Source organism: Seriola aureovittata, chromosome 3, assembly GCF_021018895.1.
Source record: "Seriola aureovittata isolate HTS-2021-v1 ecotype China chromosome 3, ASM2101889v1, whole genome shotgun sequence".
Taxonomy (NCBI): Eukaryota; Metazoa; Chordata; class Actinopteri; order Carangiformes; family Carangidae; genus Seriola; species Seriola aureovittata.
In genome coordinates, this window is record NC_079366.1 from 20,399,496 (window position 1) to 20,522,948 (window position 123,453).

General features: G+C 39.4%; 5 protein-coding genes and 1 long non-coding RNA gene across 11 annotated transcripts; 3 read left to right on the forward strand and 3 right to left on the reverse strand.

Moving 5' to 3' along the window:
• Window positions 1-34,293: 34,293 nt before the first annotated feature.
• Window positions 34,294-48,712, reverse strand: papss1 (3'-phosphoadenosine 5'-phosphosulfate synthase 1). Its single transcript, XM_056372424.1, has 12 exons — window positions 48,459-48,712; window positions 47,412-47,526; window positions 47,067-47,302; window positions 46,495-46,633; window positions 45,657-45,775; window positions 45,193-45,306; window positions 44,880-44,991; window positions 42,348-42,553; window positions 39,656-39,791; window positions 39,119-39,387; window positions 37,277-37,506; window positions 34,294-34,720 (listed from the first exon to the last, which is right to left on the reverse strand). Exons 1-12 carry the CDS (start codon window positions 48,516-48,518, stop codon window positions 34,582-34,584), a joined length of 1,875 nt encoding a protein of 624 aa, XP_056228399.1. The 5' UTR covers window positions 48,519-48,712; the 3' UTR covers window positions 34,294-34,581.
• A 214-nt stretch (window positions 48,713-48,926) lies between these two features.
• On the forward strand, window positions 48,927-59,738 carry sgms2a (sphingomyelin synthase 2a). Its single transcript, XM_056371162.1, has 6 exons — window positions 48,927-49,464; window positions 54,269-54,772; window positions 55,564-55,681; window positions 56,596-56,749; window positions 57,566-57,732; window positions 58,970-59,738. The coding sequence occupies exons 2-6, from the start codon at window positions 54,324-54,326 to the stop codon at window positions 59,153-59,155; spliced, it is 1,074 nt and encodes a 357-aa protein (XP_056227137.1). The 5' UTR covers window positions 48,927-49,464; window positions 54,269-54,323; the 3' UTR covers window positions 59,156-59,738.
• Window positions 59,739-59,886: 148 nt separating this feature from the next.
• LOC130165958 (cytochrome P450 2U1) lies at window positions 59,887-66,121 on the forward strand. The gene is made up of 5 exons (XM_056371154.1): window positions 59,887-61,690; window positions 63,326-63,976; window positions 64,753-64,914; window positions 65,073-65,240; window positions 65,351-66,121. The coding sequence occupies exons 1-5, from the start codon at window positions 61,261-61,263 to the stop codon at window positions 65,530-65,532; spliced, it is 1,593 nt and encodes a 530-aa protein (XP_056227129.1). The 5' UTR covers window positions 59,887-61,260; the 3' UTR covers window positions 65,533-66,121.
• On the reverse strand, window positions 63,630-69,200 carry LOC130165962 (uncharacterized). The gene is made up of 5 exons (XR_008827079.1): window positions 69,006-69,200; window positions 68,245-68,465; window positions 67,792-67,823; window positions 66,734-66,820; window positions 63,630-63,738 (listed from the first exon to the last, which is right to left on the reverse strand). It is a non-coding gene; the product is annotated as an uncharacterized LOC130165962 (long non-coding RNA).
• A 77-nt stretch (window positions 69,201-69,277) lies between these two features.
• hadh (hydroxyacyl-CoA dehydrogenase) lies at window positions 69,278-73,720 on the forward strand. The gene is made up of 8 exons (XM_056371163.1): window positions 69,278-69,466; window positions 71,195-71,323; window positions 71,410-71,567; window positions 71,939-72,065; window positions 72,578-72,667; window positions 72,761-72,833; window positions 73,084-73,200; window positions 73,375-73,720. The coding sequence occupies exons 1-8, from the start codon at window positions 69,350-69,352 to the stop codon at window positions 73,491-73,493; spliced, it is 930 nt and encodes a 309-aa protein (XP_056227138.1). The 5' UTR covers window positions 69,278-69,349; the 3' UTR covers window positions 73,494-73,720.
• A 1,685-nt stretch (window positions 73,721-75,405) lies between these two features.
• lef1 (lymphoid enhancer-binding factor 1) lies at window positions 75,406-119,945 on the reverse strand. 6 transcript variants are annotated; one of them, XM_056371161.1, is made up of 11 exons: window positions 118,896-119,945; window positions 116,804-116,870; window positions 115,380-115,507; window positions 95,830-95,962; window positions 91,774-91,864; window positions 89,698-89,817; window positions 88,684-88,846; window positions 87,766-87,873; window positions 85,878-85,917; window positions 85,194-85,235; window positions 75,406-76,991 (listed from the first exon to the last, which is right to left on the reverse strand). In XM_056371161.1, the coding sequence occupies exons 1-10, from the start codon at window positions 119,100-119,102 to the stop codon at window positions 85,201-85,203; spliced, it is 1,092 nt and encodes a 363-aa protein (XP_056227136.1). In that variant the 5' UTR covers window positions 119,103-119,945; the 3' UTR covers window positions 75,406-76,991; window positions 85,194-85,200. The 6 variants fall into 6 exon arrangements, with proteins under 6 accessions (XP_056227136.1, XP_056227134.1, XP_056227133.1 ...); XM_056371159.1 differs by having other exon boundaries at window positions 85,878-85,920; XM_056371158.1 differs by having other exon boundaries at window positions 85,878-85,926.
• Window positions 119,946-123,453: the final 3,508 nt, after the last annotated feature.

The window sequence follows — 123,453 nt, forward strand, 5'->3', positions numbered from 1 at the left end:
GCTTTTGAATGTGGAAACGGTTTAGATCTACCCCAAAGCCTGAAAGATCTGGCTGGATTATACAGTTGGCAAGTTAAAATGTACTGGGGAGCTGAACCATTAAAGCTTTAAAGACTATTAGCTGAATTAATACATACGTACATACGATACATTAAACATAATGTATGGATGGTTTCCTAACGGGTGTAACCTCAGTGACAAAAAAACATTCAGAGTGCTTAATTACAGCAATGGTAGTTAGGGGAAAGTAATTATTTTGTCATTAGTGCAGTATAAATTCTGATTAGGTAATCTCTGCCATATGTGTGTGTTCATTAGTCAATGAATGAATGTCATTTGTGAGACTCAACCCAACATACACGAGCCCAGGATGTTCACTCCTGTGAGTGTTGTAGTTTTGAGCCAACTCAATTACTTTCTCTGAAATCAACTAATTCACTGTTCCAGCCATGAGCCCTGCTCACTGCACATACTGTACACGTCCTGCAGCTCTGATCTGGATCGTTAGTAACATCACTTTAATCACAAGCCCCACACTGCTTTCATAACTTCTTTCAATTGCACATTCCAGGAAGATGAACTTGGGGCTGCAGTGAGTCTGTTTAAAAGAGGACATGATGCTTGGCGGATAATTGTTCCTATCCTCTCATTTCCCAGGAAGATGGATTAGGCTATTTCCGAAGAGTGCAGTTCTTCAGTCGGGAGTATGAATGCACCCTGTTTCTGCCTTTAACTGACTCCGATTATTTAATCGATAACAGTGACCCTTCTCTGGCAGAATGCTGACCACATGAAAGCGTGCAGGGTTCTGGTAATCAAGGGTCCAGAAGGCCATTCCTGCCTCTAAATCAAACGATGTCCTCTTTGCCTGGGGGGCGGTGGGAAGCGGTGACACACAGAGGCGCACTGTCACTGCTGCTGCTGCTATTATTTCAAGTCCTCTTTAAAGATGTGGCTGCCTGTCCTCCTGAAGTTTCACCATAGAGAACTGATATGAGACAAAAGGCAGACTTGAAATTCCATGATCATATCTCATGGGTAAATGCAAAGTAGACGTACCAAAATACATTAGAATACAGGTATTGCGCAGAACAATAGCGTGAATACACAAGGCTTTTGTTCATTCTTTCACACCAAGGCCACAGCAATATTACATGGGAGGTAGGATTAAATATAGCTGTCTTTGCTGAGGCTGACATATTTGAAAAGAAAATTTCAGCCACGGCTTCGGACTAGCATGAACCATGAATAACAGGGACCAGGTACATATTCAGCAGAGCAGTATGCACTGGGGCCAGAGTCTGGCAGCTTGTGGCCAATTCTCCAAATGAGATTTATGATGTGCCTGACCAATATAGGCTATAAATACTATGTTCTCATGATAAACTGTGATTTTCAAAATATTCCATTGAATCAATATGGTAAACCAGAAAATTAGATAATACCATCTGTGGGATTTTAATAGCATACTTAGAGCCCAGTAGAGCATAGACAGCACAGATAAATGTAAGCTTAATTATTGCTGCTGAGATCCCCATGAGGAGTGTTGATTAGTTTTGACAGTAATAGTGTTTTAATTGAAGCCAGCCCCGGCCACATGCATGTGAGCCCGGTGGTATACATGCTATGTCTGGCTCACGCATGCACACGGCAGTTTACCTTAAAGTGCTGCTTTAAAATGTCTGCAGTAATTAGAGTTGCATTCAGTTTTTGGTCTGTAATTCTGCAGACTTGTCTGTATATGCCCAGTAACAGTGTTTTCAGGGTTTGAAGGGACTAAAGCCAAAAGCTGTTACAGCAAGTTAAGTAATCATCTCACCCAAGAGCAAGAACTATGTGCTGTAGAGATGGAAAAGTTGTCTACAGACATATTGTAACCAGGGCTATAAAGAACCTGAGCAATTTTATGTAGATATAGAGGTAGAATTTTCACATTCTTGTACTTCATGTCACTTTACTATCATGCCATCACTGAAAACCAATAATATAGATTTTTCTCTGCAACATACGTGCATTGAATAAAAGACACTTATTACTTTTACACTTACCTATTTCTGATACAAACTAGAAAACTGTGTCTTACATCGGTTTCCAGTTGCTAAAATACCTCGATTTACTAACCTCTAAATCCAATAAATCTTTTATTGAATCCTTCATCTTATTCATTTATAACATATTCATTAAGTTATCCACATGGCGAAACTTAAATATGCAAAAATATGTTATTTATATCATTAGAAAATTAAATTAAATTACTCTACTATTTTCACCAGCTAGTTGCTAATTGTGTCTGTCTGCCATTTGAAGCCAAGCGGAGCTGCAATTCTGATAATGGCTGATAATTCTCAGGAGGTTCATCGCTGTGGATTTCAAATTGTCACATTGTTTTGTTTTGTTATTCATAAGTTGGTATGTTAAAATTGTTGAAAGTTAAATCTAAGTATTTAGATTCAGTAAGGGATTTGTGGGGATAGAATTTTTATAAACAGATTTGATACTGTAATCAGATTTGAATTCTCAAAATGCTTTTAAATCCTGACCCAGGTTACAGTTCACGTCTTTTGAGAAAATCGGACAATGCTATGTAATCAGTGTCTGTGGGTGTGTGTGTGTGTGTGTGTGTATTATTTGGGGCTCTTCAAACTCTGGGTTCCCTCTGGCTTTAATCTGACTTCAGATCTGCCCATCCTAAAAGGTACTTCTTTGTTGTTCCTGCAAGCAGCTGTGGTGACATCATTTTTCTGTGATCACTCGCTATCAGTGTTACTGCGTAGTACTGGATTGAATGACTGCCACACAATGCTCCATTGTCCCCAAACCTGTGATGTTGGTGCACAGGAAAGTCAAGTATATTTCAAACGTAGGCTTCTAGCAGTGTAATTCCCTCTAATCTTTTTATCCCTGCACATTTGTGACCACTCAGTCTGTCTAGCACTATATCCTTACGCACATCCTGGGCACTCCCTGCCTACTTTGTTTTAAACAGCAAACTGTAGATTTGCTGATACATACCATTCTATTGAAGATGCCATTGGATCTTATTTAGTATTCATCACCTACCAAGCTGAATCTTACTCTGAATTCAGTCACTGTTCGGTGAATGTAATAGCTTTATATGGCAGATGTATCAGACGGGGTCCAGCATGTTTGCAAGATTTAGCTCCTCAGCTATAAATCAGAGTTTTTACTCTTTTGGATGTATTTCCTTACTCTTCCGCACAGCCATTAGTTTATGTTAAATTTCACACAAAACCAAAAAAAACTTTATACATCCAGGGGAGTTTGACTGAGATCAATGCTGTTTTTCTCCAGAACTATCTCTTAACTCAAACTTACACACTGACTTGTATTTACACCTGGAGATTTTTATCTGTCCACCAGAATTCCAGACTCAACACAACCTGGGACCTGAGTTGGTCACAACCAAGATTACATGGTTCCATTACATTACCCCGGTTCTTAGCGCTGCGTCAGTATGATTTATACCCAAATGGATCTAAGCAGATGTGCTACTGGCAGTGATCGCGTAGTGAGTCAAAGAATACCAGCAAGCACACAAACTTCACACGGTGACTGGCCAAGTGTGCTGAGGTGAGAGAGTAAGCAGAGTTTGACTTTCTCTCTAAAACTATTTTCAGTGTATAGAACTGATTGTCTAAAAGTGAGAGATGTTCATGTAATATTGAAGCTAGCATAATTAAGAGTTTCCGTCTTAATTTGTATTTGCGACTGGGCAACTTTTTCTGAAAGCTCTTCACATTAATTCATTTATGGGTAATGATTTGGTGTGTGTGTGTGTGAGTGTGTGTGTGTGTCCGTGTGTGTGTGTGTGTGTGTGTGTGTGTGTGTGTGTGTGTGTGTGTGTGTGTGTGTGTGTGTGTGTGTGGTGCAGGGATCTCACCTGGTGTGAGCCAATGGTTGCTTTGGGTGTCACATCAGCAGCTGATTGAATGCAGGTGTGTGAGTGTTTCCTCCTCCTGTCCATGTAACCACATGCAGCAAACACTGCTGCCTCTCAGTTACTCTTGGTCTCTCTGTGTGCAGGTATGGTGGCTGTGGTTGAATGTCCAAGCCCGTTTAAAGCAGCTCACTTATGGTTTTCGGGTGACTCAATGCCAACTACTCACTGTTTTCTGTTTGTGTGTGTTCTCTTGGTCTCTCTGTGTACAGCCCCCCACTCCCACGCACTGTTGTCTGAAGGCAGTGTTGGCTTCCCATCTCTAAGGCTGAAGAGCATATTTGATGTGTGTGACAAGCCTCTCCATTGAAAAGCTATCATTGACTGAGGAAGCAGACAACCGGCAGTGTACTCGACCCTGGACTGCCCTTCTGTGAGTAGGACATGGACCTTGAGATTTTGATTGTTCCCCTTTCACTGATATAAATGTCCAGAACCTCTTCCCTTAGTTAACAAGCCATCATTAACACAGGAATCTTTTCCATCCACCCCATATGATGTGAATGTGGCCAATCAGACTGAGTCTGAATGTTCTCTGATCCCTTTTTAGGGATATCAAGGTATCATAGTATCTTTTTTTTTTTTTTTTAATTAATTTATAAACATGGGGTCCTAGGAGGTTTGCCACTATTCATTTCCAATCAGAATGACACCAATGGTTGTCTGCCTGGAAGCTGCCCAGTACAAACATAGTTCCTTCTGTTGTGGAACAACTGATTGTAGCATTGGTCTGGCATTTTCTTATACGTTTTTATATTGTGCAGAAATTAATAAAAACCATTATGTCCTTTGCATTACATAGGTTAAAATATACAGTACAAAACCACAAGTCCTTTACAAAGTGTCTCCTGTGAGGATATGTGTCACAGTCCGTTTCTGGAGTGTTGACAATGTAAAGAGGCACAAATTAATTCCAGAGGACCCTCAGGGTGTCAGAAGAAAAGACACTATGGACACTTCAAACCAATATTCCCAATACCACAGTTTACCACAATACCACAAACATCTGTGACTTCTTTTAATTTCAAACCTTTCCGGTTCACTCATAGGTCACTCAGATGTGTTGGTCAGCACTGGAATATTTCTGGTTTGGACAAGTGTGAAGATATTGTTAAGTCGAAGCCCAAACTCTCTGACCTCCCTGTCGTAAAGAGATCACTCATCTATGAACATCCAGGATTCTTGGTCGGAGATGGATAAACTGTGCCAGCCCTCAGTCAACACCAATTGAAAGAAAAAAAACGTTTAACACACATTTACTCTGGCCGTAGCATCCTGGTTCCTCAATGACATGCGCATGTGTTGGGTGCATAAATCCTAAATCACTGATGGCCTGATGTGCTATGGATCTTGTTTTCCCCGCACCTCAGGGCAACCAGGAGATGTAATGGTTTGGCAGACCTATTGCCAAACAGTGTTAAAGGATGATTCCCGTTTGAACTGCTTATATAACTTCACTGTGTGCCTGGATCTCAGAAATTAACTTGATGAGTAAAAAGTTATTGCCGAAAATACAAAACTACAAAGAATTTTGACTGAATCAGAATTATCTCCAGAGATGACAAAGGTTAGGAATGTGACATCTTGAGTGTAGGGGTCATGGTGCAATCCGGCATTCTTCCCTTCCACATGTCAAAAATGAATTTTGAAAGAAGCAACGTGAAGTCTGCTCAGCCTTACCGTTTCCTCTTTGAGTGTGACAAAATAGTGCAGGTGAGACAATAGGAGACAAATCTGTGGTCTCCGTGTTCCTGAGCTTGGTGAGTGGAGCCACATATGTGCAGCGGCGTAGCTACGAATTATGGGTCATCTGAAGGACCATTCTCTCTCTGGACACACACTTCTCTTAATAAAATAATCCTACAGGAATTTTTCTCCAGCAGTGGGCCCCCTGAAACTGTCACAACCTTTCACCCTTCCAGCATCAGCAATATCGCTGAGGCATGAGGACTTTACCCCCTGGATAATCTCTGGACACCTTCTTAACTGCAGCAGCGTGTCAACCATCCATACATCACAGAGCAACTAAGAAAGAAAATGTCTGAGTGGTTTTTATTACTGTCATGCAGCCCGGGTCCTTGTGTGTTTTTATTGGTTTGATGTGACGGGTCCAGATGTCTCTAGGTGTTAACCTTGACCCGGTAAAACTTTTGTCTTTGTCCTGCAAAAAAAAGACATTTAAAGGTAGAGCAAAAACAAGGCACTTTCCTGTGGTATGTTTTCAATTTCAATCAAATTTCTCTACAGCAAAGTTGAACTGAAGCAATTTGTATGCGCTAACAGTGATAAGTGAAACCTGGCAACTTTTGAAAGACTTTCAAGGAAAGCTTCCTTTCATGTGTCCTAGTACTCCGAAACATTTCCTGGTCAACAAGAAAATAAAGGACAGCAGTCTTGTTTTTAAGCCCCCCATTCCATTAACTGAGGTCTTATCTGGGCAGTGCATGATCTCATCACTCAGACATGATGCTTTATGGCCATGTGGCGAGGTGTGCCCTCTCCTCTTACAATATATAATCAATGGCCCAACAGAAGGAGCTGCTGTTTTCATGGTGGACAGCTCAATAAATCTTTTGATTGTGCAGCATCAAGCTTCAGATCAGCCATATTTGATCAAACAGCATTCACAGACATTCACATATGCACAGCTGCGCAGTTGCTGGTATGAATAAAAAATTACAGGCTCCCATGAATGATTGAAGACACTTTTATATGATTGTGACATTTCACTCATCCTTTAATTTGGTATTATTTTCTTCCTTTTTTTTCTGTAGTTGGGAAATGACTTGCAGGACCAACCACTGCTGTTTCTACAAAACATTCAAGTCCTATTCTTTGCACCAGACTCAGCTGTGGAAAGCAGTGATCACAGGGACACCACCAGTTTCATTGTCCGTCTTGCAGGAGAGAGCCTACTGTTGCCTTTCTGCCTCTTCCACTGGATTATGTTTTCAATTCTATTAACATAATGAGGAGCCATTGTTAATAAATGTAGTAGCCAGTCTGTTGCTGTTGAACAATGTCATAAATGTTTATTTGTTTTCCACCAAAATAGCCAGTCTTGCAAATACAATTAACGCACCAACTCAAAAAAGATTGTCATTACATTTATCATGACAACGTAAATATGAAAACAAATTAGCACTACATAAAGGTAATGTCATATAACTGGAAGACTGTCCACTGCACTTAATTTTCTTGATTTTCCTTATTAGACAAAAAAGTAACAGTTTCTTGTTTGCTGCTACTTCTGCAGCTAGGATACATGCCACATCCACAGCGAGCACCTGCCTCACACAAAGAAAATGTGCCGAAAGGAGGCTCATGCTGTTTGCCCAAATGATGTACTTTGTTTTGATATACTCCTTTTCGTGTTTTGTTTTGTTTTAATCTGTATAAGCAAGGTAGTGACTGAATAGTTAGCACAGCATGCATGGCTACAATTATGAGAATAAGATCTGGGTTGAAAAACACATGAATATTCCTTTAAGTTTCTTATTGACTCTGTGTGTAAACTGTGTGCAATGGGGTTTCTGTTTTCACTTGTGAAAGTCAAAGCCGAAGCACTTGTTGCTTCAAGCAACGCCACTGGTTTCAAACAACGTGTCACTGACAAAAAGGCCTAGCGAAACAATTAAACCTGAGATAAAAGATGAAAAGGGCTGTTGACTCCAGCTTTACAAATAAGATCCACGTGCAGGCGGCAGAGCTATGACAACTATGACTATACAAACTCTTTGATTCAGTGTGTTTATCTCTGTGTCTCTGTACGTGTGTGAATGCAGTATGTGCTGTAATAGATGCCAGGTGTTTAGTAACTCTCACGTAGAAAAGCAATAAAGCGTAAAAGCTGATAGCTGACCTCAACAGAAATGTGAAAATACGCTGGCCCGGCGATGCTGCTGTGATGCAGTTGAGGTTGGTTAGAATGATATAAGACAGCTTCTGTGACTGCATGAGATGACACCACAACATGATGAGTGATGTGAAGTGGTGCTGTGTGGGGCAAGCATATTTACATAGCAGATGTTAGACTTCGTGGAGGTCTGCTACTTGAAAAGACCTATGATTTGCCCTGACTGTCTCAAAAACATTAGAAAGACTCTAAAATGCACAATGAGTCAAACCAAATTAAACGGCAGTGGTTGGGTTGGCAGTGAGAGCAACACAGTCAAAGAAAGCTTATTCAAATTCTCATTTTTAGAGAGCATGTCATGAACGCACTTTAGTCTTCTGCAATATTTGGTAAAAATTTCAGTTGGACCTAATTGTGGTGCAGAACCACATTTGTCATGGTGGTTTTGACAACACTTGAATGTCTTGGGAATTTCTGGGAGGGATGTGGACCCACCACCTCCCTGCGGAATTGTTTCAGGACAGATGTGATGCATATTGGCATGTTTTGTTCGTCAGTCTCTGTGCAGATGCCCTGGACATTGGTTGCCTTGAGAAAGTGTCTGTGGTCAGTGGAGAGAACCACAGCACAAAGAGAAGAGCCATTCCTCAGGCGACAGTGAGGAACAAAATGTCCCCTTTCTTGCATGTAAATCACAACATTTCCCAGAATTTTCTTCTTTTTTTTATAACATAATAGCTCAAGGCAATGTGAAATAAGAAACCTTCACCTATTACATTAAACTCTTCAGCTTGGAGTGTGAGCATAAAATGGAGAGCTCAGGTTGAAATATAAGGTTGAATAAGAAATTAGGAACTACTTAAAAACAAAACACACACAAACACACACACACACATATATATATATATATAATATATATATATATATATATATATATATATATATACATACAGTGTTGTGCTGAGGATGATGTTACAGAGAGGTCAATTCTTGAGCTTGTGACAGCACAAGCTTTTCTTGAAAAACAGTAGCTGAACTATCTAAAACGTGTAGGTTTTCGTTTAGCGTAACTAATGAGAATCTCACACTGCCATCTGCCTGGGCATTTTAAATTTTTTCTTATAAGGACCAACCATTTAACTGAGAGAATAACTGGCAGATTAATCAACAGTGAAAGGAGTTATAAGCTGCAGCTCCAACTGAAATTAAACAAACATAAACAGATATCCCTTTTAAATAAAGCTTATACCATCTATATATTTATTGTGGTTCAATACTGCTTATCCAGCTTCTCTCCATACATCTACAGTACAAGTAAGGCACTATTGGGGAATTGTTTATTTAATTAGCTAGACTTTTCATTCTCAAATTGACAGAGCTGTTAATTAAACATGAATCTTGAATTATTCACAAAAATTGTTTGTTTAGGTTTGATGTAATGAGGCAAAATTTTGCTTGTTTAATCCTGATGGCATCATAAATCTGTAAATGATTTTGTTTAGATTGTTCCTCATGTGAGTAAATGTGAAGCCATAATTAAATCCATAATCATAACTAAATCACCTCCACAGCAGTATGATTCAGTCGTTTGCTTGAAATGCGAAAAAAATCAAATATTAAGAAACAGCTTACCACTCACCAGTAAATCGTCTTTGGATCAACATAAAAGAGCTGAGTTTTGGTAAGCGGCGCACCATTTCTTTTGTGTGTGATATTGCATGTTGCTGTTGTCATGCTATAACCTCATAACTCATCATGTTTTCACATTATTTTGGGGGTTTATACATCTGGGTAGAACAATTCTTCTGAGCCCTTATACTTAAAAAGTCCTCAGAAAAACCCACAGGGTGAACTCAAAGCTGTATTTTCATCAAGTTAAAAAGAAAGCTTTGACTCAGAATTTATGAAGAACTGACATTTTGGACAATCAGTGTCTTAACTTGTCAGTAACAACATTGAAATCACTGTTATTTCATCAGTATGTTTGGTTACTCTGCTCAATGAATGTCTTTGTCTTTGAGCCCATAATTTATCACTAATTTTCACAATTTTACCGTGTCGTATGGGTCACTGTGTAGGTTTTGAGAAACTTGTAACCAGTTTTCAATGATCACTGAGTCTTTAATTCTGCTTTAATAATAAAATACAAATAAAAGAACTTAAAACATGTATTCTTAGCTATTCTCAAAGTATTACTTCCTGACCACAATTAGTCTTTGGACACCATGGTTAGATTTGATGTTTTATGGAACTGAAAGCCCACGATAGAACTTCCTGCACTGATAATACTAGATATTATTTGACAAAAAAGAAAAAATCTTGACTCAAGGTCCAACATGTAGCTTTTCCCAGAGTTTTCCACATTTTAGTAAATAAAATATGACTTCCTATACTATGACGTTTTTTATGACTGACGTTTTTATTAAATTTTTATACCTTACTATACTATGTGGTGTTTTATGACTTACTATAATATGATGTTTTTTATGCCTTAATATACAATGATGTCTTTGATGTTTTTTTATAGCTTCCTATACTTTTTTGAAGTTTTTATACCTTACTATATCAAAGTTTTTTTGCCTTTTTTTGCCCTAGTATACTATGATGTTTTGTGACATTTTTATGCCTTACTATACTACGATGTTTTTTGACATTTTTGGCCCTTACTATACTATAAGGTTTTTAGAAATTTTTATGCATTACTATACAATGAAGTTTGTTATGCATTATTATACTTTGATTTTTTTTTTACTTTTTTATGCTTTACTGTGATATAATATTTTTCTTCCTGACTATACTATGATGTTTTTTGACATTTTTATGCCTTACTATACTATGACATTTTTATGCCTTACGATACTATGACGTTTTATGATGTTTTTACGCCTTAATATACTATGATGTTTTTATACCATAATGTATGATGATGTTTTTATACCATACCGTATACTATGATGTTTTTTGACATTTTTATGCCTTATGATAGCATGGCATTCTATGACATTTTATGCCTTACTATACTATGACTTTTTGTACCTTAGTACACTATGAAGTTTTTATGCCTGAGTATACTTTGAATTTGTAATAGGGCAGCACACACTGCTATAATGGTTAGAGCTATTGGTTAAAGCTCTGAAGGTTATGGGTTCTAATCCCTGTAAGGTGCGTTACTGTCATATGCCTTTTATTTTAATTTTCACACCACACTATACTATGACATTTTTCTGCCATAGTATACTTTGACGTTTTTTGGCTTTTTTATGCCTTACTATACTATCTCATTTGATGCCTGAATATATTATGACATTTTTATAACCGTTTATAACTTAATATGTTGTGATGTATTTTTGACGTTTTATGCCATAGTATACTATGACGTCTTTTGGGATTTTTATGACTAATTATATTGTTTTGCCCCATGCCTTGGTGTACTATGACGTTTTTATGACCTTTTTTGCCTTAATATACTATTATGTATTTTGGAAGTTCAATGCCATACTATATACTATGATGTTTTTTGTCATTTTTATGCAATACTATACTATCTCGTTTGATGCCTGACCATATTATGATGTTTTTATTACCTTTTATGCCTTAAAATATTATGATAGATTAGTGAAGTTTTATGCCATACTATGACATTTTTATGACTTTTTATGCCTTAATATAGTATTACGTTTTTTGGCATTTTTAGGCCTAATTATGTTATTTTGTCTCATGCCTAACCATACTGTGACATTTTTATGACCTTTTATGCATTAATAAACTATGATGTATTTTTGACGTTTTATGCCATGCTATACTATGATGCCTAATTATATTATTTGTCTTTTGCCTTGCCATTCTATGATGTATTTATGACTTTTTATGGCTTAATATACTATAATATTTTTTTGACGTTTTATGCCATACTATACTTTGAAGTCTTTTTATTTTGAAGAATTATGTTATTTTGTCTCATTCCTGACCATACTATGATGTTTCTATGATATTTTATGCCTTAATATATTATGATGGTTTTTTGGCAATTTATGCCTTTTGCACTGTGGCAGCATGTGGTACAATGGTTAGAACAGCTACCTCACAGTCAGAGGATTGTGGGTTCCATTCCTACTAAGGCTTTTTTTTCTTTTAATTTTCACACCACACTATACTATGATGTGTTTTGGCATTTTGGCGTTTTATTTTTGACATTTTATGCCATGCTATACAATGAAGTTTTTTGGCATTTTTCTGCAATGATATACTTTGATGTTATTTTGCATTTTTATGCCTAATTATATTATTTTGTCTCATGCCTTGCCATACTATGATGTTTATATGACCTTTTATGCCTTAATATACAATGATGTATTTTTGACGTTTTATGCCATGATATACTATGATGTTTTTTTGGTATTTTTATGACTAATTTTATTATCTTGTCTCATGTCTTGTCATAATACGGCGTTTATATGAGCTTTTATGCCTTAATATACTATGATGTTTTTTTGGCAATTTTTACATGTTTTGATTTGGTAGTTTGTGGTACAATGGTTAGAGCAGCTACCTCACACTCAAAAGATTGTGAGTTCAATTCCCAGTAAGGGTCTTCACTGTCAGGTTCCTCTTTTTTTCACACCACAATATACTATGATATGTTTTGGCATTTTTATTCCATGCTATGCTTTTTGGCTTTGTTATGCCTTTTTGTATTATTTCGTCTCATCGCTTGCCATTCTATGATGTTTATATGACCTTTCATGCCTTAATATACTATGATGTTTTTTTTTACCTTTTATACCATGCTATACTATGACATTTTTTGGCATTTTTCTTCAATGTTATACTTTGATGTTATTTTGCATTTTTATGCCTAATTATGTTGTTTTGTCTCATGCCTTGCCATACTATGATGTTTATATGACCTTTTATGCCTTAATATACAATGATGTCTTTTTGACGTTTTATGCCATGCTATACTATGACGTTTTTTGGCATTTTTCTACTATAATATTTTTAGATGTTTATTGACATTTTTATGCCTTTTTGTATTATTTCGTCTCATGCTTTGCCATACTATGATGTTTATATGACCTTTTATGCCTTAATATACATTGATTTTTTTTCGACGTTTTATGCCATGCTATACTATGACGTTTTTTGCATTCTTCTGCAATGTTTTACTTAAATGTTTTTTGGCATTGTTATGCCTTTTTGTATTATTTCGTCTCATGCCTTGCCATACTATGATGTTTATATGACCTTTCATGCCTTAATATACTATGATGTATTTTTGACGTTTTATGCCATGCTATACTATGTCGTTTTTTGGCATTTTTCTGCCATACTATAATTTGACTTTTTGGGCATTTTTATGCCTTACTATATTATTTCCTCTCATGCCTTGCCATAGTGTGACATTTTTATGACCTTTTATTCCTTAATATATAATTACTTTTTTTGGCATTTTTATGCCATGCTATACTATGACGTTTTTTGCATTCTTCTGCAATGTTTTACTTAAATGTTTTTTGGCATTGTTATGCCTTTTTGTATTATTTCGTCTCATGCCTTGCCATACTATGATGTTTATATGACCTTTCATGCCTTAATATACTATGATGTTTTTTTGATGTTTTATGCCATACTATACTATGACGTTTTTTTGGCATTTTTATGCAGTACTATATTATTTCATCTCATGCCTTGCCATAATATGACATTTTTATGGCCTTTTATGCATTAATATATTATTATGTTTTTTGGCATTTTTCTGCCATGTTATACTTTGATGTTATTTTGCATTTTTATGCCGAATTATATTATTTTGTCTAATGCCTTGCCATACTATGATGTTTATATGACCTTTTATGACTTAATATAAAAATATCATAGTATATTAAGGCATGAAAGGTCAAATAAATTTCAAAAACGTCATAGTATGGCATAAAATGTCAAAAATACATTATAGTATATTGAGGCATAAAAGGTCATAAAATTATCATACTATGGCAAGGCATGAGAGGAAATAATGTAGTAAGGCATAAAAATGCCAAAAAAGTCATAGTATAGCATGGCATAAAACGTCAAAAACCCATCATAGTATATTAAGGCATGAGAGGTAATATAAACATCATAGTATGGCAAAGCATGAGACGAAATAATACAGAAAGGCATAGAAATGTCAATAAACATCTAAGAATATTATAGTATGAAAATACCAAAAAACGTCATAGTATAGTATGGCATAAAATGTCAAAAATACATTATAGTATATTAAGGCATAAAAGGTCATATAAACATCATAGTATGGCAAGGCATGAGAGAAATTAATATAATTAGGCATAAAAATGCAAAATAACATCAAAGTATAACATTGCAGAAAAATGCCAAAAAACTTCATTGTATAGCATGGCATAAAACGTCAAAAAAAAATCATTGAATATTAAGGCATAAAAGGTCATATAAACATCATAGTATGGCAAAGCATGAGACGAAATAATACAGAAAGGCATAGAAATGTCAATAAACATCTAAGAATATTATAGTATAAAAATACCAAAAAACGTCATAGTATAGTATGGCATAAAACGTCAAAAAAACATCATAGTATATTAAGGCATGAAAGGTCATAAAAATGTCATACTATGGCAAGGCATGAGATGAAATAATATAGTAAGGCATAAAAATGCCAATAAACATCTAAGAATATTATAGCATAAAAATGCCACAAAACATCATAGTATAGCATGGCATAAAAATACCAAAAATCATAATAATTTATTAAGGCATAAAAGGTCATAAAAATGTCATACTGTGGCAAGACATGAGATTAAGTAATATAGTAAGGCATAAAAATGCCAAAAAACGTCAAAATATAGTATGGCAGAAAAATTCCAAAAAACGTAATTGTATAGTATGGCATACAATGTCAAAAATACATTAAAGTATATTAAGGCGTAAAAGTCATATAAACATCATAGTATGGCAAGGCATGAGACAAAATAATATAATTAGGCATAAAAATGCAAAATAACATCAAAGTATAACATTGCAGAAAAATGACAAAAAACTTCATTGTATAGCATGGCATAAAACGTCGAAAAAAAATCATTGTATATTAAGGCATAAAAGGTCATATAAACATCATAGTATGGCAAAGCATGAGACGAAATAATACAAAAAGGCATGAAAATGCCAATAAACATCTAAGAATATTATAGCATAAAAAATGCCACAAAACATCATAGTATAGCATGGCATAAAAATACCAAAAAACATAATAATTTATTAAGGCATAAAAGGTCATAAAAATGTCATACTATGGCAAGACATGAGATGAAATAATATAATAAGGCAGAAAAATTCCAAAAAACGTCAAAATATAGTATGGCAGAAAAATTCCAAAAAACGTCATAGTATAGTATGGCATAAAACGTCAAAAAAACATCATAGTATATTAAGGCATGAAAGGTCATAAAAATGTCATACTATGGCAAGGCATGAGATGAAATAATATAGTAAGGCATTAAAATGCCAATAAACATCTAAGAATATTATAGCATAAAAATACCAAAAAACATAATAATTTATTAAGGCATAAAAGGTCATAAAAATGTCATACTATGGCAAGACATGACATGAAATAATATAGTAAGGCATAAAAATGCCAAAAAACGTCAAAATATAGTATGGCAGAAAAATTCCAAAAAACATAATTGTATAGTATGGCATACAATGTCAAAAATACATTAAGGTATATTAAGGCGTAAAAGTCATATAAACATCATAGTATGGCAAGGCATGAGACAAAATAATATAATTAGGCATAAAAATGCAAAATAACATCAAAGTATAACATTGCAGAAAAATGCCAAAAAACTTCATTGTATAGCATGGCATAAAACGTCGAAAAAAAATCATTGTATATTAAGGCATAAAAGGTCATATAAACATCATAGTATGGTAAAGCATGAGACGAAATAATACAAAAAGGCATGAAAATGCCAATAAACATCTAAGAATATTATAGCATAAAAAATGCCACAAAACATCATAGTATAGCATGGCATAAAAATACCAAAAATCATAATAATTTATTAAGGCATAAAAGGTCATAAAAATGTCATACTGTGGCAAGACATGAGATGAAGTAATATAGTAAGGCATAAAAATGCCAAAAAACGTCAAAATATAGTATGGCAGAAAAATTCCAAAAAAACGTAATTGTATAGTATGGCATACAATGTCAAAAATACATTAAAGTATATTAAGGCATAAAAGTCATATAAACATCATAGTATGGCAAGGCATGAGACAAAATAATATAATTAGGCATAAAAATGCAAAATAACATCAAAGTATAACATTGCAGAAAAATGCCAAAAAACTTCATAGTATAGCATGGCATAAAACGTTGAAAAAAAATCATTGTATATTAAGGCATAAAAGGTCATATAAACATCATAGTATGGCAAAGCATGAGAGGAAATAATACAAAAAGGCATAAAAATGTCAATAAACATCTAAAAATATTATAGTATAAAAATACCAAAAAACGTCATAGTATAGTATGGCATAAAACGTCAAAAAAACATCATAGTATATTAAGGCATGATAGGTCATAAAAATGTCATACTATGGCAAGGCATGAGATGAAATAATATAGTAAGGCATAAAAATGCCAATAAACATCTAAGAATATTATAGCATAAAAATGCCACAAAACATCATAGTATAGCATGGCATAAAAATACCAAAAAACATAATAATTTATTAAGGCATAAAAGGTCATAAAAATGTCATACTATGGCAAGACATGAGATGAAATAATATAGTAAGGCATAAAAATGCCAAAAAACGTCAAAATATAGTATGGCAGAAAAATTCCAAAAAAACGTAATTGTATAGTATGGCATACAATGTCAAAAATACATTAAAGTATATTAAGGCATAAAAGTCATATAAACATCATAGTATGGCAAGGCATGAGACAAAATAATATAATTAGGCATAAAAATGCAAAATAACATCAAAGTATAACATTGCAGAAAAATGCCAAAAAACTTCATAGTATAGCATGGCATAAAACGTTGAAAAAAAATCATTGTATATTAAGGCATAAAAGGTCATATAAACATCATAGTATGGCAAAGCATGAGAGGAAATAATACAAAAAGGCATAAAAATGTCAATAAACATCTAAAAATATTATAGTATAAAAATACCAAAAAACGTCATAGTATAGTATGGCATAAAACGTCAAAAAAACATCATAATATATTAAGGCATGATAGGTCATAAAAATGTCATACTATGGCAAGGCATGAGATGAAATAATATAGTAAGGCATAAAAATGCCAATAAACATCTAAGAATATTATAGCATAAAAATGCCACAAAACATCATAGTATAGCATGGCATAAAAATACCAAAAAACATAATAATTTATTAAGGCATAAAAGGTCATAAAAATGTCATACTATGGCAAAACATGAGATGAAATAATATAGTAAGGCATAAAAATGCCAAAAAACGTCAAAATATAGTATGGCAGAAAAATTCCAAAAAACGTAATTGTATAGTATGGCATACAATGTCAAAAATACATTAAAGTATATTAAGGCGTAAAAGTCATATAAACATCATAGTATGGCAAGGCATGAGACAAAATAATATAATTAGGCATAAAAATGCAAAATAACATCAAAGTATAACATTGCAGAAAAATGCCAAAAAACGTCATAGTATAGCATGGCATAAAACGTCGAAAAAAAATCAATGTATATTAAGGCATAAAAGGTCATATAAACATCATAGTATGGCAAAGCATGAGACGAAATAATACAAAAAGGCATAAAAATGTCAATAAACATCTAAAAATATTATAGTAGAAAAATGCCAAAAAACGTCATAGTATAGCATGGCATAAAACGTCAAAAAGACATCATTGTATATTAAGGCATAAAAGTCATATAAACATCATAGTATGGCAAGGCATGAGACAAAATAATATAATTAGGCATAAAAATGCAAAATAACATCAAAGTATAACATTGCAGAAAAATGCCAAAAAACTTCATAGTATAGCATGGCATAAAACGTTGAAAAAAAATCATTGTATATTAAGGCATAAAAGGTCATATAAACATCATAGTATGGCAAAGCATGAGACAAAATAATACAAAAAGGCATAAAAATGTCAATAAACATCTAAAAATATTATAGTAGAAAAATGCCAAAAAACGTCATAGTATAGTATGGCATAAAACGTCAAAAAAACATCATAGTATATTAAGGCATGAAAGGTCATATAAACATCATAGTATGGCAAAGCATGAGATGAAATAATACAAAAAGGCATAAAAATGCCAAAAAACGTCAAAATATAGTATGGCAGAAAAATTCCAAAAAACGTAATTGTATAGTATGGCATACAATGTCAAAAATACATTAAAGTATATTAAGGCGTAAAAGTCATATAAACATCATAGTATGGCAAGGCATGAGACAAAATAATATAATTAGGCATAAAAATGCAAAATAACATCAAAGTATAACATTGCAGAAAAATGCCAAAAAACGTCATAGTATAGCATGGCATAAAACGTCGAAAAAAAATCAATGTATATTAAGGCATAAAAGGTCATATAAACATCATAGTATGTCAAAGCATGAGACGAAATAATACAAAAAGGCATAAAAATGTCAATAAACATCTAAAAATATTATAGTAGAAAAATGCCAAAAAACGTCATAGTATAGCATGGCATAAAACGTCAAAAAGACATCATTGTATATTAAGGCATAAAAGTCATATAAACATCATAGTATGGCAAGGCATGAGACAAAATAATATAATTAGGCATAAAAATGCAAAATAACATCAAAGTATAACATTGCAGAAAAATGCCAAAAAACTTCATAGTATAGCATGGCATAAAACGTTGAAAAAAAATCATTGTATATTAAGGCATAAAAGGTCATATAAACATCATAGTATGGCAAAGCATGAGACAAAATAATACAAAAAGGCATAAAAATGTCAATAAACATCTAAAAATATTATAGTAGAAAAATGCCAAAAAACGTCATAGTATAGTATGGCATAAAACGTCAAAAAAACATCATAGTATATTAAGGCATGAAAGGTCATATAAACATCATAGTATGGCAAAGCATGAGATGAAATAATACAAAAAGGCATAAAAATGCCAATAAACATCTAAGAATATTATAGTATAAAAATACCAAAAAACGTCATAGTATAGTATGGCATAAAACGTCAAAAAAACATCATAGTATATTAAGGCATGAAAGGTCATAAAAATGTCATACTATGGCACGGCATGAGATGAAATAATATAGTAAGGCATAAAAATGCCAATAAACATCTAAGAATATTATAGCATAAAAATGCCACAAAACATCATAGTATAGCATGGCATAAAATGTCAAAAATACATTATAGTATATTAAGGCATAAACATCAAAGTATAACATTGCATAAAATGTCAAAAATACATTATAGTATATTAAGGCATAAAAGGTCATAAAAATGTCATACTATGGCAACGCATGAGAGGAAATAATATAATAAGGCATAAAATTGCCAAAAAATTCAAAGAATAGTCTGGCAGAAAAATGCCAATAAATGTCATAGTATAGCATGGCATAAAACGTCAAAAAAACATCATTGTATATTAAGGCATCAAAGGTCATATAAACATCATAGTATGGCAAGGCATGAGACAAAATAATACAAAAAGGCATAAAAATGCAAAAAAACGTCAAAATATGATATGGCAGAAAAATGCCAAAAAATATCATGGCATAAAAGGTCAAAAAAAAATCTTTGTATATTAAGGCATAAAAGGTCATATAAACATCATAGAATGGCAAGCGATGACCTGAAATAATACAATAAGGCATAACAATGCCAAAAAGTATACCATGGAATAAAAATGCCAAAACATATCATAGTATAGTGTGGTGTGAAAAAAAAAAAGGAAAATGACAGTGAAGCCCCTTACTGGGAATTGAACTCACAATCTTTTGAGTGTGAGGTAGCTGCTCTAACCATCGTACCACAAGCTACCAAATCAAATCAGGTAAAAATTGCCAAAAAAACATCATAGTATATTAAGGCATAAAAGGTCATATAAATGCCATAGTATGACAAGACATGAGACAAGAAAATAATAAAATCAATCATTAAAATACCAAAAAACATCATAGTATATCATGGCATAAAACGTCAAAAAAACGTCATTGTATATTAAGGCATCAAAGGTCATATAAACATCATAGTATGACAAGACATGAGACAAGAAAATAATAAAATCAATCATTAAAATACCAAAAAACATCATAGTATATCATGGCATAAAACGTCAAAAAAACGTCATTGTATATTAAGGCATCAAAGGTCATATAAACATCATAGTATGGCAAGGCATGAGACGAAATAATATAATAAGGCATAAAAATGCAAAATAACATAAAAGTATAACATTGCAGGAAAATGTCAAAAAACTTCATAGTACAGCATGGCATAAAACGTCAAAAAAACGTAATTGTATATTAAGGCATAAAAGGTCATATAAGCATCATAAAATGGCAAGTGATATGACGAAATAATACAAAAAGTCATAAAAATGATAAAACCCTGAAGTATAGCATGGAATAAAAATGCCAAAACACATCATAGTATAGTGTGGTGTGAAAAAAAAAAAAAAAAGGAACATGACAGGGAAGCCCCTTACTGAGATTGGAACTCACAATCTTTTGAGTGCAAGGTAGCTGCTCTAACATCATATCACAAGCTGCCCCATCACAACTGGCATAAAATGTCAAAAAATGTCATAGTATAGCATGGTATAAAACCTCAAAAATACATCATTGTTTATTAAGGCATAAAAGGTCATAAAAACGTCATTGTATGGTCAGGCATCAAACGAGATTGTATAGTATGGCATAAAACGTCATAAAAACATCATAGCATATTAAGGCATGAAAGGTCATATAAATGTCATAGTATGGCAAGGCAAGAGACAAAATAATATAATTAGGCATAAAAATGCAAAATAACATCAAAGTATAACATTGCAGAAAAATGCCAAAAAACTTCATAGTATAGCATGGCATAAAACGTCAAAAAAACATCATTGTATATTAAGGCATCAAAGGTCATATAAACATCATAGTATGGCAAAGCATGAGACAAAACAATACAAAAAGGCATAAAAATGCCAATAAAGATCTAAGAATATTATAGTATAAAAATACCAAAAAACGTTATAGTATAGCATGGCATAAAACGTCAAAAAAACATCATAGTATATTAAGGCATCAAAGGTCATAAAAATGTCATACTATGGCAAGGCATGAGATGGAATAATATAGTAAAGTATAAAAATGCCAAAAAAGTCATAGTATAGCATGGCATAAAACGTCAAAAATACATCATTGTATATTAAGGCATAAAAGGTCATATAAACATCATAAAATGGCAAGTGATATGACGAAATAATACAAAAAGGCATAACAATGCCAAAAAACACTCAAGTATAGCATGGAATAAAAATGCCAAAACACATCATAGTATAGTGTGGTGTGAAAAAAAAAAAAAAGGAACATGACAGGGAAGCCCCTTACTGAGATTGGAACTAACAATCTTTCGAGTGCGAGATAGCTGCTCTAACCATCGTATCACAAGCTGCCCCATCTGGTATAAAAATTCAAAAATACATCATAGTATATTAAGGCATAAAATGTCATATAGACGTCATTGTATGTATACTTACTACTTTTTGGCATTTTTATGCTATAATATTAATAGATCTTTATTAGCATTTTTTTTTTGCCTTTTTGTATTATTTCGTCTCAAGCCGTGCAATACTTTGATGTTTATATGACCTTTTATGCCTTAATATACAATGATTTTTTGTTACGTTTTATGCCATACTATATTTTGATGTTTTTTGGCATTTTTATGCCTTACTATATTATTTCATCTCATGCCTTGCCATAGAATTACATTTTTGTGAACTTTTATGCCTTTATATACTATGATGTATTTTTGACATTTTATGCCATACTATACTATGACATTTTTATGCCATACTATACTATTAAGATTTTTGAAATTTTTATGCCCTACTTGAATATGACATGTCTATGCCATACTATTATGACATTTTCTTTACATTTTTATGCCTTACTATACTATGACGTTTTTTTACATTTTCATGCAATACTATACTATGATTATACTATACTATATTATTATGACATATACATATACACATCCTCTGGATACATGAAGAAGTTTTTAATATATATGAAATACTCATAGTAAGATGCAGCTTCTTTAAGACAACATACTCATTAAAATTCTATATGTTTTTATAGGATTTTCTTAATAATTTCTCATCAAATTTACACATATATGTCTCTCTTTTATTTTTACCTATATTATATGAACATATACTGACAGGTTTTGGGATGAATATACTGAATATTTATGTAACATATGTCTATAATATAAACATACATTCATGTCAACACATGTACACATATTACATTTGTGTATGGGCATTGCTGAATGTAAATTCAGACCTTATATGTTAATAAACTGTTCGGTTGATGGCATTAAAAAGCCAATCTCTTTTTTTGGAGGGGTGGCAAGGTTGAGACCAAACCCTTGCTCAAAATGATCCACTTGAAAATTGAATACCACTCACCAGATTTGTAGCCGCAGCCAGCCACAGGTTAGCTTTGCCTAAAGAATGGAAACAGCTAGCCTGGCTCTGTCCAAATGTTATAAAATCTGCTAACCATCACTAAAGCTCACTAAATAACATGTTATTTCTCATTTGTTTGGTTAATTGTTTATTTGGTACAAAAATAAAAGTGTAAAGATGCCAGTTTGTGGTTGCAACCTCAGTTATGTCAATTAATTCATGAGTAAACTTTCACATTATCATTTGTGTTATATTTTCATGAACACTTATATGAACATTTTTCATTTTAATTAACATAAACTACATGGTACTTGGATGCTCTGTATATAGCTTTTACCATACTGTAAGTTCATTGTGTTCCACTCAGTGAGTCATGCAGAGATTTTGAAGAGTAGGTCATGAACATTCTCTATTACAGTTAAACCCCCTTATTACCCAGATACAATATCATGAGGCTTCACCTGAATTTCTGAAGTTGAATCATAGGCAAGACTGAACACTGCTTCGGTCAGAATTGTGCCAGAAACTAAGCCAATTGGAAGTGTAGTGAAAACACTGATGGCAAGCGTTTTGAATGGGTTGTTAGAGTAGTAAACAAACTGGGCTCCTGGGAAAGAGTCACAGATTCCCGGCAATTTTTTTATCTGTTTACACTCTGTATGGTATTACTGCTTATGAGTATTTACAGTACATGCACACCAGCAGACAGGGTGTTCATCTACTGGAGGTCCTTATCCCCAGGCTAATGCAGGATAATAGTATAATGTTGAGGTTCAGTCTGTGACACAACAGAAAACTGAAAGAGCAAACTGAGCTTCTTGAAAAAAAGCTCCAACCGCACTGAGTTAAAGAAACGCTTTACTTTACAGCGAATAGTAAACAAGATTACATTTCTAGGCATTATCTTCACCTTGATTTGAATTTGAGGGCAATTTATTACACCAGAGTTCACTTGATTTTCAGAAACCACAGTGAATATGGAAAAATACAGCCATTTAGATTAAGCTGCCATTACAAGATTACAGTGAATACATTGTCAGTGACTATATTTCATATTTAGCCCAGTTTTAAAGCTGCACTTATCAACATTTTTTCAATTTCAACAATGTGTCATCTTAATGGGCGGTTCAACATCTTTCAGCTTATTGTTTTGCTTTTCCGGTCTGCAACATTACTGTTTGGTTGGCTGCATTTGGCAGCTGTTTTCAGTAAAAAAAGGTCTCTGAGAAACACAACCTGCTCAGCACTACAAAGCAGACAGACAAAGTCACCAATTAGCTGGTGAACATACGGGAGCATTTAGCAGCAAATGAGCCAGGTATTTCCCTTAGGAATTGGTGGAGACCAAGTCAGAGCTAAAAAAAAAAAGAGAATAAATATTGTATTTTTAGGTGTCCCTAAAGTTAACTCCTACCATATCTGCTGGACATGTGAGTTAACCATATCAATTACATAAGGTGGCAATACTTAAAATCACTAAATCAGTGTTGGATTTCCTTCCTTGTGTGAGGAGATTTATTTTATTCTATTTCATTTATTTGTAAGGGATCATGTACAATAATGAATATAAATGTTACTATTTGGGGTATTTACCAGAGTGAGTTTGAAGCTAAATCTCATTTCATTATTCTCATATTGCTTTCTGTGAAAAAAAAAGTATTTTTTGAACTAAAATAGAGAGACAAAACAACAGATTTGTTGGTGTTTCAAAGATCGTTGCATTTGTTCTGCTGGCATAGTTGCAATACCTTTCACAGTAACAAAATTCTAAGTTGCTAACAAAACTTTGTTTTCGTGCAACAGTGAAATGCGAGCAGGATTTTCCTCTTTAGTACTCATGTGGTAACAGGCAAAGGCAAAACTGATCTGAGTGAACAACATTAAATCCCAGCCCTGGAAATGTCAAGAGTCTTTGTGCTGAACAACAGTGTTCACTTCCAGAAGACAGTGAACAAACCATCTTGAGGTGGATCATTGCACGTTGGCATGTGAACATACCACATCATAAAGTAATGACCTCCCTCAGGATACACATTTGATACTGTTGGTGGGTGCATATTTCCCTCGCTGTGTACTGAGGATGTCTTCCAATAAGAGATGTTGTGGAAATCAACATATGCCAAGTGTTGCACAATTCACTGCTAGGCTGGGGCTGATTCTGAAATCACATTCAGTCTTGTTTTCAGTCAAAATGAGCTCTTTTAGAGGTCCTGGCAAAGAGTTATTCTGTCAACAGTCGTTTTATTTTGAAGCAGTGCTTTTGGGCAGGGATTAGACTTCCCAGAAACTTTATTAGCTACTCCAATAGTCCCAAAAATGCTCTTTAGTGCAGAATGCGCATGAACACTTTGTCTCAAACTAATGCTTATGGAATTTGGTTTTAAATTCCAGTATGGTATTCCCTAGATTACCATTTCTGGCTTTTGGATCAACTATCAGTAGCAATGGTCAAATCCCAGTCATATTTTTGATATTAGATCATTGGGTGTCTCAGATTGCAGTAACTGAATGTGAAACATGCAGGGAATTATTTTGAGTTCTCAGCATGAAACAGCCATCATGCTGCTATGGGTCATGTTCCTCCAATTTTTGTTTGTCATCACCTGTTTTGTGAAGTTGAAAAAACACACTTAACTCCATTTAGTAGCTGATCTAGAGCTTTCAACTGTATCACACAATTCTCATAATTTCCTTCCACGATTGTGATTCAATACAGGACGCAGCATTTTATTTTCAAATACGGGACGATCCTGTATTATACAGGATGGGTGGCAACCCTAGTGGCTGAGGCTCTTGGCAAGACTGGTAAGTAAATAGCTGTTAATGCTATTGTTGACGATGTAGCAATAGCAAAACTGACACATAGATCCTTTAATGCTTGGTTAGGTTTAGGGAAAGTGAATGGAATGGGTAAAAACAAGCACTTAGTTAAGGTTAGGAAAACCTGTTTGTGATTACTTTGTTAAGGTGACAATTGTGGTTATGCTGTAAAAAATTTTTTTTTTAAAAACTCTGGAAACAGGAAAAAATCAGAGTACACTTAAGTTAAAGTTTGATGTCTTGTTGACTCATCTCATCCTCTTCCCTACATGGACTACACTCGTCACCTGACTTTCTCATAATTATAACAGCGGTGAGAGGGCTTTGTCACTTGGACATAAACATATGTAATGACTGATGCTCAATTGACGCTGTTGCTCTCCCTTGATAGGGATCCATTATGTTTTCCAAGGGAAAACTGTAAAGCTCTTTGCCTTGAAAAACATGTCCTAACACCCATGGGAGGGTTAGATTTCACACCATTAAAGGTTTTATGGTTATAAATAGAGAATTTGTGGAATTTCTGTCACCATATTTTTGGATAACCACACTGAGGTTCCACTGGGGCCTGATGTTTAATTCTCAGAGACAGAGGTTGATGATCTTCCGGGAAGTTACAGTGTAATATGACAGGAATTCTAATTATAAAATTTTGTCACGGTATGCACACAGCACTTGGAATTCAAACATGTTTGCTTCCTGTTGAGGGAAGGCTACGAAAGACACCATTTTTGTGTGAAGAAGATGAAAGGCCCTGTGGCAAGAGGGGGCTTAAATGCGTGGCCCCTGGACTATTCAGGGACCAAAATGAGTCACACAGCCTGTTGTTAGTCCTGATTGCTGCTGTTTTCCAGAGTCCATAATGAAAAATTCCATGTTGTCACGTCTCAGGTTCTATTCATTTATATGTTTGTACTTAGAGACATAAGGATAAAAGCAAAGGGAGGGGTAAGGAGGAGGTAGAAAGAGATCTGGTTCAATTACAGAACACCCTGTTATGTTAGCACATCCGGACTTAAGTGATCCGCGGCTAAGTGGCTGCACACTAGTAGCTGAGCTGCAAAGTGCATTGTGGATGAAAAACATAAAGGCTCCATTTAATCAGGCCATTTATCCCCTCACTGGTGCGCCCGTGTACTGTCGGCCTCTGTGTCGTGCTTGTGTACGCACTGGCTTCTCCTGTTCCACGCATTGTTTCCAGGGGGAAGGATAAGGCCTAGAGTAATTACTGCAATTTATGATCAAAGCTAGAACAATGTCCAAGACAAACAGAATCACGGCATCGGATAGCAGTACATCTGATGATATGGGGGAACTTGAGATTGCCTAAGTGAGCCGTGCCAGGGAGAGGCTGAAACCACATCACCACACTTGTTTGCGAGCAAAAGCGGCTGCAAGTCAATCACAGGTACTCATTATGTCCTCATGTAAGAGTCGACCCTGTGAACTCAGAATGAACTGCAGCACATGATTTATGATTCACAGAATATGATAGGGGTCAACAGCATATGGATTCTGGTTTGTGCAAACCAGCTGCCATATAGTGTATGAGTATAGGAAATGTGGTACTGATCTGTTTTCTCAGAACAGGTCTGTCTCTACAAAACACACATAATTTTAATAGATAGATAGATAGATAGATAGATAGATAGATAGATAGATAGATAGATAGATAGATAGATAGATAGATAGATAGATAGATAGATAGATAGATAGATAGATAGATAGATAGATAGATAGATTATATATATCCAGTTATTGCAGCAGTTGATATTAAAGTCTAAACTTTAAAGCACAATTTAAAGTTAAAACTTTAATAGACTTGACATGGGACTAGTATTAATATACAGACTGAGATATAATTAAGGGTGTAAGTCTAAACAATCAATAGCTGATAAATGTGTTTTCCATACAGTTTGATGGTAAATTCATAAAAGCGGTTTCATGCAAAAGATGGGGAAAAAAATCACATAATATCAAAGAATATATTTCCAAAATGGAGAAGGCAGTGTGTTTTGACTTTGCGGTAGGTTTCTCCCCTCAGGGATGCTCCATTTTGTGGCAATCTGGTATAAAATGCAATGTGGTACACAACAACATCATAAACAATACGCACAGAGCATGTAAAACTAGGAATAAACACATTCTAAGTTTTATGCAGCTGAGGATAAAAACAGCAGTTGGAGGTTGGGGTGGAAGACACATCTGCCAACATCAGCAGTAGCAACTGCAACATGCAAACATCAGCATATAGTGAGAGAGTGATGTGGTGGGTGTGTGAGGCCAGCTGTCAGCTGACTCAGCACAGTGTGATGCTTTATCCTTATTTCCCTCCAGAAGTAATTTATTTAGCACTGATTCATACGTTGTAGGTTAATAAAATGTAGTCAAAATAAATGGCTCATTATGTGGTATACAATTGGACATACATCTGGATATTAAGGGCACTACAGCTTTAATTTACCTAGTGGTCTGACCTTTTCATGTCACTCTGCCTTGACCCACATTTTGTCCATTTATCCAGAGCTGCTTTAAACATTTTGACGCTTCTCAAGAAAAAAAAGTCTCAGTTTTTTGGATTCAACTGACATAAACTGTATTTGTTTTTGTTCAGGAGCCTTTTGGAACAGGCTGTTGGATTTCTGTGCAGTGCAGTTAAAGTAGTTATTAACTGATTAACTCTGCACTGATTTCCATGTCCAGATGGTGCCATGCACTAGCCAACTCAGCTATAGTGAAATATATTTGAGTAAAATGCATTGTGATTCATCTGGTCAGCAGTTTCTTCCCTTTTGATCCACTCTCGTCTCACTTTATTTTCGGAACAAATAACTGCACTGCAAAAATTTATTTGTCCTGTCCCTAAATAGAGCACTTATTCTAAGTCATTCATCATCACCCACATCAATCAGATAAGATAATTAGATTGATGTTGTAATTGAAACTTTCTTTATCCTGTGGACACTATTTACCCATATGCTATGTCAAAAGCATGTTTGGTAGAAGACACATGTGAACACCCAAATCATCTTCACCAATTTGACAACACACTAAACAACTGCTGAGAGCTCACATCTTTTGAGGTAAAACATCCTAACATTAAGTAATTCACTTCAAGATATTACAGGCTTGTTGTATTTTCTCACATGGCAGATCTCCTTTCTCCCCGCACTGGTTTTACAAAGCCATAATATCTGTTGGCTCTGCTACCTTAAACCCCTGGCAGTGGTCAGGGTTATTACTTTCTCATGACTTTGCCATCTTAGATCGAGAAATGCTCTGCTGCAGTCAAACAATCCTAGATCCCAGGATGCAATCTGCTAGGTGGGGTGTTTTATGCCAGCAATGCTGTCCTTCTTCCATTTAATTGCACCTGAACACACATATTGTAGAAATTTGGGAGCAAAAAAAAAAGAAGATTTTTGGCATATGGCAGAAACAACTATCCAGGCTCAATAAACCATTGAATTCCAAATAGGAATTAGCGTGAATAATTACATTTAAAATATATCCAAAAACCACCCAAAACAAAAAGTTATTCCAATATTCAATTCGATCAAGTCTGATCCAATGTTTGGTCAAATTTAAACACTCTGTCCCAAAGACAGAAGCCAGAGTAACTGAGATGACAGTTTGAGAGACAAAACCTTGAACTGCTTGAAATGTCATATTACAGAAATCTAGAAATAATGTGTGTCACTTCACAGAGATACTTATGCAAAGAAAATTGATTGCTGGGTCATCACAAAGTCTTCAAAGTCAGTCTGCTATATATCAACCATGAAGCAATGTGTGACTGTGTGCTAATGTGTATCCAAGCGTCTGCAATCCTTCACAGTAAGTGGCTGCTCTGTCACAAGAAATGTACACTCTGGACACTGTAATAACATATACTTTAAGAAAGAGTTATTCAATTAGTCATCTATAATTTTATGTGCTTCAAATGCTGCTTTCACACACTGTAAAAGTTGACAGTAATTAACCTGGCAGTTTTTCACTGTGGGGCAAATTTCTTTTTGGTCTCATATCAATAAACTAAGGAGGAGGTTATTTAGATGCAAAGAAGGTCATCTTTTTTTTTTTATACAGCAAAAGCTTTTTTGTTCCTGTGGTATGGGATTGTTAAAACGCTCACTAAGCACACCTGACGCTATTTATGGAAAAGCCTGATTTCAGGAGTGAAAACCCATTTCACATAATTGTCAATTTTGAGTGGACCTTTCTTTTTATAAACATTTCTGTATTTTTCCTCAAATCCAACAATACCTTCAACTGATGTTGCATTAGACACAGTTGAGCCTGATGTTTTATGAATAATTTACAGATCCATGGTCACTTTTTAGTACTATCCCCTCCATCTCATCTTTATAGACCTCATACATACACGTTTATTTTACCACCTTAAAACTAGAAGTTTTGAAAACCTGTATACAGCACTTATTTAGTTATTTAATTCCTTGTCACAATATGAAATTTGCCCTCTCATTTCACATAAATTACTTGCGAAGTTCCTCATGGTTCAATTTTAGACCCACTCCTGATTCTTTTTTACACAAATACATGATTTCTACCCTCATAATGTGCAACATTTTTATGATTTTTAGTGCTTTACTTACCACCTCCTTGAGAAACTTTTTTTTTTTAAAGTAAAGCAAAATTATGTCATGACCTCTCAAGCCCCTTTTAATCTGCTGTCTGTCCTCTCTGTTGGTGACAAGTAAAAATGTACTGTTTCCTCATTCTAAGCTGTTGTATCCTGTTGCAAACCTCCAAGGTTGTGAAACACGTGCTTTCCTTGGATGTACTCAACATATCATTATTTGATGTATAACCTCCCTCCCTCAGAATCATATCTTTACGTTGAGCCTCTGGCTCCTGGGGTAATGTTCCTGAGGCTGTCTAGCCTCATTCTGACATGGTGCATTGACAAGAGAATCGTAAGGTATCCCATGTCTTCTGTATCCTGTACTAATGGTTTATGTGAGGAAGAAGTACAACACATATGATGGCAGCATGACTAATGATTTGTGGATATTCTCTTGTTACAATAATGTACTATGCATCAAAGGACTTATTAAGTGTCTGACATACATTTACACATCTGTATCTATGTAAACTGTAGCCTTCCTGACCATTACAAGATTAGTTGATGATATTAGATCATAAAGATTACATTAAAACCATCATATGTCATTTTAATAACTTTTAGTAATAGCAAACACTAAGCTATGCTGCACAAAAAATATATCCATACTATTGGTATGTAAATCGTAGAACGATCAAGAATTTCATGTTTCCAAATAACAAATGCAGACCATACAGTGTATATTTCGAGTAAATATTGTGCGTGGATTGGGTTTGATGAAGGTTAAAGAATCCTAAAGTGAAGAGTTCTGATGTTTGTTTTAGTGTAGGATTCGTTTGATAAGGTTGGAAAATAAATATGATAAATCCTAATCTTCCTAAGATGACATACTCAGACAGTGGCTTCATTTATTCCATGAACACACGTTATAGGAGGAGTGTATTCTAGGACCAAAACTACCCCTAAAAATCATAACAATACAGTATGTTAACCATATGCCACAACCTCCTACAAAATGCAAACTCAATTTTTTGCTGGCTCTTATGAAACAATTTGCAAGACAGCTCATTCCACTGCCATCATAAGGGCCCAGATGATCACACAAAACCATGACTGCTGATGAGCACTGACCCTGCCACGCACACACCTCAGAGCCATCACTTAGGAACACAGCTTTCCTTGAATTTTAACCATGTCCTGTATCACTGTATTGCCTTTTGCAAAGTAAAGCCTGTTTTTATCATGAATGGCTTTGAAAAGAACTCAAACCAGATGGAAGGAAATTGGAGATAAATGCAGCTGGAGTCCATGTTGGGGCAGAACCTTTTGGTGGTATGGGATGAGACAGTAATGATGTCACTCCGTGTATTACACTGCATGCAAGTATAAGAGTATATAGTATGTGCATAGAGGAGAAAGGCTGCACTGGTGGCATTTACATACAATAGCTCTTGCAATGGAGACATATCTGTCTCTGACTATACTACAGCTATTACTTTCGGTTTTTTCATGCTTCACTTGTTGATAGATGTTTATGATCTTGAGGGCTGCAACTAACCATTATTTTTATTCTCAATTAATCTGTCAAATATATTGATTAATCAATTTATCATTTAGTCTATAAAATGTTAGAAAATAGTCAAAGCACTCCACTTAAGTTTCTCAAAGTCTAAAGTGATGTCACTGTGACAATCAATCAATTATCTTTAATCGTTTTCTAGCACATTTTCTGCAAAGAATTACATAATTTTATCATAATTACAAGGACATTTTTTTTTTTTAAATTAACAGAGCTATTACACATAATAAGCAGCTGATTTACTTGAGCTTGAATTTTTTTATTATGAACAATAGGAAATTATATAGTAATAGGAGTTCAGCAGTACCATTGGAATTTAATCAAAAGAATCACAAATATCAATTATTAGAAACTTTATTCTCTATATTTGGTGAGTTGTATTTTTGTGTAATTTAAAGAGAAATTCTACATTTTTGTATCTTCAGCTGACCTGATGACTAAAAGACACTGTAACATTATTAAGTCATTTGAAGTGAAGCTGTAATTTCCAGCAGTTACGTATCAGATCCTGTCTAGAAAGTTATTACAAAACTACAGCATTTTATATATCACTAAGTGGTTTCCAAAAAGTAATGGCAAAAGCTGGTGATGGTGACACCAGCGATAATCTGCAATAATAGAACATATTGTTCATTTATAGACCATGTGTTACATTTATTTCTACAAATAAACATCCACATAACTAAATAACATTCAATTTCTTTGACACGCTCTGGCTGTACATTGTAAAACCTCAAACACACAACACTTAAACATCCTTTCGTTGCATGTGATGAATGTTGTTTATGACTGTCTAAATTCCGTACAACAGCCGCTCCTGTTGAAATGAGGTGGTGCAAGTGAGTGGAGGCATAAGTCATGTAAACAGTAGTGAGAACACGACATGTTCTTCTGGCAAATTCACCCTTTTTCTCTGGCAGCGTGCCACACTGTAACAACACCCTCAGAGACGGATGAAAAGTTTCAAAGCGAGATCTGATTATGGGGAAAACAAGCTGAAAAAGGATCCAGAACTCAAATACACTGTGCATACTACAGTAAGATAACATCAGGAAGTTAAGGCTCCACATAGTAACAGACACCTGCATTACCCAGAGTGCACTGATCTCCTCCAGACAGTTTAAGAACGACAGAAATCATAAGGCGACCTCTCCAAAATAATTTGATCATTTTCTGTGTGAAAAAAAGAAAAGCTCTTCTTTTGAAGTTGTACCGACGTCCCAGCTTGATTACCACTTGAGATCGAACAAGATCTGGCAAAAGATAGAAAAAAAAAAAATTGCTGCTGGCAGATCTCTTCATTCTATCTTGGAGCTGGATTAGATGAAGTATCCAGGGTATTTCTGACAGAGCCACTCTTCACAGCCTGTTTTTAACCCTGTATGTTCCACTTTCACTGCATCTGGGAGCCAGCTGCAGCTCTGTGTATGCAGTGTGCAAGTGTGTCTGAGTCTGATTGGGGTCACCAGAAAGTCTGTCTCATTCAATATACAGCTGATGGACCAACTGGGAGGTCACAGAAGTTCCAACAGCCAGAGACTACACGAACCTGGGGAAATCTAATTTTGAAGAGTGCACTGTTCATGTATATGACAAAGTGCACTTGAAGCAAGTTAGTCACAAAGACATGAGGAGATTTAGAGCTATTGAGTTGTCAGAATGCGAACTGTGTTACAGAGAGATCACAGGCAGCTAGAAGTTGATGACATCTCATCAATGTAAGTTTAGTTTCTAAAATACATGAAATTCAGGGTTGTCATTTCAAGTGATTGTTTGAGAGTTTGTTATGTATTTAAAAACCCTTTGGTGCAATGCAAAAGAAAAAAGAAAAACAAAAAAACAAAACAAAAAAAAACACACATATCGTGCTGTGTGCGTAACAAACCCAAAGATTAGAGAAAGCAAAACTAAACAAATTGTTCTTTTTGCTAAAAATGGTTTATTGGATAAGGAAGATTACAAACCTGATCCCTTGATGGTAACCATCAACCATCCGATTTTACAGGCGGACTCTTAAAAATGAATTACCACATGGAAAATATTAGCAACCCATGAGAGAGAGAGAAAAAAAAAAAACACAAATGATGAAAACGTAACAAAATATCAAGACCGTTGAGAGAAAAGCTCCGAGCACCAAACTACATGCACAACACAGTTAAAAAGAGAAAACATTGCGATGATGGAACAGAATAAATAGACTAAATGTGAAAAAAAAACAAAAAAAACAACAATGTTAAAAGTTTTTCCTTGAAGTTTAGGAAGGTTAGGGTTGCATATCCTAATAGAAACATCTTTAAAGCTGATGTGTTTTGCAGACCATTTCTCGAACTGCTGGACCATTTCAGTGTAACAAGAAGTGAGACAAGAAGCAGGTGTGTGTGTGTGAGTCTGCGTGTCCTAATTCAAACAAGACATCATGTGAATTCACTTTTCTGAAGACCAAGGCACTCAACTTTTACATCAAATACTTGTGTACACCAAATTTTGAGCCATTGCCACTGCCACTTGCAAACATACAGTACAAAGCAACTTGTTTGGAGTTGAGTAGTGAGTTATATGAACTCTAGCAGGTGCAGTAACTTTTTCAATTTGGACATCACGAATACCAAACATTCATTCCTGACTATTTAAGTACTGGTCAACAGTACTTCCCACACAGTCTATTATAAGTCTTGATCTTTAAATCTTTTACACAATATTTTTGAAATCAGTCATCAGAATATACAGTCATAAAGTTAGTGAGAAACACAAACTACTATCTACTATGAAAGGATTTTTTTTTTAGCTTGTTCTCTTGAAATACCAATGTGACCTCTCCTACTATATTTCACAGTCAGATTAAGTTTAGTTAAATAAAGCACATAGTTAAAACACAAATGTGATAAGACTAAAAACAACAGAGACAAGTTTTATGACTGACAGTTGAGCGTGAAAAGTGACAGACATAAGCCGGAGCATGGTTTTTGATAGTAACTGAGTGGTCCCCACATTCATCATTTTAAACGTCAGTAGAAACCACTGTGTTCCCATGTTTTTTTTCATCTCAGACTCAACCTTTAGGCCTTCTCCAGTGATTTATAGTATTCTTTCAGCACGGCCCATGCCTTTGGCGCCATGAAGCCGTCAGGAGGATTCTCTCCCTCGCGAGCCATCTTACGCATGCGTGTACCTGAGATGAAATCATAGTCTTGATGGCTGCAATTACACAAACAGAAAGAATAAGAGTTTTTAGTAACAGACATATTTCAATCAATACAAAGATGCTTATCAGCAGAATAGCAAATATGAGCCAACAATAACTGCCTGCTGCGTTGAAATCCAGAGCAGTGAGTCGTACCAACAGGCCAGTTACCATTTCTGCAAACCAAAACTAATCTCACATCCCTCGCAGTGAAAACAGATATGATCACTGTGTATGAGAATATTTATCTTTCTAAATTCTACATTTCATATGCTGACCATTCCTGGCAGCTGCTTTCCTCCAAAAGCACTCTGTGGCTAAAGAGATGTTGTGACAATCCAGAAAGCGCCGGCACCCCTGTGTTTAAGGTACTTTATGGGTGTTTTCATCTGCCACAGAATCTTTTCACTAACACTATTATCATTTTTTAAATCCTACATGAAGATTCTTTAGGTCAAATCTTTCAATTATATGTGAGTACACATGTAATTTCTATTTTAAAAAATGTACTGATTAAGCCTTCAGGAGGACAAGGTATGATTCCCATTTGTTCTTCCCATTTCTTTCTTGTCCGGAAATTTCTTTTTTTTTTTTCTTTTTCATCTTTCAGACATTCTGATGTCTACTCCCACTCCTCTCTTTATGAGAGATGGCTTCTCACAGCACACCGAGTTCACTTAGTTCAAAAAAGATATGAACAATTTTGTTTGAAGTGAGCAGCCAAGGACAGTCTTCCTCTCTGACCAGGGCTGTGCAGAGCACTGGCACAAGTTCATCACATCTCCACTTGCCTTGTCTACAAATTACTGTCATGAAAAATCAAGATTCAAGCTTTTAGACATCTTGTTAGCAGACATAGCAGATCATCTTCACTGAGCTCACGTTCAGAGAGGCTCGAAGTCCTGCTGTTTACGGAGTAAAATTTTTAATTGTTATCACATGACACAGAGCACATCTTGTGGCTTTGAAACATTAAGAATCTGTGAAGACGCCGACGTTGCATCTCTTATGGCGTGAGGTAAAGGAGCTTCAGGCAAATTCTTCCAAGAGCATTTTTATAGTGTCAAATTAGATACAGCTTGCTGTGACCTCAGCCATTACGCTTTAGACAAAGACTGAGAGGTATTGGTGATTAGGCTTAGCATCTATACTCCTCCTGAAATTTGGCAAATCACTGTCAGCGTGCATGAGGGAATGGAATGCCATAAATCTAACTGAGAGACGACTGCAGACTTTGGAAATCCAGTTATTCTCTTGCATTTGCTCTCTAGCTTATAACAGACCATAGGGTCAGTGATATTCCATATAAAACTAGAATTACCGCCTCGCGGTTGTATGCCTCTGCCAACCAGTCAAGCTGCAGTTTACATCCACGTCTCTCCACTCATATGTAGTGAAGATTTAATAATAGAAGGTATTAAGTCTATTTGTAGAACAATAGTAAAGTTGACCTTTGACTTTTTGGATATAAAATGTCATCACTTCATCATTCTATCCTACTAGACATCTGAGTGATCCAAGTGAAGGTTTGTACCAAATCTGAACAATCCATACATATACTTATACCTATAATTGTGACAATTACTTTTTTGTTTTTAACATATAATTATACTTTTTTACATTTTGTTTTATTCATTATATTTCTGGACTTGACAGTTAAATTAAGTCTAAATAAATAAACTTTTTATCCCAATGTGGAAAAAAGTGACATTCGGTATAAACAATGTGGTAACAGGGATTTTCTGTCACAAAGTGATCAAAGTGTTTCAAACACAGAGCAGGAAAGTTTTTTTTTTTTCTTACCTAGCCATGCCATGTCAAAATTTCAAAGCCCAATTGTTGGTAATATTTTCAAACATACTTTTTTTTTTTTTTTTTTTTTTTTAGAAGAACTGTTATCTCTTTCCACAGAAGTACTTAATGTTCCTGATCAACAATTCGGTTCGGATTTAACGTCATAAATTTGCATCATGGAAAACAAAGCAAATTTTCCGATTAGTCTGGCCATATTTAGTTTTAACATTCCTGGCCAAACACAGCTACAGTTGCATAACCTGATGGTGGAGGCTGCATCAAAACCAGAGGAGAGGCAGTGAGATTGCATGATTTTTGTTAGTCATAATGTGCAATGTCCGTATACAAACTTTAATTAATAGCAGGTCTCTGTAATTTTTTACCAACATCAAAGATCATACTAATTCACAAAACCTTTTAACTGTGTAAGAAAGAAAAGCAATTTGTTATTCTTGGCATGACATTTACTGTAGACAGAAGAGAAAGAGGAAAGAAAATGGATGAAAGGGTTTTTAAAAAAAAAGGCCTAATTAGTAATTAATCTAATTTAGAGAATGTAATTTCTGTTTAGGCTGCTGGTTCTAATTGGACATGTGAGGTATTACTCTGGACTAAATCTACAAATTAGCCATTTAATTTAGTGTGAGTGAGCACTGCTGCTTTAGACTCAAACTATGTATGTTTTCCAAAACCCTCACAAACTTTAAGACTGTGGGAAACAAGCTGGGATAAGGGTTTTAACAAAATTAAATTAAAACACGAACGCAAGTACTCACTTTTTGGGGTCGTAAAAATCCATTGCCCTTTTGACCTTGTTGTAAGCAGCAACCTTAAAGGGTACAATCTCCAGGGTGATGAGGCCTGGAGCCATGGTGAGGACCTTGGCCCCATGAGTGGGTTCGTACAGGTCCTTTCCTGTGTCAGGATGGGGCATGCCTGCAGGGTCACGGCCAACGATGTAAAAGTTGGCACCAGCCACCATTCGAGCTCTGCAGTGCCACTGAACCTGTGGACGAGGAGAAAAAGAGAAACTGTAGAGACTGAGGAAACGTTGAGGAGACTAGAAAAGGAAAAGGGAAAAGTAAGTTCGTATTGATTTTTTCTTTGCATTTTCTTTGAAAGGCCACAAGGGAAAACAACATTTTATACACACACACACACACACACACACACACACACACACACACACACACACACACACACACACACACACACACACACACACACACACACACACACACACACACACACACACACACACACACACACACACACACACACACACACACACACACACACACAGACACTCAGTTAGAAAACAGCTCTGGTCTTTTACACAAGCTGTTTGAAAATAGTTCTTGGAGATGAAAATTTGTTCTGCCGTACTGTTTTGTTTATGCTCAGCCTCCATCCTATTGTATTTGCTTTAGTTGGGCAGTATGTCAGGCGTGTTGAGGGCCTTTAATAGAGTGTGAGCCGCTTATGCAAAGTGCTGGAAAATCATGTTATTATTAGTCAAACATGAAGTCTCCAAGCAAGATGTATTGTGTTTAATGAACAACTTGCTCTTTGTGCTGTAGCTGATTTAATAGAAAAACACTCCATTTTTGGAATAAAGGGGTTATTTTTAATATAACAGTGACTGGAACCTGCTTTCTCTGGCTACCTGACTGTGGATGCTACAATATTTCTCTACAGTTTAAAATATTATCAAAATTGCGCAGGATAAACGATTAGCTGAAATTTTGAAATATACAGCCAGTTAAAACAAAAACTGACAGCTGCCTTTACCAGTTACTCGTTTTAGCAGACCTATGCTACCTCCTCAACTTCAGCCAGCCAGTCTCCAGCAATTGTTCCCCTTAGGAATTTGCATTCACCATACGCACAGAGGTTCCCTTTCTGTTTCTCATTATCAATAATTGCTAAAACTCCACATCACTTCTTGATAATTACTAATACTACTGCCATTAGAATAATGTTCTTGCCTGTGTAGTTTGTATATTTTAGGATGTAGGGTTTTTAGATTAGGCTTACAAAACATGCAATTTCAGCTCAGGATGGAAGCTCAACAACAATCTGGCAAATATGGACATTGGCTAGAAGCAGGAAGCTTGTTTTACTGTTTGAGTGACAGGGACACCAAGGGTATATGTTGTTAAACAAGGTCAATGACACTAAGGCTGGAGTCTGGTTCTCTAAAGCTCCCATTCAGAATTACAAACTGAATAAATTCACTGCCTGACATGCACCAGCTTCCAATCTGCTCTCAATAATTTTCTCCATAGCTTTCCCATTATCATAAGTGAATGATTAAAAGATTCCCAGCTACACAGCTACGCTCAGTCACACGGAGAGGTTTGTGTATGGCATGGAAACACGAAACAGAGCGCCTGTAAATCCCTCTTCCTGCCATTTATCACACTCAAAAATGTGCAGACACTAAGTACGTGACAGTCCTATTCCCCATGTCTGTTGTCATTACTTGGTGCTGCAGTCACATTTTTTGTTCCCTGTCAATTTTGAGGAAAACATGATGCCCTTTTATTTTATTTTATTTTTTCAAAGAAACCTCAAAAATGTAACTAAAAATTAACAATATACTTGTTATTCATTACCTCAGTTGGCCCAGCATACATCATGGGTGAAGGAAAGATCGCAACAATGGTAGAGTCTGGATTCAGGACGCCCTCCTCCAGCACGGCAGCATGCTGCTTCATTCGCCAAGGCAGCGGCACATCATCGTCCTTAGTCCACCCTCCCAGTGGGTGGAGCAGCAGCACGGGCCGGCGGTAGCCTCGCTCGATGAGGCGCTTGTGGGTGTCCTGCATCAGAAGAGCGTGGCCGTTGTGGACTGGGTTGCGGAGCTGGAAGGCAAATACAGCATCTAGATAGAGAGAAAGGAGAAGAAGGGTTTGTTATAATGCGATGAAACACATCTGTACAAGACAAACAAAGGGTCCCAATATACTTATCAAGCAGCTAAGTGCCCAACCACTGGAAACCCATTCAGCCTGTGTTGTTATTGGTGAAGGGTTGAATCAACCCAGAGATGCCCTCAACTCTGACCTCCTTACTCTCACTTTTTTCCTCTTTGGTAAAGCCTAAACTAAAAATAAAAGTACTATTAATATCAACACAACTTGACCTCTTACCTGCATTCATTTCTTTAAACTTCTGTTTGAGCTCAGTGGGTGTCAGTCGGTACTGGTCGAGTCCATCGTTCCAGCAGATCCTGTCCAGAACCTGCAGGTCTCCGCCGACCAGCCAGTCTCCACTTTCCATCACCATCTGAAATAGGAGTCACACTGATCATGACAGTGAACACAACTCAAACGTAATCCAGACTTAAGACACTGTGACCCATAAAAACTTCACTGTGCTGGAACCAGGCCAGCGTGAATTCTAATAAAACTCCCAAGTTATTACCCAGTTGCAACGGGGACACAGCAGCATAAATCAAAGTCCCCACGTGTCGTTAAACAGTCAACAAAACTCTGGCATGCCCCCTCTTCTGCATTTGGCCACATCTACTACCTTAATTTAAATAACAGAGCGGAGACAAAGTCAGATTGTATTCCACAGTAAAAACCTGGTGATGAGCTCATGACCACATTGGAGAGAATTTTTTCCCTTCATGAGATTAATCCAACAATGTCACCAAAGTGCTCAGGATCCAGGCAAAGGCTGCTATTGTTTCAGGCAATATCTTTCCTCCTGCCTCCTGTGGCATTTATGAGACCATAGCTACAGTTACTGAAAACAGTGGCCTGTGGGATGTTAATGTGATACAAAGTGACAATTCTGTACAGGCTCTGCAATAAAAGAAGAACAGCCCTAGCACTGAGACGGTGAGAACTCAAAACAAAGGCAACAAATTAAACCTGAAGTGTGTAGGCATTGCGAAAAGCCGATTTGGAAGTTGATAAAAAAAGAAAAATCCATTCATGTCACTTATTTCACTGACACGTAATTTATCATGTTAAAAATGCAAAAAAAAAACCTCTTTGATATCCATACTTTACAAACATACTGGTTTCAGTTTGATCTGGCGACATATACATAAAAGTCAGAAGCTTGTCAGCAGTAGCTACGTGATGTGATCAATAACAACTTGGCTCCGTTTTAAGAAGTTTTCGGGATTGTGTTGTGATTTGTTTTCCGCACAATTAATCCAACCTGCTCACTGCTGGCCAGAGATAGGAGAGTCATGACAGATGCTTAACAGTCTTATTCTTAGGAGGGATCAACAGCATCGACAAGTTGCAATTTAGTTTCCTAGCATAAGTGAATGGAAAATATAATGTCTGCATGGATAAATCAAAGGAGGAGGCCTACACGTACACATGTGCTCTGTTTAACCATTAAAAGTGCCCTGTAGCTTAACATGGCCATAGCCAAATAAACAGGCACTACACCATAGTTTCCGATGTAGGGGGCTCCTGTCTGACTGACGGACAGGTAAACAGGAAAAGGGGGATTAACTACAAGTAATATGGAGCAGGTCGTCTCTGGCTGGAACGAGATGGGATGGAAAAAAAAAAAGAAAAAAGTTGTAGCTACCAACCCAGAGGTGTGTTGACAGACTGGCTCCGGCGCAGAGAGTTAAACATACACTTATGTATACATACACACACTCCTGTAATGAGTGACACCTTAATCACAGCAAGCTGAACACACATATTCGGCTGTGACAGGTTAGAGTGGATAAGGAATGGCAGTGGTGGAAATACAGAGTACTCAGCATGTGTTTAAAGCCAGCACTGAGCCATCAGGTGTTGACACTGGAGAGTCATGGTACCAATTTATGGAACTGGCAGCTTCTAATGTATCTTAAAACACATTACCGAGCCAGATCTGATCATAAACAAGGTGAGACAAAAAAGATATCTGCTGAAATTAAAAATGACTGCCAACGGTGGTGAAATATTGAGACAGCTGTTCAAGTTAATCTCCGTCCAGCGTTTGTAGCAGTAAAGGGCTTTAAAATGAGCCAGTGAGGTTTACAGTAAGTCTGACCCCAGGGAGTGAATTCATCAGATGGCACAGAGGTTACCATTAAGTTTCGTCTTGAATCGCTGCCAATATACAAGTGGCTGCCAGACCACACTAATCCTGAAAACAATGAGAGTTAAAATTAGCCAGACAAGCAACTTTTAAAAGGTAACCTTGCACTGTCAGTTTGAGCAGATGGAGTTATAAAAAGTATATCTGACAACTATCTATGTCAGCAACACCAGACACTTCTGTTCTTTTCCAGCTACAAGCCAGTGCCACTTTCCGTAGGGCGCGCAGGATCATTTCAGGACGTTACCTCGCCACTGAGTGTACCTGAGCCCCAAAGCAGTCGATAGGACACAGATGGAAACAATTCCCGGGTATATTTGGAGAAGGGTTGGGTGAACGGAAAGGTAGAAGCTGGGAGGGATTCCACAGCCTGTTCAGCTGAGCAGTACAATCTCAAACGCATTTGGTGGAGGCTGAGAGAGAAACTCAGCCTCCAAATATAACACCTGCAAAATGAGGGTGGACCAAAAAGATCAAGTGATTACACTGGGCGTCCTGACAGACTGTGAGAAAAGCTCCACTCCTCAACCTCGTCAGTGTTTCCATAAGCACTGTGAAACGGCCAGCTCGGATCTGTGTTCTATCAATGCAGAATCCAGGGAGGCAGTTTGCTTTCACATGCAGAGTGTTTATCACTGAGACAGACTGTCTGAAGCTCTGCAGATGCTCTTGTGAGCTTTTGGACTCTCTATATGCCTCCCGACATATTAACCTCTAACCTAAATTCCATTTTCAGACAACAAAAACGATGACTCTGAACATGTCACATCAGAGCTTTACCTTGATGTAAGGGTGGTCCTTGCAAGTGGTGCCCCACTGACGAGCGCAGCGCTCTTCTTTGCGGTGTTCATAAAACTCAGGGTTACGGAGGATGGCAACTCGCCTGCCCTCGTAGACCAGAGCCATGGCCGTCACGCCATCTAAACGCTCTTTATCTGCAGTAGACACTGGCAGCACCACAGGCACTGACAGGTTGATAACACCACCTAGGACAAGGGACAAATTAAACAATTTTTATGAGCAGAAAAGACACATTTATGCAGAAAAGTGTTGTAGTTCCCAGACATTTTGTTCAACCAAAAGTTGTTGACATTTTTGCAGTAACAGACCAAGAAATATAGCAGTGCACCAACATATACCATGAAGACGGCCTCAAGCTAGCAAACACTGATGTAAAGGAATGCACATTTTGAAATAGGGCTTTGCAAGGATTTTATGAAAACAGAAATGCCTTCAATGCGCTTATTAATCCTCAAGGATATACACACGTTTTAACGAAAAAAATGCAAAAATAACTTTGATATTCATTTCAGGGTTTTCTTGTGAACAAACAGATAACCATCCAAGAAACAAAAAAATACACAAAAAACAAAAACAAACAACGTATAGGACCCCAGTGCAAAGCTCTGAGATTCTGGGAACATTCTACAAAAGGCAGGTTAAAACGCTCCAAGGTTAACAACAAAACAGCTCAACCATTCTCTAGTAAAGTTTCCATGTTGTACCCCTTCAGGCTAAATGTGGAATATACAGCTAAACCACAGGCTACAGTGAGTCTTCAAGGCTGCAATTTAAAAAGCTAGAGGAGAAATATTCCCTCTTAAGCTAAGCCAGAGCTTGACCCTTTCTCATTTTAGGATTTATCTGTGTAGTGGCAGCACTCTGTTGCCAGGTTCATTTTCATCCAGGTTGATGAAAACGTTGTGAACGGCACGCTTTTCACATCACATCAGATCAGATGCTGTGGAGACAGGAGGGGATGCTGACTGCCCCCACTTCTCCCCTGTACCCTCTGCTGGTCCCCTCTGTCACAGTGTAGAGCTTACAGCTGGTTTCAATAAAACACACATACACAGAACTGCCAAATGTCCAAGCAAGGGAGACACAAGCTTGAATTTGTTTATTTTTACAGACTATTTGATTAGTCAAACATGCAGTTTTCTGCTTCCCAACAAGTTTCAGTGCTACAGCAATCGATCCTCTCACTGTGATATCATTCTTTCACTTTCAAATCCCTGGAAGGGAAGGAAAATGGACAAATGGTGGCGTATGGTGTCAATCAATACAGAGGCCTCTTCCTCCGCGTCCCTCTCATCCAGGACAAACAGGAAAGTGGAATCAAGACTTTTCACAACAGTATATATGTCTGCCTCTGCCCAGCCAGTTGACTTTCTCTGACTACCCTTCTTTCTGGGGGAAAGAACTTAAATCATCTGTGATTTCATTCTAAGTTGTAATAATTTGATGGTTTTATTCTTTGGTGAGGACAGAGTTTGTAATATATTCCTGTCAAAACCTAAAAATGAAATATCAGCTATGTTAACTTTCAATTTATTTTATATATTCTTCATTTTACTGTGTGTGTATGTATCAAAATATTTGGCACCACAACAAAGAAGTGAGGTTTGAGTGTTCATATGGGCAATAAAAGTAAATTGACTTTTTCTTGGAATTTCAAACAATACATGAGAAATTGCTGTAATTACTCCAAGAGACTCTACGCCCAAAATGATATTTGTTTTCCAAAAAGTGCAAAAGAAAAACAGAGGTATTCCTGAGCCCCTCACTGCAAATAGAATCATTACTTCATCAACACCATACACAACAGCATCACTCTTGAAAATCTAAAGTTAAATCAACTTCACTCCTCATTATATCAAATGTGTCATTCCGCCACTTCAGCTAAATTGTGCATCACTGCTGTATAACGGAGCACCACTTCGGCACGTCAGCGTATAAGAAAAGCTTATTTAAGCCTCTCAGTGCATCCAACAGTGAAAAAATACGTACTGCAGCTTGGAGGGAAACATGCAGAGAGTAATTGTTAATCTAATTTAACGCTGCATTTAATCAAGAGTGCTGAATTTTTATTTGAATTAAGTCAAAAAATGTTACAGCTACAGCTGACAGACATTTGAGGGTTTAACAGGCAGAATTAACACAATGCTGAAAATGGCAAATTATAGACACTTATGCGTTAACCCTTTGGCTAAGAGGTAAGCTAAGGACAGGCTCACAAAGAACCTATCTTGGTGCTCAATGTGTTTATAGAACAGGGAATCACTTCATTTCTGCTATATTTGGAGGACAATATGGCGATCATGGTGCCAATAAGTGATTTAAAAGGACAATATTTGCATTCAACTACTGCTGTGAATATGTTCTGATGTCCCAACAGAAAGCCATCCGTGTCTTCTGGGTAAATCATTTTGTGGGCACTCATCACCACCTAGTGCTTTTTCTCAATTATAGCAAAACTGAATTTTAAAATGAATTGTTTTCTTTGCCTTCATAACATGAATGACATCTTACCGTCCAGCAGACAGTCAAAATGAAGACACTGTAAGAACTCTCTCTCCCTCATGAAACCGTTCAGAGGAGTGGCCCAGCCTTCAGCCAGCACCTGCACCCACTGCATGTCCACCTGTGGATCATATACACAGTCACATACGGTAGGTTACACATGATGAATTAACTTTGAATAAAAACATTATATACAAAAATGTATTAGTGGATACAGAGATTACTCATAATTGCTCTATATACACAAATCATTAACAGTCAACAGTTGTTTAGCTTCACTACAAGATGTATAAATAAAAAAAGAAATTTTAATCACAAGCACCTTGCCAATCTGTACAGCAGGTAGAGTCTCTGCATCAGCCTTAGCCAGGTCCAGTTTGTTCTCCTGAACGTACAGCTCTTTCACTTCATAAGATGCATCAACAGGAACTATATCCTGCAGAATCAAAAGAGAAATGTGTGCCATAAATTATTCTATAAAAAATCATTAGCAAACACCCTGCACATTAAGACTTTGGTAGGGAATTCTTATTTACTAAAGCAATATTGATTTTACATAATAGTCTAGACAGTGACATCAACATCCACACAACTGTGAGGCTTGACTGCCCCGTGGTGGCCGGCGGAGGGATGACGGCACCAATTTTTGTAACAAGTCTGAACTTCAAGCCTTTAGCTGTCTCTATTAATTGTTATAAAAACGGCCAGTAAAAAAGATCACCACTTGATTCTAAACGTGATACATATTTTTTCCACACATCTAAACAGGATATCTAGTCCCCTCACCCTCTCCTGAAGCAGGTCAATAAGCTGCTGTATGCACTCATTCACATTGCAGGAGTCAGTCTTCAGCACCAGCTCCGGAGCCTCTGGCTTCTCATACTCTGAGTCAATTCCGGTGAAACCTGATGAAGAAGATACAGGGAACAGAGTACACAATGAATCTATTTTTATTTTATTTCCATTATTGTATAAATTTTAAATTTAAACTGTATGGAGTAGGTATCCTATCACAACGCTCAAACAACAGCACTTGTAAATGAAATATTTTTGTTTCTCTTGAAATACTCCTCAATCAATAATGACAAAATCATGATTGATACCTACTTTATCCATACTCTAGAATCAAGAATTGCTGCATGAGTGGGTTTAGAGTAGAAATAACCATTGATTAGTTACAATAAATTAGAGTTTGTCATTTTTCTTGGGGAATCCAAGTAGAGCTTCAGAGAACAATTCAGTGCTGAATATCATCTCATTAACTTTGTCTCAGTTCCCTAAGACCAAAGGGAAGCTTTAACAGGAGGCCATCTGCTCTACAGAAATTACACCAAACAAAAAATAACATGCTGTACCAGTATGTGATAAGAAGCACTTCCTCTAACAGTGATGCATCACTTTTATTGCCCCTATCATTTCTTTGAAACTTGACTTGATAAGCATGAGTAAAAACAGTCTTCACTTAAACGTTTTTCTTTCAGCCTAATATGATTTTGACCCATTTTCTTTATGTCACTGTATATCAGCCCAAGTATGGACCTAAGTATGAACCCCAACCAATCAAGAGTCTATGCCTTGGTTCTACTAGCGAACTTCACATGGACAGTGTTAGACCATACTCCACCTCTTATTTCCCCCGCTCTGGCTCTCTTGTACAGTCCCTTCACATCCCTCTGCTCACATACGTCCAGTGGAGCGTCCACAAACACCTCAAAGAAAGGCAGCCCTGCAGCCTCGTGGATCTTCCGCGCATTGAGGCGATCCTGTCAAACAAAAACCAAACATATAGAATGGTAGACACATGATTTTAGCTAAAGAGAAGTTAGTGGAAGTGAAGCACATTAAGTTATTAAGGATCATCCGGTTTAGTTAAATGAAAAGTTTTGTCCTCTGATTCATCATCATTCATCACAGTGTACAGCAGCAAGCAGCAAGCTGAGCTCAGAACTGGCTTCCACTGACAGACAGTAAAGGGAAAACAAAACACAAAAACACTGCTAACCATGCACTAGCCTGTTAATGCTAATTTCCCTTCAGCCTAGAACAAAACTGTTCATAAAGGTTCAGATTTTATTTAAATATAGTTCAATAAAGATTGTACAGATATGAGGCCCAGTAAAGCCCAGTCACATTTATCCCTGTTGTCATCTGTTTCTTTCATTCGAGCACTGATGCTTTCTTTGGACAGTCACTCACCCTGCTATAGGGAGAAATAAAACTGGCGATGCAGACCAGCCCAGCATCAGCAAAAAGCCGGGCCACCTCAGCAATGCGTCTAATGTTCTCTTCCCGATCCTCTGGGCTGAAACCCAGGTTCTTGTTCAGCCCTTGACGGATGTTGTCCCCATCAAGGGTGTAGCAGGGGATACCATGACACACCAGGTACTCCTCTAGGGCCATGCTCACTGTAGTTTTGCCTGCACCCGACAAACCTTAACATGGAGGAAAACAACAGGATTATGAAACATCTATTAAATTACGTAAAGGTGTTTAGTGATGACACTCTGAAACCGTTTCTTACGTAACATTTTGTGAACTTACCAGTCAACCAAACAGTGCATCCTCTGAACCCGCCTCTTGTGCCCACAACCTGCCCACGCTTGTTTCGGCTGACATGATGAGCCTGATAGGTGACATTAGTTGCACGTTGCATTCCCTGAAATGACACAGATTTACTGTCAATTCAACCCAGAGGTTAACACGAACAGATGAAACCATTTTAGAGAGCAGCCTTGAAGCATTTAAACCATTAAGATATGGTTTCTCAAAAAAATTGTAGGCTGTTTTATATTACGAAGAGAGATTATATGTCCAGTTGAAAAAAAGTTGCTGAAAATGTACAATTTAGCACAGCTCAGGGTAAATATTCAACTACCTTGTTTTATCCAGCCAATGGTCCAAAACATCAAGAACCTTTTATTTTTTCCTTTTCTTTGTCACATATGACAATTCACATATGACAAACAAAGACTAGGAGTCTTAACGTTTCAGAATGATTGTGTTTTCCTTTTTAAAAAGTAATTCATCAATTATATTGATTAATTGTTTAATAATTAGTTGTGTCAGCTCTCCATGTTTGTGTGTTTGTCTGGTATTACTGTTTGCGTTGTTTGTTGGATTCTTAAACACCACATTGTATGAATGTTACATTTCTATCCTTGCTGCTTGCAAATACTGTTGGCAGAATTAGTTTGACTGTATTTTAGTCATCCATTAAATAAGAATTGGTGCATGTAGTAGGTTACCTTGCCAAAGGTAAGAGAAAATGTTTTTACAAAGTGTATTTGCTGACACTGATGCTAGAACCTTCAAGGACAGTGTTATCACAGCTGAAAGGGCATTAACCAAACATTTGATGCCCTAGCATTAAGTGCATTAGCAATTAACTGATTTAGCCACTTTCTTGGTATCGGCGCTGCTAGCAATGTGGAGCTAGCTTTACTGTAGACCAATGTAATGTTAGGTATGCTAATTGGCTAGCTGTCTGGCCAGTTGGTCCGTTAGCTCGTTCGCAGCTTGTTAGTGAAGGCGGATGGACGTGATGAATCGGTGTGTTGGTTTAACACAAGTTGGCAAAAGAAAACTCACCCAGCTCTCGGCGGCGTTGCTCAGCTTCTGTTTCTTGTGCGAGTTGCCGTAAGTCTCCATGAGTGACAGCAGTCAGCGGCTGATTCAACCGGTTACCTCTTTTAAAACACACAAAACGAGAGGCCGTTCGGCTCTTTGTTTACTTATACAGGTATCTCTTTGATTTTTTTTGGCACAGCTATCTCCAGTCAATGGAGGAGCCCGGAGCCGTGGAGCCTGGCACAACAACCGGGAAGAGCTTTCCCTACAGCCACGTCACCGGGGACGCGGTGACGCATTTCCTCAGTCTGACGTCGGTTCGGGAAAAAACTGATCTGATGTCAGTTGTTGTTTGGTAATCCCCCCTCAGCACAGTAACTTCTCGGTGATTAAAACTGATCTGCAGCCAGCACTTGTAAAGCAAACAGTTCGTAGTTGCAAGGGAAACATCACTTCGAATTAACATTATAATGAGATTTATTACTTGGAATATTGATGTTTAGAAAACGAAACCTGTGTCATTACTGACATGACATTTTTTTTTTTTTACATTAGTTAAAATAATGGGAATGACTCATGGCTAAATGCGCAAATACATTGAAACCGGATTTTAATGGTGTTGTATCTTTTTCTCACATATTATAAAATGGTTACGAATAACATATTTTGCGTCTCCATGATAAATGTACAATTACCCACAAATAAACCGCGCTACTCCACCTAACTGGGTAAAGACGCAAATCTTGCAGAACACTTATTTAAAACGAACAGAGTTACAGAGTGAAGCTTGTGCTGATTACAGGACACACTCTGGATTAAAGGGGATGCGAGGCGGGAGGCTGGATATAGAGGATGGATGGATGGATGAATGGGGCTACGGGGAGGAGCGCTCCCTCAAAAGCCAGCGGCAGTGTCGTGCAATGTAGCAGACCAGCCTGAGCAGAGCAGCGATCAAACAGGGCGCAGCATCAGGGATTCAAGCAACTGCAACTACAGGAAGAGGCACCAGGAGGCCCGAGCAAGGCAGGTAGGATGCTATCTAAACTGAGCAACATGTGAATCTAAATACAAATCCTCATCTCCTCATCGGTATTATTGTTGGGTTACATGCGTTTAATACAGCCGATTGATTGTGGTATTAATATGTGATCTTTAAAATGATGGTACAGCCGCACTGGATTTTGTACTCCTGATGACATTCAACTTTTTTTTTATCAGTCTTGTTTACAGACACAGAAATACATTGTAGATACGAATTCTAGTCTGCATACATGTCTTTGAATTTTCATTTTTAATATACGGTTTATGTATTCGCAGAGAATCATGAAAAAAAAAGTTTTATTCGGCTGATCATTGGGCATGAGCTGGAACAGTGGGCTACGTGTTTATGGTGTGATGGTGTCAGTTATACACAGCATTTGTATTTATCATAAGCTTCAGGTACAGATATAAAGAGGCGAGTTGTCACATATACAAATGAAAAGCAATATTCTTGAATTATATAAACTCAGTACACAGTCTGTGGATGGTTATGATACAGCTGTGCCTTCATAATTCAGCTGTCAGCTCCCAAATGCAACAGCTTTGACTGAAAATGAGAGGGTTTAATTACAGGACATGCAATGACCTGTTGCCCCACCCAGTAGCTTTATATGAAGCATGGTGTTCAACACTGTGTGTGTGGGGGGCCACTGTGTTACACCCCAAAAGTAAACTTCAAAACCGGCTTCGCAGCACACATCCCATGTGATAGACACCCTGTAATATATGGGACCATGGGAGACAACACCCAGTGATGAACCTGACATTACTGCCAGTATCCACCCCTCGTGGTTTCTGGCACCCAGAAAAGTAAGGTTTGGCTCCATGTACACTGTGACCATTTTGGCTTGTATGTTATAAAAGTGGCTGTTCTTTCAGAGAGAAAAAAAATACAACAAAATTTATTTGTCTGTCAGCAAAGAATAAGTATGTTTGTGTGTTTTGAAAAACAGCTTTGGAAAGTGACAGTAACTGCTATACAGTAGTCATGGAATCCAGTAGAGGAAGAGAACATCATTGTGGTAAAGCCAGAGGTGTCACACATATGCGCTCTTGCATTCATATCATTGTCATGACATGTTTACTGGTTAATGAATATACAAGATTATAACTAATGACAAACTGCACTAATGTTACTGCTGCTATGAGGTCAGTATCTTCTATTACCCCAAGGTAATAGAACAGGTTTCTGCTTCTACGTTCTACTACCATGACCACTACTACTTGTTCTTCTGCTACTAATCAGTGTCAGAAAGTAAATTTACTGAAGAACTGTACTTAAGCACAGTTTGACATACTTAACTTGTACGTTACTTATTTCCATTTCATTCCACTTTATACTACCACTCCACGACATTTCATGGGTAAACATTGTACGTTTTACTCCAGCACATTTAGCTGACAGTGACAGATTTGTGAATTAGGAGTTTAGGCGGATAACAATAATCTTATATAATGTGATGCATTGTTTTGAATGAGCTCTACCTGAACCAGCCATAACAGCGAAACACTACTTAGATGTTAATACATGTTAGTTCAACAATCCAATAATAGAGCACTCAGGGGACATTTTTACTTTAGTTGCTTCGCGTACATTTTGCTTTACTTAAGTAACATATTATAGTATTTTTACTTTCTTTCTTTTCTTCATAGTTTTTCCTGAAGTAAAGGATGCACATCCCTCTTGTTATTTCTCGAAGCAAAAGTAAATAATCTTTTGACCACAAAGGTATTAAGGAGGTCTTTTTATTTTTTATTATAGAGCCTCAAACACAGCATGCACTGTGCCAAAGTTCTATACAAACTTGTGTCAAATACTTGTGTCACATCCTCTTCAGTGAGTCTTCTAAACTATACATTCAACATTTTGAGTGTCTGTTACTGAAATTAAACTAAACTAAAACCTAAACGTGATGTGCTGCTAAACATGCAGTTTCAAAGCTTATGCCAGGTACATTTTATAGCATTTAGTCAGCTCCTCTCTGTACTGTGACCTGTTTCTAGAGGGCTGGGCCACTTCTGGTGTGATTTATTTTAAGCCCTCCCTTTGATGAAGACAATCCACATGATGTGAAGAAGAAAATGAGTGGACAGCAATAGTAGCATGTTATTATGAAGGCCCCAAAGTGGAGTCAGAGCCCATGCTTCCCCTGGAGTAAAATACAGCCTTCAAGGCAACTGGGTGGCTTCTCTTGAAATAGCTTGGGTGAGTGGAGGCAGCCAAGTTATCCATTACGGCCTGTGACCATGTGGAATAGGTTTTTCTGCCAGTTTTCCATCACCACCCATCCCTTTCGAGCACTGGGTGCTCCAGCTGGTGGGAAAACACTGTGGACTGTACACTGGGGAGGAGGGGACCGGTGGAAAACTAGTCTAATGGAGACACTCTGCTGACCTCCCATGTACAGTACACATGAAGCAGTTTCACAGTGAACACTCGAAAATAAATATCTCCCATCTTCTTTGTAATGGATGTCACACTGACACAGGACAGATAAATGAAAACACAGAATTACTGTTGTGCCACTTTTACAAATTTGGACAGTTAAGTCAATATTTACAACTAAGAGCTCCAGGAAAAGCTGAGGAAGACTGTGTGATACAGTTGAAAGCTCTGTAAAAAGCTTGTACATGGACCTTGAGTTGTGACTGTGTATAAAACTTGACCAAGTAGGTTTTTAACCATGACCAAGATCTTTCCCTGACCTTAATCCAGTTTTTAGTTGTCTAGAATGAACCATAAGGTCAGTAGAACTTTCTCCGTTCAGGTGAATTGAATTGAATAGAACAGATGAGACAAATGTTCATATAAAGGCTCATATAATTAATTAGTAACAGTTTTGGAGGTCAGTGAAAACAATGTCATCCTACTGATAGTGGTGCTAGAGTAAATAAAATGCTCATTTGTTTTGATTTGGACAGCAATGATAAACAATTTGTTCTGTTGTTTAGGACTTGTTTGACATATTGAGGTGAATTATTACCAATATATGAACTGTATTTGAATGGACTGAGGGGCTGTGGATCAGAAAATGTCCCAATATCCCAGTTAAATTATGGTGCTGTCATAGTCTATGGAGCAGCAGCAGGATGTGTCTCCAGATGTCATTGTCACCCCAGTCTGTCTCCCTGCTGTTCAGCTGAAGCATAGACTTGCTCAAATTCACAAGCTTAAACGAAGCTGTTCAATATTGGAAAAGTACAGTATAACTTACCACAGGGATGCAATACAATCTCACTAATTACATGAGGGGCGTGGCATTGTAATAAGTTTATATTGTTTTCTCTGCTCTTGTTGATCTTATTTGCCATCTTGGTCAGTATTAATATACCTTATGTACCCTTACTGTCTGTCAGAATGTGTGTTTTGTAGTCATCCATCTGATGAGTAACAGAGGCTGAATCTGCTGTGGGTGAGTCAGAGGGCATTCTGCTGTAAGCCTCTCTCCAGTGTAATAATATTTTCCCAAAAATGTGATCATGAGGAAACTGATGCTTTCAGGAGCTCTCCTGAATCCAAGCATACTCTATTTCTAACCCTTCTTTCGTCCAGGTGCCAAGTTTTTCTCTAAGTAAACATACAATTCTGTATGTATCCCAGATGACATTTATTGTGATGCATGTCAAGGCTGAAAGCAATATCCGCAAATCCATTAAAGGAGCTGTTAAAGGGACTAGAAGCCTTTTAGATGTGAGAGAATAAAAAAAGGGCATTGCTGTAGTACTCTCTCAAGTCATTAACTGAAAAGAGCTCAACAACAAACAATGCATTAGCTCATCTCCAACTTTCTTGTCTAATCAGTTATCTCTGACTTTCATCCATACATTATTTTTATTCTATTCTATTTTACTTTAGCCTTGTTTATTTTGTTTAATTTGTTTTGTTTTGTGTTTTTGTTTTCTTTTGTTTTCTTTTGTTTTCTTTTGTTTTCTTTTGTTTTGTTTTTTTAATTGTTCTTTTGTTTGGTTTTTTGTTGTTTTGCTTTGTTTTGTTTTTGTTTTGTTTTTAATCGTATCACATCTTCGGGACATGGAGTTTTCCCAGTTGTCATGGGGTTTTTTCAGCCACCATGGATTAAGAGTTCTTTAAGTGCTAAAAAAAAAACTCCATGTGCAGAGAAAAATTGTGTGATACACTCGAAAGTTCCATAACAGAAACTAGATGGACCTTGGTGGTGGTGAGATTGTTCTGTAAACTACTATTTCCAAGGTCAAGAATGAACTTCAAATCTCAGCTAGCTTAGTTTTCTTGAGTTACGTTTGCATAAAAACAGGCTGAAAGCTCGATGTTGAGCATGTAAAGTGCTCTGTTGCAACAGATAATGTTTGATCATAAAACTTAAGAAAACTGAACCAACCATAGCAGCTGCTTGTTGAGGACAAAATCAGAAAACCAAAGCAGTGTGGCACAAAGACTTTGGAAGGCCCAAAATAAGAGTCTGACTGAACGTCCAAGCAGAAAATGTCTGAGTGGTTCTGGTGAATGTCCAGGGAAAAGGAAAATATAACTCACAGTGTTAACTCAGACAACCACATCTCAAAAATAGATCTTCCATCTAAAATGGACATTTCAGCCAGTGAAATCAAGAACTTTGTATCAATAAAAGCTCCAACTCTTGCTCTGCTAATCCCTAGGATAAGGAAGAGCGGAAACAAAAGTAAACCAGTGTTACTCTTAATGCAATCAAGCAGCTCCTGTTTACTTTTATGTTTTTTCTATCTTGTGGTGCTTGTGCTTTCCAAACTAAAGAGTTTGTCAGTTTTCAACTTTTTGTTTTCTCTCATGGCAGCTAAAAAGCCTCAACCCAGTGAAGCAGTGCCTGTGGATGGACAGTGAAGGCACCCATGGCTTCACAGGAGCTTGTGGATGCAAGAGACTCTGCCACTGATAATAGGAACCCAGGAATGGAGAGTGGTGCTGTGCCGAGCAGCGGTAAAACTTGTCCTGTCCACACCCCAAGTGGGGAGGATACAAAGAGGGGCTTTCGGAAAGGCATAGGGAGGCATAATGACTATGTGAAGATCTCTGTGCCAGAGTCCAAGGTCAATCGTCTGCCCATGGAGTGGTGGAAGACATTTATCGCCTTCTTTTACGCTGGCTTCAACTTGGTCCTGACCACAGTCGTCATCACTATAGTCCACGAGAGGGTCCCACCCAAAGAAAGCAGCCCACCTCTTCCTGATAAGTTTTTTGACTATATTGACAGGGTTAAGTGGGCATTTACAGTGACAGAGATCAATGGCATGGTGCTGCTGGTCATTTGGATAATCCAGTTGTTCTTCTTCAGATACAAGTAAGAACCTTTATCTACTGTCTATTGTATAAACAGTTTTCTGTCAGAATATGTGTAGTGATTTTCTTTATTTTTTTGTGGTTGGTTACTTTTTTGTGGAATTTGTTGACAATTCATGAAAACATCTCAAAATTGAATGAGCAGAGAAAATTGAACTCCACTGCAGAAAAAGACTACAGTTTTTTTTGTCCTTTTCGTATTGCACAATTAAATATTTAACTGTTTTCCAGTTATGTCAATGCTTGGCATATTTCTTCCTGTTACTCAGGAAATGCATAATATTATCTATCTGTCTATTGAAGCTGCCATCAGTGATTAAATCATATTTTTGTCTTTTCTACAGTGGAGTTTTCCATGGATGACTGTTCAACATGAGTACTTTAGAAAGAAGTCTTTGCTCTTTAGAGCTGACACCAAAACCCGTAGATAGCTGAACTAAATTCATCTTTTGACAGTGATTCTTAGAAATTTGCCTTTGGGAATAAAAATACAACAAACAAAAACCTGACAATTAAATGGACTTAGCAATGCAAACAAAACCACCAATAACATTTTTAATACTGTTACAGAATATTAAAGAGGATTTCTCCTTGTCATTAAGTAGTCTGGTTAATAAAAATTGATCGGCTCAGATGGAGCCCTCTGGTGTAACCTGTTGACTAAGCACACTGTGCAAGATAGTCTCCAGAATTTGGTAGATTTAAGTAGATATTTGCCACTTTATATGGTGTAACCAGGGGATAACATTTCTGCATTCGCTTGATTATGGCTAATACTTTGTCCATTTGCAGGTCAATAGCAAGCAGGCGGTTCTTCTTCCTCATTGGCACCCTGTACCTGTACCGCTGTGTCACTATGTACATCACCACCCTGCCTGTACCTGGCATGCATATGACTTGTGCTCCTAAGGTGAGTAGCATGTAGACACCAGCTGTCGCTGTTCAGCCAGGTAACTCTGGTGCACCCTCTGGCACTCATTTTGCGGAGCCACGCAAGAGGTAGCTATAAAAAAATAAATAAATACATTTTTTTTAAAAAGAGGCATTTTGACTTTTCACTGCCTCAAGATAGATACCAATGATATTGAGGTGCATCATTGTTTGATCAGAAACATGTGCTCCTGGCAGTTGTTTGCTGGGCTGTGTAGTGCAAAAGGATCAAAGGTTGGACGGTTTAGTAGCTGTTTTTTTTTCTCTCAAGAATTTGATATGTTTCTGACAGTGTATGAAAGCCTTTAGCTCCTTGTAAGAAATGACTTGAATGAATTGTCAGTAATTTGAGCAGCAGGTACAACAGATATGCCCATGTCTAGTTGATGATACTCTGTAACTATCTTTCTTTGTCTTTCTTCAATTCCTCTTAATTTTGACTACATGTTTATATTCATGTTGCCTATAAAGTTGAAAGGATAAACAGAAACTAGAAAAGTAATTCAACATTTTTGGAAAATAAGATCTATCCCACTAGGATGTCTGTATTTTAAATATGACGCTACAGGGAGCAGCTAGTTAGCTTAGCCTAATACAAGGAGTGGAAACAGGGGAAAACAGCTAGCCCGGTCCCAGGTCACAAAATCTGCCTACCAACAGCTCTGAACATTATCTGGTTCGAGCTTCTCAAATGTAAAGATTTGCTGCTTTTCTTTGATTTACCTCACTGTAAATGGAATATCTTTGACAACTAAACTGGTTTCTTTATTTTTAAAGCACACATGCTTCGCACAAGGCAACAACTTCAAAATGAGCAGTAACTCAATAATGTTACTTCTGATCCCGTGTTTATCTATTTCTCCCTCTTCACATCCACTTTCTGTTCTCCACCAGCTCCACGGAGACTCCCAGGCAAAAATCCAGCGAATTCTGCGGCTGATTTCCGGCGGAGGTCTTTCCATTACAAATTCCCATCTCCTGTGTGGAGACTTCCTGTACAGTGGACACACTGTGATGCTCACCCTCACCTACCTGTTCATCAAGGAGTGTGGGTACTCAAAGCAGCGCTTGTTTGTTTGCTTGCATGGAAACAGTTACTGCAATGTCCCATGAATAACTTATGTGAATGATATTGTCTGTCCATACTCATCCTATATGGCCCACAGTATTTTAACATACAGCTACACATGGATCTTCTAGGAACTAATACAAATAACAAATGCGTCGCCACTATTACTGTTTTTTTTTTTTGTCATGCTGTATGACGGATATACACTCAGTTGCCTGTTTATTAGGTACACCAAACCAAAGCTGTCTTATACAACATTCCTGCAATAAACTGTAACTTCACGAAGGTTGTAATTTTAACTTTTAATTTAAACAGTTTTAGAGAGGTGTTGAGTCAACTTTATGATCACTTTGAAGGCTGTAGTTTCTGATGCTGTGAAATTGTTGTGTTATACTTAGAGGTGTCTTCATTATATTGTCCACCCCACTTATATCAATAAGGTTAGACAAACACTTCTCAGTATAATGCAATGCAATTAAACAGCACAACAAACTACAGCCTCCTAAATAGTCGACTCAAGACCTCCCTAAAATTATAAGCTTTATGGAGTTAGGATTTCTTTGCAGGGCTATTGTATTAGCCTGCATCAGTTTTAGCCAGGTGTACCTAATAAATTGGCAGCTGAGTGTGTGCTGGGTTTTTTTTTTTCTGGTATAGCTGGATAAAAAAAAATGTTACAGTGAAATGTTACAGTCTGGCTTTTTTGTCAGTGGATACATGGAAGTTCAGACCACAAACAGATGCTGCCATAAATATTGCCAACACTCTTGTCATTTCTTCTCCTTCTGACTCCAGACTCGCCGCGGTCGTTTTGGTGGTACCATCTGATGTGCTGGCTGCTGAGTGCCGTGGGTGTGGTGTGCATCTTGGTGGCACATGAGCACTACAGTGTGGATGTGGTCGTGGCCTATTTTATCACTTCCCGCCTGTTCTGGTGGTACCACACCATGGCCAATTTACAGGTCTGAACACAGAGCTCAACACTGGGTGGCTGTTTGTGTGTGTGTGTGTGTGTGTGTGTGTGTGTGTGTGTGTGTGTGTGTGTGTGTGTGGTGTGTGTGTGTGTGTGTGTGTGTGTGTGTGTGTGTGTTGGGAGTCGAAGGGAGTAAATAAGAGCTTTCAAAGCTGAAGGCTTCCCTCTCACCAAACCTTGTTACACATGAATCATTAGGCATGGAGGGCGTTACTGTCTGTCTGGTGACATGTGGCTGTATTTTGTTAAGGAAGTTTACCTCAAGTGTAAAAGTTACATGTCAACACAAGAATTTTTAGTGTTTATGTTTAAAGGAAATGGTCTCTATATTATATATTATTATAAACTTGGAGTAAGTTCTTTATTTTTTAGACTGTGTGTCAGAATTTCCTGGATGTCATTTCCTACAACAGTCAGTAGACCTTCAAAATGCTGAATCTCTCCCTCTACTGGCCAAATTGTAAGCACACAGTTGAATTGGGATTTCAGTGGAAATATGTGTTTTTAGCTTCTTGTCAGTTTATGTAAACTAACTGTTTCTAAATCTTATGCTGTTTCTGTGAAGTGTCTTAAAAATATATTTTTAATAGTTTTTGCAGCTCAACACAGAAACACTGGGGAAATAAAAAGAGGGAATTCTGAACTAGAAAGACTAATTTTGGAAGATACCCACTCGATTTGTCTAACTCAGTCTGCTAAAGCCTCTTACTAACTTATGAACCACATCAATTTTGGAATATATTTTCTCCTTGAAGGACGACTGTGGATTTTTTTCCCCCATATTCTCTTTTAGAAGTACATTAGATAGGAATCTTAATGGTCAGTCAGAAGAGGACGAGCAAATAAATTCCAACCCTATCAACATTGTGTTTGCACACTCAGATCTTCACACCAGTTATATAATGTATCTCATCACTCTCAGAAAGATTATCTGCAACGTTCCCTTATCCAACTAGGCCACTGGACACAACACAGTAATAAGAACCCTGAGTCCACATGCTTCATCCTTGTGATGTGACTACCACTTACTGGAGCTGCACATCTCTAATTTAACATGCAATCACACCTTTTAAATCACATAAACAAGTGACATTATGACAAAATGAAGAAACTGGCCTGTTCATTAGCACCATGTTGAGCTGCATTTCTTGCAAGGAATGTAATATAATGAGCACATTTGTTTATATTACTATATAATTTTAAGGATAACTTTTTTTTCTTGACAGACTCTGAAATGCTCGCCTAACAACTACCTCACCAACACCTGGTGGAATCCGCTGTTCAACTTTCTGGAGAGGAACGTCCAAACTGCAGTGCCGTGCTCGTATAGCTGGCCCATCACCTGGCCTCCTGCCTGCCTTAAGAACCCCTGCAAGAAGTACGCTATGGTACAAAGCACACGAGAGGAGTGACTTGACCCTGATGCAGTGTTTCCTAATAATCCACTGTAGTGGTATTCATTCATTCAATATTGTCTACTGGACAGGAACATAATGGTACCAAATGCATAGTTACTGTATGAAAGAAACAAAAATGTGCCTAGAAGGAAAATCATATTGTCTGGGTTCCTTGCCACTGTAATTTATTTGTGAGATAAACAAAGTTGTTTTTGTAAATGATACTTGTATCAGCTCCTGGTGAATTTCAGAAATGAACGGACAGTTTGTTGCAACTGACTCGCAGGTTTGTTGCAATATTTGCAAGACTTTGATTTTGGATCTGCTACCATAACTCTTTCATACTGTATTGATGGGGTTTACCTCAATATGATATCAGTGTGCTCAAGTCACAAGGTGCCTTAGTGTGTTCAACGTCAGTAGGTGTACCAAAACTGCCATTATGAGTCTTGGTGTATTTGGGTTTTTTTTATTACTATTATTATTATTATTATTATTATTAATAATAATTTTGTATTCATTTTAGCAGCCTTGAGTGTGTATATCCTAGCTGTAGTTTCAACATTGTTCTATTGTATTAAAATGGAACCATACCAAGGCTTCATTGTATTTTCTGATTTAATTAAATAATCATTATGCTATACAGTACACCGCAACTGCAAGTTTTTGACAATTTCATATATAAAGCATCTCTTCAAACATGCAGAATTTCTTTTTTCACAAGTTACAAGAAATAATAATTCATATGATACATGGAAATAAACTCATGCTTATTTATTAAAATGACATTGTCCACATTAAGGCAAGTAATAAGGTTGTACAGTATAACCCAACTTTTTATTATACTCTTTACAAATTATTATGAAATTAAGCGTAACATCTGTTGCTACATTTGGATTAAATAGGATGGGAGAAACCATATTAAATACGGTTAATAATAGGACAGAAATCCAGAAAGGTTCCCTCTAAAACAAGCTCCCAATATCACAAAATTCATGGTTTTATAAGCAACTTAGTCACATACATGTATGTTCAACTGTATAACAGTGTTATGTCTTTTTCTGTTGTATTTGTGAGTATTGGTGAAGCAATATTTTTTTACAACCTGATGCCCCTAAAACATTTAAATTCCTAAAAACAGTAGGAGCACCATGGTATTCCAGGATTTGTTTTCAGTATTTGTCTCTGTCCCTCAAATTCCATTGACAAAATACTCTGACAGCTCCTGGGCAGCAACAGGACCTTGGGGCTTTAGAAACCTCAGACAGGCAAACTAGATCAGATGGCAGGTCAGCTCTTTCTCCCTTTGAGAGTCACATCCTATCCATTGAAAATCAAGGTTGCCAGCGTTCAAACTGTAAACATGAACACACACACAAAATCACACTTATACCTTTGACTGCTGAAGAGGAAACATTGCTTTCAACTGTACCTAACAGCTTGTGGGCTCATAGCAAGCTTGAGTTTGGAAATATAGAAAATTCAATTTCTGTTATTGTTCAGCCAAAGTATACTTTGTGACCAGTTCTTGTAAAATGTGAATTGTGTGATGGTGTGTCTCCAGATTGGTTTTGGCCTTTAGTCCTCTCAACTTTCATTGGGAGGTGTTTATTTTTATTTGTACTCGTTTTCAAATTGTGTATGCAAATAAATAAACTAAGCTAAACTATTACAAAAAATAATAATGAAATGAGAAATGAACGTGACTAATTAAAAGTAAATAAACCATTTTTGCTACAAAAAGAATAAATAAGTGCACAATAAATAAATAATGATAATAATAATATGTATTCATTTGTCTCCTGAGCCACTAATGTAGCTACAATGTAGCAAACACCAGACCGTGGTGTAGCCTGTAAGACACATTGAAGGGATGAAATACCAAATCTAAGCGCACCAATCACAGCAGGCCAAAGCTCTGTCAGCCAATAGGAAGCCAGTAACGGTACCACGTTGACTCTTGTTTCATGACAACACAGGAAGATCAAGTTTGTGTGTTAAATAACAGTTTCGTCGTGTTAGCACATTGCCAGTGCTACTAAAACGACTTTATGAATGAATCTGAATATGGGATAGTATTGTCAGTTCACTGAATTCAGTTTATATCAAGTTTTAACGGCATGTTTCCGCTGAAATTGCTGGAGCAAATGACCAGCTCCGTGTCACATGTAAACATTGTATCTTTGATAGTTTTCTTGCTGGTGTATTATTTAGTTCGTTTTTATCAGAAACAACGGTACTTCGCAAATATCCCTCCAGGTCCCAAACCATGGCCTGTTGTCGGCAACTTCGGTGGTTTTATCATCCCTTCTTTCATCCAGAGGCGGCTAGGACGGCGCTCCGAGAGCGCCGACGTTATGAAAAACGCTCTAGTCATTTTAACGGAGCAAGCCAACATTTATGGTAACGTGTACAGCCTTTTTGTAGGGAGCCAGTTGATCGTTGTGCTTAATGGTTATGAAGTTGTCAAGGATGCTCTCTCCAACCATCCCGAGGTGTTCTCTGACAGGCCAGATATCCCTGCTGTCACTATCATGACTAAACGCAAAGGTAAGAAAGTGTTTGCATTAAAGAGGGTATTTATTCCCATGCATGTCAAAAACAGAGTGGCATACGCACACTCAGTTTTCTCTGTATTAAGTACACCTACACCTGCAGTAATTCAAGCAAATTCAGTTTTTGTTGAAACTTGAGAGTTGATTTGCCATGTTGGAGGCTGTTGTATATTTGAATTGTATTGATTTATGCAGAAGGTGTTTTTAATTTTAGTCTGCTCTCATTGATATCAGAAATGGGATGGGCAAATTGTTAGAAACATGTTTGAGTATTACCACAGTCAGACTAAAGGGATAAGATGCACATTTTCTCAGATGTATCTCAATACAATACTGACATGCCCATTCAGAATGTACACTGAAAGAGTTCTTGTGTTGCTGTAATTGGCCCCATTGTCGATAGTGACCAGAAGGAAATGTAAAATACATTTTAAACAAACATTCACAGCAAACGAAAACTGTTTCACTGTACATGTGAGCATGTGAATATTGTTTCAAGACAGACTTGAAAAAATGTGAACCTATCCTCAAACCTACAGGGGCAAAATGTTCTTACACTGTGTATACCTATTTCCTTCTAAGTTTCCATTAGATATAATGCACGCATCAGACTACACATGGCAGTTATATTATATTTCACACAGAGTCCCATAAATTCATGAGTACTCCGATGCTGAAGTGCTTCCTGGCCCAGGATTGCTGTGTGCCAGTTAGTTTGTGGTCATTTTGATTACACTGCAATATCATTTGTTTTGCTAGTCTAAAGATAATATGTGGAGTTGGCTCTTTAATGAGGAGTTTATGGTTTTGATGAGATGTATAGAAAATGCATGGCAGCAAGCACAGAAAACACTGTTTCACTCATAGTAGGACACATATGTAAACTGAAGCTTTTGAAATGTTCCTTTTTGTACATCATGGTTTGTCATATGATCAAAGTTTAAGAATACAGAAGTCGCCTTAAAGTCTCTATCAATTCAGTGTCTGTTGTGCTTGAGCACATATTCCCAAACAAATGACCACAAACTAGTTGCCATTCAGCAGACCTGGAGCTTTTGGGACTCCTGAAGGTCTGGGGTCCCAGGAGAGTTGTTGGCCTGTTCGTTATTCAGTCTAGAGTATAACCCAATACAGTTGGACAACACCACAAAGAAGCCTCCAACCATTAAGTTGAATCAGCACCTCCTTGAAACACACATTGCCAGGCTGTTGTATTTGACTCCATTTGTTTTATAGGAGTATGTCATATGTTGTTGACTTGAGTGAACACATTTACAGTCATCAAAATAGCCTTAACTCATAGACAGGCTTCATTTACCACCCTGAATCTTAAACCTGGGCTATGCAGTAAACAGGTTGGGCAATAGCAAATAGAAATAAGTTTGGTATTCCAGATTCAAAGTTTCCTTGTAATATTTAGGCAAAGATAATATTGAAAGGTGTAAAGGACAAAATAAGTCTTTCACACTATAAAATGTCAGAAACAATACAAGACAAGTATAACTGTGTGTTTATGGGTACGTTCACATGTGAAAACTGACTATACTGACCCGGACCTAAATGCTCTCTGTGTTGGGGTTAATGACCTGAGGCATAACTCATCTCTTTTCTGGTTTAATTAAAACTTAAGGAATTGTCTTCGCACCTTATGGGCCCATATGGAAAAAGCAACGCAAGTTCTGCCACACCATACTCCGAAATTTTGGCCTGGGGAAGTTGAGCTTTGAGCCATGCATCCTGCAAGGCCTGGCCACCATCAAAACAGAGCTGCTCCGACAGAATGAGACGTCCGGTGGTGCCGGTGTGAACCTGGCCCCGCTGATCAGCAACGCTGTGTCAAACGTCATCTGCTCAATGATCCTGGGTCAACGCTTCCATCATGAAGATCGCGAGTTCCGCACATTGCTGGACCTGATGGAGCGTGGACTGGAGATCTGTGTGAACAGCCCTGCAGTACTCATCAACATCTTTCCACTGCTCTACTATTTGCCTTTTGGGGTCTTCAAGGAGCTGAGGCAGGTGGAAGGAGACATCACATCGTTTCTGAAGAGGATTATTGCAAAACATCAGGAAACATTAGATCCTGAAAACCCAAGGGATCTTGTAGACATGTACTTGATGGAGATGTTGGCCCAGCAAGCTGCTGGAGAGAAGGACAGCAGCTTCACAGACGATTATCTCTTTTATATAGTAGGAGATCTCTTCATCGCCGGCACCGACACTACCGCAAATTCAATTTTGTGGATTCTGCTCTACATGGTGTTATACCCTGATATCCAAGGTAAATGTATAGCAACCGTCCATTCTAACCATCCTCTGCTACAGTGAATACTTACAGACCACTAAAATCTAGCACTTTGTGTAGTTTGCTTGTGCAGAACTGACCTCCACAGTGATACTGGAGTGCTGTTGTGGGACACTCACCTGAGATATGTCCAATCAGATGCGATTTTGATAAAGTCATATTTATTTCTTATTATTTGCTCTCTAGAAAATTACCTCTGCTCAGAGTTCACATGGATAATATCCACTGGAGTTTTTATGAATAAAGAAAATAAAGAGTGTAGAAACAGCTAAAGATATGCACACACATTTTTTCACAAATCAACACAAATACTGTATAGGAATTAATTATGCAATGCATTTTCATTTCAATTAGTATAAATTACTCAGTAATATAAAATAATAACAAAATTAAATTACACAGTACACTTTGGGACATTCTTAAGCTGATATAAACCACAGATCTTGTTTTCTGCATAAAAAGGAAACTATTTTAGAGGAAAAGGGAATTGGAAATCTGCTGTGCTGGCAACCACAGCTCAAATACTTCCTAATTTTAGGACATCAAAATGTCTAGAACATTCATTCATTTAACTATTTCTCCAACTGTTTCAGCAGATCAAGACACACATTTACTTCTGCATTTAATTCTTTGAAATTGTATTGATCATCCTAAGAAGTGTCCTGAAATCACACTTCGTTTTAGCTTCTGAGATTAGGACTTCATTAATCGTGCAGGAGTGATGTGCTTAATGTTGATTCTTTTGATTTTAGACATGGTCCAGGCAGAGATTGATGAGGTGGTGGGAAGACATCGGGGCCCATCTATGACCGATAAGGGAAGTTTGCCCTTTACTGAAGCCACCATCATGGAGGTGCAGAGATTAACTGTGGTGGTTCCTCTGGGTATTCCACATATGGCCTCCAAGACAACAGGTGAACTTAGACAACACCTATGACCTATTTTCACTAAATGCTCTGTTAATGGTCCACCAGCCAGATCTCTCAGACAATAATTGTCTCCCTTGGATAATAAAGATTTCTCATAATTTCCTGAGCTGATGGTATTGTAATGGGCCTTTTTCCCCCTCCAGTGTTCAGAGGCCACACTATTCCCAAAGGAACTGTTATTTTGCCCAATCTGTGGTCTGTCCATAGAGATCCCACTCTATGGGAAGACCCGGACGGTTTCAACCCAGCACGCTTCTTGGATGATGAAGGAAAGTTGCTCAGGAAGGAGTGCTTTATACCATTTGGCATTGGTATGCCATTCCTTTCTAATATGGGCTACATAACTGAAACATTCATCATTAAATTTATATTAACTGTGTGTGCGCTCAGGATCTAATGATTTATTCCATATATCCCACAGGTCGCAGGGTGTGTATGGGTGAACAGCTGGCGAAGATGGAGCTGTTCCTGACGGTTACTAGCTTATTGCAGGCCTTTAAATTCAGACTCCCAGAGGGAAAGCCTCCTCCTCCTCTGCACGGACGCTTTGGCCTGACGCTGTCACCCTGCCCATACACTGTGTGTGTGAGCACTCGCCGTTGAAACACTGGAAGACTTGGTTTGAACAGATTTTCTATAAACAGGGTGCTCTTATGCCAAGGAAAAATGCTGGTAAACGTCTCGTGGAAAGACAATTCCAGGGGAGATATATTTTTTGAATAGAGTCTGGCTCCTCTGTATATGTAATTATTTTTTATTATTTATTAATTTCCAATTATTATCCATAATATTTCATTTTCAAGTACCCATCAGAAATGATCCAATGTGAGTATTACAATTACAATGATATGATCCAGATTTGCTGCAAATTCTCTCGATTAAGAATCAGGAAACAGTAAATGTTTTGTATATTTACATGACTATCAAGTAGTAATTCTGATGAATTAGCATAACTTTGTTTGTTATGTAATTAATTGATTAATAAGGCCAGTATTATGTGTTAGATGTCTTGGATTTTAAAAGGTACCTGCTGAATATCTGTATAGAAATTTTATCATTTCATTGTTTTAAGGTACATTCCACACATTTATAGAAATCACCACAAATCTGTCCATGTACTGTCCTTTATTAGAGCATAAGAGAAAGAGAGATTTCTTTTGTCCTAGATATTAAAGCTATATTTCCTGACAAACTCGATATGTGGATTATTGGCAAGCTGTCTATAAAAACCTTTCTTACTTACAATTACCACAATATATCTTGGGTTGAGAATGTATGTTATATTTTTGTTCTTTTCAGTGTTTTTGTTTTAAACATGTTTAGGATGGGGCTGTTGTAGCCCTGTGAAAATGAGATGAAGAATTGATAGAGGATATTCTTTCATCAGAACAGTGGGAGAAATAGTTAATGCTAAGTGTTGTAGCTTATCTATTGTTAAGAAATGGTACAGAATGACAATTAGGTTTTGGGTACAAAGTGCAATGTGAAATGGAGCCACTGCTCTGGAAACGCAGTATGTGCATCCATAAATATCAAGTCATTTTTTTCCCCCATTCTGAAAAAACAAACTGACACCAAATCATCATTTTGGAAAAACAGTAGAAGTAAACCCATCAGAAGAGATAATTCTTAATAAAGGTGGGACTGTACTGACCAGGGGTGGGTTCTGGTATCCCAATGAAAATACATAATCATACCAAATAAAATGACTTTCCCTTGCAGGGAAAACCAGGACATTTTAGGCAGCTGTTCACAATGCGGTGCAGTGTTTAGAAACATACTACTTAAAATTAATTTCACTTACTATTAGTAGCTCAGTCAGGTGAAAGTTATGCAGGAAGCTCCCATCAGTTTCAAAGGTGGTGGCCGCACACAGCTCCATCCGCAGATACTGTTAACAGGAATCCAGGAAAGATTTGAAAAAGTTAAGAGTCTGGTTTGTGATTGGACTTTCATTGTCCAGTCAGATTCAAGGATAAAAAACTTGGTCAAAATTTGTACCTGTAACAACAGTGTCAGTGTACATGCAGTTTTCTGTATCAGTACACACACATTAACAAATGCACTTCATCTTTCAGTGTCTTTGTGTAACCTCACCACTGATATCATTTGTGCACAGATTTTAATCACATCTTATTCATCATCATTTTTTTTCACATGTACAAACTTTAATTTTTTGTGATTTTAAAGGTTTACAATGGTTGATTTACAATTACCAACTTCCGAATTATCTGTGAATATACATTTACAAGCTCAAAATCACTTGGACCCTACTTTGAGCACATACAGGTATAGGATGTAGCATCACAAAGACGGAATCAGAAAATAAGGTTTACTGCCAGGTAGGTTTTCACTTACAAGATATTTGGCTTGGTGTTAACTGGGGGTGACTGAACTGAAATTCTGGTCCTGACTCAGACAAACATGATAGGACAATTTGTTTTGATCATATAAGTTCTTCATATTCCAACATGTTAGGTCTGTTTTGTGTATAATAAATAGTAAGGATTGATATGAATATGCTAAAATAAATACAGTATGAATATTGGCATGAATATGCTGAGATATACACAATCTGAACACTAGTAACAGTATGAATGTTAAGAAATGTAAATGCAAGGAAATGAAGGGGGAACAACTAGAGTTATGATAAGAATTCAATGTACACACTACATAACCAATAAACAGTACAAATATGGATACAATATAAAATACATAACCAATATAAGCAGTGGTATAACTGGTAAAAAAAAAATTACTATTATGGATCAGCAGTATGAACATGTATACAATGTGGGTCTGATATAATCAGTGGTATAGACAAATCTTACTTGCAGAAGTGAATTATAGAGTTTTACTCACCTAGACCCTCCTCACAGTGTCTGTACACTCTGCTGTTGGTGTGGTGGGACCCCAGGGTGGGACAGGTGGAAGTGGTGAATGATAAAGACAGGGTTATGCTGGAATCTCCTCAAAAATGTATGGGCCTAGTGCACTTTCAATCATGCCTGATCTCTTCACAGAAATGTAAGGTGGTTACAAAATGGTGAACCGATCGACGTATATTTACTCAGTCTACTGGATCCATACATCTCAATTTACAGTCATTAGTTATTAAATAAGCCTAAAGTTACTGATGTAACTAGGTGGGCGACAACCGGCAGGAACAGGCAAAATTCTACTAAACCGCTAAAACGTCTGTCGACAACATCACTATCATGCATTTATGCCACTTGAAATGTTTGTCGGTACGGTTCGTCATTAGTTGCACTAATGATACTTTTTGCTAAAGAGCCAACATTAGATGATACTCACCAGGCTTGGTGGGAGAAAGTTGCGAGCTTAGCATCAGCATCTCTTTACTTGTCAAGAGCTGTCTCCAGCGGTGGAAAGCCACACCCAAGATCCACTTGTGTTTTGCTTCTTTTCCTTGCCGTTGAACGTGGTTTCTTGTCGGAAGCGGCCCTTAGGGGAGCGTAATTTCAGTAGACATGAAGTTCTTGGTCATGACATCATCACTGTGGCACCTTCACACACTGTTGATAGTATTAATTAATTTTCTAAAAACATTTTCAAACTAAAATTCTGGCCAGATCTAACACATTACACCCTTTTAAGATAAAGCAAAATAATTGAGCCTAACTTCAAACACATTTCATGCATACATATTTTGATTTGCTTTTACAGTAATTACTAAAAGAATCAATCCTTAGGCCTTCCACATTATTACAGCCCATACCATTGAAACAGACTCTTTGCTAGTGGCTGTAGATGTTTGTTTCATAATGTTTGACACCAATTACACCAAGCAGCACCTCCACACCTGGGGGTTTCTCTAGCATGCAGTGTATGGTATATTATGTGCACATAATAACTCGTTTTGGCAGTGGCCTCTTTTTGTATAGTTTGTGTTTGCATGAATATGAGAATTTATTATTTATTATTAAGTACACAACAATAATCATTGTTATATGATATACCATTGCTGCTGTTGTATCAAGTATCAAGGAAATGAGATAGGAAATAATCCCAGACTATGGGTAATATGTAACCCAGCAACAGCTAATTTCACTCACCAGGATGGATCAAATGAACAGCCCAGCTGGGTAGTTCATTTAGGTATTCAAAAAAACAAACAAAAAAAAAAACACATAGTAAAATAAACCTTGCTAAACTTGAATATATGTGTATAAGGATTGTCCGTGAGACACAACCAGAAATGTTCAACTTGTGACACTTAACCTTTTACTATCATTAGCTGATTTGTAACTCCTGTGAATATGTGTGTGAAAGGTCACGGAAGTGTCTTCACGATCACGTGACCACCGACCTTCCTCCCACTTTTTTTTTTTCCGTGTGCCCGGGTCTGGATCTGTGAGCCTGTCCCGGAGTCCTGTAGCAGCCGGTCCACACACACATCATGGCTTTCTTTACCCACCAGATCTGCAGAAGTTTCTCGTCCTCGGCTGTGAGGAATGTTGTTATTAAACACGTGACGATCATCGGAGGTGGACAGATGGGTGCAGGAATTGCACAGGTACGCGGCGAAATGCCTCCGGAACGGGCTCTGCTTAGCCAAGTAGTTTAGCAGTTAGCTTCACCATAACTAGCCAGCTGACATGCTACAAATCAGACCAGGCGCTTCAAGTTTCGACTGTGTTATTTTATATAAGGTTACTAAATATTAAAGCATCCGGATTGGGATCGGGGCTTGTTCTGCTTAAACAGCTGTGCGTACAATGTGCAAACAAAACAAGTTGTCATTGACGTTTACCTGAAGTGAAAACCCTGCCTAACATTAGTGCTGCAACCACGATTCATTATTGATTAACCTGACTTTATTTATCTTCACTAAAAGGATAAATTATCTATATATAGTATGACAGCTGCATATATACAAACAGTTTTACCTACATGTATTCAGCCATACATGAAAACAAAGTAAACGAGCGGTAGGAAGCTAATAGCCCATGAATATTAAACCTGAAGGTATGACTAACTGAATTACACTAAACAGAAATAGTCAAGGTCAGAGAGACTATTGTATAATAATTGGGGAAAAAAGAAAAGATATATATATTCCGACAGCAATGTCCAACAACCAACACTATTATTGGGAATTCACCAGTGTGTGTTTTAAGTTTGAGTCTCACAATAAGGCACCTCTGTATCTGAATGAAAATTGATACAACTGCCATTGAATGCCTTCTGGTTATTATCTTGGCTAATCGTTTTGTCTATAAAATGTCATAAACTGTGAAAAAGCCTGGTACAATTTCCCAAAGTGAAGGTGATGTGTTTAAATGTCTTAAATCTTATCTGACCAGCAGTCCAAAACCCAAAGATGCTCAGGGGTTACTGCCATGTAGGACAAAAGAAACATCAAATCTTCACATGGGGTCAATTGAGATCAAACAACTCCCTGATGATCGGCCTAAAACTTTGCACAGTACTGCCTTTGAAAAGAATTTCAGTTTATGAATCATTACATTAAGATGCCATTTTGTTGCATATCATATAACTACAAAAGCCAATAGCAGCCAATGGTACTTTTAAAAACAAGTTTTACATTTCCTTGATAGTGAATGGTTTTCTTTTCTCACAGCACAATCACCGATTGTTTCCATCAGGAAGCTAGAAATATTTCACTTGTCCGTAAATGCATTTGTTTCCTTGTGGTGTAACACAGACAAGACAAAACTCATGAAGGATTCAGTTGAAATGCATGCAGGGAATATTAGAAGATACAGATCTTTGCCACAAGGTGTCACCCTCTGTATTTGGTCTTGAGTAATCTACTATAGGAGAATGTGAGCTGCCCCAAATACATACCACATGCTTACAGACCACAGTTCTGAGTCTCACAGTATACATGTTGTCATGTGGTGTTTGTCGTTTTTATACCAAAAAAAAATGAAAGTACTAACTTTTGTATTAATACTATTATTGTTAGTTTTTTCTGTGATCTTCATCAGGCTTTTTCACCACCACTCTCGATGTGTACCGCCATATCCTTTTGTGCATTGCACTCTACATCAACCGCACACTCAGAAATCAGCTGTTTTTTATTAGTATGCAGCTGTGCTATAAAGTCAGTGAAGACTTTAAAGACAGGCAACAGTGGCTGTCGCTATTATCTGCTGCAATTACACAGAAAGAGCTTCAACAAACTAACACCTGCATCACCTTATTTGCTCCCACCTCAACATCACTGACAAGTTGTGGCTGTATTTTAAGTTGTCGTGAACTCATCTCCTTCTGGAAGGTTGCTGCATCGACGGGCCACTCGGTGACGCTGGTGGACACAAATGACGACATCCTGAAAAAGTCTGTCAAAGGAATCGAAGGGAGCCTTAAAAGAGTGGTCAAGAAGAAGTACGCTGATAAGCCAGAGGTGAGACGCAGTAGATCAACAACCAGGTCACTGCTAGAGTGAAATGTGTGCAATTAATGGGCAATATTGTGTTCGGTTTGTTTCAGGCAGGTGAAGAGTTCATCCAGAAAGTCTTGCAGAATGTTTCTACCTCGACAGACGCTGGATCTGCTGCGCAGAGCTCGGATCTTGTGTTGGAGGCCATTGTGGAAAATCTAAAAATCAAGCAGGATCTCTTCGGTCGTCTTGACAAGCTGGCACCGCCGTAAGCACTGTCCCCTTTCTGCTCTATTCATTAGCTATAAGTGTTAGATCGGAAAAAGAGTGTGGCCTCAGTGTGGCATCATGACTGTGCAATCACGTGCCAGGAAATGCCGAGAGGATTTCACACCAACCAGAAGCTGCATGTTCTGCGTTTTATATGCTTCAGTGTGTGCTGTTATCTAAAGCATGTTTCCACTTCAGTTATCAGTATTTAAAAAGACCGAATCAACTCTTCTAAATTTCCCAAACACTAGAGGGATGAGAGCAGATGTTACATTTGGATAATGAAAGGAAATAAAGTGCTGAAAGGCTCACATCTGCTTTTAGTATATGTGCTGCTTACTGCTCGTTTTTCTGCACTTCGCATTTTAGACACACCATCTTCGCCAGCAACACATCCTCCCTGCCTATCTCTGACATCGCCAGCTCCACCAACCGGCTGGACAGATTCGGCGGCCTCCACTTCTTCAACCCGGTCCCTATGATGAAGCTTGTAGAGGTAGGGCCCCGAAAAAAAAAATAAATAAATAAATCAGTGTTTATTTTTATTTATTTGTCTTCTTCAGATCAAACAGTGTGAACTGCAGCGCCCACTAGAAAACAGACAGATGTGAGAGTGGAGATGACTTCTTATCTAACTCTCTGAAAAAGCAAATGAGTGAATTTTCAAGAATTGTCAAAAGCATCGCTTAAACTACCAATAATTAAGTTACAGAGGACGGCTCTCGCATGCAGAGCTCACCACCTCCATGCTTTTAACACATTATTTGGACCATTATTCGACAAGAGATTAATAGAATATACTGATTCAGATTAATACTGATTGAACACTTGGGGCTTTTGCTTCTTCAGAGGGAAATACTGAGAATTGAAAAATGCCCCGAATATAATCTAATAAAGTGTCACAGGCTGGTGTGGTGTAGACGGTGAGATTCTTAAATCATTTAAGATCAGTAAAGGCATTATACAGCTGTCTAATGGCAGCAACACTTAAGTATTGATCTTCCACAGGTCATTGGAACCTCAGCAACAAGCCAAGACACTTTTGATTCCCTCCTGAACTTCAGCAAAATGCTTGGAAAAACACCCGTGTCCTGCAAGGTAAGATTTGCCGCCTGATTTCTTTACAGCTGTAGTCTCTCGCAGAATATATCAAACGGCCCACTCAGCAGAATCCAACGTCTCTCCACTCAGGATACACCAGGATTCATTGTAAACCGCCTGCTTGTTCCTTACATAATGGAGGCCATCCGGTTGTATGAGAGAGGTGTGTATACCTGCATGACCACCGAATGTCTCCACAGTGAAATTGCCATAGAAGTATTTAGGGGATGATTTATCAAGTGTCCATTACTTTTTTTTTTTCTGGGTGGGAATTTTAATTGGAAATGTAAGACTATAAAAGAATCTTGGCGTCAAGTTGCATGGATCAAATTCAGTATTGCTTATCAATTTTAATTTCTGAATGATTTCTGCATGTTTACGTTGTTTTTTTGTTCCTCTGTCTTCTTCCTCAGGTCATGGATCTAAAGAGGACATTGATATTGCCATGAAACTTGGTGCTGGTTATCCCATGGGACCCTTTGAGCTCTCGGACTATGTAGGACTAGACACAATGAAATTCATTATGGATGGTGAGTTGAAGTATGTGGGGGGGGGGGGGGGGGGGGGGGGAAGTGACTTTAATTTAAAACTGACTGCCAGTGGTAAGATGACATCACAGTAAGCAAGGAAAAACAACACTAACTTGAAAGAACTGATATATTAAATGTAGAATCTCATTACGTTCTATTATTGCATATGTTTAGGTTGGAGTGCAAAGGATCCCCACAACCCACTCTTTGCCCCGAGTGAATTGCTGAACAAGTTGGTTGCGGAGGGCAAATATGGCAAAAAGACGGGAGAAGGATTCTACAAGTACAAGTAATGAAGTTTTGCAGCGTTTCTGGTTTTGTGTGGAGGACGTCGATCTGGAACGAGTCAGAAAATGAACCATCCAAGAGGGACTAATAAGAAAAACGGAAATAGAAAAAGTGCCTGTGCCTTCTACATGAAAGGTCAACTTTTGTCTGTCAGTCCATTTTCTTATGTATTTATCCACTGAATTACATTTTTGTGTGTGTGGAGATTAAACGAAATGAAATTTAAAAAAGATTTTTTGAACACTTTGTTGAAGTGACTGTTTTGCAGATGCACATAAAAATCAGGTTGACAATGCCGCTTATATCTACCAGCATCAGTTCAGAAATAGCGCAAATTTTATTGAATAGGACCTGAAGCATTTCTTTCAGCTTAAATTGAATGTGCCACACAGGTCAATGCTATGGAAAGTAACTTTGACAGTTTGAATAAAACAATTCAACTGATTACTTACAGCAGCTATAACCAATTTTATAATAATGTATCAAATGAAATGTGAAACTGGTTGCTCATAGTGGTGGACCTATAGAAAATAATCATGCGAATTATCTGCAGCAGCCCTCGGCTTTACTTGGCATCATAGTGAGTTTCAGCTCGCTGTCCGAGCCGCCACTTCACTGCCCTGGTGCACCACCACCACTCTTAAGTTGTAAAAACCAACTTTATACCACCCGCTCAGCACTAAACAACAGACTGACAGTAGTTGGTGAACTCGGTAGCCAACAAGCCAGAAGGACATTGAATTAGCAACAAGTTCATCAGATCAACGTTCAAGATGTTGACATGTCAGTGTTCACAACTTGCACCCCCAAGTAGCTGAAAAAAATCTGATACGGCAACTTTAAAATTCCCTTCCATGATGATTTAAGTCAGAAAACACCCTGCTTTGAAGAATATTTTCTGTCTGGTATTGTTTCTCCACAATAAAAAAAATCCCTCAAATTATGTCTATTCTGTTTCAGCAAAAAATAAATAAATCACTCATTATGCAAATATTGTTCATTTCAAAAGTTGAACTTTGGGCACAAGATGTCTCCTGCTTCACTGAAAGGTCCAGTCTCAGTGTTTGTGCACTTGTGTGTCCACATGACAGTTGAGTAAACTGCATATTTGATTTACTGCTGGCCTCCGGATTAGTTGTAATAGCGCAAAATCATGATCTTAAACTGAGATTTATAAAAAACTTCAGCAGATGAATGTGAAAACAACTGTCAAACTCACATAAATCATTCTGCACAGTGAAACACCCAAGTGAAGAAACAATAAATATGCAGACCACATTTATGAGTGGAGGAGCCTCATACCATGTACTACATACTATAAAGGTATAATGTAATTCATATTGTAATTCTACTATTGCAGCTTCTGCCAGTGTTAAAGGGTTATTTGGGGCTTTGTAAATAAAACTGACTTGAATGCACAAATCGAGTCATTTGTCATGTGCTTTTATAAAGCATCTCAAACTTCAGGAATGTTTGGTCTTACCCTCTTGGTTTCTTCAAAATGTCCTGTTAACCAAACAAAAACACAAGGTGGCGCTGGTTTACTTGAAATGGGGACATTCAAGAGACAATTCAGGTTTGTCTATACAGGACATTTTCCTTTGATCTTGGGTCTTTCATCAAAAATGTTGTTTACTTTAAAAAAGTTGATCGTTACACCTTAAGAGTTTTTATTGAGTTTTTCAGAATCTTTTTTTAAAAAACACAAATCATCTCATTCCCCGGTTGAAAGATTTGAATGCTCAGATGATATACGCTTCATTATCATTGCAATAATACTGTACAAATGTAGCCCTGAGCATTGTATGTTTTTGGAGTTTTAATTATTGAAGTTGAATTTTTTAAGTTGTATTGAATGTGTTTTACCTGCTTCATACTGCCAGTGGATACTTTAATCTCCAAGGATGACACACAGGCTGTTACATCTGGCATTTTCCAGCTCTGGTCTTTCCACCACACAAGTGATCACATGAGCCAATGGTGCCTTTTTATTTTTCCTTAAAAAATAAACAAAAAACAAAACAAAAACAAAAAACAAAACAAAAAACCAAAACATGTTGGAACAGTTCAAATATGACCACTTGGGAAGCAAAATGCTCTACCAAGATGACAGTGACCCAGAATATGATAATAAAAAAAGGAATTCATCAAGTAATACTAAAATAGAGCAATAAAATCAAAATGTTACAGAGATGCTTGCATGGAATAAACAACATGGCTAAAGACCACACTATTAGCTACCAGAGAGAAAAGACAAAGGTCCATTGCAATAAAAGAAAGACTGCCAAGTGCTGGGGTAAATATATATATCTGCTTCATTTGTCATGTTTTAGAACAATAAAATATAGGCCTCTGAGCTATCACTCTCGCCTTTGTCCTAATGTTGCCTGCAAAAATACCAAGAAAATTGACATATCCTGACAGTTTTAAAAAGTACACATACTGAGCATTATTTTACATCTGAGCAAGACTCGAGGTCACTATTTGTTACAAATAGTTATCAAAAGAAGCCTTAAGTTTTAATTTTCTGCAAGACGCTTCAACAAGAAAAATGGCTTTCCTGTGTCCAAAGCTTATTTTCATATAGACCACTATATAAAAAAACAATATTTAAAAAAAAAAAAAAGGAAAAAAAAGAAAAAAAAAATCACTAAAATATACACCGAGAAATTGAAACAAGGGTTCAAGATACAAAAAAGCATTCAAAATCAAAATTCAGTCTAAAATGAAAAGCAAATCAAATTGTTGATCCTTTTTTGCACCAACTGGTCAGCAACAAACTACAATGGCGTCTTGAGGACGTTTCTTAGACAAGATGAGATCCCTCCATCCTCCTTAGTGCAGTCTAAAAAGAGGTGTTTGGTCAGTCGGGCGAAACCCCAAATGGTCTCAAAAATCCAGTGAGAGAGCGAGAGAGAGAGAGGGGAGGGGGTTTTCAGGGAGTGAATGTCGGCCTAATAAACTATACAAAGGAACAGAGATGACAAATAACTTACAATAACTTAGAAACAGGTGTTTGGAGAGTTTGGGCGGTGCAGGGGAGAAGTTTGTGCGCACATCAAAATTGCTGCTGTTTTTCAGTGCAGTGCCTTGGATTGCAGTAAAGCTGATTTGTAAAGGAAACTGACAAAACACAGACGTCAAATTGATGCTTTCTGGGTTTTCGGTGCGAGAACGTGGTTTTCGTGAGGGTGCTCCTACTAATCATGATTGTCTTGTTCAGTTCAGTGTCTCTACAGCAGGCGCCTTCAGGAAGGGAGTAGAGTCAAACAGTGAAGTGTTTTTGGTGGTGGTGGCATGTGACTGTGTTGAAGGAAAGGGAGTAGGGTTAGGTGGGGGAGGAAAGGGAGGGAGGGAGGGAGGGAAGGGGGTCCTCTGAGAACTGGAGGCTTCAGTTTGGAGATTTAAGGGTCTTCATGGAATCTAACAGGCCTCCATCTCTAGCAGAGGGCCCGTAGCTGCTGCCTTCGCTTTGCATGTGGAGAAATTGTTCCGTTTTCCTCCTGAAGAAGAAGAAGAAAAAAAACAAAAAAAAAAAACAACACAGATTAGAACAAAAGAAAAAACGATCAATCAACTGCACAAACTATGAACTAACTGCATCTGTATACAAAAAGGAAAATCTGCTGATTTTCCATGGGAAAAAAAAATTGTTTTTGAAACACATCAGCAACCCACACTAAAACACAGGTCACATTCACGTCACATTAACCAAAACCAGACATATCAAGATGAATCAGAATGACTCAAAAGTGTCTCAGCATGCAAGCATTCCTCCCCACATCAGCAAAGGACAAATTACAAGCATTACCGTCTACATAATCAATCTTTTTTTTTTTGTCCTTAATGTTACAGCTGATTGAATGAAAGCCCGAGTGTTGAGCCAAGCACTGAACTACAGAGGGGCTATAGGTCAGTGACAGGATGTGGGCTGGTCTGGCTTTGATCTAGTCTGACATGGGGGTTGCCGTGACCCAGCTGGCAATGCTACGCTCCTCTGTGCCCTCCCCTGACTGACTCACTCCTCCTCTCACTCTCTCAAGGCAAGCACCCAATTGTGTAGCTTCTGGTTGACATTTAGGCCGCCGCTGCAGGTGGGCGATGGGAAAACAAGATGAGGAAATACTCTTCGCACAGGAGGATCACCACATTGACCCAGCCGGTTAAAACTAGCAAGAGTTCATGAAACTATAGATGGTAATTATCTGAACCAAAGCAGTCCAGGTGCAGGTTGATGCTGTGGTGTAAAAATGTTACCTGACTGCTCAGTCCACTTCACAGGACTCTCATGAAATTGGCCCCTTTCCCTGACAGGGAAATTGTTTGTCAAGCTGCAAAAGTGTTCTTTTCCCTCTCGTGATCCGGGCTTGAGCTAACATAACAGAGTTAGCTTCAGTTATTGACAAGCCAAGGAGAGTTATTTTAGACCAGAGCAGCATCAAATAGAATCTGTGATCAAAGTGGAGAGACAGAGGTGGATGGATGCCTCCTGCGACTAAAAAGATGGATGTTTTGTGAAGGCGAAAAAAAGGAAAAGAAACGGTATTAGTTTGCCTCTCCCTTGTGGCAAAGCCAAGAGTGTGTTTTTGTAGGAGAGAAGTCAGCTGAGCCCTGCTGCTCGCTGCATCTTAACACTCAAACACACACAAAAACACACGCACGCACGCACGCACGCACGCACGCACGCACGCACGCACGCACACACGCACACACACACACACACACACAATCCTGCAGACTGCTTTACCACATGTGGATAAAAGGGAACAGGACAGAGGCCACCTTTCCCGAGGAGAGCTGACCCTGAGCTGCACAGAGCAGAAACTGAAAGGAGCACAGCGCTGAGAGAGAAAGAGAGAGCCCCTGTCGCTTTTATTTACCTCCGCCGCCCTCCCTCTTTTCATCCCAGGATCTCAAAGCGGGCCCGCACGCCCGGTACTGCACCCTGTTTCCTGGGGAGCATTTTTCCTTCCCCCACCACAGACATGAAAAGCGCTGGCCTTCCTGCCTGGGGAAGAGGCCTGAGGGGCTGCGGGCAAGAAGTGTGTGTGTGTGTGTGTGTGTGTGTGTGTGTGTGTGTGTGTGTGTGTGTGTGTGTGTGTGTGTGTGTGTGTGTGTGTGTGTGTGTATGTATGTGTGTGTGTGTGTGTGCGTGCATGAGTGTGTTTCCAAAAAAAAAAAAAAGGGTTGGTGGTAACAGCAGGGATGTGTGCTTGCGTGGTGGTTGGTTGTAGGGGGCAGCAGGCCAGCGCTTCACAAGGTCCAGCCGACACAAACACTGGGATTCAGGAGCAACTTGACCCCTCCTCTCCTCTCCCCTCACCTCCCTCCTCCTCCCCCTCCTCCCCCTCCCTCTACATTAGTGCTCAGGAATGCCGGCTGGAGTTTTTTTTTTTTTTTTTTTTTGCAGGAAATGAAACGCTCCTCTGTTCAGACGGCTAGCGAAGGTTTAGTCTTCCCCCTTCTCTCTCCCCCAATTCCTTTCCCTCTACGGGACGGAGGGAGGGAGGGAGGGAGAGGGGAGGGGGAAGGAGTCGGACAAGCTCTCGCCCAGCTTTTGAAGTGTGGGAGGTTAAGATAACTGGCACAGCCTCGCGTCTCAATCGCCGCTTTCACCTCCCAGGCCAAATCAAAGCGCCCGCAGCTGGGGCCCACCCGCCTTATAGCCCCTTAACCTCCAAACCCACCGACCCACCCACCTCCTCAGCTCCCTCCCTCCTTCCTTACACGGAGCTCTGGGGTTTCTTTTGGTGCCATTAAAAAGGAAAACACCGCCGACAAATTACTCTAAAAATAAGCCAAGTGGAGAGAGGTGTCTCCAACACAGGCTGACGTGCAGACTTTACCATGGCAGAGAGAGGACGGGAGATTTGGAGGACATAAGAGAGGGAAAGACTAATGGGAGAAGGAGAGCAACGCAAGTGAAGAAAGCTCTGTTTTGAAGGATGATTCCTGTTTATTACAACTTGGGTCTTATTTTCATGGTTTCATTCTTTATCGGTTATGACAAGATTGTACTCGCCAAGTTAATTGAGAAGTGGGAACATGATGACACTGCTAAAAACTAGTCTGAGGGTTTGTATACAACCTGCCTGACTGTCACACTGCACATATTTCTTGCCCCATTGGACTTCCTTTGAGCAATCTCGCCCCGTTATCAGATCTCAGCAAGTAGGAAAGATAACCAAAATTAAAAAACGGCAAGTTTGAGTTCTGTGTTGTAATAAACTGGAATTATCCTTTAACTGTCAGGTCAAAGTCAGGGCACGAAAATACTCTGAGGCTGCAAATATTTTCATTATCCTTGAATCTGTCAATTATTTTCTCAACTGTTTGGTTGCTTACTCTAGAGATGGACAGAAAAAAAATTAAAATGCACATCACAATTTCTCAACATCCAGAGCAAGAAATGGCTTGTTTTTGTAAACAGTAGAAAAACCCCAAGAAGATAGTCAGAAACAGAAAAGCAGCTAAAACCACTGAATGTTAAACTGTCAATGAAACAATGAATTAACTACCCAACTTGTCTGACCCTCGACCAATACAATCAGCACAAGTGACAAGAACCATAATTGGTTAACGAAACAGAAACAGGACCAACTAAATAAACCAATCCGACCTAATCTGACAAGGATGAAAGCGGAAACTGGTGGCCCTCTTATTTCAACCTGAGATCCGATAAAAAAAAAAAAAAAAAAAAAGTGCCAACTCTTTGTTACATCATACACTGAGGTCAGGCTAACAGACCATGAGCTCTAGTAAGGAAATGTCCACACATTTAGATTAGAGTCTGAGTGTGGTGAGAGGTCTTGGCAGTGATCGCACAGCTGGCTCTGGTGACACCTTTTCAAAGAAACTTCTTCTCTATAAAATTGTGGTAGTGCCGCTCTTAGAGACAAGGGGAAAATAAAACAGGCAAGGCAATAAAAAAAAAAAAAAGGCACCTGAAAGAGAAGGCGATGTCTTAAACAAAAATGCTGTGCACTGTCAGCACTTTCTTCAGCTCTGAGACATTCAACATAAAAGAAATCACCACTTAAGAAAAGCTTTGAAATTTTTAACATCCAATCAAAAGGGGGGCTCAGGGGGGCTGTATCTTTACCACAGGGGCTATCAGCAACTAACCAGTTAGCCAGGAGGAGCTGAAACTAAAAGGGTGAAGAGAAAGAGGAGGAAAGACTGTTAAATATTGGAGAGTAGGGAAGGGTGGAGACTGGTTGTGGTCAAAAGGGGAAAAGGGGAGGGTGGGGGGGAGTCATCAAAACCCCAAACCTCAGGCATGTGTGGGTGAGACTAGGGGAGCATGGGAGGGTGTGGATAGGAGAGGGGGGAGGTAGTGGGAGGCGTTGCCCACATCTGAGGCGGCATCGCTGGGGGCCTGGGCAGCTGAAGTCTGGCCGTGTGCCCCCGCACAGCTCAGTCTGAGCCGCTGCAGGCTGGGGGATGTCAGGAGGTGGGGGGGTGGGTGGGTGGGGAGGGTGTTTGCAGCACATTCAAAGAGCCTACACAATGACTGCTCCCTCTGCTGTGGTATCGCTTCAAAGGCCTCCACCGCCACTCATATTCACGTCAAGACAGAGGAGAAGGAGCAGGAAAAGGGGGAGCGAGGCAGAAAATGATGAGTGAAAGATGAAAAAAAAAGAAAAGAAAAAGGGCTGGGGATGAGGTTTTGCCTGCTTAAACAATGACCAGACTGACTAGAGTAAAATACAAATAAACACAGCTTCCTTCAAGCTCCACTGTTCTCTTCCTGTCTGTGCCCCCATGTTACCTGGAGGCCTTTCATTCAGAGATAGGCATCTCTCGAGGGGAGTATTGTGTAAGGCCATATATCTCCGCCTCTTCCAAAAAAAGGGGCTGCAATGCCTCAAGGAGCCACAGGGGCGAGGTGGAGGTGGATATGGAGGTGGGGGGGCAGACGGAGAGAGAAAGGGAGGAAGTGAAGAAGACATTACAATGAAAAAAAAAAACTAAGACACTGGACCCTCATACTGTTACTGCAGCTGGCCAAACCACAACAAAACAGGCCCGTGACTCAATCAAAACAAATTTCAAGCCCCAGTCTAAACAATGGGAGCACTATGGCTGCATTTTCTCACATGTAAACACAGACCTTTAAGAGGGCTATACCCTGGTCTTAATGTTTTTTTTCTCTCTCACTCTCAGAAGTGTCAAATAAGGTTGCCAGACCAGGGTGAGACGACCCTGTCAGGGTAAAAGATTTGTACTTCCAAGCTCAAACCACAAATGCATACTTAAATTACATCGAGTTTGACATACAGCCACCCTCTGGAAGTCCGTATGCTAAGTGCTGAGAGGGTTATTTCTCTTCACAGAGTGGACTTTGTGGAGGTCAGGGGAGTGGGAGAACGGGAGGATGGTGGGGGTGAACATTTCCGATTCTATATCCTCCCCACAGTAACATTAGCTGGGGCGTCACTGTGATTTAAGCCCAAATCTCTCTCCGGCACATCCCCACCCATAACTTTTTTTTTTTAAGAAGAAGAAGAAGAAAAAGAAGAAGTACAGTTTTAAAAACATCCTCTCATCTCCTGTTCGCCGCTCAGAGCGAGACCCAGAGTCACTTTTGCGATCCGGATTCCTTCCCCAATTATCCCAGGTCACTAATAAGGCGGGGTGTGGAGGCACTGGGCTGTGCCGCAGTGGCCTAGAGGCTCGGTGCCAAATTGAAACGACTCGGGAAATAGAGGCAGACTCTGAATCTTGCCTAATTGCAGCTGGAGTGTGTGGCTGGCTGCTCAGATGTGTGTGAAAGAGAGAGAAATGTGCAGAGAGTGATGAGGGTCTAAGAGAGAGAGAGAGAGAGAGAGAGAGAGAGAGAGAGAGAGAGAGAGAGAGAGAGAGAGAGAGAGAGAGAGAGAGAGAGAGAGAGAGAGAGAGAGAGACGATGAGAGGCATCAAATAAAGAGAGAGAAAAGGGAAAGAAATGAGGGATGGAGATTGAAGGATGAGTGGCAGTTGAGTGAGATTGGGTAAACTCAGAACCCAGAGAATGAGGGATTTTCTTCTGGCCCTTTTCTTGCTCTCCCTTTCCCCCTAACACACTCCCTCCCTCCTCTCTCCTCCCTCCTCGCTCATCAAAGTCTTTTGACAGCTGACTTCTGGCTGCACACATCAGAGGGAGCAGAGCCGGGGCAAGGCTGAGACAGAGAGAGGAGGAGAGAGAGTAGCCACCACCAAAGCTCCTGCTTGAACAACACTTTCTTTCATGTTTCTGGACCAGGACATGTGGTTAGAAATGACCCTTGATGCACTTACCAAGTATCTTTTTTTTTTTTTTTTTTTTTTTTTTTTTTAAAAGCCAAGATATCCTGGATCATGTGATCAAAAAAAAAAAAAAAAAAAAAACCAACCTCTTGTACGAGCGTATGGGCAAACTGACTCGTAAAGACATGTCAACAAAAGAGCACCTTCATAAAAGTCAGAGCAAGATGACTCACACGCAGTTTTATGGTAGTTTGCAAGTGTTTGCAACTTGCTAGCAAAATTAAAAAGCCACCTTTGTTAGGAGTGTCTCCCCCCTGTGAAAAAAATGTGCAGTGGCTGAAACGGAAGAAAGCCTCGAGGGCATGTATGTGTCTCGGCCAGATAACTATCTCAAAGGCTGTGAATCAGTGGGCTTAGTCAGACAAAAGGCTAACAGTGCGAGAGGAAACAAGAAAGGGAGAAACCAAAAAAAAAAAAAAAATAGAAGGGCGCAGAAACAGTGAGACAAGAAGGAGTAGAAGTGCACATTTCAAGTCGGAGTAAGGAAGGCTGGAAGATGGCGTGATGAGGGGAAGAGACGGAAACCCTAATTTCACAATGTCAGAGTAATGGCTTCTCAGAGTGCTGTTCCACTGTGGTGAGAGCCAGCTGTGTGGCGGGCCCAGTGTTTGACACGCTAAAGATAACAAAGAGAACCAACGTCAAGCCATGAAACACTGCTCCACGACTCAACTCCTGGTTTGCCTCACAGGCAGAAAAACTCAGCAGAAGCCATAAAATGTTAATATGAAAATGTATTAAGTCAATTTTCCCTCCATAAAATCTACCTAGACTGAAGCATTTCATTTTGTTATGCTGAATATTCTTCATTATGACTGTACAAGTGCTAAAAATAAAATCTAATGGAGCAAATGTTCACCATGTGTTTGAACCACTGCACAAAAAAAAGGTGTTCAAATTGTGTCTTCAGAATTAACTCATTAACAAATTTCCTTCCAGATTTCTCATACAGGGTTAGAGACAGATGGGGTAGAGGCTGGGGCAGATGAAAAGAAACAGACAAACGAGTTCATTTAAAAGATGTTTTTTGGCGAATACACCAAGCTAACCTCAATCCAGCTCTTTGGGATCTGCATAAATTGAGGGCTTGGGGAGTTGTGGCAGTATCCTTGGTATTATGCATATTAGTTTAAGGCTGTCACTGAGAATCAGCAAGGGTGTCCATCCCACTGCGGCTAGGCGCTGCTAATTATTGGATCAGAGATAAAGTGCTTTTTAGCGCTCGCTCTCTGTGCGCTTTGAAAATGGGCTGTGGTGAAAAAAAAAAAAAGAAAAAAAGAGAAAATAAAAGCTGCCCAATTTTGGGTTCAGGGAGAGCCACTGGGTCAGGAATCGATCAAGTGAAAACCTTTGTCTGGTTGGGGTGATTTTGACGTAAGACCAGATTTGTCACATCTGCCCGGCTTTTTCTGCTGCCGAAAGGGAGCGGAATAACAGGATGCTACCAGACTCACTGGGAGGGAGAGGGAGAGGGAAGGAGATAGATGGAAGGAAAAAGATCCAGAGAGAGTAAAGAAGATTGAAAGAGGGGAAAATAGACTTGCCTTTGCTACACTTTGGGAAAGTTAATCCTTTCAACAAAAAAAAAAAAAAAAAAAAAAAAAGGGACAGGTGACAGTTTGGAGAGGGTTTGACATGTCACATGAATCAATATATCTCAACATATCTTTCACATGTTAAAAAAAAAAAAAAAAACGACTACAGGAGTTCCTTTGTTATGAAAGCATTATAGACACCCTGAAACCCCAGATACCATGAAATCTTATTAAGGTATAGCATCTCATTAAGTTCCTGCCAAACAAGCTGCCGAGTCCTGTTCTGCAGCACAAAGATGCAGAGAGAGACAACACATGTAGTCCATATGGGGCTGAGCTGAGCTGACATCCTAGCCTCCACCAGCAGTAAAAAAAAAAAAAAAAAAAAAAATGTTGTGGGCTTGCTAAACTGCTTTCAGATGTATTATTTAGTAAACACTGAGTGGATGAGCTGTCTGATTTATTAAGCAATGTTTTTCAAAACCACTTTTTTTTTTTTTATTTGGACATTTTTGTAATGCATGATGGAAGAAAAATAAGACAGAAACTGCTGACACATCATCTGACCATTCATCCAACCAGTGCTGAATACAAAAACATTGAATTGAACAGTTCAGCATACACACACACACACATACACACATATACATGCAGAAAATCCAATGCCTATTGTGCTGAGGCCATTGAGCAAACTCCACACACAAAGCACAATCCCTCTTCAGGCCTTAACACCACTGACACAATGACTGTGGCGAGGTTAGGGTGGACCTTTTTAGGATTAGTCTGTGAGTACATACTCTCAAATCAGTGTTTAGCAGTTTAAAAAGACTTGACATATACTGAACTGGACCAGACAGGAAAGGGATAGAGGGGTTGTCTTACCATTTTCTCAGATGTACGCCGTTTTCATTCTCTGGCCTGTACCTGCAGAAAATTGCATCTTTTAAAAAAAAATGTTTTTTTGAGGTATCTGGACGGCACAGATCTTTATCGTCCATTTGGCCTACACAGTGTACAGACCAAAAGCGAAAAAAAATTGACATTTTCCTTAAGATGTAATTCTCAATGGATTACACTTTCAGTGCTAAGGGGAAGCTCAAAAGCGCAGCTAAACAAGGTCAGCAGAAAGACATACTCAAGTGCAGCAAGCAAACAAATAGTGCAAAGCCCAGAATCAGTAAGTAGTCGTATAGAATGGACAGACTAATCCCAAAGTAGGTGTAATATGTGAAGACAGGGATGAGAGAGTGGCAAGGGACAAACAAATGGAGGGATGTATACAAAGAAAGTCTCCTAGGAAGTGAGTGAGTGTATCGCCTGCACAAGACAGTCTGCTGAAGCCAGGGTAAGGATAGCAGGTGACATTAGTCTGACATTAGTGTATAACTCTACTTGTCCATATCTACCGGGAGATTAGTGTGTTTTTACAGGGTGTGCATTAGTAAAAGAAATGCAGCAATATACTGTAAAAGATGATGTGTATTCTATGGGAAGATGGTAGAACACAACTTCAAGATGCAACAGACAAAAAAGAAAAAAGAACGAACTGCAGGGGCTGTTGCTTACCTGTAGCCGATTCCTGCATCTTCTCCCTCTTCCGCTTCTTCTTCTTTCCCTAAAAAATATACAGAGGAACGCATAAAGTGTGGCTCCAGCACTCACGCTCACTAGACCACTCTGATATCCTGCTGCTGACTGCCATGTTCACTCATCCCCTGCTGGGCATCCAACCAGCATCCCTCAGACTCCGGACTCCACCGCAAACTGCCACGCTGAGAGGGACGGATCAACCAAGAGTCTGATATGATAGAAGTGTTAAGTGCTGTACCTGCTCTCAACTGGTTTTAAATGATTTACTATTACTATTACTGATTTACTATTACTATTACTACTATTTATATGTTGTTTTTTTTTGGAGTTGTGACTATCCCAGTGGTAGCTTATTCCACCGTTGTGACCAGTCTGTGTCAGATTTCCACTACCTTTGAAGTCCCTCTAATGACAAACATTAACATGAAGTGCAATTAAAAATGCTCACTGTAATTAGGCTAGTCTAGCTCTATGGCTGTGAAGAGCGCCACTCTTTTTCCAGCGAGGTGGTGGGAGTTTGTAAGGATTTATAGCTTATGCTAAATCCCCAGGGGGGAGACTATAGGTATAGATAGCAGCGTAGAGTCGTTCTAGTCAAATATGAGCAGCACTTTGGTTTCCTGCTGCAAAGTCTGCTAATCCACTTATTCATGAGCTAATCTGCCTTCTACTGCTGCGGCAGACAGGGGAGAAGAGAGACTAAGTGAGAGTGGGTGAGAGAAAGGATGAGAGAGGGGGTACACAGCAAAACTATGAATGCTACACGCTCTCAATGCCAGTGCGTTACCTATTTTGGGTGTCTCCAGGCACGATGTGCTGCCTGTATACAGCTGAGGGAGGGGTCACAGAGCAGTGCTCACAGGGAGACAAAATTCGTTTGTAAGAAATGTTTTGCATTAAACATATAAATTTCCCTTTATCTTTCCAGCATGCCAAGTAGAAAGCAATTCCTCTACTTTTTTCGCTACCCGTCAAATGTGTTTGTACTAACAAAGCTGGAAATGAAACGGGAACTGGGCTAAGTGTCACTGGCTGATGTAGTGTATCTTTAACTGTGCTGTGCTTCACTGGGAGCAGAGCTGTGAAACTGTCTTCCCCTCAGCGAGGCATTTTGGCAGTGGAGCAGTGGAGGCAGAAGGAGGAGGGATGCTGCCGGTGTCCGAGGGGAGGCAGATAAACACCACAAAGCACTTTGGTGGTGGAGTGAATGTGAGTGCCGGAGCCACACTTTTTAATAAAGGCTGGTGCTCTCTCTCTCACAAATTCATACACACCACATACTCAGAGACCGATTTTGACAACTTCCAGCCACATGCACGCACACACACGCACATACACACACACACACACACACACACAGTGATATACACCAAAAAACAGGCTGAATCTTAAATCCAGCTGAACCTCCCACATTCACAAACAAAATGGGCAGCTAGGGGAGCAAAGGTTGCTGCTGCTGAACGCTGTATGTGCGATCCAGCCTCCACAACTCAGTCTAACTGTTGCTTTTTACATCCAAAGCTCCACGCTGATATGGAACATCAAAGGCTAGCATAACCATTACCAGGCAATTTTCACTCACTGTGGCAATAATAATGTCCATGATGCTACAATCCATTTTAGTGTGGATGGTAATATAGCAGTGAATCACAGTGTTATGAATTACACATTAGGCTGAAACAAAGGGGTCCACAAATGGACGCTATTAGCATAGAGCGTACTAGTGTGAGTGTGAGTGTGTGTGTGTGTGTGATTATTGTGTGCCATTTAAAGAACATGTCATGCACCACTGACAAACAAACAACGTAAACTAACAAACACACACGCAGGCGCACCTCTGCCAATCTGTTCTGTTGATACTTACATAATTGTCTCGAGCGGACCAGCCTGGGTAGAGCTGCATGTGGAGCTGCCGTTCCTTGCGGGCTAACTCATAATACTTAGCTTGCTCTTCCCGAGATAAAGCATGCCACTGTTTCAGTACAAAGGAGATTAGGGGAAAAAATAGCATACAGTCAATTACTGGCATGCACTCGCATGTTCCCTGCATAGAGAAGTGTGCTGGTGTTTTGGTAAAGAAAAAAAAAAATCCTTTTCAACTTCCAAACGTTTGGTGTAGAAAAAAAACAGGGGGGGGGGATAAAAGAGAGACAAAGAAGAAGGGGAAACATGATGAAGAGATTAACATGCACAAGAGTCAGAGAGGGAGAGAAGAGAAGAGAAGAGAGGGGGAAAAACTTTGATTTCATATCAAAACACTGGTTCCAATTTAGCAGCGCTTTTTATTCAAACTATGTCAGCGAGCAATTACCCTATGCAGGCCACAAACTAGGCTTTGCTGTGGCTGGCTGCCTGAACCGCTAGGCCTATTCGTTAAGGCTTTTAACATGGCTCTGTGGTTCCACTCTTTTCCCAATCCTCAAAAGGAACAAATTTTGTCATTTACAACCATGCCATTATCCAGGCATATTTTATTAAAGCCAATTTGATTAAATGTCACTTAGATAAGCAGTGTGTATCTGTGCTGCTGAGAGGGAAGTAATTGGCTGGGGCAATCATTATGACAATAATCACAACTAGTTCATAAAAAGATGTATGTTAATAGAGAGGAATCTTTGTCCTTTTTAAACTAATTGGGCCTGGAAAGTCAGTCCATGCAGCCTCTTCAGAGCCACGGCTTGAACTGTGATCTCTTGGTGATTTAACCCAATCCACAAAGATAAATTAGAGCGAAATGGCGAATGAGACTGTTGTATCAGAGTACACCAACTACGTGACCTACCCTTCGTCCCAGAATCTGATTGATGGCAGCGCTCTCCTTCAGCGTGCACTCGGCGACCACATTCGCACGCATCTCTTTCATGTAGAGCATGAAGGCGTTTAGCGGCTTCTTGATGTGCGGTCTTTTGGGCTCCTGCTCCTTTCTCTGTTCGTGCTGGGGTTTCCTGCAGAAAGAAAAGGGAAAAAAAAAAAAAAAAAAAAAACAAAAAAAACACGACAACGACACAGATGGAGGTAAATAAGGGGAAGAAACAAAATAGTTTGAAAATGAGAGAAATAAAAAGAGCAAAGCAATAGGAGAGGGAAATTGCGGTGCCGCAATGGCGACAAAAGCAGCGAGGGTCTGGTTGCTCTTAGCCAATGGTGAGAGGGGTTGCCACGCCATGGGCCCCTGCCTCTTTAATCATGTGCAGTTGTACAGTTGCAGCCCTTCATGCGGAGAGATTACTTCACCAGTAATGGCAACCAAACCCTTCTTGTCCACAGCACATTGCCAATCGCTTAAAACCAAATGCTCAAACTCACACACTCAAAAGACTCGACTCCCACTCCTGACTTACTTTCTAACAATCTTTTTGATACCAATACAGTCTTGGTACGAGGATGGCCATGAATAATGGAAATATCAGTGATAACCACTTCAGGGCGCTCACAGCACTTCCCACTGCACACACTGGGGATGTGAATTCAGTTCATCCGAGCACTAATCTAGGACCTGTATCTGTTGCTGGCTAAGTGTGTTGTGATCCCTGAGGCCAAATGAAGCATAGGCCTGTTATCAGTAGAGCACGGGCCCTCGCTGCCTATCTGCTCACATCAAGGGAAAGAGAACAAGGCTCTGACAGAGGGTTTGTTCAGCTATGGCCTATTGTAGTGGTGGAGTGCACAAATACCTGGAAGTATGTCATCTCAGAAAACTACTGATAGAGAGGTGAGGGGAGAAGCTTTAAAAAAAAAAAAAAAAAGTGTGAGAGGAGAGTGTTTGATGAAGGCCTTTTGTGTTTGCATGACTCACATGTGCATGATGTCTGTTTCATGCGGTGGCTCGTGTTTGACCTGTGGGTTGACGATGGCCGGGTGGGGGATCCCTGTGGCGTGGGGACCTGGGGGGCCGGGCACCATGTGGTGTGAGAACCTGCAATAACAGCCGATAACATGCACTGTAATCAACCACAGAGGACAAAGAAGGTATAAAGCATGGGAAGGGTCCACTAAGTGTCAAAACAGAAGGAAGGAAGGAAAATGATAAAGGCATATTTATTTGTTTGATGTTCAATGCTCAATATCTAGAGTGACAGTTTTTTAGCTGAAAGAGGGGATGATGAGAACAGGGTCACGTGTGTGTGCAGTTCTTTTAGCTCTAGATCTTTTTATAGCACTGATTTCATCAACATCTTCCTTGCAATATTAGAGTGGAGCAGTGGAGTAAAGCTTTAATGTCCCTGAGGGGCAGTCTGGCTTACAGACAGCAGTCAATAATAATTATAATAATATTATGCTGGACCAAAAGAAAATTACCATGAAAACCCTAAAACATTGTAAAATTCAAAATGTTGACCACTCATAGCAGTAATTCTCAACCTGGGGGTCATGAGCCAAACAAAATGAATTTATTGGGATGCGCCATGAAACTAAATTCTTATCCTCAAACGTATGTTTATGTGTCAGACTTTTCTTTATTGTTGCTTCTTTCTTATGAAACACTGTAAAGTTATCCTTTTGGGTCTCTAAAATGATTAAACTGCTCACAACTTATATGACATGCAGCCTGTGATGAGGGGTCACAAGCCTCATATTCAGAGATCATTAAAAAAATAAATAAATAAAAAGGTTGGGAATTACTGGTTTATATGGTGTTTGGGAAATTTCATGAGCGTTGTACAATCTATGCTCTTGTGTATCGAAAGCTCCAAGGACTTAACAGTAACTTATGAGTTCAGGAACTTCAAGTTTCCATGAGTTGTGCTTGGGCTTGGCCTCTCACTCACCTCAAGAACAATGAAGATCAGGCAAAATAGGTGGAAGTGACAGGGAAACACACTGTGGTCTTTAGTATTTTTTAAATTCAGTTTGAAGTCGTTTGAGGTCCTTTCAAACCTCCTTTTTAATATACAGCTCTACTACACATGAGGGAATCTTTGGATGTGCTTTTCATCCCTTGTCACATCTTAATCTCGTCTTGTCATCAGATCAGAGGGTACAAGAAGTCTGTATCTCCATTTTCCATTTTGTTCCATTTTGTTCCAGTTGTTTCGGCACTCACTCCATCATGCCGTGGCCAAATTTCAATCAACTGGATGCTGTTTTTTTGTTTTATATATATAAAAAAAAAAAAAAAAGATTAGAGTATAAACTATGACCAAGGCTCCAAATCAGAACTGGGTTCCCTGTGAAGAAAAGAGGGAAAATCCTTAGAGAAAAAGTTCTAAGTTTGGAAAAATCTAAATGGGCTACAATATATTGTAGGTATTCAGATTTAAGGAGGAAAGCAGGAGGAGACCGTCTGGGCTTCAACCATTGCCTGATCTTGCACCTTACATCTGGCTTCACTCAGTGTATGCCTGAAAGCCCTGTCTTTGCAAACATCACACAGAAAGAGACACAGAGGAAGTAGAAAGAAAGAAGGTAAGATATGTTGGGAAAAGAAAAAAAAGGCACAGGAAATGGAAGTGACAAGGATGCAGTCAGAGAAGGCAGAGAGAACAGAGGTAAAAGAAATCCTAAAAAAAAACTAACAAAAAAAAAAAAACATGAAGTGAGGCTCAGAGAGAGAAGTGCTTCCAGAAACCTTTGATGGGGGTTAAGCAGCCATATGGTTATGCAGGGGCACGTATGCGGTGATGTGTTTGACATGTGCTGGGCACACAGAGGAGCGGTGTGGCTGAAGCCACAGCAGCGCAGCAGGAAACAGCCAGCAGCAGACCTCCCTGTGAAGGCTGCTGCTGCTGCTGCAGGCCAGCTTTCCTCCATTCAGTACACAGAGCTACTACAGTGTCAGTGTGCATCTGATGTGAAGAGACAGGATAGTAATTGCTCCCCGTTTACATGAATTAACTGTGCATGTTTTTGTTTTTATTTGTCTGTGACTCACCATCCCAGCGGTGGTGTGATCTGCCCCACTCCTCCAGGAGATAGGGAGTAGAAGTTGGTCATGTCTGGTCCAGGGTGATGCCTCGCCATTCCTAAAAACACAGCAGTGGTACACAACTGTTAAATAGAGAGAATGCAAATACAGGCCAACAATAATGTCAATACTTTTTGAGTACCGACTAAAACGTGCCCATAGCACCGAGTTTCAAAACCTTGCAAGTATCAAGTGCTTTATCGGGTCTTGTTTAAAAATATTCTTTGGTCAGACATGTTGTGATTTAAATCTTCTTTTTAATTAAATAACTTTATATCGTTTTATTTCAGCAAGCCTTGTGTGGCTGATTGTGATAAGACATTTAACACTGCTGCTTTTTAATGGGCAAAAAACGTGTTCACATTCCTCAGAGCACTGGTATCAGACCTGTTCTCTGTACTGGTCGATACCCTTTGTTTTGTTTCAGGAATCTGCTCTGGGAGAGAAAGGGTTGGACTGGTGCATCCCTTTAATGATGAACAGTGTCTGAACATTCATTCTTGACCTGGGAAACAACAGTTTGACAAAAATAAATAACTCTTAACTCAAGGTTTACTTACTAGCTTTTTCCAAAACTGTTCAGCCTGTGAGCGAACAGACGTGTGAATGGTGGTTACAAATTCCCCAACAAGCTAGTCAGTGGACCTTAAATTAAAACTTTTTTTTTTTCCCTAATCAATCAACTGTGTTTAAACCTTATTGCTCATTCCCACCTTTCCCATCCTGCTCTACTACTACTATGAGGACAGTGCACATGTCGGGGCTTGAACTCACATTATCAACCAGCAGAAAAGGATCATATTTTCTCTGCTTAGCTCGATTCCTTCCAGTGTGTTACAGCGTCTTTAAGCTGGTTAATTGAAGCTTCCTCTTTGTGGCAGAGGCTGCAGCTCTCCCTGTAGACACGGGATTGACTTGGACTAACTGTCGGTGGATCTTCAGGACTAAGCTGTTCCATCTCCAGCTCGCCTGCTCCTACTGGGTTTCAAGGTCGAGGGGTCTCTTTTTGTAAGAAGACTTAATGAGAACGGGGCTGCAGGATGAGTAAAATCTAACAAAATCTACATCGGCTCATGTCTTGTTGTGTAACACCGATTTGATTTTCATTTTAGCAAAGTAATAGCAAAGTAATAACGCTAAAGTCAGTACATATCATGAAATACTGTTCATATACAGACAAGTGGAATGTGCTTACACATGCTCTCTCTCACTCACACACACTCACACACACACACACAGACACAAGAGGGCAAATGCCTCTAGATTAGCACCATCTTCTAATCCCTGCTGGAGCCAGCCTTTTCTCCCTGCCTCTATCCTTTCTCTTCTTCCTTCTCTCTCCAGGCTGTGGTCTGAAGAGGCCTCCCTCCTGAGAGACAGGGCGAACGGGGGGCTTATATCTCCAAAGCCAATGTTGCAACGCTGGATTCACAGCGCGCATAGCACTACCCCCTGCCCACTAATCCACCACTGAACACTCCTTAGGGCCCTCCTGAGGGCAGAAGGGAAGGAGGCAAGGGGTGAGGCGGCAAGGGAGGAGAAGAGAGCCCCAGCGTGTTAACCTTGTCACTCACATCCCTAAGGTGCCTAATTACTCACCCCCACCACCCCCGCCCCCATTTCACACGTTCCTGTTGACACCCAACAGTGCTTCACACTTGCATTTCCTCCCGAAACAAGCAACACTGTCACGATTCTCATTGTAAACCCTGGAAATAATCTGTATTCAAATTAGTGCTCCCATCTTATGCATTTTCTTAAAAGAAAATACAATATAAAGGTTTAAATATAAAATGTTCAAAGGCCCCCCACCCTCAACCTTCCATCCTGCATTGCGGCCCTGTGCATATTAGAGCTCATAATGAGAAAATCCATGATTGTTTTTCATAATTAACGAGCAGATCAAAGTCTGAGCCCACTAAGGAAGGCAGAGCATCAACTGGTCGATATGTGAGAGAGAAAGAAAGAGAGAGGGAGAGACAGCAAGAAAGAGAAGAGAGGATTCGTTTTAAGCATTTTCAGCTCAGCTCTGCTGGTATACACACATGAATATGCCTGGGGAAATCATTTGCAGCTAATTCTGCAACTGGATCGCTTGGACATGGATTTCTGTTGGGCTTCGGGTGCAAAGATCAAATATAGTAAGAAAAAGACCTCCAGGGGTCCTCTCCGCTCTTCTGTGTTTGTCAGAAACTTAGTGGATCTCTATGGACCAACATGAAGAGTAAAATGGAGAGTATTACCTCATAAATTGTACTACATGACAACAAGTTTCTGAAATCTAATGCATACATGTGCACATGGTGTATCTACTGCTCAGTTCCGTGTCAACACAATTCTTTCCTGCTTCCATTTGAAAAATATTCCGACAAAATGTGTCTGGCGCATGATTCCTCTGACATATGTGGAGCACAATTTCTTTATATGTCTCACTCCCTTCATCTCACTAAGCTGTGTACTCTTGTGCTCAGTTCTATTTTGTTATTTATAGCTGATCCCTTAGAACCTCCCAGCGTCATCATCATCTTCATCATCGCCTACATCCTGTCTGATTCCTCTCATCCTTTTCAACTCGCAGCCGCAGGAGTAGAAAAAGGCGGGAGAAGAGGGAAAAAAAAAAAAAAAAAAAGGTGCAGGACGAAAACTATGGAGGGCCCACGTCTGTTCACGTTCGTGAGAAGCTGCCAAAGTCTCCAGCTGCGCGGGGCTGAGGAGCTCGTCCAAATTGCTGAGGAGCTCCTCTGCAGCTGTCAGAGCCGTAGCTTGATGTTGTTACTGAGAGGCAAAGAGTGCAGAGGGAGAGGGCAGCAGAGCACAGTGCGCCATCCCACAGGCTGCTTCAATTGAGTTCATGCTTACAGCTGATAGGAGGGATGACTTTGCTGTGACACATTTTGGTTTGTGTGTCTCTATTGATTCCTGACTGTGTTGGCAGATAGGGATGTAAAAAGTAAAATCAGGTACCGGTTCAGTTTGGTGCAAACTGAGTTCACCTTTCAGCATTACTGCAAAATTTTGAACAAAATCCCATTTTATTTCTTAGCCTGTTTAGCCTTGTTTATTTAAGGGTGATGTAAAACTTTAAGACCTTTTGAACGCCAGTTCAAATAAAAATTTAACTGTGTGTACAGGCAAAATTTGGTTCTGTAAAATTCCCTCATTAAAGGCCAACTGTGAAGTAACACACAATCCAACACATTGTATTATCAATATAACATTACTACTGTTAATGACGACCAGCAGAATCACTGAATTTTTTTTTTCTTTTCTGACTTGCAGCTAAGTTTCCAATCACATCAAGCCACTACTGATGTTCCCAGCTGATTCTTAATGTAAGATGTAGGGAACGCAAAAACTATATCCCACTTTCAAATTTATGTCTTATTGGATTTAATAGTAGAGGTGCACCGATCCAACACAATGTATCTGGATCAGCACCTCTACTGACCTTATTAAGCAGATCAGGAATCAGACTTCAACTGAACATTAACTACAGTTCTTTCATCAGTGTGGTCATCAAATACAGCGATTCCTCAATCAGTTGTATTTATTCAGTCATGGCAGGCTGCCGACTAAGACTTTAGTCTCAAAGCAAAGGCTGGCCTCGTGTTACCTTAAATAAAAATGAGATCCACACAGTGAGGTAAACAAATGTTAAATTTAGGGTAAAGAGAGCACTTTTGTCAGAGAGGCAGAGCTTCAAGCATCAGGAGAGAAAAAGTTTGATTGAACCGAGTAAGTTGTCCTTCTCTTGCTAACCAAAGCAGCTCAGATGTGTTTTGAAAATATTGCCACTGAATATTGAACTTGTTAAGCAAAAGGATGACAAGTACATCCAGAATATTTTGGAGCACAGATCATTCACAAAGTTCTGTCTGAACAAACTGAATAAAAAATAAAAAAAATTTAAAAAAAACCTCACTCAATGAGTATTAACCAAAAACATGTTTGTTTGTATTTCACCCAGCTGCCACGCAGTTGGTGTACAGGCTGTTAGTGTTGTGTCATGCTGTGGTTTAATACCTTGTTTGTTGCTGGCATCCTGGGGGTGATGGCCAGAATGAGATCCTGGAGCGAAGTGCTCGTCACTGTACGTGATCAGCGGGGTGAGTGGGTGGACGGCATGGGACGGCTGCACCACAGGGACTTTGTTGGACTGTTGAGAAAAATACAAGGAGATTTAAAAACATAATAAAAGAGTGATGACATTATACATGAGCTTCAGCTGCTGCATTATTCCATGAGCAATATGGTTCCGTTCCCTGTCACATGATGTGAGGACTGGTAAGGCATACAGTGTGGGTGGTCTATTGTGCAGCACAGAGACTTCTTATAGATGTGGGTGAAGCTTATTAATATGGTCAAGAAAAAAAAGTTACCTAAAAAACATTTCTTCAAATTTCTTTTCTTTTAGTAGCCTGAGCCCAGCACCTAAAAACTTTGTTTAGCCTAGGTCAGCAGGATCGCAAACCCTATTCCCCCAAGGAAGGAGGAAAAACAAGTCAAAGAGGTGCATGAGCATGTTTGAGACAGCAAACGAGAGAAAGATGCAAGCAGAGCTGGAGCGAATAGGAGCAAGCAAGCGATAGAGCAAAGAGAGGGGAGAGAAAAGAGACTCGCAGGGTAGAGTTAGAGCAGAGGTCTTAGGCGGGAGATCAAAGGCAGTCATTAGCTGGTGAATAAGGGGAGTTCATTACAGAGCAAGAGCCGGGGGAAGGAGAGATGAGGGATGGAGGAGGAGGAGAAAGGGGGGTTGGCTATAGAGAGAGAGCGCGAGTGAGACAGATGTCTGTAGCGGTACTTAATGCAGGGGTAATCACGTCAACAGTGGCCTGGCCACAAGCCCCCCCATCCCCGGCTGACTCAGATAGACCTGCCTCCTGACAACTAAAATAGACCGAGCCAGGCCCAAAAAACCCCAGCCCCAACCCCCAGCCAACAGCGCTTACATGCTTCAGCAGCACTGAACACATGGTAATGCTTAGCCATGCTAAATCTACTATTTACAATCTGAGCCCAGAGCTGAGCTGGAGTCAAAATATCACCTCCACAGGATATATGGCTAATCGGAGAGACATCAGTTCACTGTTGGGTGAGACACGTCTCGCACCAAACAGCACCCACAAGCTTCGAATCAAAGAGAAAAACTTCATGAAATGGTAATCAGATGCTCCCACGGGAACAGTCACCTGATTAATAATGTTGTTGAAGATACTCATCTAAATTTAGTACGAGCATAAAATTCTGGAGACAAGATATAATCAAGGGACTGTTCTTTATTAGCTCTCACTTCGATGTCCTAGTGAGGTGTGTGCCAAGGTGACATTCCTGTGGTACTAACTGGTGATTGGCACCCCCCCCCCCCACACACACACACACACACACACAACGGCGTGGACACGGGTGGCTGGAATGTCTGAGTTTCCCCGAACCTCTCGCAGACTGGCACCACTCTCAACTTAAGACCCTCCTTCCCCCCTTCTCCCCACCTTCTGGGAACGTCCTAACCAGGAACACCGAGGGCAGTATGTGTGGTGTGTGTCCAAAAAGAGCTCAGTGTCCCCAACCACGCGAAGCGTCATCCACATCAGCTCCAAACCAGGCTAACAATCTCATCTCCCAGGGCCAAGTTTTTGCCCAGTTCCATATTTGATGAGTCTCAAACTCCATCATGTAGCACAGTCTACATTGTACCATTTAAGAACTGCACAGCACACTGCCTGAAAGAAAAAAAAAAAAAAGAAAAAAAAGAAAGACAAATCCTGCCTGAAAACTAATTAAGCCATGATGCAGCAGCTTTTCACGCCAGTCCAGGTGAGTCGTGTTCTTTGACCCCAGTTAACAAGAGTCAAAGGTGATGGGATAATCTACAGGTGTGGGAGTGTCAAACCTCATCCTACAGAGGGGAGGGCTTATTAGTAAGGGCTGCTAACCCTAAAGGAGGGCTAACCAGGGCCGGGGCGGCTGGGACATGCCTACACCAGGGGCTAAATGATAGCATTCTCGCCCATATTATTTTACGCCTCTCCACTCCCATTTGTTATTCTTTGGGAATGAGATAAGAACCTGGGGATTATCATTTTAGCTGGAAGTCTTCTCCAACTTGTAGCAAAGGGAACAGAAAGAAAAAAAGCAGAGTTGAAACAAAAGTTAGTCTCTCATACTCGTTCACACACATAAACTATGACATTTCAAAAAAAAAAGGAAAAAAAAGAAAGTGATTTGACTCTTTACCACCTGAGAAAGCCAGAGCCTTCTACCATAGAAGAGAAGCCCTCTTTTGTGCTTCCCCCAGATACAGCTGTCAAATCTTATTTTTCTCAACTTCTTAATAAACTGCCTCCATTGTGGCAAAATCCACCAGGGAAAAACCAGCAGGCCTCTGTGACTGATACAGAATTTATGGTTATTTGGGTGCACATTTACACAAAGTGCATGCCCTAACTAACCATGGTTTACCTGAGGAAGAAAAGAAGAGCAATGCATTGTAATTCAGGCTACATTCATCTTCCTCTCTCTCAAGATAGATACAATATGACTGTGAAAACTGTATTAGGGTTAAGTAAAATGTTCTGACTGTGTCTCTGTAGAGTTGCAATGAGCCAGCAGCCGTCATGGAGCCACCATTTTAATACTTCCAGGTGGAGACTTGTTGGCTTGCTGTGCCCACTTCACAGAGCTGTTGGCAAGCTCACAGACAAAAAGCACGACACCCTTTTACCAATTTCCTGGAGGAAGTAGTTGGAGACACTCAACTGACCACAACCGTGAGGGTCACGTCACATCACAGCGACTTGATCCCATCTCATCCCCATCCTGACTCTAAAAGCCCTCAGCAGCGGCAGCGGTCTTGCGATGGAGGGCAGCCATATTGGAGGTCCCTTTTATTATATAGGAGAAATAATAGGCTTAGGATCTTTCTATTCATATTTTTCAGGGAGAGCGAAAGAGGAGAGGCGGCAAGGATTGAAAAGAAAACGTTCCATTTGGAATTTCATATCCAGGCTTGGCCGGCCCTTTTAAAGAACCCCTCAGATGTGGTTTTAAGAGAAATTCATTGTGCGGAACTGGAGCTGGCAGGGAGCCCTCCATGGAGGAGACACTCCAGTGTGTTTCAGCACGGGGAGCCAGTGACTTGGCGTGCTGTCTGAAATTGGGGGTGGGGGAGGGAAATGGGACGTTTCTTTTTTTTTGTTTCTTTTTTGTTTTTTCTTCTGAGGGAGGATTTTTTATGACGGCACGCCGGTGTCTCTGAGCTTGTATTCTGTCAAATTCCACCAACATGCTGCCACGGTTTTCTAAGCATGAGTGTGTGTTTGAATGTGTGTCTATGTGGTATATGGATATAACTATCCCTGCAATATTGCCTTTTTAGCATCTCTCTCCCTCTCTCCCCTCACAGCACGGCTTTTGTACTCCACTCAATTATACCACTTCTGCAGAGTGGAGTGGAAAAAAGGGAAAGCGGGAATTTTATAATAATCACTTCCCACTTCTGTAATTTATATGCAATGAGGACTCTTCGCGCCTGCAGCTACAATCAAGTGTGTAGAAACCATGTGAGGTGTTTCACAAACAGCTGGGGAGATGGCAGCTCAAGTGGCGGTGGCTATGGATTCCCATGCTGCTAAATCTTTTCACTAAGATGCCCTTCTCACCCCAAACCCAACCTCACCTACTCAGGGGATTTTCTGCACTCTGGAGGAAAAGGATGCACCGAAAAAAAATAAAAAGGCCCAGGATATTAACAGGGGAAAAAAAGATGAGGCAGGAAACAGGGCAAATAGTATCAGCAATGGTTTACTGTAAATTTCCAATAAAATGACAGTGAATAACTGGCCGAGAGCACACACCCTCTTGTCAGTGGAAACAGTAGCCAAAGACTGTATTTAAACCATCACAATGGTTCATAAAGATGACAAGATTACGGACAGAAAGCCTCTGTAAATGCTGAAAGTCTGAGTATGAAGCAAGGGTGTGCCCATTGCTGAAGTCATACAGAGTCACCCTCAGACCAGGTGTTCACTCTCAGGTGCGTTTGTGTGCAAGTTGTCCAACCTTTTCCCAACAAAAGTGAGCAAACATTCTCTCACAGTCTCCCATTTACAGCACAGACGAAAGAAAAGGGACTGTATCTCTCCCCCCCCCCCCTCCCTCTTTACCAAAACCAGTGGAGACCAACCTGAGGAAGCTTAAATAAATAACCAATTACCATTCGTAGCGCGGGTTGAACCCCACCAGCTTCAAGTGGAGTGCTAAAAATGGAATGTTTTATTGGCAGGATGGCCCCTTAGCCAGGGGGCTTAATGTAACGAAACCCAATTAATGGAGAAGAAAGCCAGGCCGCCAGCAAGCGATGGAGCACCACGCGCCCGGGGTAATGAGACGAACAAGCGAAGCCAACCATAGGGACAGAAGTGGAGGAGGCTACAAATAACAGGAAAAGCCTGCCCTGGAGATAAATTAACATCAGTGAAGCCCCCCCTCCCCAAAATCTCTTCTTCTCCCTCCTCTTTTCATTTCAAATCATAAATCCTGCATGCTACTCAGAGTCCTAAAGTTGAGGAGAAGCAATGACACTGAAGGCTGAGGCTAGCTGGTTAAAAGGTGTGAGGGACAACACAAACTTGAAGGCGAGTGGTGCGAATTACTCGCACAGCGAAAATAAGCATGTACCACATACACAATGTTATGTTTTTAGTGGCTAAGTTGCAGCACCAATTTATCGTGCGAGGAACCAACCTCTAAATACGACCGTTACACCCACACGGACGCACAACCCATACACCAACACTTCACATTAACACATATGACCGACACATGCCACTGTATAAATATGGAATCCACACACACAGACAAACACACACACACACACACACCCCAACATCAACTCAAAAGGCACATAGATGTGCTGTAAAATGTGGTTATGGTACATCGTGAAGGGATCAGACTGCAATAACCACGCGTTTAATGAATTTAACACATACATGCTACATATGAACACAAAGGAGCTATTAACAGCCAAGTTTCCTCTTTCCCACCACCACCAAGCACAAGTGAATAGGACGAGGTGGATTACCCATCATCCTTCAGTTGGCATGAAGAGCGTGCGCTCCGAGCAAACCAATCACGCTAGCTCTCACACTGACATTCTGAACGTGCAAAGAAGATAATTTGTGTGAAATATGCCTGCCCCAGATGAAAAGACTTTATCCGCTTTTTAAAGTGTTGAACTCTTAATTTCTATATGTCGTGGAGCTATTAAAAACTGAGGGAAGAGCAACAGAACATGAGAAATGAGCCAATTGCTATTTTTCTTTTCTGCTAATCCACAGCGGGTTAAGTAGCAAGAGTAAAGAAGAATGACAACAATCAGTTTGATATTTCAAAAAAGGTCATGCAAGAGGTCCTGATGGTTTGGATTAGAGGCTACGGTATAAGATTGGGCAAGAGTTCAATATCACCGCATTTCACCTTTTGGTGGGATTGTGTTGTTGTGATATGACCATATAGTGTTAATGTTTTATAAAATAACTGTCCCTGTTGTTGAATTTATTTGTTTTTATGGAAATTTTGTTTTGTCTGATGTAATACATGACTGTGCAACATAGTTGAAAGATCAGGTTGGTGTTCCTCTATATTTTCATTATTGTCAACATATCCCCTGAAAAGACCAAAAGCAGCCACATGTTAGTGCATCTCTCAATACTTACTGATATTAAAGTCTGTGGATCTCAGCTCCAGACCCGTTCATGAACGTGCACATATGCTTTTTTTTTTATTTTTTATTTATTTATTTTTTTAAAAAAGGCAAATTAATTTCCTAAAACTGCTGAGCTGTAGTAATTAGTAAATGTGACTACAACAGGAGATTTTGGGGATTTCTTTTTTCTGTAGCAAATTAATAGACATTGGGTACTTTATTGAGCATTTAAGGTGATGAAGTAATGAAGGAACATGCCAACCAGTGCAACAGTGTGTTTTGGACAACAATGGAGCACAGCAGAATCAATTAATTGATGGTTTTGGTCTTTTAATGGGATTTGTTGACAGTAATAAAAATATAGCATATCACCAAACCTATCATTTAAATGCATATAACATGTCTTTTTTTATTATTTTGTATGCAAGTTTGTGTATAGCTTCCATATTGTAATAAATTCCAATTTTTAACCATATTGCCATGTGGTATGTACTGTATATGCTGTGTCTGCACTGATGAAGGTTTTTGGCATTGAAATGTTTCCATGCCACATGAACAATTGTCACTGTGCTCACACAATCCAAGCACTGTGTGGGAGTTGATCATCTCTGAGTGGAGGTCGGCTCCTCCACTGTTGTGTTTGCAGAGAGTGTGTGTGTGGTGGAGGTGTGGTGGGGGGTTGGGCCTCTGCTCTGGCAGCGCCCTGGGCGAACTGCAGGATGTTCACCTTGCGGCGGGGCACAAGGCTCATTATCACAGCAGGACCTGGTCACATCAAAGGACTGAGGAAAGGGCAAACATTCTGCTGAAGTGCCACTGTCAGCAGGCCTGCGAGCACGCACACACACACACACACACACACACACACACACACACACACATACATACACAAAAGGCAGACCGCACACACACACACACACACACACACACACACACACACACACACACACACACACTTGAGTACCCACAAGGCATCTATACCCCCACAAAGAACATGGATGCTCTCTGTAGCACCATCACCATCATCATTTATCAGCACTAGTAGCACAAAAGAGATATAGACACAGCTAGCTTGTGTCCAAGGGAATCAAAATCTGAGTCAAAAGCCTTTTGCTGCGTCATTGCCTCATCTACCTGATCAGCTGTGTGTTCCACATCATGGGAAATGTTCATCTTGGGGCCCTATGTTTGAAAACAACTGTTAAAACTGACCACAAGCAGAAAATGTTTAGAACACACTTATTTTTTTCTTCCTGAATCAATCGGCATCCCTCTCTAGCAGCTATTTATAGCAACCCCGCTGCTGCATTAACGTACTGCATGATTTATCATTAGAAGCCAGCTCTGGTCTGCTGAGTAGCTACATTCATGCCAGGCAGCACGGTGGTGCCAACATCCACATTCAACAACAACAACACACGAAGGCCCCCGAGAGATGAACACAAATAAAATCGCAGCACAAGCTAACTTCGTGTGGCTAGCGCGCTAAAACCTTAGCACCCCATACAATACCAGAGACAGAGAGAAAGAGGGTGAGAAAATGCAGTGCAGAATGGGGGAAAAAGTGCTGATGAGTTGCCTTATGCAGGAGCTTCATAGATCCGTCGAACAAGAGCGGATTTGCCTGCTACACCTAGATAGTGCCCCCCCCTCCCGCTCAGCTTTTGCCCAGGTATTCTGGGTATGAATGGCTGTCAGTTTGGATTTGGGAGCTCAGCGTTGAGGGGGGGAAAATAGAGCCTGGTGGGGGTCTTTGTGTGTCTCTACCTGTGGAGACGAGAGCTAGAGACAGTACTCTTCTCACTAAGCCCAAGCTAGCTCCAATGCAACAATCCACATAACATCTGTGGAAAGGAAGGGGTAAATGTTAGCACTGCAAGCTAGCCAGGGAGAGCTGAACGGAGGCAGACAGCAGCAGGCTGTAGAGGCGCTGCCGTGTTTACAGGGAAGGTTTTCAATGGCACACACCAGGAAAATGTGGATGGGGAGGTGATTTGAATGAGAGCTGCTTCTGCCTGAGCTGTAGAGAGTATTGACCTAGTTTTCTGTCTGTATTTCACTCAGACAGATGCGCTTCCACCCACATAATGTGTAAGAATAGAAAGAATAAAAATATTGATGGGTTAGTGAGCCTGTACCATTGATGACTTAATGGAACAAAAAATAGAAAAATGTATGAATTAGATTATATTTCTTGCGATTGAGTTAAGTATGTAGGTTATGTAACATTTTGAAAACTGCGGGTCATGAAAAGCCCTTTTGCCTCAGGTGCTATGTCACCTGCGTCCTGGCTTTGATCTAAACTTTTGACCCTGTAGTCACATGATCAGTGCTCCTTTCACCTCAGTGCACCATTCCTCTTGAAGATAAACACATTCTGTTTTTTAACCTTCAAAAATAATCTCTTTACATAATTAGACAAAGCCATGTTTTTCATTATATTACAAATTGTATCACCGATGTGGTTCTGGTTATAATAAGACAAGGATCATGTCAGAGTGTTAAGAAACATTCAGGGTTGTGGATCAATCTGCAAACCTTTGGGCTCATTCACATTATGGACCGTTCAACAATACCAGCAGCCCACTGTTTGGGTGTGATTCCACGTTTTAAGGGATTAACTGGTAAAGACTACCAACAACTGCCTTTCAGCCTGGAATTAGTCATTAATCAAACCACACATTTTAGGGTTTCTTTCTAGCTAGGCGCACACGCCCCTGCTAAGATCTGAATGAAAAGCACAAAGCTATTCAAATCTGATCCCCTCCGAACAAATGGCTTTTCTCCATCTCCACAGAAAAAGGGAACACTTCAAGAACCTCTCCAAGGATCTGAACGGTCACATGAAAACTCCGCCCCGTCAATTAGCTTTGTGGCAGGGTTTTATGGGTTTTAATACAAACAAAACAATGACCATGTACAACATGGCAACGGACGATGTCTGCTTATCCCTTGATACCTCTAAAGAAATGGTAATAGTGAATTTCTGGAGCACAAAAGGAACTCCTTAGGTTCAGAGCATATGGTTACAGCAACATTATAGGGAACACTCATGCACCTGATGCCACAAATCTGAATGATAAGCCACATGATGAACACACAGTGGCTGTAATTTAGCTCTTAGCTGGATTTATTCATGGTGAACTGCTCCTATCTTTGAATACAATCTCATCCGTCAATTACACATGGAGGAGAGTTAGCTTGAATGAGCTGTAACACGTGCAGTAACCCTGTATTTGAACAAAGTTTGATCTTTGAGTGTCAGTTTGCAGGGCTGAACCAATTAATATATTAGTCAATCAACAGACAATTCACTGGCAACTACTTTAATAAATCGATTTAAGTCATTTTTCAAGCAGAGATGCCATATATTCAAATGTTATGATGTTATGATGTAATGGTGTCTTTTATTTTACATATATATGATAGCATACTAAATATCTTTAGGTTCTGTACAGTCAGATAAAACAAGCAATATGAATATTGGTCACTGGGATATAATTATGGGCATTTTTTACTATTTTCTGTAAAATCAGTACATTAATCGATAACGAAGAAAGCCTGCAATTTAGCATTTCTAGACTGCAAATTCTAGAAAATACAAAAAGTTGGCTGCAGTCCACGCCAACCATAAATGTATATCTTTAATGCCATTACCTGTAGCTTGAAATCTTAACCAAACCAAGATATAGTAAGATGTTGAATATTTTGTTTTATGTAAAGTCTTGGACCATAATCGCTACAGGTTCCTACTGTCAACATGTGGATGACTTAATTAAACTTTCTTTCTGCTACTATTGAGTTGATGTTAAGTTCTGTTGTGTGCAATCATGTTTACGAATCTCTGCAGTCACAGGCAGCAGAATTTATGGCCGTGATGTTTTGAAATACCAATATCTATCATTGTCGGGTATCTGTGGTAATCTATAACCTGTTTTCATAAGGTTGGGCAAGTTGGACCCACATAAAACTGGTCCAGAGGAGATTTGTGAGTCCAGGTCAGATAACAACTGTTTGGTCAAACAAGTAAAGAATAAAAGTCAAACTATTTTTTCAGCTCTACCGTTGCATCAGTGTGGAAGGAGTGTCAGTGTTTGCAAAGAGAGAACAGGAAAAAAAAAAAAAAATGTAGATTTGAGGGTGAGGGGGCACTGTGGGCACTTACATTTCCCCATCCGTCATATCAAAAGATAGGGGTACAGTGGGGGTGGACTGATTTGATGTTTTGATGCATTGTTTGATGACGGGCAGCTCAAAGTCGAGGATGCCTCTGTGATGTCTCTCCATTGGAGGACATGAAAAGCGTCACCTGGCCCCTGAGCTGAGGGTTACGGCTGCTAGTGGATTTAAGGGCTCCTGCTGAGCTGGATGGTGGCTCCATTGATGCCACATAATCCATTCAGCGTGACCTTTATTTATTTTTTATTTTTTTTAAGAGTCAGCTCCACTTCCCTGTCAGCCTGCCTTGTTAAAACTATCACAGACATCAAGGTGCTGATAAGCTACGTCCTATTATAACAGGATGGTATATCTAATTTATTTAATGTGTACATCCACAAGGAAAATAAGTGCCTCCCATTAACAACCGAGTCGTCCGATGATCAAAAGAAACAAGGAGCATAAGGCAAGCTCATCAGATGAACAAACACATTCTTGCTAGATATCTTTGTGGGTTTCATCATCCTGCATCAAGTGACTGCTGAGGAAAAAAAAACAAAGCCTTGTTCTCATGCCTGTGACATCAGCGCTTACAGACAGAGCGCAGGGGAAGAATCAAAGCCGGGGCGATCATATATTTCCAATTAACTGGTACAATAATGTGAATCTGCAATTTTTCATCTGCACTCCACCCAACCTCCAAGTAATTGTTTTTAAAATCCCACACGAAAATATCATAGGCTTAAAAAAAAAAAAAAAAAAAAAAAAAAAAAAGGGCATACAAATAAATAATCTCATAACATACGCTAGGCGGTATTAGTCATGAGCATCAAACTCCTACCACGTTCTAGATTTGCCTAAACTAGGAGCAAACATAATTGGGATAAATCTCCTCAGTAAGCCACATAAAAAAAGCAGAAGGGTGTAAATTGTTACACTGCTGTGTGTTAAGACACTGAAACAGTTGCACAGATCAGACGAACTGCAGCAGCAGGGAAAGAGCAGCATTCAGCTCTGCTGTTTTCCTCTGTGACTTGGGGCCACTGAGTTTTTCTCCAGCCATAGTAAATTGGGCGCCTGGGGCAGGAGCCTTGGCCAAGCTTGCATTTCGGAGCCGACTGTGGAGGGCATGAGGGATAGAGATATGGCACTGGAGGGGGGACAGAGCGGTGGATGGTGGTGGTGGAGGGGGTGTGTGTGTGGGGGGGGGTGTGTGTGTGGGGAGGGGGGGGTGGGAGCGCACTGGAGGTGACATTACGCACATGTTTTAACACAAAAGAGACCTGGCTCGTTAGCACACTAACTAGCGAGCTCCATGGCAATCAGCACTCTTCATTCTTTCTGTTCTCTCTATCCACTTCGTCATAAATATGGCTACATCTGCAAGTGTAATCACTCCATTGTACTCTGATTTTTTGCTCTGCTGGACAGCAGCATGGCAGCCTGCTTTTCAGCACCTCTCCCTCGCCCCTCCTCCCCCCAACCCCCTCAATCCCCTCCTTTCCCTCAAGTGCCCTCGCCTGTTCCTGGCTACTCCTTTGCTGGTGAGGCCGGTGTGTCTCACAGATTACAGAGCTCCGGTCGCTCAGGTAACAAGAGTCACTAATCTGGCTGGGGTTGAATTACGCATAATTGCCTCGGCACCGTGATTGATTTCAGCCCTGGAAAGGAAAAGACGACGGCACCCCCCCAAAAAACACTCCCCACCTCCCTCCCTGCCTCTCTCCAGCGCTCACGAGCGGCAGCCAAGACTCTCCATCTAGTAGGAGGCAGGAGGCTTTGAAGAGATCAAAGCCAAGGCCGGGAGCAGTTGCGCGCCCTGGGAATACGGGAGAGAGGCTTTCTGCTCCTCAGCCCTATTTTCTAGCGTCATGTCGGATTGCAGCTGTATTGCATTTCGCCAGTTTTCTTAATGCTCTTGGTTTTGACTTTGACATCAGTGATCCCCTTCGGTTTCTTCAAAAACAAGGGGGGAGGAGAAAAAAAAGAAAGTGAATGAGGAAGAAAGAGAAAAAGAGAGAGGGGGGGAGAGGAGGAAGGAAAGAAAAGCGCGAGGGTAAAGAGATCTACAGACTGATTTTTATTTTCACAACTCCATAATTGGCCAGTTCAAAGGAGAGGAGGGGAGAATGTAGCATTTGTTTTCAATTCTGCAGCCGATATGAAAGGAGCGACAAACTTTTATGGGTTTCCCAAAAATTAAAGACAGGCAGCTTTTTTCACAGTCAAAGAACAGGGTGTTTTTTATGGCCAAGACCACACAAAACGAACTGATAGCAAAGCCCTCCTCTTTGTCCTCCCACAGAAAACTCAACAGTACAGCGTAGCTCTTACGTACACCCATGTATGTGTGTGTGTGCACACAAACGTGAGAGTCTGCGTCTAATATCCGTCCAGTGTATGCGCTGACAATGGTTGGATGTAGAGAAAGTAGTTTGATGTTTAGCGCTAAAACACAAAAGGAGGCATGAAGAAAGAGTACGAGCTATATCCATCTATTCATTTAACTGCTTGGCTAATAAAGCCTGGTGGCGAGAAGGCACCCTTTGTACTGTAACTATGCAGGCCCTATACCAACCTCCTACACTGGGGACCATTAATATTTCAGCGCTGTCAGATACACATTGCATGTGAGCCTCTTTAGCACTCACACCCACAGCAGAAAGAAATAATGAGCTTCTGAAAAATATGAAACAGCAAAGAGGAGGAGGGAGGGCGAGAGCGCACCAGAGACTGACCAACTTCATACAACAGAGCAGCTATTGATCATAGCTCTGTTACTTGGTTGGACAAAGTGAAGGCTGTTTGAGCTTCTCTGAAGTCTGGACACAGCCGGCAGGATTTGCACCCATGTTTCACTCCTGTGGTCCTATTGTTCCCCTTGCTGCAGTTTACTAGCTGGAACACTGCTCGCCTCTATATAGACCTACAAGCTGTCAGGATGAAGTCAATAAAGCTATTCATGTTTTTACTTATTTTACGGCTGTATCAGGGAACAGTGAGGTACTGTAATCAAGCTTTTAGGGACTACTGTCCAGGCTCCAATCATGGCTAAAGACTGATCCGGGTCAATTAAGTGAAACTTGTGATGTAAGGGCATATTTGACTGATTTTTAGACAACAAACAATGATAACAATGATAAAACTAGGTTTGAAGTTTCGTTTTAATTTTGCAGCATATTTGGGCTCAGACACCTTTACCAAGAGACCACCACGTCACCCGCAGTCTCTTCTAGCTATGCATAGTCATAACAACGCCAAGAGTGACGACAGTTACACAACTAATTGACAAAAAAACACTCCAATCATGCACCGCCCTCTAGTCTCCATTTCTGATCCACCCTTACAGGAAGTCCACACCCAAGCCATTCAAACAGATCTGGGCATAAGGGACAACCTTGGTGAGGCCTTCTCACTGACCCCTGGAGATCAGTGGCAGGCTGTTGGTGAAGAGTGAAGCCCTCTGAGCAGGTGTTGTGGGCTTGAGCAGCGCTCTGTCCGTGGAAGCCTGACTCACTGGCTCCAGGCAGCACTGCTTGATTGGTTAAGCTTTATCCAATTCAGTGGGAGGATGGGGAGCGAAGAAAGTGTCATCATCTATGAGCGCTGTGCTTTGAGCGGTAACATGCCCAAAATAAACATCAACAGGGGTTAAGTGTTTGCCTGCATGTCATGCTCACAACCATGACGCTCCCGATTGCTTTCCTCTGACATATAGAAACACATTTTTTCATTGTTTTGAACACTTAATGTTAATGATTTTAACGTCATCTATAGCTGTCCTTTCATCTGTGTCACTCATTTCTACAATGGTAAACAGAAAAAAAATAAGATTTCTGATTATATCTAGTGCTTGCTTTGTTTGTTTGTTTGTTTTTGGTTTTTTTTTATGATACTGCTTAAAAATGGCCTCTTTAGTTTTAATGTGTTAGAAAGCGATAAGCATAACATTGAAATAAAATCCAAATAAAAATCAGTTTATCATCTATACAAGGAAACAAACGGAAATCTTTCTTCGCTCAAATCAAAATCGTAAATCAATCAGCATGTACTTCCGCTACCAAGAAAAATAAATTATCCTGAAACTTCTACTGTGATTGTCTTATTTTTGGTTCTCATCTTACACAACAACGCATATCTCTCCGTCCTGGTGGAGAATCACTCTGCTCAGCTCCATTAAACAAGATGAAACGCACTGATAAGGTGATTGCAACCACATGGCATCATTAGCGCCATGCATATGGAGCAAATGTGTCAACCAGCATCACCATACAGTGGAGGACGAGGAGAACCCTTGGCGTTAATGGCGCTGTTTATAAAACACCGAGAGTCGGCGGTACTACAAAGAGCCCGAGACGCCAAGTGTTTCTTCTGTGTGAGGTCTCTGGTGCTGTCCTTCATGTGTACACACATATTTCACCGTTTGATAGAGCTGCACAGCAGATGACATCAATGTCAGCGCAGCTCTTTGATACACACGCTGCCTGACTGAAGAAAACTACTAATTTGATATATATATGGCATAAAATGAGGCAATTACACTTCTACCTTTTGACAGTTACTACATATTACATGAAGGTATTTTTAGACTAGATTATACATAGCGACTTTATCGTCCTAAAGACTACTTAAAGGAAATGAAATGAGCTGACAGTGGGATGATCATATGGAGTTCAGCTGCTTAAAGGCAAAATGCTACATTCAAGTTTAATAAACTTCACACAGTATGTCCACCCTGTAGTGAGACTTTGAGGGAAAAAAAAAAAAAAAAAAAACTACACAAGGTGCCATAAGCTGCCATCTAGAACATTATGTGTGTACATGGAAGGCTGCTGGTAAATGTAGTGTTCTCTTTAACAGGGATCTTCCACGGTAGTGCTGGGGGCATGAGCTCAGGACAAACATGGCACTGAGGGACACCAGAGCGGTCCTACCAAATCCCGTTAGGTAAGCCTGGGTTAGTGATTCCACGCTGCGAGACACTGGCTAGCAGATCCGTCACGTTCCCACTACATCAAAGGAAAATGCAGCACTACACCCCTCCTCCACACACACACACACACACACACACACACACACACACACACACACACACACACTCTTCCTCGCCATGAGGATCTGCAATTGAGGGTCCAAAGGGAAAAAGAGTGCACGGCAAAGGAGAGGGAGCTCTATAAACTCCCCCAACCACAGTAGCAAAAATCGGCTTTAAAAAAAATAAAACATATCAGCGGTTCTATCCGTTTCTCTCTTCAAGCCCATGACCGTAAGACTGTACTTACACCGCTGAAGATCACCAACACATCTTCACAGTCAGGTGAAAAACCTTGAATTATATCTCTGCACTATCGACATTTCAGGACCAGGAACATGCAGCTGTGTTTTTATCTTGTCAACGATGCATTTATAAGTTTATTCAAGGGTTTTCGGTCGGATGTCTTGAGCTCAGGGGTTGTAGGATTTGTTTAAACCCATGGAGGAGCATGTAAAACAGGAGTTTTGTGGTTTTAACTAAAAAGGGGGGGGGGGGGGGTGTTTATGTGACAACAGTGACATGCTCTAAGAATGGATTTCAGGTCATTTAAAAATATGTCCTGCCCATCACATGCGTGTTGATCTTAATTTAGAAACTGTCATTTCCAAATCCTGACTTGAGTTTAGGACGCTGGAGGATCACTTATTGAAAGATAAGACAAAACCCATCAAAGTGAACTTTTTTTCTTCTACACATCAAACCTGGAATGATGACATCTTAAATGCTTTGAAGATCCTACTTCACAACCACTATGGGACATTCTATGATAATTCTTACCAAGATCGTGAAATCATGTTTGTAACAGCAGGAGGTATGAATCACTGTGTGTAGACAAGGCTCTTCACAAACACATCTTAAACTCCAAAGGTACGGCAGTGATTGAGAGACAAGGTTAGGGTTAGTGACCGTTAGTCACGAGTGACCATTTTCTGCAGTAACCTAATTTCTTCCGTACCATTTAAACCGCGTTTCCTTAATCTGGGTAAGAAACTAAAAGAAACTTAACACAGCTCAATTTCTTCTAAAGAAGTCTGTTGTTTTTACCATGTATATTCTTAACCTGGGTTTCTCTGAATATGTCCACATGTGGTGGAATGAGCAGAAAGATCATTTCACAAAGCCGTGCTTGTCCTAAAGCTGAATTCTAAGTCAGACTAAAAATTGAAATAATTTTGTTGATTTCTGCAGCCAAACACACGGTCATTTGCAAAATTTACACATTCGCACAAGTAAGAAAAATCTGTGCTCTCTCAGGTACAGTCCCGTCACTGTGTCATCAGCCCAAAATAAATCTCTACAAGCTGAGGAGTCACAGATATCACTAACACACTTATAAATATATCAGGCAATTTCCTGCTTCAACAAAATGTTTTCTGTGCATATTAAATGTAGACAAGGTGATGAATAATGTTATTTTCGAATAAGATAAATGATAATCTCTTTAAATTATAAACAGTTAGGAACCAGTTCCAACAAACAAAATGCCCCTTGGCTCCATGAAGGAAGGGGGCACATCACCTAATGAAATGGTCCTCACTGAACTTTTAGCCTGCAGACTCTCCATCCCAAAACAGCTATAGGTTTACATAAACATCAGCAGATTCATACCACACCAGTGACTCTTTGATGTGGTCAGCGTTGTTTGAAAACCACATTAACTATACAGTAAATGAAACTGAACACCATTAGGCATCTTGACACCAAAATCTCAGCTATTGTGGCGGAGGCGCCCTATCAAGCTAGAAGCACTAAAATCTGCTGACAATCAGCAACTCCCCAACAGCTCCATCATGACTGGACGGCATGTGCAGGAATGTCATGGTCAATGGAAATCAATCTAAACTACTGGGATTGGGGGCGGCGGTGGGGCTAGGGATGGAAGAGAATGAAAGAGAGAATGTGCCTTTGATCTCAGTGAAAACCGATCCCAGGCCTGCAGATACTGTGGCTGCGATGGCCAGCAGCAGAGGCAGCAATCTGACATCAGTGAGAAAGCCAGAGGACTCATGTTCCGTGATCCTTCCACCAAGCCCTGGCTCTTTTTATTGGATAAGTGAGAGAAACGTATATAAAATGACTACCGTTTTATTGAAGACAGGGTGAGGGGGAAAAATTGGGTGAAAAAAAATAAATAAATAAAGCAGCCATGGTAAATGAAATGAAAGCAGGGCTTTAAAAGTTTTTGGCAGCGAGTACGCTGCCTAACTGCCTGGCCTAATTCATCTGCAGTGAGGGGTAATTTCCTCTCATACAGTCAGCTGGTCTCCATAAAGACCTCTACGGGTTTTTCAGTGCATACGATGGGAATAAAATGATAAAACTGACCAGAAAACAAGCCATGAAAAGAATTTGGAAAGCATCATACTCTCATAAACTATTGAACTGAAGAGGGTGAATCATGAGGTAGTTCAGGATCACGTTTTCTCCATAATGTCACTTACTTTCACCCTCTGCAACTTTGGCAGAGGGGAAGCAATGCAATTTTAACATCATTCCATGATAGAGTTGCGTATGAATGAAGATCCTTTACACGCAGCATGTGGCTTCTGCCCCGACAATCACATCTGCCTCCAAAAGCCAATTCTTATAGCAACACAACTCACATTTCAAAACTTTACCCTGATGAAACTAACTCATATGCACTGCAAAAGCACAAACAACCCAGGGCTTTTGCTTCCTCTGCACCATGTGTGAACGTTTCCTGTATGGAGGCACCAAACCATAGCCAGACTGAGGCTGGTTGTCTTCCCAAGTGTGATACAGAGACGTGGACAAAACAGGATTAGAGTGGACAGCTGTTGGTGTGCCCTGCGTTTTATGTCTGTCTTGAGAGGAGAAATTTGCAAACGGGACAGACACAGGAAGCCGCCAGTGAGAGACCTGCAGCTGGCCTGAAATTAATACCGTTACAGGGACGTTTTCTCCAACAATACACGCCACCCCTGGTCAGTGCTATAAACTCCTCTGCAAAGGCAGTCTCAGAGACATGATGCTGGCTTTAGGCCTCCCTCAGTCATGCTGGGCTAATTAGAGGGCTTACTTGGGTCATGTAGACATGCATCACCTAAGATTTTAACAAGATGAGAAATACTTTATATCTGATGCTAATCTGCTGGAAAATATGGCAGGCATTTGCTTCACATATGGTTGTCAAGAGGACGGGTGTCAACGATGCTGGTGCGAGAGGTTAAATATTGTACAGAGATACTACACAACAACAACAACACAAACATTAAATGCTACAGACGTGGAGGTGGGTGGAGTTTAAGTTTGGAAGACTGTCCTTTATACATCAATTCTTTCATTTATTTTAACCCCCAATTTATAATTATAAGTTTAGGTTGTTGGCACATAAAATTTGAATGATTTATTCCTTTTAAAAAGGGAGGGTTTCCTCATTGAATCTAAATATTAGAAACTAAACGTGTTGTTATGGTTGTGAAATCAAAGCAACTAATTAGTCAATTAATTGTTTGGTCTCTTAAATCTTAAGAAAAAAAAAAAAAACGAGTACGTATCACAAGTTTTCACAGCCCAGAGCGACATCACAGATTGCTTATTTTCTCTAACCAGCAATCCAAACCACAAGCTATTCAATTTACAATGAATGGAAATGGAGACAAGCAAGGAAATGTTCACATTTGAGAATCTCACAACACCGAATGTTTGCAATTTTTACTGAAATAACAAAATCAATTATCAAAATTAGGGCCAGATATAAGTCTTAAGTTTGCAAAGTCTTGTCACATCTTGAAGTATCGAATTGAGTATTGCAATTCTTTTAAAGTACCATGAATCTTATATTAAATTTCATTTCATTTTTTCTGATTTCTGCTTACTTTATCAGTACGGTCTGAAAAAACAACTGATACCATCAATGACATTTAATATCATAGGTAATGTTTTTAAAGTGTAACAGCATAACTCATGATAGACTCTACAGCCATGTTTGCAGAGTCTGTGGGCAGGTAAATCAACAGGTTGCCTCCTCAGTCTGCACACTTCTATGTTACAATAACAGAATATGTAGCATTACTATGAGAGAGTTTACAAACAACTTCTGTCATCTATCGTCAGTGGTCTTTTAAACTGTAGTATCTGAAATCGTGCCAAAACTTGGATTTAACCTGAGCAGGTGCAACAAGCAAGTTCAGTCGCCGTTGTCTATCGCCATACCCCATGCTATGCTTTCTGTCTCTCAAGCACATGTTAATAAACAAAGCGTACTTGTTGTTTCAGACCAGCACTTACAGCATCACTTCACAACCTTTTGCCAGTTAAATAGAAACCCCTTCACTTTAAACCCGCCCCCAAAGAAAATAACTAATATCATATTTACAATTTAACACTGATTCTAGAGACATTTTTTTGACCCCTAATTAAAATCGCCAATGATTTATTTTCTGACAAACGACTGATCAAAATTTGACTTCACTAAATACACATACATATATACATATAGGTTTATTGCCACGAAAAATGTATGAAATGCTTATACCATTCACTAACTGAGATGCAGAGATTCTCAGATGTTGTGCTAATTTTTCTTTTGTCTGACTCAGGCAAAAAGTTGTTCTCAGTTCTGAGCTTATGGCTGTACCAACAGCATTTCATGCCCTGATGCCATATGAGTTAAACTGATAAAGTGATACATAAAAAACAAGAGAAAGTACTGACCGTTCTGGGCATGGGTGGTGAGAGGGAGCCATTGTTCATGTAGGAGTCATTGTTCATGTTACTCATCATGATGTAACCTGGGTAGCCCGGGTACGGATGGCCTTTGCTGTACATGTCTTGATGCTTTCCTAATAAAAAAAAATAAAAAAGGTGAAAAAAATAGCGGTCAGTTTGTTGTGTGTTTGGATAAAGAATAGGCACAAGCAAGATTTAAACAGCAGGTATACAAACTCTCCCCTCAGTGTGGCTTTAAACACAAACAAATCTTAAAGATGCCAAATTCCAAATGTGTTTTAGACAATAAACCATGCACGTAATAATGACAAAGCTGAACACAAAGTTCTGCCTCTGCCTGTTTTGATGCTGTAATGGTATCGCTGTCGATCGCTTTAACCCGTGCCCTATTTTGCCTCAGCCTTTTGTTTGTGCCCTTTCTTCCCGTCTTGGAGAGGAGGGTCGCATTATACAGAGGAACAATGGAGCCCCTCTGTGCCAATTAGCACCAATTAGAAGAACATACAGACTGTGTCAAAACAGGAGACGCCCCAACTGTTCCTCTATGCCTTTGACCTGAGAGGGGGAGATTTATACAAGAGGCCTCAATACAGCGCCACTCGCCACTCAACTGCGCGCTGCGTAATAAGGCCGGGGGGGTGGGTGTAGGAGTGTTTTTTGGTTTACAGCCTGATGGCAACATGGATCTTGTTGTGAAGAAAGCCAGTGTTTGGTTTGAGGGGGGATCCTATTTTGGAGTGAAAGGGGAACAAAGAGGAGACACACTTCTCCTTAAAGCCCTATAATGATGACCTGCAGCAGTGGGGTCAGACTACAATAGCCAGAGAGCAATGAGCCCCGAGCAGCAGCAACATGTTGCATGTGACAGTGCAACCGCAGAGCTGATGTATGTGGGTAAATAATTTACTGGGGGTAAATGCATAATAAGAAGCACAAAAGCCAGATAGAAATGTGATTTTGAACTATCTTCAATTGTGCCACATTTTCCAGAAGTATTATTCTCAAACTAAAACAACAGGGGAAAAAAAAGGTGCATAATCATCCTCCTTTCACTTCAAGTATTCTTTGTTTTCCAATTTCTGCAGGCACCCTCATCTGTGAGGTAGGTAACAGGTAGCTTTGTCCATGAAGGTATAGCATGACTAGACCTGACCAGACTTGGATCAGAGATTATCTGTCTGAGAGCAGCAGAAACAGGGGGCTCTGATAAGAACAGGACCAACAGTGCAACAGTGTGACTGATCACTTCTGTGTGGGGAAAGCGAGGTGGTGCTTTCTCACACTCACTTCTCATGCTACAGCACATTATTCTGAAAATCCAGGGTTTTATTGCAGCTAAATGGCACAGGGACTGTAATATAAAGCATAAGTCGACTTAACAAGCTCTTGCTGAAGGCTGTGTCACTTACCATCTTCCGGATGGTCTCGGTGTTTTTCATGATATGAATCTTGCGGTATTTGGGACTGTCTAGCTGCCTGTAGAAAAAAAAAAAAAAAAGAAAAAAGAAATAAAAAGAAATGAAATGATGCTGAATCAATTAGGAGGGCCTTCAAAGGCAGTTACACACGCAGACATAGTGATACGGTCAGACACCCACAAACAGTGCTGGGACAAATGTTGTCCCTTTGCTTGTCACCAAAGCAGAACAAGCACACACACACACACACACACACACAGCACTATCTATAGAGGGGTGATGGAGCAGCCTGCATCAAAGCTTCAAAAGAACCACTTAATTAAGCTTCATGTCCTTAAGGAGCTTACAAATTAACTTGTTTTCAGTACCATAGGTCCACTCTCATTTCCATCTCTCAGTTTAAGCCTCCTTCTAAATTCAAATAAATAGAGTGTATTTGTATTATAAATTAAAAGCCTCAGTGAAAAGTGAAATAAAATCATCCCATAAAAAGAGAAAATGGTGCAGACAGTTATAGCTTAAAAAAAGAAAAAAGAAAGAAAAATTCCCTGCACTTCGCACATCCATTTCCTTTCTCTTTTTGAATCAGAATTGGGAAGAGGACCTCTTTTTTGGAGTTCAGACCCCTCAGGATGGCTTCAAGCTGAGCGAGGGAACTTCGATGGATTCCTAATTAACATTCAGCCTCTGTCTCGTGCGTCTCTAGGACATTTGGTGGTGAATGTGTACAGTCTTGTTCAGGATGTGCCCAAAATTTCATTAACACTGCGGTTAATGACAAAAACAGCCAACTAACTTTGTAGTGGGGAAGCTGCAGCCTGCATCCTGAGGTCAGTGCACGGGGTAGACGGGATGCAGAAAAAAAAATTAAGTAGAAATTTTAACCGTGATGTTTCATACCTACTCTGTGTCTTTGTGTGTGCTAATAAAATGCAAGTACCGAGTGTAAAGCAGGAGAGCAATAATTTTAGAAACATTAAAAATTCATAATTAATAATTCCTCCATTGAGATTCTACATGCATTTACATACACAATGAATTCAACACATTTATACATTTAAGAATTTCTTCTGATAAACACATCTTGCCTCTTAATATTCTTTATTAATATCTGAGCAGTGAGGATGTGCCAAAACAAATGTAACTGTGAATGTTTTTAATATATTTCTCCACCCCAAAACCTGCAAAAACAATTTATGGGCACCAGTAAACGGATACGATAAAAATAATATTTAGAATTGGCAGGAAACAAAAATGCAAAGATCACATCCTGATAACAAAATAACTGGAAAGTGTCCTTGTTTAGGTTGCATTTTATTAGCTTTGATCTTTGAAGTAAATTAATAATCTTGTTTGTCAATAGCTTTTGCTAAACAGATTCATGTGCTGGTGTTTACAGCTGCTGAGGGTGGTAGTGTACAGCAGCAAACACAGCTACTAGCCTACTTCTCACAGGCAGCACACAAGGCCCCAATTCTTTCATCCAAAAATATATATCTTTGGAATCCAAATTCACAATGAATTCGTGAAATATAACTGATACAGAGGGTCAATACATTTAGGCTTCTAGCATCTCCAGTCAGAAGATTATTGAGTACTCAGGATATGGCGTTTGAAGGAGCATATGTTTGGTTTCTGTAGGTAGACCAGGGTCCGAAGACTGTTAATGGCATCACTGAAGCTATTCATTTTCAATTAAAATAAAAATACACACAATGAGAAAGGTGAGGCTATAAATGCAACTGAACTCAGCTTGTACATTATCTAATCATAGAGAAATCTTAATGATAAAAATGTATAAAATACAATAGAAAACTAATCAAACTTGAAAAAACATTAATTGTCCTATATTGGTCATTTTCCTTTTGGTGCAGATCACCCATCTTTTTGACTGGCAAACTCACTGATATCAAAGTGTTAAAAGCTAAATGAAAACCAGGTCTTTTCATGATTAAAAAGGATAAAACAACTTTGTTTACAGGCTGGTGCAGGCTGTGTCCTCTCCTCTCTGGGGGAGTTCAGAGTTGATACCCACCTCTCTCCCTCATAATTCACCACATCAGTGAAAACAGGCATTACTCACATCGTGACTGTTGCTGTTGGGGCTGCTCTCAGACTCGTTGACCAGAGATGACTTGATGTCCGCCAGGTCTCCCTCTTCCTCCGAGTGGCTGAGCTCGGCGAAGATCTGCTCCTTGTGCGGGTCTCCTTCGTCTTTGAACGGGATCATTTCGTCTGTAGCGCACAGCTCCGGGTCTCCACCGCCGCCGCCGCCTGATAACTGTGGCATTTTTTGTGTGTGTGTGTTTTTTCAAATTCTTTACTGTGTTTACTTCACCAAGAAAACTGGAGACAACACACACGCCACAACTGTCCAAAACTACAGAGGGGGAAAACTCCCACCAAAATCCCCCGTAACCGACTGGGAAAACGTCCCCTCCGTTTCACCGGAGCGTCGACCGTGAGTCACTTGAAGAGGAAGCGGCGTGCAAACACGCTGCCGGTGTGTTTTTACTGAAGCAACAGGAGGAGTGTGTCTGCTGTCGGCGTCCTCTTTCACCACGAGTGTTTCAACTAAAACGAGTGAAACTCAGACCCGGAAAACTTGAGATGTAAGGGGTCGGAATGAGAGTCCGGTGCACGCCTCAATGTCATGAGGAAAAAATAAAAAAGGGAGACAAACCACGAGTTAAAATCTCATCACTAGTTTTTCAGTCAACACACGCACAACTGACGACGGATATGGTCCAGTAAAAAAAATGACTCAACGCTAGAAAAGTGCATTTAGGCTAGGCTATAAAAGTAGGAGAAAATATTTCCTCGGTGGTCCAGTGAAGAAGCTGAGTCGTCCTTGAATGTGGGCAAGAAAAAAACACAGTCGGTTATGACAAAACTAAAACACCGTCTAGAGGTGAAAAGGTAACTGATGGATGTGCAACTGGAAGAAAACAGTTTCAACACTTAGACGAGACAAGCAACGCACTGAGCCGCTTTCATGCTTAAAAATACATCCTCGTAGCTGGTCGGTTGAGGAGGGATAAAAGCAAAAGTCATAAAACAATCACAAAAAAAGAAGATAGAGCGGAAAGACGCCGTGGACCGACTTCCCACTGCTCCCGCACTGCTTCCACAGTGTAATGTAACCAGTGTGTGTATGTGTGTGTTGGTAATGTAGCTGTGCTCCCTCCTCCTCCTCCTCCTCCTCTTTCTCTCTCTCTCTTCAGTCACTGGAAGGAAGGAGAGATGAAAGGGAAGCCGAGGCTCTGATTGACACCGCACCGATTGACACTCCTCCTGAGAGAGATTTATACACAGCTCACAACAAATGGGCAGACAGGAGGGGAAGAAGAAGAAGACGAAGAAGCGGCGAGGCAGACACACGCACTGTGTGTGATGGGTGAAAACAATCACGATAAATAAAAATGATAATAGAAATAGAGAAGAACAAGACAGGCTCGAGCTTGTCTGGTCGAGGCAAAAGAAGTGGAATTGAATCAAAACGCAAGAAATGGCAATAACGTTATTTTCAGTAGAAATAATCAGAAGCTGAGGCCACAGAAAAAGAAGAAAAAAACACTGTTTGGTCATTTTATATTTTTACCAACCTATAACAGGGTCGTATAGATGTATCTTTTATTTAGGCCTATTTGCTTATTTATGTATTTATTTAGCATCAAATGGGTGTCTGTTTTTTTCAGTCTTTAAACTGCTTGTTTTCTAACAGTTTTTTTCTAACAATATGTGGGAATATTACATTTATATTATTGATATTCACCAAAATAAAATATTTAAGTCTCCAACTGGCACCATGATGAGATAACCGAATGTGATATGATGGTCTAACGAAATAATAGACAAGGTTCCCTAAACTTTTGCATGTGAGTGACCCCTAAAAATATAAAATTCCTCAGACACCCATCTGATCCATTATTCTCATATGGAAATATGGAAACGATGAAACATTTGATCAGAGGTTATATTAATTCATTATTAGCACCTAGGCTACAAAGACAGAAAAAACAACCATGTGTTTTCCACTGTTATTATTGGGGGGGAAATACACACGTATAGATAAACTGAATAAATAAATTAGTTGATTAATTAAGAATGAAATAGGCTAATGTGCAAAAACGGGCCACAAACATAAGGAAAGACTGTTTAAAAGAAAAGAACTTGAGGCATTGAGTCTCTAATATTTCATATTTCATGAGAAAATACAGGAAAAAGAAAAGGAAAATAAACAAAAAAAAACACAGTGGAAGTGGCGTGCCTTCTGCGTCTGTCTGAACAGTGAGAGATTGCGTGAGAATCAAAGTTGGGATGGGGAGGCAGATCTTTATAAAGCGCGGAGGTGGGGTTAGCGGGGCGGAGCCGCGGCTCCCTTTGATCTTGCGGCGGCTGGCTCTTTCATCCCCGACTCCCCCCGCCCGGTTCTTCCCCCCGCCGCCCCGCAGCACCACCACCACCACCACCACCACCCTCCCTCCCTCCCTCCTCGCTCTCCCTCGCCTTTGTATGACTAAATTTGGTCCGAGTGTGGAGCCGGGCCAACATTTCCACGTGTGCGTTCATCCCAGCTGAGAGAGAGGAGAGAGGACAGAGAGGGAGAGAGAGAGAGAGGGGGTTCTCTTCCGGGTAAGGAGACAGCGAGAAAAAAAAGATCAAAAGCTTTGGGGTTTTGGAAGCGGAGTGTGGATTCAAAAGAGCCGAGACTGGCTGCATTCCAGAGTATAGCGGAAAGCGCGCGCACCCTCACGCGCCCTCATACACGTGTACGCACAAGCACGCATGCACGCGAGATACAGGCACCAACACGCGCGTTAAGTTACACCGCCGATAGAGAGAGAGTTAATTAAAAAGATTTCACACCGGCAGACCCGAACAACCAAACCTTTCATTTATAAAACCTTTTAACATTATATTTCATGTTTCCAGCCAAAAAAAAAAAAAAAAATGTGACACAAGGTATAAACTCTGGCTGTTTTCCTTCCCACTCTGTAGAAAGTGTCGGTTCTACTTCATTACAGCGCTTCTTTAATTTAATTAGCCGCCACTTTTTTTTCTGGCACAATTTGAAATGATGCTAACTACATCCGCCACCACCCTAAAACCACGCTAATAGGAACAACCCCATTTTCTGTAAATATGTTTTTCTTCCGTGGCTTTTCCAGCATTCACTTTGGTATGGTATTAAATCATAACACTTTCGGGGCAGGGGGGATGTTGGGTTAAAGGCCTGTTAAGATAGGCTACTAAAAAGAGACTGCAGGCCTGCAGGGCCTGAGGTAAGAGGTGAAGAGATCCATACTGTGAAAAAACATTAAATGAACCACAGGACTAAATGATTAATGTTCAGTTTTTGTTTATTGGCATTGTAATATTTTATTTAAAAAAAACATCAGACTTTAGGGATATCCTAATATTCTGTTTGGACACCCCCGGCCCTCTTTAACATCTCAAAACATTATGCTTTATCAACTTGAACCTACATGGTTCATCCTAATTTTATGAGAATTGATTATAAACATGATTGAGTTTCAAACAATGATGCATTAGCTCTAAAATATAATTAAATACAATGCATTTTCACATGCGTTACATCGGCAATTGGTGTTGACAAGACTTCCCAAATAAGTCTATTTAAATTTCTATTATTGGAGTTTCACGATAATTTCTTCATTAAAGGTCTGACAGGGAGTTAGACCTCTGTAGGGTATAAATGACCCCAAACATGAAGAACCTCACTATGTAGAATAACAAACATTTCTTTATCTGATAATGACTTCTTTGCAAACAAGAACATATTTTGGTCATGCATAGCCCCTGTAAAATTTGAAACATGAAATATTTCCTCTTTTGGTGTAATAATGCTGTTATCCTGTTTTGTTATTTTCATTAAATGTGCAAACCCGGTTTGTGGCAAGGGGTTACAATTTTTACCTCTTTACAGCCATATATGTTTAAAAAGATGTAGAAAACAGTAATAATAATTGAAAAATCAACACATATCTGAGGGGGAAATTTAGATTTTGCAGTTACTTTTATTACTCTTACACATACAACAGCAGGATCTGTGGGACCCCAGTTAACGAGGAAGTAAAACTAAAGTCAACAAATCAGCCATTTCATGTCTGACCAAAGAAATATTGAAACTAATAACTAAACAACTGGAAAATTGAATCAGAAAAAACAAACAATACATTTTTTTAAAGAAGCAGACAAGGGAGACAGTATCCAAGACACCCCCCCAAAAAAATCATAAACAACAGTTGAATGACACTATTCAAGATACAGTTACCAAGGAATTAAGAAATAAAGCCAAAGAATGAAGCATCTTATTGCTGTTGTTGCACATGTTAAATAATGCAGTCTTGCAGGCCGCATTTTAATTTAAAGGAACAAGAAAACAAAGACAGTCAGGGTGTTTTGTTTCATGCATGGCAATTTTCCAATACAACCTTAAAGTTTACTTGAATTTGATATTCTGGTCTTTTAAAGTGGAAGTGCAGTTTGTGGAAGTCTTTGGTGAGTGAGAGATTCATTATTTAATGTTCTCTGCTGCATGGTGAGAGACCACTGCAGAGAAGCCCATTTTCCTGATTAGAAGGCCTGTGAGAAGGGTTAATTTGTTCACCAGGACG

Bases quoted from the DNA above. Each gene is read 5' to 3' on its own strand.
- papss1 (XM_056372424.1), bottom strand. From the start codon at position 48,518: ATGGAGACTTACGGCAACTCGCACAAGAAACAGAAGCTGAGCAACGCC. The intron at 42,554-44,879 runs GTAAGATGTCAT...CCCTTGTCCTAG, and splicing joins TTTTGACTGTCTGCTGGACG to GTGGTGTTATCAACCTGTCA. The intron at 37,507-39,118 runs GTAATGAATAAC...CCTCGTCCACAG, and splicing joins TGTATGCTGGGCCAACTGAG to GTTCAGTGGCACTGCAGAGC.
- sgms2a (XM_056371162.1), top strand. From the start codon at position 54,324: ATGGCTTCACAGGAGCTTGTGGATGCAAGAGACTCTGCCACTGATAAT. The intron at 56,750-57,565 runs GTGGGTACTCAA...TTCTGACTCCAG, and splicing joins CTACCTGTTCATCAAGGAGT to ACTCGCCGCGGTCGTTTTGG. The intron at 57,733-58,969 runs GTCTGAACACAG...TTTTCTTGACAG, and splicing joins ACACCATGGCCAATTTACAG to ACTCTGAAATGCTCGCCTAA.
- LOC130165958 (XM_056371154.1), top strand. From the start codon at position 61,261: ATGTTTCCGCTGAAATTGCTGGAGCAAATGACCAGCTCCGTGTCACAT. The intron at 64,915-65,072 runs GTGAACTTAGAC...TTCCCCCTCCAG, and splicing joins TATGGCCTCCAAGACAACAG to TGTTCAGAGGCCACACTATT. The intron at 65,241-65,350 runs GTATGCCATTCC...TATATCCCACAG, and splicing joins CTTTATACCATTTGGCATTG to GTCGCAGGGTGTGTATGGGT.
- hadh (XM_056371163.1), top strand. From the start codon at position 69,350: ATGGCTTTCTTTACCCACCAGATCTGCAGAAGTTTCTCGTCCTCGGCT. The intron at 69,467-71,194 runs GTACGCGGCGAA...TCCTTCTGGAAG, and splicing joins TGGGTGCAGGAATTGCACAG to GTTGCTGCATCGACGGGCCA. The intron at 72,668-72,760 runs GTAAGATTTGCC...CTCTCCACTCAG, and splicing joins AAACACCCGTGTCCTGCAAG to GATACACCAGGATTCATTGT.
- lef1 (XM_056371155.1), bottom strand. From the start codon at position 119,102: ATGCCACAGTTATCAGGCGGCGGCGGCGGTGGAGACCCGGAGCTGTGC. The intron at 115,508-116,803 runs GTAAGTGACACA...TTTTTTTATTAG, and splicing joins CCGAGACCATCCGGAAGATG to GAAAGCATCAAGACATGTAC. The intron at 95,963-115,379 runs GTCAGTACTTTC...TTTTCTCAACAG, and splicing joins CACCACCCATGCCCAGAACG to TCCAACAAAGTCCCTGTGGT.